Below are 144,179 nucleotides of genomic sequence, written 5' to 3'. Positions count from 1 at the left end.
TAAACTAAAACAAATACAGCTTCCAGATAATAAGGGAAGTCGGAAGTCGTAGTTATTCAAAATGAAGACATTAAAAATCAAGAACCTATCCCAAATTTTCTGGTAACGCGGCAAATGGCCACAAAAATAGTCTTCGAGAATAGTAAGCGGACTAACGATACCAACATACAACTTTATTTACAGATATTTACTGCGATATTTTGATTTCCGATGGTGTCAACATCATAGACGTACCAGCTGCCGCATTGCAGCTGCCCCATATGCATGTGTCACTGCAAATGAACCCTGTAAACATGAACGTCGCTAGAACACGATTTTCACGAAACGTTGTTTCTATTGTGTGTCATTCCTACCATAGCACTTAATCGGTACACGGGCAGAAGCTGATAGCTCTTCCGTTATCGATGTTCACATATTGGAGATTTTAATGCGTGATAGAGAAGGTATCATCAGATTTATGAGAATGAAAGCGTCTACTTCGTTTTACCATTCTTACCGGCAATGTACATACATGATTTTTTTCTTTGTGCACATCTATGGCAAAATACCTTTCGAGTTACATAAGTTTCATTGGCCTCCTTGTATAATTACTCGTAATATTAAAAATCGGTACTTCAGTTTTCGTGTTAACGTAGCAATACAGTTTGTTTCAAAAAGGACTTAACAATTTAAAAATTCATATACATTTATTCAAAGAAGAGTCCGCCCCCAGTAGCTGAGTGGTCAGCGCGACAGACTGGCAATCCTAAGGGCCCAGGTTCAATTCCCAGCTGGATCGGAGATTTTCTCCTCTCAGAGACTGGGTGTTATGTTGTCCTAATCATCATTTCATCCCCATCGACCCGCAAGTCGCCTAAGTGGCGTCAAATCGAAAGACTTGCACCTGGCGAACGGTCTACCCGACGGGAGGCCCTAGTCACACGACATTACACTTCATTGAAAGAAGATATAGAGCTGGGTTTAGTGTTATTTTGTAGGGAAACACATCAGGTTTTGTTACCTTAAACTAAAGATGTTGTATGTGGCCTCCGTTCGTTATCCTGCACACATCCCATCGGAAGTCAGTTTCTTTCCAAACTCACTGTACCACTGCAGGTGTAACTTGCTCAGTGGCGGCGTTAATTCTTGCTCTAAGTTCAGGTAGAGAAGCCGGCACAGGAGGTGCACACACGATATCCTTGATGAATCCCCATTGAAAAAAATCGAGCGGTGTCAGGTCTGCAGAACGCGAGGGGTCGTGCAACTGGCGCATAATGGTCAATCCATTGACCTGGAAAGTGGTCACTGAGAAAATCCCAGACGTCAGCCAGGTAGTGGGGTGGTGTACCATCTTACATAAGTAAACATTTCGTTCTTGGTCTTCCTCATCGATCTGTAGTATCAAAAATTGTTGTAACATATCCAGATACACTATCAAATGGTTCAAATGGCTCTGAGCACTATGGGACTTAACTGCTGTGGTCATCAGTCCCCTAGAACTTATAACTACTTAAACCTAACTAACCTAAGGACATCACACACATCCATGCCCGAGGCAGGATTCGAACCTGCGACCGTAGCGGTCACGCGGTTCCAGACTGTAGCGCCTATAACCGCACGGCCACTCCGGCCGGCGATACACTATCCCGTTGATGCTTCTCTAGCCGAAAAAAGGGGCTGTACACTTTGTTCTTGCTCAATGCACAAAAAACGTTCAATTTAGGGCTATCATGAACATGTTGCGATGTTGGATGTGGATTTTCACTTCCCCAGATCGTAAAGTTATGTGTGTAAACCTTGCCACTTAAATGAAAAGTCGACTCGTCATAAAAGGCGTTCTGTCCAAGAAATGTTCATTCTCATTACGCACAGAATTTCTTGCGAGAAATTTTATCAGTGTCTTTTATTGCTTGTACGATGGTTAATCTGTACGGTTTCAAATACAAAAGGTTTGTCAACACACACCAGACAGTCATATGTGGCATTTGCAGTCCGCGAGATGCACGCCGAGTCGACTTTATAGTGCTGTTGACAAACTATTGTCTCACTCGCTCAACGACGTTGTCAGATGTGCTTCGACGAGCTGATGATTTCCCATGTCTTACTGAGCACCCTGCTTCTACAAAGAATTTGTGCCACTCATAAATTGTAGGCCTACTAGGAGTATCTTTAGCATACTTGGTACGGAAATTAAGCTGAACTGTTGTCGCCGACTTAGATTCTTCAAACCAAAACACACATCTAGCACGCTCAGGTCCAGTGAAGGCAGCCATCTTTAACGCAACTGCCGCTAGCGCTCCTTACGGTACGATTGGGCACTAGCGAACTACGGGAGACAGAACTTGATGTATTTACCTACAGATTGGCACTACAATCCCCTCTCTAGGTAGTATTAATTAATTGATAAGAATTTTCAAAACTGTAAAGTCCTTTTTGGAACACCCTCTATTGTGATGTCTCAGTGGGCCATTGCAGTGAATGAAACCGTTAATGAGGACCCTGATTTTATTCGTGGTATTTCAGTAGGTGTTCAGATATTGGTTGCCCTTCTGTCCTTCTTATATGGGTGAGCTGGGACTGGACAAAAGCCATTTTCTTTGAGCGTGGCAGAAAGACGTGAGGTTTGGCCCGGCCGCCTTTTCTGGGAATATAGGGGGAGCGGACAATAGCGTGTGTTGGCTCCTCAGGGTGGCCAGCCTGCTACGGCTCTTGACCACTGTGTAAGACATAAAACGACGGCGAGCGTGACCTGCTGGAGCCAGCGTTGTTTTTTTTTTTTTATTTTATTTTTGCCGTCTGGGCTTCGCTTGGCCGACGCCAGGTGTTTAGTATTGTTTTCAGTGATTCTCGGAATCTGAGGTCTGTGAAGCCACGGGGCGCCTGACACAACGGCGCCTAGCGTCCAAGCGATATTTTGTTCGTTTCCATGGCTACTTTCTAGCATCCCGCGAAATGCAGGTAGCTGACCGGGCAACTCGAGAAGCAAATTCGCAGCAATGACCAAAATTGGAACAAAAGTTTCGCTATCGAGCTTGTCGGGATTTTACGGAGTGCGCTGAACACAGACGATCGGTGCATTTTCCCGCGGCCTCCGGAAAGTGGAAACTTTCAAGAGTAGTGTGGCCGCAAAGCATTAGTTTTCGGTGTCGGTGCGTTGTGCAAGAGAGGCGTGGAGTCTCCTCTGGGCCCCTAGGGACAATGTAGTCTCTTCCTGGACACACTCTTGCGCAAACTTAGGAGCAAGACTGTCTCGCTGAATCAGACAGAGGTTTAGATGCTCTTCGAAATTTATCTCGTCGGATTTTATCCGCAGTCATCGATAATTAGAGAGCCCAGCAGTGCAGAGGTCAGCGGCTGCACCATCCGACTGTTGTTCGCTGACTACAGACAGCCTGAGATCTCGGTGCTAAAGTATCTGGAACACCGGCTTAATAGGAAGTTGTAATTCTTCCCTGACGCCTTCAGCAGCGTATGCTCTCGTCTTGGTGCTACAGTACCCGCTATGTCCGCCGCCGGTAGCTGAGTGGTCAACGTGACAGACTGTCAATCCAAAGGGCCCGGGTTCGATTCGCGGCTGGGTCGGAGGTTTTCTCCGCTCAGGGACTGGGTGTTGTGTTGTCCTAATCATCATCATTTCATCCCCATCGGCGCGCAACTCGCCGAAGAGGCGTCAAATCGAAAGACTTACACCCGGCGAACGGTCTACCCGCCGCAAGGCCCTAGTCACACGACATTTATAGTACCCGCTATTTTGCATGTCGATTTTTCACAGAGTTTCCACTTCCGAGCGTCATTCTGTCACACAGTCGCGGTTGAACATTATCTCTGTTCATTGACCCACTCATAACACATTACCGTATTCAGTATTGCAAAGTTGGTGCCTCCTTAAAGAACCTACCAACTACTTATTCTCAATACCATTAAAATATATCTCTTTGTGACCTTCATTTGTTTATTATTTAGTAGTCAGATGGTAAATTACATTTTCTGCCCATTTTTTATAAATACAGAGCATAGAGACTGATCAGTAGCTGTATTAAATAATACCTTATGTGCAGCCCTTTTTACTGCTCACCTGCAGGGTCACGATTATTAATTCTCTTAGTCTATATTTCTCCATTGCACATAACTTAAGGCGGTAGTTAAATGGGGCTGGATTGAGTGTATGAGCAGTTCTCATGCAAATTCAGTTGAATCCGTGTGTTAGACACACTCCTCAACTCCAGCATCTCGCAACTGTACTGCAATTCCACATATCTTAAGGTCATGAGGTGATGTATGTATCTAATAGTCTTAGGCAGATCCGTGTTGAAGAAATTACTTCCAGGATCCTGCAGCAGATGGAAGAAATAGAGAGGTTGGGCAAAAATACGAAAAAAAAACTGTGAGACATACGTGCTTGAACATAAAATGCAGATTCTAGCCAAGCACTGTTGTATTTGACCGTGAACGGAATCTGTGTAACGTCCTCACTACAGTGCATGTGTTGGTCATGGTGAGAAAAGTGTTTTGTGTAGTTGTGTGGACAATTTATCTGGGTTAAGGCAATTCGAACATGGGAAAATTGTTGGTTCTCGTACGTTGGGTACTTCTGTGACCAAGGTACCCGAAGTATTTTGATGTTTCAAGAGGCGCCATGTCGAAGATTTATACTGTGTAATGGAAAATTAAAAAACAAGATCTTCCAATTGACAACAAAGGTGAAAGTGTGTGTTGAGGGATAGTGGCGGACGTTCACTGACGACGAGTGTGACGAAAAATAAGAGGACAGAAGCTGCAAAGTCAGTGCAGGAATGAATGTCGCGCTCACGAACACTGTCAGCACCAAAACAGCACGAAGGGAGATACATAGAGAGAGAATCACAGTGCGACCACGTATTGCAAAACCATCTGTCTCAGCCAGTGGTACTGACGCCGTAAAAGCTGCACTATGGAGAGATGGAAGAATGTTCGATGTATCATTCAGAATAGAGTAGGGATGGGTGACAGCAGCACAAGATCCGTCTCTGGAGCGAAGTAACTTTTTTCGACGCTTTGGAGTAATGAATGACACAGGGCGACAGTTATTGAACTATTTGAATTTAAGTCGTCATAATTTCTGAACGGTTTGCTTTAGGACGTTCAAACCGCACGGTTGGTCGCGGGGTATGATGTGAATTAGTATGCGCATGCAGCGGAGCCCACTTTCATTTGGATGGGTTCGTCAATAAACAAAGTTGGCGCATTTGGGGACTGAGAATCCGCATTTCGCGATCGAGAAGTCCTTTCACCCTGACCGGGTGACTGTGTGGTGTTCAGTGTCCCGTCTAGGCGCCTCAGTCCGGAACCACGCGGATGCTACGGTCGCAGATTCGAATCCTGCCTCGGGCATGGATGTGTGTGATGTCTTTAGGTTAGTTAGGTTTACGTAGTTCTAGGTCTAGGAGACTGATGACCTCAGATGTTAAGTCCCATAGTGCTTAGAGCCATTTGAACCATTTTTCAATGTCCAGTCACAGAATAATCGGTGCGATATACCTTGATGGCGCAGTGACTACCAAATGGTACGTGAAGGTTTTGGAAGACATTTCATCCCCTGTTACCCAAAGTGACCCTCATTTCGACAGGATTTGGTTCATGCAAGACGGATCTCGACCCCATAGGAGCGAAGAGTGTTTGATGTCCTGGAGGAGCGCTTTGGGGACCGTATTCTGGCTCTGGGGTACCTAGAGGCCACTGGCATGTGCCTCGATTGGCCACTATATTCTCTGGAACTGAACACATGCGACACCTTTTTGTGAGGCTGTGTTAAAGAGAAGGTGTACAGCATTAATCCCAAAACCATTGATGAGTTGAAAACAGTCTTTCAGGATGTCATCGACAGCATCGATATTCCGACACTTCAGCGGGCCATGCAGAATTTCGCTACTCGTCTGTGCCACATCATCGCCAATGATGACACGCATATCGAACATGTAGTAACCTAAATAGGAATATCTGTAGTGACGTTAACATGTCGAAAAAAGTGTGTGCGCGCCGCAGTTTGTAACTCATTTACATCTGTTTCATGTAGTTCAATAATTGTCAGCGTGTATGTTTAATCAGCGAGGGAACGCCGAGCTAACATCTCTGTCGGAGACTAGTGACACTGGTTGCATGCAGTGCGCTACCCCTGTGGCGTTGGATGGCTGTCATACTTGTTTAAGTATGGTGTAGACACTGGAAAAAGTGTACCACGATGATGGAATGTTAATAACGTCACATTTCTGGAATGTCTCCAATGACTAAGTGACAGGTTATACCTACACTACTGGCCATTAAAATTGGTACGCCAAGAAAAAATGCAGATGATAAACGGGTATTCATTAGACAAATATATTATACTAGAACTGACAAGTGATTACATTTTCACGCAATTTGGGTGCATAGATCCGGAGAAATCAGTACCCAGAACAACCACCTCTGGCCGTAATAACGGCCTTGGTACACCTGGGCATTGAGTCAAACAGAGCTTGGATGGCGTGCACAGGTACAGCTGCCCATGCAGTTTCAACACGATACCACAGTTCATCAAGAGCAGTGACTGGCATATTGTGACGAGTCAGTTGCTGGGCCACCATTGACCAAACGTTTTCAATTGGTGAGAGATCTGAAGAATGTGCTGGCCAGGGCAGCAGTCGAACATTTTCTGTATCCAGAAAGGCCTGTACAGGACCTGAAACATGTGGTCGTGCATTATCCTGCTGAAATGTAGGGTTTCGCAGGGATCGAATGAAGGGTAGAGCAACGGCTCGTAACATCTGAAATGTAACGTCCACCGTTCAAAGTGCCGTCAATGCGAACAAGAGGTGACCGAGACCTGTAACCAATGACATCCCATACCATCACTCCGGGTGATGTGCCAGTATGGCGATGACAAATAACCGCTTTCAATGTGCGTTCACCGCGATGTCGCCAAACACGGATGCGACCATCATGATGCTGTAAACAGAACCTGGATTCATCCGAAAAAATGACGTTTTGACATTCGTGCACCCAGGTTCGTCGTGTTGAGTACACCATCACAGGCGCTCCTGTCTGTGATGCAGCGTCAAGGGTAGCCGCAGCCACGGTCTCCGAGCTGATAGCCCATGCTGCTGCAAACGTTGTCCAACTGTTCGTGCAGATGGTTGTTGTCTTGCAAACGTCACCATCTGTTGACTCAGGGATCGAGACCTGGCTGCACGATCCGTTACAGCCATGCGCATAAGATGCCTATCATCTCGACTGCTAGTGATACGAGGCCGTTGGAATCCAGCACGGCGTTCCGTATTCCCCTCCTGAACCCACCGATTCCATATTCTGCTAACAGTCATTGGATCTCGACCAACGCAAGCAGTAATGTCGCGATACGATAAACCGCAATCGCGATAGGCTACAATCCGACCGTTATCAAAGTCGGAAACGTGATGGTACGCATCGCGTCTGTGGCACGTCATCTTCGTGGTGTAGCAATTTTTATGGCCAGTAGTGTATGTGATCGTGCGCACTTTGAATATATAGCAGGAGAGCCCATGCCGAATTTTTTTGTTTGTTTTAAATAAAGAAGTAAATGTTGTCCGCCTTCTTTCCTTCCTATTACCATGCAGGTGCAGTTTGTTAGAAATATTGAACCAGTGTAATTTAAATTGCCGTATGTGTTACTGGTGTGTGTATGTATGTGCCTACTAGAATTTTCCGTCATTATTTCACATTTGCAAAGTAATCTCATAGCATCAGATCCCTAATTGGCTATGTTATAGTGACTTAAGGTTCTAATAACAGTGCAGGGATAAATTCCTTTCAGTGAAAAAATGTAGCACGAGTGTACCTGTTGCACTGTGCTGACTCTTAAAGATTAACCTTTTCGGGTAACAGTATAATTTGTTTAAATATTGCATTATGGTGGTGTATGTCAAACAATTAGAGTCTCGTGTTTACCTGTGTCTCCTTAACAAGTGGAAGAAAATCGGTAAAACTGCAACAAATAGCACCAAAGCTCGAAATGGCGTCGTAGGCTGGTGTGGTTGCAGGTTTTACATGTAGTTATAGTAGTTAAACAGTCCCAATTTATCTGTGTCTTCTTGAAATCTGAGCCCGCATCTCGTGGTCGTGCGGTAGCGTTCTCGCTTCCCACGCCCAGGTTCCCGGGTTCGATTCCCGGCGGGGTCAGGGATTTTCTCTGCCTCGTGATGGCTGGGTGTTGTGTGCTGTCCTTAGGTTAGTTAGGTTTAAGTAGTTCTAAGTTCTAGGGGACTGATGACCATAGATGTTAAGTCCCATAGTGCTCAGAGCCATTTGACCCATTTGAAATCTGAGACAAAATCGGCGAGACAGCAACGAATTAGATTTTTGGACAACATGGTTGTGGAGATGAAGCAGCGATTAGTATGATTAAACAATTATTCAAAAACAGTCTTAATCGCATTTATTATTATTATTATACCGCCAACCGGTTTCAACCCGGCGTAGGGGTCATCTTCTGGCCGTTTACACTGTGGAATTGTAGATATCCGTCAGAAAGACTCCATTATATAACAGCTAAAATTACGTAATTTTAAAATATGTTATCCATTGGTCGACTGCTGGTGGTGTCACCCCTGTCTACATAACGGCAGGAAACTATGCGAGACTAACCCTTCGTATGGGCTTCAATAGCATGCTGTGATCACGTGAATAGACGGCAACACCCCCAGCGGCGATCAACGGCATTTAATACAGTTTATTATATGTAATTACTAGTCACCTTGGTTTCACACAAATTTAAGTGACAGTAGTCTCGCATAGCTTCCTGCCGTTATGTAGACAGGAGTGACACCACCAGCAGTCGACCAATGTGTAACATATTTTAAAATTACGTAATTTTAGCTGTTATATAATGGAGTCTTTCTGACGGATATCTACAATTTCACAGTGTAAACGCCCAGAAGATGTCCCCTACGTCGGGTTGAAACCGGTTGGCGGTATAATAATAATAATAAATGCGATTGCACAGATTGGCAGAGAAAAGAAATACAGGAAGACGGTTGGGCTATACCCAGCACACAAATTGACCAACAAAAATGGCATGCGACTAATCCAACTTTGTCAACAATTCAACATGAAAATCAGCTCAACGTCGTTCAATAAGAAACCAAGAAAACAGAAGACCTGGAGATCCCCTATAAGCCAATTGGGAGAATTTCAAATTGACCATGTGGCCATCTCATATAACTTCCAAAAAGAGATCAGAGATATCCAGGTTAGGAGAGGTGCAAATATTGACTCAGATCATTATCTCACAAGAGTTCGGGTCCAATTCACCCCAAGAAGGAAAACACCAAGAATTCCACCAGCAATCCCAAAATTTGACCTACAAAAACTAACAGAATCAGAAACAATTAAAAAATGGGAAAATTCTCCCGCAAACAACTGGGAAACATTCAAGGAAAAAATCACAAAAATAGCGAAGGAGCAAATACCACTGAAGAAGAAGCACAAACATCCATGGTGGAATATGGAATGCGAAAAGGCAATTCAAGTTCGTACAGAAGCCTTTGCGAAGTACAGTTCAAATAAAAATGAGAAAACTCTTCAAAACTTTTTAGAAACACGGAAACTTTCAAATAAACTTATTAGACAAGAGAAGAGAAAGTATGTAACTCAGCAACTGGAATCAATAGAAGCAGATTTTAAAAATTATAATACGCATGGATTCTACAAAACTTTTGCAAACCAAATTAAAGGGTATATCCCTCAAAATGTCTGTTTTTCGGAAATCAGATGGGAATCTGGCACTAAGCGACGAAGAAAACTGTGAAGAATTAGCCAAATATTTTGAAACGCTACTAAACTGTCCAGAACCAACAGAAGCTCTTCCAATATCCAGCACTAAAGCCCCGCAACAGCAAGACTCTGTACCGCCAACTGAAGAAAATTATCAAACACATAAATAAACTCAAAAATAACAAAGCATCAGGAGAAGATGGAATTGTAGCCGAATTTCTCAAAAGTCTAGGGTCTAACTCAAGAAATGAGCTAGTTAAAATTATTCAAAACATATGGGTTACTGAAGAAATACCAGAAGATTGGAAATGTGCCCTAATACATACGTTACATAAAAAAGGGGATAAATCGGATGTGAACAACTATAGAGGAATCTCCTTACTTGCCGTCACATACAAGATATTATCAGCTTGTCTTCTTGAAAGAACACAAAAACTGCTAGAACCCAAAATCTCAGATTTCCAAGCTGGTTTCAGACCAAACAGATCATGTCCAGAACAAATTTTAAACTTGAAATTGATTACAAGGATGAGACAAATGCGAAGGAAGCCTACAGTATATGTCTTTGTCGACTTTAAAAAGGCATATGATTCAATTCACAGACCCACACTATTTAAAATTCTTGAAGAACAAGGACTGGATAAGAAGACACGGAACATCATAGAGCAGACATTAACAAATACAAAATGCAAAGTGAAATTCATGGGAAAGCTTTCAAAATCATTTGAGATAAAAACTGGGGTTAGACAAGGTGATGGATTATCACCTCTGTTATTTAACTTAGTTCTGGATAGAGTCATGGCAGAATGGGAAAAAGAACTCAAAAAAGAAAAGTACTGGAAACCAATATCACTGGGAACCAAAAAAGATGACCTACAAATCCCCTACTTAGCCTACGCAGACGATCTTGCAATAATGGCAGATTCTAGTGAAATGGCAGTCAAACAGATAGAAACCTTAAAAGAGTGTGCAGGAAAAGTTGGCCTACAAATATCTTTTGAGAAAACGGTGTTTACAACAACAAATCTAGAAATTTCTAAGTTACAAACCAAATATGGAGAAATTAAGAGAGTACCATACTTTAAATATTTAGGAGAGATAATTTATGAAAAGTACTCACAGCAAGAAAGAATATTAAAAGCTCGTAGGGGTCTAGGGCTGGTCCAAAACATTTACAATAAAAAATGTCTATCTATAAATACAAAAATTAAACATTATAAGTCGGTAATTAAACCAATAATGCTATATGCCAGCGAAACCTTGACGCTTAAAAGGAAAACAGATATGGAAAACCTGAAGAAAGAGGAAAGGAAAATCATTAGGAAAATTCTGGGACCAAGATGGACCAAAGAGGGGTATAGATTACAGAAAAATTCTAAAATTGAAGAATATTCTAACATAGAGATAGACATGAGGAAGAGGCGTCTAAAATTCTATGGCCACATAATGAGACTTCCCGATCACAGACTTACAAAAAAAATAGTAAGATACGTAGCATCCCTTGTTAATGGAGGAGAATGGATCAAAAATGTAAAGAAAGATCTGGAATTAGCCAACATTACTACTGAAGACATGAACAAAAGAAACAATTTCAAACTTAAAGTTGACAAATGGGAGGTCAAACCAGAGACAGAAGCGCCGAGAACTGGAACAAAATGGAGCGAAGAAAGAAAAGCTGAATTCTCGCAAAGAATGAAGACCTGGTGGGCAAACAAGAAGAATAAGAAGCCCCAGAAGTGAACCATCTTTACTTAGCGTCTTCCATGTTGGGAGCTTTACGACTAATAATAATAATAATAAATGCGATTGAGACTGTTTTTGAATAATTGAGCAACGAATTAGCCCAAAACAGTAAATAGTATCATACATTGTCGTGTTTGCCTGGCATTCAAAGTGATGGATGTCATACGTCGCAAAAAATGTCATTGGGCGCGATACTCTGCTCGAAATCGAAAAAAAAAGCAAACGAAATTGCGAATATCACTGATATTTGCTGGTGCTTCTGGTGCTGCTGTTGACAGGCCGATGTACAGAGTACAAATCCTGGCTCATGATGCTGCGTACCTGAAGAGTCGAGATGTCAGTGTGTGTGTGTGTGTGTGTGTGTGTGTGTGTGTGTGTGTGTGTGTGTATGTGTGCATGGAAAGGGGGAGAAGCGGATCAATAGGAATGCACCACAAAGTGGATGAGGGCAGGTGCCATTTCTGGGTCACAAACTGTGGTCATTAAAACTAGGCTAAAAACAATCAGACAACTTGGCGATCAACTTGGATCATAAGTTACAGTAATTAATATTACAGTTATCGGCTATTAACTAAATCATAAATAAGCAGGACTCAGAGCGCAAGTGAGCAGTTGGTTTGCATAAGGGTTATTCAGTTACGCTCAGACAAGTGGCTGAATTGTTTATGCACGAGAACAATGCCACCCATTACGGTAGTATGTCCTCTGTGTCACAACTGTTAAACATCATCTCAGGGTAGTCCGAAACTAATGATTTATTTTCTTTTTTGCCTGTTTACAAGTTAGAGGAAGGGTTAGTGAATACTTGATGGAAGCTTATGTGGAAGGAGCTCGACGATGACGCCATCCTTGCTGCTTCTGCTACCAAGTATTTTCTCTCGTGATGAATAGCAAGTCTGCAATCACTTTTAAAAAATAATTTAGAAGAGAGTTTGGAATGAACGAGAGAATTTATATACATGAATGTATTGAGCTTCCGTGATGACCAAGACGATCGTTTTATGCTATTTACAGTCACATGGTCAGATAAAAAATCAAAAATAAAGTCTAAGATCTATAAAATGAAATGTGTGGGGTAAAATACAAACACATTTTACTAATTGTAAACACGGATTTTAAATACATTTAAAAACTGTAAGGCAACTACACATATTTTCTGAGTATTTCGGTGGAAGGTATCCATACTCACCCACGGCCAGTTACAGAGTCATTCGGACACCATGCGTCTTTGTATCCACTGTAGCCGGCCGGGGTGGCCGAGTGGTTCTAGGCGCTACAGTCTGGAACCGCGCGACCGCTACGGTCCCAGGTTCGAATCCTGTCTCGGGCATGGATGTGTGTGATGTCCTTCGGTTAGCTAGGTTTAAGTAATTCTAAGTTCTAGGGGACTAATGACCTTAGAAGTTAAGTCCCATAGTGCTCAGAGCCATTTGAACCATTTATCCACTGTATATTACACTGAAAATACCTACACGACAGTGCGAATCTGGATGGTATGGCTACGTGTCTTGCCCAAAATCAAATTTGTCCATTCACTCACGGTACTTATTGTTGACAACATTAATGCCTGCTTTACTCTCCGCCATCATGTTTGCATTCACTAATTCTCGATTCCGCCTCGAATTTGTTTTCTGAGTACTGTCAGTTGAACGTTAGCACTGATGGCGAAGTATTACTGTTTGTACAGGTTTCCTGATAAAGAAGTGGCCCATGTTCACCTTATGTATGAGTTCACTGAATGCAGTGAAAGAGACACAACGGCGCTACTCCGAGTCTTTCCCACAATAACAGCAACCACATCACGAAGTTTTGCATTTGCGGATTGTTGCATTACTCTAAATGGCTCTGAGCACTATGGGACTTAACTTCTGAGGTCATCCGTCTCCTAGAACTTAAAACAACTTAAACCTATCTAACTTAAGGACATCACACACATCCATGTCCGAGGCAGGATTCGAACCTGCGACCTTAGCGGTCGCGCGGTTCCAGACTGTAGCGCCGGATGCATTACTCTATGTTTTGTTTTGTACATTTTGGTGACTGCATATTGTAGGCATTGTCACTGATGTGACGGTACTTTCGCAAGAACGAAGATTATTGCTGTAACAAATCTAATAATTATTACGTTATCAATCTACAATGAGCCCACCAGGAACACCAGCCTCTTACACGACATCGCAGCGCGACCTGGAATTATAAAACCGCCCAGTAAAATGTGGTGCTGAAGCCATAAAACATGCACTTTGGAGAGATGGAAGAATGTCCCAGGTATCATTCACGAATGGAGCATTCATTTACACCAAATTACTCAGAAAACATCCTGAACGATCTGCTAAATTATGTGGCTAGACCTCGACTTCACCCTGCGCATGGCTGATACGGTGGTACCTGCAAGAAAGAAGAGTTTTGGTAGAAGCGTCCTACATACAGCGCGTGAGCTTTGAGTTTCCAGAAGTCGCCGCTAGGAGTCTCCCACTGTAGTTGCGTGTCACTGTTACCGTGTTGGTGTTGTTAGGGGCCTGTTATCACCTTCGTCTGTCGCGAACAGTTTCACACGTGGGCAGTTATGTCAGCGCCTAAGTATCTAGGAATGAACTGCGCGTGTCGCACCGTTATCGCTGTTAGGTAATCAGTCAGTTCTTCTAATGTGCAACATGGCTCACGGTGAAGATACCTTATCGCTTTATTTTGTATATACGCCATCTTCTCGTGCTGAAAGTCCAACAACATAAATAGAACATTGTCTACGGTTGCGCCACGTTGCGCCATGAAACGTTAACGTCGTGTTCCTTGGCCTTAGTAAATTTGGGAGTACAAAATAAAAAAGTCCTCAACGTAAGTGAGAAACTAAAAACCAGTTGCCTATGTACTTAATTTACCTGTTGCAACCGAATTAGGAGTCTGCCTTCCATCGTCAAAGACGTATTTTTAGTGAAACGCTTTTGAGGAAGTTTAGACAATCAGCACTTGGGACGAAGTGCAGAATGATTCTCCTGCATCCTTTGTTCATTTCTGGTAGAGACGGTAAGGGCTAAAAAAGGGAGATTACGGTTCGTAAACAGGAACATAAGCAACATTTTTCCCGCCCTGGAACTAAAATAATGAAACTAAATAGAGGATGACAAGCTGTGGTGCATGATGTCCTCTGCCATGCACTGGGCAATCGCCGTCTTAGCACGTACTCGTACGCGTATGTGGATACGAGGGTTGGAACTCTTAACAGCCGGCCGGGGTGGCCGAGCGGTTCTAGGCGCTAGAATCTGAAACCGCTCGACCGCTACGGTCGCAGGTTCGAATCCTGCCTCGGGCATGGATGTGTGTGATGTCCTTAGGTTAGTTAGGTTTAAGTAGTTCTAAGTTATAGGGGACTGATGACCTCAGAAGTTAAGTCCCATAGTGCTCAGAGCCATTTGAACCATTTTTTTGGAACTCTAACAGTAACAGCCATTTATTTACAACTTATGCAAAGTAGATCCACATTTTGAAGTTTCGCTGTCCTTAAAAGTAGTGACCAGCATTGTGTAAAATCCGTTGCTGTCGAAATGGATGCCAGAAAATACTCTTTTCAGCGCCAGTCATGTTATTAGTTCGACTGGAGCAGTCTATTGACCAACAAACCTCTCTAACATTTCAGAAGCGTATACCATGAAGAGCTTATATCAATTTAGGAATCACGCTGAAGTCACAGGAACTTAAGTCTGAGGGGTGTGGTGGGTCGTACAGAACTTTTCAGCTGTATTGATCAAACAAATCAGTCACAACTTGCGGCAGACACACCCGCGCATTGTCCTCCAAAATGACGGATGGGTCCTGCATAAAGTGTTGCCGCTGCTTTCTTTAAGGTTGCCTCAGGTTGTGTTCCAAAAACGAACAGCTTAGAGGAAGAAGCGGCGACACTTTCTGCAGGACCTGCTCATCATTTTACAGGTGCATATGGCGCAAATTATGACTGATTTGTTCTGTCATAGTGCTGAGAAGTGCTATACCATAAACCAAAGTTCCCCGACTTAAGCCCTTGTGGCATCAAAATGGTTCAAATGGCTCTGAGCACTATGGGACTTAACTGCTGAGGTCATCAGTCCCCTAGAACTTAGAACTACTTAAACCTAACTAACCTAAGAACAGCACACACATCCATGCCCGAGGCAGGATTCGAACCTGCGACCGTAGCGGTCGCGCGGTTCCTGACTGCAGCGCCTACAACCGCTCGGCCACTCCGGCCGGCTTGTGGCGTCAACTTGATTCCTAAATTGATGTAGGCACTTCATGAACTTCACTACAGAACAGTTACAGAGATTCGTGGGGCAATAAACAACTCCCTCGAACTTCGAACTTAAGTGGCACTGCAAAGGGTATCCACGAGTTCCACATTGCTGGTAACAGGTTAAGCACAATGCTGGTGATTACTTCGAAGGACAGTATAACTTCGAAACATATATGTATCTTGTATAAGTTGTACGTTAATAGTTTGCTACTATTAAAGTGCAAACCCTCATAAAATGCTTTTAACCACCTATTCAGGTGTAAGGGTAAAGCAAAGCAAACCGTCTGCTTACATGGCCCAAATACTACGTGGCAGCTTTTCAGCCAACTATCCCTCAACCAAATACTCTGTTTTAAAATACAACTGCTTAGCAGACACACCTCTTGTAATGTCACAGCACTCTGCTTCCGCACTTGAGTCATCTGTATGTACAGGGTAAATCACCTAAAACTTGCACTGCAAATATTGTGGAAATTGAGAAGGCTAGCGATGTGCGGTTTTCACAAAATAGATTCGTATCAGGGTCCCATACTGTTAGCCAATCAACAGATGTAAGTAGTAGGATAAGGGGGCTAAGGGCACAAAATTTGTTTGTGCAGGTTTGCACACACTCAGGAGCAAAAATACATTCAGGAGCAAACCTATTGTTATGCTAATTGATTTCTGACACCCTGGGGTTTGGTTTATGACCCCACAGGGATAATCTATCTTCTGAGACACCCCACAACACCTTCCCATCCTTCTGGGAAATCCCCAACTCACCCCCTCCCCCTTGCTGATACAAGTGTACTTTTGGTATCACACTAATTAATTAAATTGATCAATAAGTTACCTCCTTCCTCTCTTGGAAAATGCCCCAGACCTCCCCTCCCCCACTTCCGCCCTCCCCACCCAGAAAAAAATTGGCGTGGAAATCACTCAGTCTGTGCAGAGCTGTTGGTGTGGAAGGTTCAAGTATTACCATGTCCAGCAACTACATGTACCAATTACGTAATCACACTGCTGCAGATTGGAGGTGTTGTCTTGTTGGAAAATTTTCACATGCATGCTCACCTTGACATGCAAGCGTCGACTGAACTAGTGCACAATATCCCCACCAGAGGACACTACTCGCCGCCCATCCCTCACCCCCTCATTCCTCAACCCATCCCAGAATAAATGGGGAGGGGGGGAGGGGTGGAAGTCGCTGTGCTGGTGGGCTGAAGGGATCCCATGACAGGAAATTGAACTACATTGCAGAGGGTATTATGATATATTGTTTACTTATAAAATTCAATTTGCAGGGGGTGGATTTCTTTATTTGGCAGGAAAAACTCATCATACGCTGCTGTTTAGATAATTTTGGAAGATGCAGGTTTTGTAAAGTGCATCAAAAATAAGTTATAAAATATTTAAATAGATTTTTCCCATCACACAAGGAATACCATCACGAAACCAACGTCAACTATGCTCACCACGTATAATTACACTGCTGAAAAAATCCCAATTGTGTCTTCATACCTGCCACAGGGAGACTTGCTGGGGCTGCTCCGGCCAGGACATTGCATCTTAGTGTGCCCACGTGCCGATCGCTTCACTATGGCCACACCATAGGCCACTACTGCCAGCCAAGGCGGAATTGGAGGTCTACACATGTGTCAGCCCCTGTTGAATGAGGCATCAGGCGGCAGGAGCCCTCTGAGATTTGATACCTATGATACCATCACCATTCTCTCTCCAATGACTACTTTGTGTGTTTGAGTGAACCAAAGTGTGCAAACACACACAGGCGAAGATGTTCCCCCCTCCCCCTCTCCCTCGCCACACCTGTCATCCAGACCTCACGCTGTGCTGGTAGTTGGTATCCCAGTGTTCTCACGCTTCTGGCGCTGTAAAAACCTGTAGCAGATGGGACAAAGGTATTCCACAAGAAATAGATTGCGTCTGTCATGTGCCACCAGAGACCACACTCACCCCTACGTTGTCCTGCACAAAGTAGCGGATACCTGGGGAATCCCCAGCCCTTCTGAAAATGCTGGGATGTGGATGTCTTGAAAATTGGTCCCCCACTCTATCAGATTGATTGACTAATTAATTAACTTGATGTCCTCTTTGTGGGACAGTTTTTCTTTCCATCCTATTCGTGGATACTATGACTGGTATATGTGATGGGGAAAACTGGGATTTGATCCCACACCTGCCCAGTTTCCAAACCCTACTCTTCCCAATTCGAGATTTTTGCCTTATGTCCTGTCGGTGGATACTGGCACAAGTGGCTTGTCTGGCAGAAAGTCCATTGTGTTGGAGGTATCTGAGAATTTAAAATTTCAGTTCAGTTGCACTGTGTCCTTAAACGATTTGCAGGAGATGGTGCTGGGGTTTGACTGGAGTGTGCTTGCAGTACCATTACCAGAAACAATAAATTCATCAATCGGGAAATTGATGTTGCTGTTGGTTTTTAAATCACTATACAGGGTGGTTCATTGATCGTGACCGGGCCAAATATCTCACGAAATAAGCGTCAAACGAAAAAACTACAAAGAACGAAACTCGTCTAGCTTGAAGGGGGAAACCAGATGGCGCTATGGTTGGCCCGCTAGATGGCGCTGCTGTAGGTCAAACGAATATCGACTGCGTTTTTTTAAAATAGGAACCCCCATTTTTTATACATATTCGTGTAGTACGTAAAGAAATAGGAATGTTTTAGTTGGAACATACTGACAAGGTACTGGAAAGGGAGAAACAATCATAGAAAATAAACATACACTCTTAAGGCTACACGGTTCTGTGCTTAAGTATGCTAATATTAAAGAAGTGTGGTTCCCGAAATATTATTTGTGTTGATTCATGCTGTTAATGAAATATATTTCCAACAACTGACAGACATTCACCATGCAAGTTTTCTATCCCACTCACTATGACGAGAAACTTTAAGATAGTGAAATACGAGGTGCATTCAAGTTCTAAGGCCTCTGATTTTTTTTCTCTGGACTGGAAAGAGATAGAAACATGCGCATTGTTTCAAAATGAGGCCGCGTTCATTGTCAATACGTCCCAGAGATGGCAGCACTGTACAGCAGATGGAATTTTACCGCCAGCGGCGAGAATGAGAACTGTTTTAAAATGGCGACGTTTTCCTTACTTGAACAGCGTGCAATCATTCGTTTTCTGAATTTGCGTGGTGTGAAACCAATTGAAATTCATCGACAGTTGAAGGAGACATGTGGTGATGCAGTTATGGATTTGTCGAAAGTGCGTTCGTGGGTGCGACAGTTTAATGAAGGCAGAACATCGTGTGACAACAAACCGAAACAACCTCGGGCTCACACAAGCCGGTATGACGACATGATCGAGAAAGTGGAGAGAATTGTTTTGGGGGATCGCCGAATGACTGTTGAACAGATCGCCTCCAGAGTTGGCACATCTGTGGGTTCTGTGCACACAATCCTGCATGACGACCTGAAAATGCGAAAAGTGTCATCCGGGTGGGTGCCACGAATGCTGATGGACGACCACATGGCTGCATGTGTGGCATGTTCCCAAGCAATGTTGACACGCAACGACAGCATGAATGGGACTTTCTTTTCATCGGTTGTGACAATGGATGAGATGTGGATGCCATTTTTCAATCCAGAAACAAAGCGCCAGTCAGCTCAATGGAAGCACACAGATTCACCGCCACCAAAAAAATTTTGGGTAACCGCCAGTGCTGAAAAAATGATGGTGTCCATGTTCTGGGACAGCGAGGGCGTAATCCTTACCCATTGCCTTCCAAAGGGCACTACGGTAACAGGTGCATCCTACGAAAATGGTTTGAAGAACAAATTCCTTCCTGCACTGCAACAAAAGCGTCCGGGAAGGGCCGCGCGTGTGTTGTTTCACCAAGACAACGCAACCGCACATCGAGCTAACGTTACGCAACAGTTTCTTCGTGATAACAACTTTGAAGTGATTCCTCATGCTCCCTACTCACCAGCCGGCCGAAGTGGCCGTGCGGTTAAAGGCGCTGCAGTCTGGAACCGCAAGACCGCTACGGTCGCAGGTTCGAATCCTGCCTCGGGCATGGATGTTTGTGATGTCCTTAGGTTAGTTAGGTTTAACTAGTTCTAAGTTCTAGGGGACTAATGACCTCAGCAGTTGAGTCCCATAGTGCTCAGAGCCATTTGAACCATCCCTACTCACCTGACCTGGCTCCTAGTGAGTTTTGGCTTTTTCCAACAATGAAAGACACTCTCCGTGGCCGCAAATTCACCAGCCGTGCTGCTATTGCCTCAGCGATTTTCCAATGGTCAAAACAGACTCCTAAAGAAGCCTTCGCCGCTGCCGTGGAATTATGGTGTCAGCGTTGTGAAAAATGTGTACGTCTGCAGGGCGATTACGTAGAGAAGTAACGCCAGTTTCATCGATTTCGGGTGAGTAGTTAATTAGAAAAAAAATCGGAGGCCTTAGAACTTGAATGCACCTCGTATATTTCCAATAACTGACACACATTCACCATGCAAGTTTTCTATCCCACTCACAAGAACAAGAAACTTTAAGATAATGAAATATATTTCCAACAACTGACACACATTCACCATGCAAGCCTTCTATCTCACTCACTATGACGAGAAACTTTAAGATAGTGAAATATATTTCCAACAACTGACACAGATTCACCATGCAAGTTTTCTACCCCACTCACTATGATGAGAAATTTTAAGATAATAAAACTACTAAGGTACAGATTCTTTGTGATCAGTGCGCTATATAGCTTTCAAAAGATATAGTACCCACTGTTCACATACGATTACGGTTCGGAAATTATGCATCAGTCCTATAAAACGATCATCAGCAATGAGAAATACATGAAACAACGACATCTTAAGAAGAAACAGACACCTTGCTGTCCTAACTCCATGAACAGAACACAGTCTCTTCCATGCACAACATCTGCCAAGAAAATGTGTACACAGGGATTGCAGTACCTCACAAATAGCTGTCACTGGCATAGAATCATCGCAGCTATGAAACTGAAGACTCTATACATGCCCAAAATGCGGCATGAGAATGTAGTACTTCGCATTACATCTTCATTTGTCTTGAGGAGAGTGCCGAAATTTGTTTTTCATCGGTTTGGTGGACATGACTGATCATACATTCGTTGGAAGTGCTCTGCTGACTGCGGTATGGAGTGGTTTGTTGTTAACGATTCCGGCTAGATAGTGCTCTATGTCACTCACTGAACACGCAGTTGTATCTGAATAGAACGCAGGTTACACCATACAAATGATACACCCAGAGATAACAAAGGTAAAAATTGGTAAGTGTGTGATAAATGACCAGCCGCAACATCTCCCTTTCTGTAGAATGCATCATAAGTCTATCATTAAATCATACTTTGATACAACACCCCTCAACCGATTACTCCAACTACTGTCTATTATCCTTTAACGCAAATCCATGTCATTTTAGAGGCAGATGGCTCGCTTTTTCAGGAAAGCATCAAAGACATCAGTCAACTTGTATGTATCCCTATTACTTCAATAAACATATACCAGAATGTAGTTAAAAACCATACAGCAACTGTTGCATAAGGCATTCGTTAGCTGACATCGCATAGTTGTGATTGGCAAAGAGTACAGAGAAGCACATTGTAAATATTGTTTGTTAGATAACACAGAGTCAAACACACGATCCATTCTGTAGTTGTATATTTCAGTTCCCAAGCTAGCAGTACAATGCTCTTTAGCTAAGGACACATTGTAAAAATCTGTAAGGTGGTTGCCGATAACTTTGGTGTCATGCCTGAGCTTGTGATCTGACATTTACAAATTTATTAATTTATATATGTAGGTCATTCATATCAAACAGCCTATTCCAGCCATCTTATCGTTGTTCATGATCACATTATGGTTCCAATGGGTCCAAGTGCTTTTATTTCTATTTTTTCTTGTATTCCTCTTGTTGTCATATACTCATTCCATATACAAGAATTTTCCTGCACCAAGCAGACGTGTTAGTACTTCCTCATTCTCCCTCAATTTCCCCGCATTTTGTGTATTGTTCCTCAATTTATGCATATTTTCGGTCTATTTCCGTAATTTTACTGTTTTTATGTCACTACTGCTCACGTGATCAAGCCATCACTTCTCGCCGCGTATATTAAATTTGCTTGTAACACATATCACAACTGTGTTATTTTTCTTTATGAATGTGTGCCCATATCAGTTAGTCCTATGACTAAATATATCAGGAATCACACTGCTTTAACATTATAATATGCTTAAGTGCAGAACCGTGTAGCCTTAGGAGTGTGTGTTTATATTCTGTGATCATTTCTCTCTTCCCAGTACCTTCATAGTATGGAATCCAAACACGACAACGATACAACAGAATCAGTAGCACAAGTGATTTACGTAAAATGTTTCAAGCTCCTTCCACCTGGAGCTCCACTATGCATTAATCATACGTTTCTTTCCTTTAAAAACCAACAGCAACAACAAATTCCCGATTGATTAATTTATTGTTTCCAATAGTGGTACTACGAGCACACTCCAATCAAACCTCAGCCCCCTTCTCCTGCAAATCGTTTAAGGACATAGTGCAACTGGGTTGAAATTTTAAATTCTCGAGTACCTCCAATATAATAGACTTCCTGCCAAACGACCCACCTGTACCACTATCCACCAATAGGGTGCAAGGAAAAAACCTGGAATAGCGAAGCGTCGGATTTGGAAATCCCAGAATTCCTCACAACATATACGAGTCCTAGTATCCACCAACAGGATGAAAGGAAAAACTGTCCCGCACAAACGGTATCAAGTTAATTAGTTAGTCAATCAATCTGATAGACTGGGGGACCTATTTCCAAGACTTCCACAGCCCAGCGTTTTCAGAAGGTCTGGGCGTTTCCGTTACTTTGTTCAGGACAAAGGGGAAGGTTCGTGTGGTTTCTCGTGGCACATGACAGACTCGACGTAGTTCTTTTGGAATGTCTTTGTTCCGTGAGCTACAGATTTCCGTAGTACCAACTATCAGCGAGAGGTCTGCATGGGGATGGGGAGGGTAGGGGAACATCTTGGTCTGTGTGTGTTAGTACATACTGATTCACTCACAAACAGAAAGTAGCCACCTGAGAAATAGTGGTGGTGGTTACATAGGTATAAAATATCAAGGGGTTGCCACCACCTAATCCATTGTTCGACAGGAAGTAGCCACTTGAGAGGTGTTGATGCACATGCGGGCCTCCAGTCCTGCACCAGATGGCGGCAGAGACGTGTGGTGTAATCATGATGAAGTGGCAAGTGCATAGGCACGCTAAGACACAATGACGTGGGCGCTGGGGCCTCAGGCAGCTCTGCTCTGTGGTCGATGTGAGGACATGATTGGAAGGTTTTTAACAGTGTAATTACGTGTGGTGAGTTATGTTGACGTTGATTTCATGACAGTATTCCTTGCACAATAAAAAAACCATATATTTACCTACTTAATTACTTCTTTCCAATGCATTTTACAAGACCTGCATCTATCAAAATTAAATAAACAGCAGAAAATGATGTGCATTTCTCACCAATTGAATATATATATATATATATATATATATATATATATATATATATATATATATATATATATATATATATATATATATATATATATATATATATATATATACAACTAGCTAACCCGATAGACGTTGTCCTGCTCCTGCATGATATTTCAAGCGATTAGGATATTAAACAAAGTATGAAACGAAAGATAAATAATATAATAATTTCATTATTCTTTATTTTGAAATAACAACAAATTTTCTAAAAGCAATTAGTCATAATAATGTTTGTTTAATTTTATCTTAATGCGAGTTGATGAACAGTATTATTAGTCAGTTCCTGAGGAGTATAAATGAATAAACTTGACGCTTTTTCAACGCGAGAACACGCCACTTATAATTGGCCATGTGAAGAGGGTGGATTTTCTAGATCCAACCAACAAATTGACTTTGTTTGACCTTGTTGCTGGATTTCTTTATTTAATTTTTAAATGATATCCATCTTCTCCTTCCCAAAATATCAATGGATATTGCAAAGCGTTGTAAGAGCTATGACTGTCTTCAATCGTATGCACTGTGTTATTTCTGCGTTGGATTCGTATATTTCGACGTTCAAATGCGTCGCCAACCATAACAACTGCAACTTCATTAATGGTCGGTGCATTATATCGACCCCGTTCTGCCCAGATGGTACTTTGTCTGCATTGATGACGATGGTATAGTTGTCGTTTTGCAGTCTGTTGGAAACGGTATTGAACAACTGGACCAACTGGTTGTGATTCTGTGAAAACGGTTCTAAAATACCCACAATTTCTCGCTCCTCCATTTGCTCGATATTGTTGTACTGGCAGCGCGCGTTTATTTGCTGCTCCTCATCACCCATGAAGTAGATTTGCAGAAATGTTGAATCGGTACTAGACATCGGCATTAAAGGACCAATTTGATGATACACTTGGCCCTGAATCTTAAACGCTGATTGAAAATTGCGACCATCCTCATTCTGAACGATCTTCGTTGCTCCAAATGATGTCATTTGAAAGCACGAATTGAATTTGCGAATTTTACGCAAAAACGATTTAGATTGATATTTAGCTCCAGCCAATAGTGTTTTCAATGGTTCTGGCGGCGAATTCCATGGTGGCAATACAACTTTTCCAGACGCGCTGTAGAAACTGGCCAATTCACCTTTGTATTTTAGTGCATGACAGTGTTGGCATTGCTTGTTGATAGCACCGATTACAATTTGTGAATGTGACGAATAGTCGATGTCGACTCATATTCAAACGCAAGGCGAAGAAGTGACACACGTGTCAATGCACGATACACTTGGAAACGCTGTTGTTCACGTGTAATGAATGTGTCGGTGACTCGTTGACGGGCCAGTCTCTGACTCAATGCATTAGCTCGAAGGCGTTCGTCGCATTGCTCTTGACTTTCATTAGCACGTCTGATTGCAGCCTGGTTTCTTAAATTTTCACTATCCGTCAATTGACCTTCTGCCGATATATTTAACGACGGTTCTGGACTAATTGTGAATTCCGAGTCCGTCGACCAACATTTCCTCCTCGTCCTCGAAGATGTGTCATTGTTTTATCTACATATCTTATGTGTGAATATAATATACTTAATATTCACTAAAATGCGACACCTGAAATATCAAAAGACACTGTACAAAAAAAATAAAATATCAAAATAAGGAAACACACATAATATAATACACTCAAATAAAAATGTCGAAAAATAAACGAAATCCTATGGATGTAACTTAAATCAGGATATAATACCCTCAATATTGCACACAAAAATGCAACGCCAGATACCGTGCTGATTTAAGAATTTAAATTTTCCAGGCCCCCACTGAATGCATACACAAAAATTCATTCAAGTCGATCCAGCCATTTAGTTGCAGCATAGATAAATAACATACCAACTGCAGCGCCATCTGCTGGGCTGATTTGTGAATCTAAACCATCCAGGGCCCCAACCAAACACATACAAAAACATTCATTCAAATCGGAACAGTTGTTTAGGAGGAGTTCAGTGACATACACATGTACAGTAGAATTATATATATAAAGATATGCAATATATATATATATATATATATATATATATATATATATATATATATATATATATATATTGTTGCACCTTCAGCAATGTAGTTGAATTCTCGGAGGGGTGGTGAAGCAGGGAACGAGGGGTGGCATTGTGCACTAGCTCGATTGATCCCTGCATGTCAAGGTGAGCACATATTAGAAAATTTTCCAGCAAGACAACACCTTCAACCTGCAGAAGTGGAATTACATAATTAGGACATGTATTTGCTGGACAGGGTAATACTTGCACCTTCCACACCAACAGCTCTGCACAGACTGAGCGATTTTCCCATAAATTTTTTATAGGGAGGGGGAAGTGAAGGAGGGGAGGGGATGGCAGGAGGATTTCCCAGGAGGGGAATGGGTTAGTTAAATGAATAATTTAATTAATTAGTCAATTAATTTGGTATAAACAGTGTGCTTATGTCAGTGAGGGGAAGGGTGGAGAGTTGGGGTTTTCCAAGAGGGGAGGGAGAAGGAGGGGCAGGGGGAGGGTTCCCCAGAAGGATGGATTATCTCCAGAGATCATTATTCACCCCCAGGAGGTTATAAATCAATTAGCATAACAATATGTTTGCTCCTGCATATTTGTTTGTCCCTAAATGTATGCAACCCACATGAAAAAATGTGTTTGTACCCTCCTTACATTACTACTGATGTAATAATACGTACAAAACGTGTTTTTTGTGCCAACATATACTTTTTATATGGAACAATGACTACTGACATTAATACACGAGAAGTAGGATAAAATAGAATTTCAGAGCCGTTTGTTGCAGGTTTCTACTGTGAGTCGTTTACGAGGTGTTGTATTTTGAAAAGTTGCCACACCAACACTTTTACAATACCTATGGCAGCATACACACCCAAGTGCATACATTAGTTATGTGAATTCGGACCAGTTACGAGACAATTGACCACCACAGGTTGTGTTAAAAATGACCACCATCAGCGGCAATACACACTTCCAGTCAGATAATAGAACTACTGCTGCACAGGTTCTAGCATTTCAGCGGAGATTTCCGAGCAGCCTGCAGCAATACGTCGTTGTATATCGTCGGGTGTAGTTATTATGTCGTTGTAGACAGCGAGTTTCAGATTTCCCCACAGAAAAGGTCTACAGGCTTCAAATCCAGGTAACAGGCAGGCCAAGATGCATGTAGTCTGCATTCTTGCAAACAATTCTTGAAGGCAGTATCCATGCCTAACCAACGCTTTTAGGCATACAAATGCAGTCCTCGTTGTACCTTTCGCTTTGATAGTTTGATATGTGAGCCACTGATGCCTTCATAGAATCCGATCGAGAAAAGTGACTACACTACACATCAGGAAAGGTTGCCAAGATGGTTTTGGCAGCTTCGGGAACACTTTGACCGTCCTTGAACTCCAGTCACATGTGCTCATTGTCTAAAAAAGGCTAGAGCAATGATATCACAATCCGAAATTGGTTGATGTCACTGTGATGAGACATTCAAAGCCATATACGATAACATAAATTGTTACCATCTACAAAAGTAACCAAACGATATGAATTTTATGTCAGTTGGTGTCATGTTCAATAGTATTTGATTATTTACCAAAAATACGCGAAGAAATTGATAATATGGGTGTAACTTAAGCAGTAGTGATCTAACTCATGGGTTAAGCAGCATTTCACAACAAGCATAGTTCAGTCGCTGTACCAACAACAGTTGCTGTAAGGCACAATGCAGCCCCAAATCAAACGTTTTCACATTCAAGTTGTCTGCACTATTTATCAAAAATACATCAGCACGTACACCATCATACACCCATGTCAAAAATATATAATGATGTTAACAATAGCGGAGTACCTTAAAGTATTTCCACATTTAAAATATCTGTGAGAAAGAAATATGCTCACACACATACACCCTCAAACACACACACACACACACACACACACACACACACACACACACACAATGTTTGTATCAAGTGTTGTAATATTATTTGGACATCTTAAATGTCTGCAGACATATGTACAAGGTGTAACTTACAGGATATTCATGTCTAATATGGAGGTGTTTTTTATCAAATAATTATGTAGATAAAAAACTTATTTTAATGTAACACGTTTTCAAAACGTACAGAAAAGTATAAAATAGTTTCTCCTTGTCCCAAACAAATTTTAACCACATACAGATGACACTCAATATGTGTGCTTATAAATTTTTAGCAGCTACGAGTTGTAAAATTGAAAGCATAAAACGTGAGTGCATGCAGTAGATAATTGCTCCATGGATAATTCACATAAATCAGAAGCAATTTTCACGGCTGTGATATGAACTGTCGTGCCATTTTTCTTAATAACAGGTACTGACTGCACTGCTTACAACTGCTTCATATGGTGACAGGAGAAATTATTATACACATTTAGTCCATTTTAAATACTTGATATATTATGAAGTTTTTTATTTAAAGAATTATCTCCTGTTTTGTGATCTTGTGTGTGTCTGAAATTCTTCAATCGATTTAAAAGATTCTGATGTGATTACAGGAGAGACATGAGGGAAATTCCAGGTTTTACTACAGCTTCTCATTAATCTGAGTCAACCAATATATTGCTTTCTACTATGTATATTGGCGAAAAGACTGTGAAACCAAAAGTTAGAGAGAATCATGCTCACATAGAACCTTACCAGCACTTATTCTTACCATGAAACATTTCCAACTGGAACAGGAAAAGAGCAGTAATAAACAAAGTACACTTCGTCACACACCAGACAAGAAGGCGAGTTAGTACTGTATTTTCACAATTTTCTGAGGTATACTGAAAGTTTCAAATCTCTGGCTCCTTGGGAAACTAGCTTAAAATCATTTGCAAAATTTGTACTGAACAGAGAGAGAGACAGAAAAGCAAGGACATTATCCCACAAACCACAGTATTGAACTGACATATATTTGCGTCAGGTATCTCACTAATCAGAAAGCTAGTTTGAAATCAACTGCAAAACTTGTACCTAACAGTTAGGTAGGAGGAAAAAGAAAGTACGATCCACAACACACCAGGTGCGAAAGCTAGCTAATTTCTTACTCTCATCCAATTCTGAGCTATGATGAAACATTCTACTCTCTAGTAATGGGGTAGTTAGTTTCAAATCAATAGAAAATTTGTACCTAATGGTCAAGTAAAAACTTATGAAAAACAAGTCAAAATACATTAGCTTCATCAACAACACAACCTTTATATCAAGAGTCAGTATGTTCTTTTCATATCCAAAATTTCTTTCAAAACATGTAAAACTTGAAACTTACAGTGTTTCAACATCTAAAATGTATGTCAAGATTACATGAAAGGTGTAACTTGGAGTATTTACACATCTAACACACATCTATCAAATACTTGTTAGCTAAATTAACGTAGAAACTCCTGGAAGAATAAAATTTTTCGGTATCTTACATATGACTCCTAAAATATGAATGTCAACTCTCAAATTAAGTGCCCCAGCACTATTTCCACATCTAAAATGTCCTGCAAAACTATGCAAAACAAAAGGACATGTTCAGCTAAAATAACATTATCTAGTAATAGTTGATACATTATCTTATGTCTAAGGGTGGGTATGTTACTGGTAGTACAAAAATTAACTGACCAAGTGATAATGTATCAACAAAAATATAATTAACGTTATTGACTGTCTAATATATTATTTTTATTGACTTTTATCTTCAATGTATCTGTGACAGCATTTTTACTCACTGACATCACATTTTCTCACGCATTACCAAAACAAACCATACAAAAAATGATCTATTCTGACGAGATCTTTAATTTGTGTTATCACTTAAAATACGTACTTCAGTGATACACAAGTATAACTTCCTAATGTACCAAATGAAACATAAACAAAGCATTGTCAAGGGCAAGGAGTGTAAGCCACACAAAGAGGGAAGTTCCAAGCCTCAAAACTATGTTCTTTGAACCAAGATACAATTGTTTATCAAAATACATAAAGATTTCAAGTACACAACACATTTGGCACTACTGTCCATAACTTAATTGTCGTATAACAATATAAAAATATGCATGGCTCACATATTAGTACTACTGATGTAACTTGCAGGTTAAGCTGCACTTGGTAGTGAGCATAGTTCGATTATTGTACCAAACTTTAAAGAAACCATAAACGCTCTGCGTTTTTTAAGAAAATATGTAAATATTTCTTCTGTGACATTTGAAAAATATGCATGGCACTACTGATTGCCTAATCTAAAGTGAATTTGTCAAGATTGGCTTATGCTGTCATGCAGTGAAGACTACATGACTCTTTGATGAAACAGCATACTGAACAGTAATTATATGCATCCACATAGATAAGAAATTACTACTTCTCATAGTCATCCAAATATTACAGCAACGCCATGCTAGGATATTAATTTTTATTGAGATACAAATATTTGTTAACTTCTGCTGATAATTCTAGCTTATGGCACCACACACTGAAGACTACACAACAGTTCTCCCTCCATACGTCTTCATTTTACAAAAAAATGGTAACTCATCATTTTCAGCAAAATTGTTGCATATTGCCCAATACACTGTCTTGTTCCAACAAATTTCTCAATACACGTCACATTTACAGCAAAATAGTAACACATTGCCCAAAACTTCACTTTATTACAGCTAAATTGTAACAAATTAACCCATAAATTACCATTATTAGAAGAAATTATAACAAATTGCCCCACTTGTCACCATTTCACATTATTTGGTAACAAACTGTCTCATACATCACAATGTCACAGATCAGCATCATAAGAAATTGCAACAGATTGTACAATACCGTAAAAGCATGGTTATAGTGTATGTGCCATAACTGATTTGGTTGTGAAAGCATAACAGACAGTGTTATAACATTAATATGGGTTAATTATTGTATAAATAACTGGCTGTTGAATTACACTATATGCCACTTTTAGGAACTGAATGATATGCTGTATGCACTACATTCCCTTTCTTTTTGGCAGAACCTTAGCTTAGGAATGGCGTCACACACCCTACACTATGCCTCTAGTAGTAACTTAGTCTCAAGTGGAGTCATAGAGCTACAACTGCTTCGCAAAATGATAAACACTATAAGCTACATTTTGCTATGAGGCTCCATCTGATACAAATAAAGTCACCGAAAATTATTTTTTATCAATGAAACAAATTTCATGTCTTTATTTTTTATATTGTAGAAGGTGTAAAATATTGAGTGAGGTATTACAGTTCTTGTGATTTTAAGGAAAATGATGCAATGTTCCTTCAGACATGCATGTATGTCCAAAGGAACAGGCACTGCTGCGACTACACCCATTATGAAATACAGGAAATGTATTGACAGCTGTGAATGCCAACAACCATCATCTGTGTAAGTGAATAACGACAACAACAATTTGTCGAGTGCCGGTCCATTACAAATCTTCGCTGTCATCGTTCCCTTATTCAGCTGGTGATTGCATGTAGTCCCAACTGTGAATATATTTTATGTATATAATAATGAGTTCTGTAGCACTCGAATTTCATTTGAAATGGTTCAGTTTTTACACAAAAACGATTTATATAATATTGTCAAAAAATCACAATAATTACACCTTGTACTTTTAAATAATTACCAAAAATTAACTGAAAACTTATGAAAGAGCAAGACTATGGCCCAAAAGGATTACATAACAGTTTTTAAGTGCAAACCTCCAGCTGCATTTTATGATGGAATCAAATACCAATAAACCATAGTCGTTAAAACTGTTAGAATAACCAAATGATCTGCAGTTATCTGGATTCCATTAACATCTTACCTGTTAAAAATGTTAGAGGAAACATACTATAATGGTCTTTCAAGAAACTACGTGCAGGACACTTATCAGACAAATAGGTACTGGATATCATATGACCAGTCAGTTTATAACATTTATCGCATGAAGCTAAATAATGAAAGGAGCGAAAAGATTGATATTCACATTTTATTGGCATGAAAAGAAGTGATCCCACACTTAGCAAAACTACCAACATTTACTTTCAAAGCAAATTTCGTATATCCATATAAGAGCACACTGATCGTGAAAGACAACTCATACACAGACAACTAACAGCAGAAAGTACCAATGCCGAATATGATAAAGAAACGATTGTTTTGAATTCTACATCAACACTATATACAATAGGAGGCTTGCCTACATGTTTTCCAAAATTATTGATAGTAAAAGAGAAACTGGTGTATTGGCACATCAGCTCCACAAACTTTCAGTCAAAACAACGACGTACACGTGTTGACAGCAACCAACCCACAGGATATAGAGTAGTATAAGTGAAATCACAAACTAGAACACTTGTACTGTACAAGATACACAGTGTATGAGAATGACATGGGCGCAGAGAAAGCTGTGAAACTACGAATAATTGATATAGCTTATAAAACTAAGAATTTGGTTCAGCGGCATACATCAAAATTCAGGCATTAATTACCTACCAAGCATGCTATCCTCATGGTAAGACAAGCAAAGAACCGTTAACATAATATTGCAACACCTTGATTAGACATCCACTGAGGTGGGTAATAGTGAAGGATGGATCGAACTCAGGAGGCTGAAGTATTCCCAGCCTGTGGAGACAGTGTGTGATGATGTGAGTGAATGGCTGTTAGATGCCAGCTGAGATGTTCGTGAAATAAAGGATGTCCCACATAAAATCTGTATATGTCACATACCAGTTAATCATCTCTAGTTGAACTGCTTGTGAAGTGGCAATATTGTCTCAAAAGCGGACTACACGGTATTTTATCGGAAAATCTAGTGCACCTGTGTGTGTGTGCGTCAGCTGTTGTGAGAAGCATGTATTGTTGAGTTGTTACAGAAAGAGGGTAGTTTGGGCTACAACAGTGAATTGATACTGTGGAATGTTACATAAAGACAGGCTCCATTAAAGAATGCAAAGAAATGTCTCAAAGCAAGTTATCTTAGTAGGAAACTCCCAACGACCAATACTACTCAAGATCTATACAGGAAATTCAGAATGTGCAAAGGAACAGGCGACTGACAGTGGGGAGCCCTGAAACTATATACAGAATATGTATGGATATTACGAGGAGTCCCAGCAAGTCGGTAGGGAGGTTATTTTCTATCTGTGCACAATATGGAAGAAATTTGCGTGGAAATGGTTCAACTGCTGAGGAAGAACATGCGTTATTTTAGAAAGTGAGTATTACAACACATTAACTGATTTAAAGAATATAACATGAAATATGGAACGATAATTACACTTTGAAAAGGCATTTACTCTTTGTCTTTCGGACTTCATCAAATTTGTTAAATTATTTTTATTGTTTGATTTGTTCTACATGATACGATTGAACACAATAAATACAATCATCTACATGCTTGATCCATACTTCCATACTAATATTGGACACAAACCCGTCACATTTTAGCCACTGAGCATCATGCGTCTCTTATAAATTCCTTGTTGTGTTCAGATTTGCATAAACAGCTCATGGTCATGCAGTTAGCATTGCTGTTTCACATTCATGGGTGCCTAGGTCCAATTCCCAGCCGCGTCGTATTTTTCTGCTTGCAACTGGATGTGTCTGTTCTTTTCATCATGATTTTATCATGACGCCGAAGTGGCGTCAAATAAAGACTTGCACCAAGCCCCCAAAAATCTCCACCGGGTTCTCCTGGCCAATAAAGATATAGGCACATTTAATTTAATTTAATCGCAGTCAGAAGTAACAGCTATAATACAATGTTTATACAGTCCTGAACGTGCTTAATCCATACCAATCCTCACTTCCATATTGTTATTATAAATGGGGAAGAAATCGTGTGTCTTACGTTTTTGCGACTACATCACTGAACCAATGTTCATGAAATTGGTATGAGGCAGCTTGAACCCTGAGGAAGAAGATACGCTGCTTTACGGTGTTTTTGGTACACGATATTGTCCGCCCCTCGTGGTCTCGCGGTAGCGTTCTCGCTTCCCGAGCACGGGGTCACGGGTTCGATTCCCAGCGGGATCAGGAATTTTTCCTCCCTCGAGATGACTGGGTGTTATTGTGTCGTCTTCATCATCATCATTCATTCATTCCCATTATGGTCGGAGGAAGGCAATGGCAAACCACCTCCACTAGGACCTTGCCTAGTAAGGCGGCGCGGTTCTCCCGCGTCGCTCCCCTACGCTCTGTAAAGAAGTATGGGACTCATCATCATCATCATTTATTGATTTGTAGAATGTCGCATGAATTATGGAAAATATTTACTCTCTGGAAAGGCTATTACTCTTTCACTTCTGAACTTTATCGTTTTCGTGAAAATGTTTTTATTGGTTGATATGTTTTACATAATATGATTGAAAGTAATCAATACAACGCTGATTCAATTCTCAACCCGTTTAATCCATACTTCCATACTAATAACAATATTATTAAACGTGAAAGTGATTCTAATTGTTTCGTTTACATGACTCTACCGGTGAAGCGATTCTGATAAAATCTGATATGGAGTTAGCTTGATCCCTGAGGAAGAACAGAGACTACTGTAAAAAGTTGTATTTTGTTTCAGTATTATTAACATTTTCCGATATGATATACGCGAGCAGGATGCAGACAACAATAGTGGGGTGGTCAGCAACACTTAGTATTAATCTTTATAGATTATAACGTGACAGTGGAAATCCAATGTTACTATATGTGCGATTTATGATATTGAGTTGCTACACCACCTGGCATAGCTGGAAAGATTTTGTGGAGTTACAGCAACAAGACTTGATGTTAAGCCCGATAAACATATTTAAAACTATTGTAATGAGCCTTGCAAACATGTCTGATTTAGCGCATTGTTCTAAGAGAGCTTGATCTGCAAAAGTTACTGATATCCAGCAAACTTCGGGGCACTCTCATGTCCAACGGAACTTGGATGTAGAAGAATGGAAGACAGCCTTAAGAGTTACAGAGACATTACAACAATCACAAGCCCATCGCATTTTACATGCTGAGCTTCAAGTGTCTCTTACAGCTTCTGAGGTGCTTGAAAACTCACAATGACAGCATCATTTGAAGCATGTGCGACAAAGAGAGAGACATCGTACCTTTACATGTGGAACATGGGAGGCTTTTGGAGAGGCTGCATTTCATTATGGTATATTTATTAACTGATTATTTTAATCATAAATTTGTTATTTTAGGGGGATAGATGAAAAATCTAGGCACTGCAGTGCATTGATATGGAAGGAAGAAACGGATGTTATGTGTTTATCTATGGCAAAATCTGACATCCAGCACCAGTTGAGCGAGAGGAAGCCCTAAGAACTCTACTTTTTCACGAATTTAATGTATTGAGTAATTATTAAATATAATTCGAAATACAATACATGCTTTCAGATTGGACATACAGTAAAATAATTCAAACACATTCATTTGGTAACTTCATACTGACTCTGCATAGAAATTTTATACATATGTCTCTACAGCACCACATACACAGACGTTTATAAGTTACTAGCTTACTTACTCACCATCACTGATCGTAACAAAACTATTGGTAAGCAAGTGCAGCTACGGGTAAAGCCAGCACACTTACGTTTTCATCTGTCATGTTTAACTTTCCAACCAAAGATCATGCCTACTTCCTGCAGTACTAATGCAATGCTTGTCAGGTCTCAACAGGAAATGAAATCGACTTTTTCAGCTTCCCATTTTGTAACACATACTAATTGTTTACAAATGAAAGTTATAAAATTGAAATTAGGTTCACTGTTGTTCAGCAAAACTGTACGTTATAAAAATAAATATACTATATTTTGTACGCACACATGAAATATAGAAAATTCAGTTTTTAATTTCGAAGGCAATGTCTCAGTATACATGCGACCACCTGTAACTAAATGTGCCCCTCATATGTGGGCACGTACAGCTAACACGCATGAACAAAAACAATGATAAATGCCAAGACACATCATCTTGTGTGTACAGTGCCATAACACATTGTTTTTGATGTAGCCAAAGGAAGACAGTTATGAATGTTGCTTCAGTCCTTTAATGCTAATGAAAAGTCGTTCATCATTGAGTCTTGTGTTTTTTTGTCTTAAATATGTGTGACATTAGATAGCTCGCCGGTGAGTGTAACATAACAGCAGCAATTGTTGTGATAGCCAGCAGGAAGGCAGTGACATCTAGCAGCAGAAACTGGTACCAAGTGAGATCCATGGCAGCGCTTCGCAGATGTCGAGCTCCATGGTGCCGCAGTACGTATTCTATCCACCAGATGGCTTGTGGTAGCGACTGTGCCTGGTGATCACGGTATATTGCTGACAACCTCTTCATGTTTTCATGGTAACTGTTGACATCGTATCATGCCATTAGCACATCTTGAGCGTAAATGGACACAATGCAGTTCTTTCAAAGTACAAAGACAACGAATAGGTTATTATTATATGTAGGTATTTCATGTTATTTGTAAGCAAAATCGAGAGATTTTCAAAATATTTCGCAGGGGATCCATGACACCTCAGTAAAATACAAGGCACAATTGAATTTGGGGGCATACTGACATACCTTTAATTTATATCCATCTCAATTTATGAAAGCTTGCTCCAAATGGCGCTGAGAACTTTACTGACTCCACTACCTGTTTTGGCTTTTATGTCAGGCCATTTTAAGTGTTTCTGGAAATTGCTATAAATATAAAATAAATCGTTGCATATAATAGAAGTTTAAAAAAACAAGCCTTACATATGTACAATTTAAGTATAGACAGATTGCCAAACTTACATTATGCCATGGAGAAGCAATGTCAAAATGATAAAAGTGCAAGCTAATGGCCTCTTTAGTTTGCCACAGTACAATTTTTCCACACTAGATGAGTAATTGTAGATTTGAATTGATGCTCCATCCACTGCAACTATTTCTAAGATTTTATTAAATCTAAAAAACTATTTGTAGCCTTTTACTTGTAAAACACAGAATTGGGAATTTTGGACTCTGTCAAAACATAAATCCCCTTAAAAGAATAATTATAATGTGATGAATTATACAGTATAATGTTTGTGATCTTGACACGTAACTTGGCACATATCACTTTAGATCCACCACGTTTGTCAATTAGGTACTGCTTTTCCGTGGCACAACACAAGTTTCATAATCCATTTGTACTTCAACTATACATATGTAAGCCTTGTTTCTCCATCTTCTATTACATGCAATGTTTATATATCTGTCTATATATCGGGCGTTTCAGAAACAAGTGCAGAATTTTTGTGATGTTTGATATAGGCAATCAATTTAAGTATATGAACGTGGGGTCTCTGACTCATAATTATTGCGTTAGACAACGCTAAAACGCGTTCGTTTTGCCTGGAAGAAACATCACTGTACATTGTGGTTACTCCAGTAAATACTCGAAGTGTGCATCATTGACTTGATGGCATAATTTAAGTCGTCGAACCACGGAACGGTACACATTGGGTAACGTTTCATTGGTTTTATCTCGGACGTCTCCTGCAGCAACAGCAATTCGTTCATAGGAGTTTGATAAACACGAGCCTCCACGTGGCTCCAAAGATGAAAATAAAGTGTTGTGAGATATGGTGATCTTGCAGGCCAGTGAACACGTCCATTACATCCAGTCCAGCGTCCAGGGTATTGTCTATCCTCTCACTCGATTTGTGAAATGGGGAAGTGTCCCACCATGCTGGAAGAACATGCGTCTTCTGGGAAGCGGCACGTATGTTCAAGAAACACGACGTAAACACGAGCAGTTAGACGGTGTGGAAGAATGTAAGGCCCTACTGCTTGGCTGTGGATAATTCCAGCCCAAACATTAACTGAAAATCGTTCTTGAAAACAGTGGGCAGCCATATTTCGAGGATTTTCGCGAAATGACACCTGTGAGTTAGGACTTTTGAACATTCCTTCGGGGGTGAAAGTCGATTCATCAGTCCACAGAACCATGTTTGCGATGTCGCGAGTTAGCATTCTCTGCTGCAAAAACCGTACTGCAAAGTCGTTCCGAATTGGAAAATCACTGGGTAGAAGTCCTGTACCTTACACACCTTGTATGGATGACGGAGATCATCACTTAGAGTTCTCTGCTAGAATTAGCATTTAAAACATGAGCACGGAGAATACGCTATCCAAAGTATTGCTGTCTAACATTTGTAGTACTCGTTCCTCGAAACCAGTATTGCGTACACCCCATGATCAATCCTGAGCATGGAAATCTCCTTCTAATGTGCCCTTTTCACGGACACGACGGTTCACAGCAGCAAATGTTCTGTGATTTGGTATCCGTCTGTTTGGACAACGTTCCGCGCGCAAACTTCGTGCTCTTGCCATAGTTCCTGCAGCACCAATGGCCAAGTGAATGTCTGCAGGTTCATTCCACGTGAAAAGTTCCATTTCTACGCATAAAACGGTGTAAACAATCTTTCTGCTTTTTCAAGTGCATACAATTGTTCCATGACACGTTAAGCCCCCGGCCTCCAGTTAGGAGCTGTACTACAGTTATGTACTGTTATTTAGTATGTTCCTTTACCACTCATAATGCGCCCTTAACGCTTTTCATTCAACTTTTTCGTAATGGTTTTCTCTTTTGCATGTAAGTCACTAATTCAAATTGTGAACGGCCGGGCTAGTTGGTCCCGCAATGTTCTTCCCGTCAACGGATGGCAGTACTTTAGCCAATCTGGTGGTGGTGGTGGTGAGTGTTTAACGTCCCATCGACAACGAGGTCATTAGAGACGGAGCGCAAGCTCGGGTTAGGGAAGGATTGGGAAGGAAATCGGCCGTGCCCTTTCAAAGGAACCATCCCGGCATTTGCCTGAAACGATTTAGGGAAATCACGGAAAACCTAAATCAGGATGGCCGGAGACGGGATTGAACCGTCGTCCTCCCGAATGCGAGTCAGGTGTGCTAACCACTGCGCCACCTCGCTCGGTTAGCCAATCTGGTTCACCAGTTTGCTTCCTTCTCCGCGTACGCTACTCCGTGCTCTGCGCTCGCTGGAGGTAACAATGCGTCATACACTGCTGGACATTAACATTGCTACACCACGAATATGACGTGCTACAGACGCGAAATTTAACCGACAGGAAGAAGATGCTGTGATATGCAAATAATCAGCTTCTCAGAGCATTCACACAAGGTTGGCGCCGGTGGCGACACCTACAACGTGCTGATATGAGGAAAGTTTCCAAAGATTTCTCATACACAAACAGCAGTTGATCGGCGTTGCCTGGTGAAACGTTGTTGTGATGCGTCGTGTAAGGAGGAGAAATGCGTACCATCACGTTTTCCGACTTTGATAAAGGTCGGATTGTAGCCTATCGCGATTGCGATTCATCGAATCGCGACATTGCTGCACGCGCAGGTCGAGATCCAATGACCGTTAGCAGAATATGGAATCGGTGGGTTCAGGAGTGTAATACGGAACGCCGTACTGGATCCCAACGGCCTCGTATCACCAGCAGTCGAGATGACAGGCATCTTATCCCCATGGCAGTAACGCATCGTGCAGCTACGTCTCGATCCCTGAGTCAACAGATGGGGACGTTTGCAAGACAACAACCATCTGCACGAACAGTTCGACGACGTTTGCAGCAGCATGGACTATCAGCGGTTACCTTGACGCTGCATCACAGACAAGAGCGCCTACGATGGTGTACTCAACGACGAACCTGGGTGCACGAATGGCAAAACGTCATTTTTTTCGGATGAATCCAGGTTCTGTTTACAGTGTCATGATGGTCGCATCCGTGTTTGGCGTCATCGCGGTGAACCCAAATTGGAAGCGTATCACCCGGCGTGATGGTATGGGGTTCCATTGGTTACACGTCTCGGTCACCTCTTGTTTGCATTGACGGCACTTTGAACAGTGGACGTTACATTTCAGATGTGTTACGACCCGTGGCTCTACCCTTCATTCGATTCCTGCGAAACCCTACATTTCAGCAGGATAATGCACGACCGCATGTTGCAGGTCCTGTACGGGCCTTTCTGGATACGGAAAATGTTCGACTGCTGCCCTGGCCAGCACATTCTCCAGGTCTGCCACCAATTGAAAACGTCTGGTCAATGGTGGCCGAGCAACTGGCTCGTCACAATACGCCAGTCACTACTCTTGATGAACTGTGGTATCGTGTTGAAGCTGCATGGGCAGCTGTACCTGTAAACGCCATCCAAGCTCTGTTCGACTCAATGCCCAGGCGTATCAAGGCCGTTATTACTGGCAGAGGTGGTTGTTCTGGGTACTGATTTCTCAGGATCTATGCACCCAAATTGCGTGAAAATGTAGTCACATGTCAGTTCTAGTATAATATATTTGTCCAATGAATACCCGTTTATCATCTGCATTTCTTCTTGGTGTAGCAATTTTAATGGCCAGTAGTGTATTATACTGTCCATCGCAGCGCTCGACGCAGCAGCACAAAATGTGTGTCCTGGTGTTCATTCCATACTTCTTTATCTTTGTAGTCGTTCCTTGTATTTCCTGGTGTTGTCTTGGCATTGACTTTTTTTTATCGCACCGAGCCTGAACCGCTGTTTTATAAAAACGTCACGTGGTACTTGGTTTTTGTTTTCTCGTGGTTAACTCTATTCTCTTGTTTATTTTCAGTCTCACACCACGTTATGGGCATGTAATAATCCGAAAGCGGTCCTGGCTTAAGCACTGAGAAATAGGAATACCTTACAACTGAAGCGGTATTTTCAACTTCTGCTATAACGCTCAGTTGCTGATGTCCCCCCAGCAGGACTGTTTGCCATGTAATGCACTTTGTTACGGCATAAACCATTGTGTGTTGCTGTTCTTTGCTTTAGCTAGATCAGGGATGTCCAACACGTGGTTCTAGGCGCTTCAGTCCGGAACCACGCTGCTGCTACGGTCGCAGGTTGGAATCCAGCCTCGGGCATGGATGTGTGTGATGTACTTAGGTTAGTTAGGTTTAAGTAGTTCTAAGTTCTAGGGGACTGATGACCTCAGAAGTTAAGTACCATAGTGCTCAGAGCCATTTGAATCATCCAACACGCGGCCTGTGGGCTGCATGCGGCGCAAAGCAAATATCAGTGGGGCCCAAGAAGTGAGCATCTATCACATGATTGGAAAAAAATAAATTCCATAAATCTCTGTTTATGTAAAGTTACGATAAACTGAACATTTCATTTTCAATGTGAAACTTCTTCTACACGATACTATTCTCTCGTTGGTCCGTCCCGTTCTTTCCCTATTTTTTTTTTCTCGGCAGTTATGTTAGTAGTTTTAAGTATACTCGTCTTCTTCCACCGTGGCCCTGGTAGCTAAAAGGTTGAGAACCCTTGATCTAGAAACTTCAGACAAGAGACTACTCAAAGGTATACGTCGAAGCTCTATGTTCACTTATACAGGACTATTCATTAGAGTTCAAGGAATCTTCTGCCTGGCGCATTCCTTGGAGCTGCGGTTGGTCGCGGTTTACGAGTCACCAAGTAAAATTTCAAATTTCGTGAGTAAAAATGTGTCTGATGGTTTGTTTCTATGTACAGACTACTCCTGTAGGAATTTTTTCTATCTAGCAAACAAACAATAATCACACAGAATGAGATTTTCACTCTGCAGCGGAGTGTGCGCTGATATGAAACTTCCTGGCAGATTAAAACTGTGTGCCCGACCGAGACTCGAACTCGGAACCTTTGCCTTTCGCGGGCAAGTGCTCTACCAACTGAGCTACCGAAGCACGACTCACGCCCGGTACTCACAGCCATGTCTCCGCAATATCCTTTCTTTCAGGAGTGCTAGTTCTGCTAGGTTCGCAGGAGAGCTTCTGTAAAGTTTGGAAGGTAGGAGACGAGGTACTGGCAGAAGTAAAGCTGTGAGTACGGGGCGTGAGTCGTGCTTCGGTAGCTCAGTTGGTAGAGCACTTGCCCGCGAAAGGCAAAGGTCCCGAGTTCGAGTCTCGGTTGGGCACACAGTTTTAATCTGCCAGGAAGTTTCATATCAGCGCACACTCCGCTGCAGAGTGAAAATCTCATTCTGGAAACATCCCCCAGGCTGTGGCTAAGCCATGTCTCCGCAATATCCTTTCTTTCAGGAGTGCTAGTTCTGCTAGGTTCGCAGGAGAGCTTCTGTAAAGTTTGGAAGATAGGAGACGAGGTACTGGCAGAAGTAAAGCTGTGAGTACCGGGCGTGAGTCGTGCTTCGGTAGCTCAGTTGGTAGAGCACTTGCCCGCGGAAGGCAAAGGTCCCGAGTTCGAGTCTCGGTCGGGCACACAGTTTTAATCTGCCAGGAAGTTTAATAATCACACAATTCCACAATCTCCGTTTGTGTTCTCGGCTGTAGCGTGCTCTTTTAGTCAGTTGTTTGACGTTTGATAGTACAGTTACAAAAGCCTCAGAACTTAGTAACAGTTTTTAAAAACGCAGACAGCCGACCACGGCAGTCTAACGTAGTGTGGGAACTTGGACAAGGCTGTGCACGGCTTAGACGACCGACAGTCAGTTGCTATTGAATGTTGACCATTTCTCTTCATCGTGGTTGATTGGCCCAAAGCTTCTCCTTTTTTCCAGAACGTAAATACTTGTACAATAAAACGTCTTCTTACTGCGAGATGTGTGATCTGCTCAGAAAACATTTCCTGTATCGTCTGACGATAGGGACACTGATCCGTTCAAGAAAAGAGATGGGAGTCTTCGTTCGGTAAGGAGAAAGAGTAAATAATAAGAAGTGAAAGCTCATTTAGAAAGCAGGACGTGCACGCTACAGAAACTGTCACACGCTCTATCAACAGCTAATAAATTACTTCAAGCCCTTTCTCAGACGTGAGAAAGCCGCAACAAACTCTGCAGTGTATTTTAAAGCTCAGTCATTTAGAAATAGTTAGATTGGACCCAACGTGGGTAATACATTTTCTGTGAAAGGGCAGCTCATTTTTTTATCTACTTATGTTCAAATGTTCAAATGTGTGTGAATTTCTAAGGGACCAAACTGTTGAGGTCATCGGTCCCTAGACTTAAACACTATTTAAACTAACTTATGCTAAGAACAAGACACACACCTTTGCCCGAGGGAGGACTCGAACCTCCAACGGGAGGGACCCGGCAGTCCGTTACATGGCGCCTCTAACCGCGCGGCCATTCCGCGCGGCTATCTACTTACTCTGCTACATCTCCAATACGTCTATTCTTATCCTAATACGCAGCGAGTAACATTTCCGGCGAACAATGCCACAGAATGCTCAAAGTCAAATCTATTCAGCTGGGTACAATTATTTTCGGACTTTTTCCTATCCGCTGTCACACACACCGCAGGCTTTCTTCTCAGCTGTCTGCTCTCTCTCTCTCTCCCTCTCCCCCCCCCCCCTCTCTCTCTCTCTCTCTCTCTCACACTCTCTCTCTCTCTCTCACACACACTCTCTCTCTCTCTCTCTCTCTGTCTTCCTCTTTTTGAATTAAATATAACACGGCTCGTACAACGTGCAGTAGCCGCATACTGCCTGCAGTAAAAGAAGCCCTCCACAGAAATGGCAGAACGATAGCTTAATCAAGGGGTAGTGATCGCTCAGACAAATTTAGTTCCGACAACAATAGTAACATTGCACATTGTCCAAAAATAAAGCTTTTTGAAACTACAAATAACTATAAAGTCACACAATCCGTGAAAGCAATGAATACGTTTCTTTTAAGACGAAATTCAACATTTGTTTTATGAAGTTAATGCTTTTAGATAACGACTAGCTGAAGAAGGAAACAAGCAACGCACTGAAACAGTAACTTGTTAGAAACAAATTTAGAAAATGAAAGTAACCCGTAGTAGAAAGAAAATACATTACTACAGGATTACATAAAATTTGCTGATATAATTGAAGACTGTGCAAAAGAGGGCTGAGAAGAAATACTTAAAGAACAGAAATAAAGCAGGTTTCATTAAATCAAATAGTATATAAGCCAGTAAATGGGACCTAGGAACACGCGTGCAAACTAATTGCTGATACAATGTAAAATAGACAAACATAAAAAATTTTTAATTTGGAAAGAAGCACACTTACAAGCACGGAGGAAGCTACTGTCAATGCTGAAAGTAGAGAGAATGACCTAATCTTGCGTTCAGAATGAGATTTTCACTCTGCAACCGAGTGTGTGCTGACAGATTAAAACTGTGTGCCGGACCGAGACTCGAACTCGGGAAGGCAAAGGTCCCGAGTTCGAGTCTCGGTCCGGCACACAGTTTTAATCTGTCAGGAAGTTTTAAACTTGCGTTGCTGATGTAACATGTAATAAACGACTTGTTGGAAAGCTAGTAACAATAGGATAAGTAACGACATCAAACGGTTTTGTTTTTAACCAAAAACCGCGTAAAAGTGTAAGACTAACTGAACCACTTACTTTCTACGTCGTGGTGACTTATTTCAGTGTGTGATGAGAAGACAAAACCATATCACAGCAGGGAGTGCAGCACTTTAAACTTGTTTAGTGCATCATTATATCTGTGCTGTGTGTCTTAGCAAGACTATACTTTTTTGGAAATAAATCAACTAGATTCTAATTTCAAGAAGGACAGTAATTAAATCACTCATATCATTAATTGCGTTATTTGCAGCATTTGTATTATTTCATATACTACACATCACTACTATAATAATGGATAATCCGAAGCCGGCCGATGTGGCCGAGCGGTTCTAGGCGCTCTAGTTTGGAACCGCGCGACCGCTACGGTCGCAGGTTCGAATCCTGCCTCGGGCATGGATGTGTGTGATATCCTTAGGTTAGTTAGGTTTAAGTAGTTCTAAGTTCTAGGAGACTGATGACCTCAGATGTTAAGCCCGATAGTGCTCAGAGCCATTTGAACCATTTGATAATCCGAAAGAAAAATTCCTTACCTGGGATTCTCAAGAACCGTTCGTATAGCCTCTAAAACAGTATCCTTCGTGACATGCCGGAACTGCAGTCTGTAGCCAATTTCGGCAGTTACCATTTTTTCAACGTTGTAGTGCTGGTCACCCATGAATGGAATCCCAATTAAAGGGACACCATAGTAAGTGGCTTCATTAAAACTCTGCAGGCCGCCTTGGGTGATGAAGACCTTCACGTTAGGATGTGCTGTGGATATCATTCAAATACATTATTAACAACAAGAAATCGCTGCAATCATCAAACTATGAAGAGAAAAAAATCTATCGAATTGTCCTAGTCACTGATCAAGTGATACACAAATGACGCCCAGAAAAATACGTTAGAGATTTTAGAACAAATTTTCACAGAAGAATAAATTAGTTACCAAAAATTGCACTTGTATAATGGAGTACTGAATGTTGCAGAACAATGTGCGGGGTGTTTTTTTCCTTAATGGTTCAAATTTTCAGAAATGGAACAGAAGGAGAAAAATTAAAGATCAGCTAAATAATCTAAGCCCCACTGTCGTTGTTTGGGTTTTAGGGCACGTCAGAAACCGTAAAAGTTCTTCGCGATGAGAAATTGTGGAAACAGATGAAATATTTTCTTTGAATATGTTAAAAAACAGTTACAGTAATTACACAAAATAAATCTATCTACACTCTTGCTCATAAATTAAGGATAATGCTGATACATGGTGAAACAACGCTCTGGTGGGTGGTTTGCGGGTTTAAATTACCTCGGAGTATGACCATGCGGTGCATTTGACCTGTGGTCATCGCACGGTGGTGCTGGCAGCTGTCCACATACGCAGAGGTGTGTTGGTGCATGTCAGAGTACGGTGCAGCGAGTAAGTGTGCAGACGTTTTCAGTCGTGCTAATGATGACTGTGTGTTGAAAATGGCTCAAAGAGCACATATTGATGACGTTATGAGGGGTAGAATACTAAGGCGACTGGAGGCTGGTCAAACACAGCAGGTCGTAGCACGGGCCGTCCGTGTGCCACAAAGTGTGATCTCAAGATTATGGAAACGATTCCAGCAGACAGGAAACGTGTCTAGGCGCTACAGTACGGGCCGTCCACAATGTGCAACACCACAAGAAGACCGATATCTCACCATCAGTGCCCGCAGACGGCCACGGAGTACTGCAGGTAGCCTTGCGCGGGACCTTACCGCAGCCACTGGAACAGTTGTCTCCAGACACACAATCTACAGACGACTGAACAGACATGATTTATTCACCCAGAGACCTGCAAGGTACATTCCACTGACCCCTGGTCTACATCTACATACATACTCCGCAATCCACCATACGGTGCGTGGCGGAGGGTACCTCGTACCACAACTAGCATCTTCTCTCCCTGTTCCACTCCCAAACAGAACGAGGGAAAAATGACTGCCTATATGCCTCTGTACGAGGCCTAATCTCTCTTATGTTATCTTTGTGGTCTTTCCGCGAAATGTAAGTTGGCGGCAGTAAAATTGTACTGCAGTCAGCCTCAAATGCTGGTTCTCTAAATTTCCTCAGTAGCGATTCACGAAAAGAACGCCTCCTTTCCTCTAGAGACTCCCACCCGAGTTCCTGAAGCATTTCCGTAACACTCGCATGATGATCAAACCTACCAGTAACAAAACTAGCAGCCCGCCTCTGAATTGTTTCTATGCCCTCCCTCAATCTGACCTGATAGGGATCCCAAACGCTCGAGCAGTACTCAAGAATATGGCGTATTAGTGTTTTATAAGCGGTCTCCTTTACAGATGAACCACATCTTCCCAAAATTCTACCAATGAACCTTCCCCACAACTGTTATTACATGCTTGTTCCACTTCATATCGTTCTCCAATGTTATGCCCAAATATTTAATCGACGTGACTGTGTCAAGCGCTACACTATTAATGGAGTATTCAAACATTACGGGATTCTTTTTCCTATTCATCTGCATTAATTTACATTTATCTATATTTAGAGTTAGTTATCTATATTTAGAGGAGAGCCTGTAAAGCCTGGTGTCAAGAACACAGTACATGGTCATTGGAACAGTGGTCCGAGGTTATGTTCACTGACGAGTCCAGGTATAGTCTGAACAGTGATTTTCGCCGGGTTTTCATCTGGCTTGAACCAAGAACCAGATACTAACCCCTCAATGTCCTTGAAAGGGACCTGTATGGAGGTCGTGGTTTGATGGGGCACTTACACCCCTGCGTGTATTTGACAGAGAGACTGTAACAGGTCAGGTGTATCGGGACGTCATTTAGCACCAGTATGTCCTCCTTTTCAGAGGTGCAGTGGGTCCCACCTTCCTCCTGATGGATGATAACGTACGGCCTCACTCAGCTGCCATCGTGGAGGTGTACCTTGATACCAGGCAAATGGAGTGGTGTGCCTGTTCTCCAGACCTAAACCCCATCGAGCACGTCTGGGATGCTCTCGGTCGACGCATCGCTGCAAGTCTTCAAACCCCTAGGACACTTCAGGAGCTCCGCCAGGCGCTGGTGCAAGAATGGGAGGCTATACCCAGCAGCTGCTCGACCACCTGATCCAGAGTATGCCAACCCGTTGTGCGGCCTGTGTACGTGTGCATGGTGATCGTATCCCATATCGATGTCGGGGTACATGCGCAGGAAACAGTGGCGTTTTGTAGCAGATGTGTTTCGGGACGTGTTTCTCAACTTATCACCAATACCGTGAACTTACAGATCTGTGTCGTGTGTGATGCCTATGCTATTAGTGCCAGTTTTGTGTAGTGCCACGTTGTGTGACACCGCATTCTGCAATTATCCTTAATTTATGAGCATGAGTGTTCCTTTAATAATACGATGAAAAGAATTTGAAGTTGTGCATGGCTTGCTGCTGCTATAAAGATGGTGAAGAGCCACCCAATCTTCGTCCTTCTTAGGGTAACTCCTATTAATTATTAGTTATTACCAATTCTTATGATAAGAACTACGCTCATCTGAAACCTTCTCGTATGTTACTGTTAATAATTAGTACATCTATTTAAACAGACAGGAGGAATAAGCCCAACAACCCACATGAACATGTGTTAGAACGAACTGTCTGCAACTCTTTTCAGAGGAATAACAGGGATGTGTGATGGAGTGATAACTGAAACCTTTTCTTTTGGTTGTGTGTTCGCGCCCTTCACCTGTTAAAACCTACTTTGCCTTGCCTGGTCTGCATTCGTTCTTCTGCTGCACTCCAACTGGTGTGACGTAATTACTCTTAGCATGAACAGAACACAATTCAGGAAGACGTTCATAGATCATCAAATAAATCTACTCTAGTAAAAACGCATTATTTTCTTGAGACCCATGTCCTGCGATTAGTGTGGTGCACTTTAATAACAAAGAAAACCGTGCACCAGCATTCCAGGACCTTACACGTAGACGCTAATTCTGATTGTCCGGCAACACTCCCAAATATACGAGTAAATCTGCGATTCCTGCCTTTTGAATATATTGTCAACTAGTCAGTTACTTTATAATTTTCGAAAAAAATATTTATTATTTTTAATGAATTTCTCTACCCGATTCCATAGATGTTTCAAATTTTTCCCTTAAACTTACCCCAAAAATTTATGTCTTTTTTCATGGCGATGATAAACTCGGTAGTACACGTGCGCTGATGTTGCTAAGAGTGTACTACACGATATTTTCAGGTTCTAGAACCTACAAGCAAATCAGTCCCTCTTTAAGAAGTATGTTGATAAAATTCAACAACAATTAACGATTATTGTTTCTCTGGCAATTTTTTTTAGGGTTAAAGGCACTGCCAATGCGACTGTTCATAGTTTCAATTTGTCAACATAAGCGTTCTGCCTTAAACAATGGTCTGTCGCCCCATTTGTAACTCTCCTGCCAATTGTGACGTCAGGAGCATTTGCTTTCCTATTATTCACACTTTTGATGTTGTTATGTGTTACACTGATTCCTCTAACGTCAACTTTCTAGCAACACTGCTGGAAATAACTTTGAGACCATGATACGTCTCAGAAATGTATTTTGCTGGATGGACTGGTTTTTTTTCCACCCATCAGGACGTGAGATGAGTTCAACTCGTTGGTAAGAGGTGTCTGACCTCACAGACTGCGTCTGTAGAAACCTCGCATTAGTACTCCAGAACCCTCCCTATGCTTTGTTCTGCCTTTGCCATGGGTGATTGGTATTTTACTCTCAGCGGCCCTCAGCGCTACTGGGATGGGACGTGGCTGTCGTTCACTCCAGGGAATTAAAATTGAGGTATCTACGAATCCAGAAGTCGGATTACTATCTGGATTGCAATCAGTATCAAGTTTGACAGAGCTCACGTTAAAGATATTCAACTACCATTTCTTCTTTTAATCTACTGACTTTATTACGTTACTTACGTAGCAAGACATGAGCGTGCTCAGTGTGATCTCATTGCGCTACCACATCACAAATTGTATAAACGATAAACGTATTAACGATAGATATATACGAAGGGGTGCTGAAAAATAATGCCTCGGAGCTTTTTACGTGAAAACTCTTAAAGCTTTTTAAATAAAACAAGAGTTATTGATATTCTACATCTTTATTCTTCTAATGTACATATTTGGAACCCTCTACAGCTAGAGACCTCCGAATTGTAGCATCTAACATGGCGGGGTAAAAATAGAAATGAGCGTATGGCCGCCAAGTGCAAGTCTTATTTCAGTCGACGCCACATTGGACGACTTGAGCGCCGGTGATGAGGGTGAAATGATGATGAGGACAACACAGCACCCAGTCCACGAGCGGAGAAAATTCCCAACTCGGCCGGAAATCGAACCCAGGCCCGCTTGCATGGGAGACGAGCACGTTACCACCCAGCTAAGCAGGCGGACATGGCGGGGTGTAATGTAACTTGTCGGTGCGTGCGAAACATTCTACTGTAATCGAGTGTCGAATTCGAAGAGTTCGTGCACACATCGAACACTCTCTCCTGCAGCATGACAATGGCGTAATAAACACGATGGCTGCTACATCTGTAACAAATTCGTCGCTTTGCGTTTACTGCCATTGATCATCGACCATGAGTCCCGACTTGGCCCATCCGATTTTCATCTGTTTCCGTAACTTGAAGAACACCTTCGAGAACTTTACTTTGATAGTGACGAAACGGTGCAAGCAGAGGTGAGGTTGTGTTCCGCCAACACTGTCAAATATTCTACAGTGACGGTATCAACAAACTGGTCTCTCGTTGGGAGAAATGTGTTCACCGCCAGGGCGACTATAATGAGAAACAAATATGTGTAGACATGAAGAATTAAGATGTAGAATGTTAACAAACTTTGTTTCATTTAAAAAGCCTTCAGAGTTTTCACAAAATAAAATTCGGAGGCATTAGTTTACAGCACGCCCTCGTGTTAAGATATTATGAAATAACTTCCTTGGAACATTGTGTAGCTGTAGAGAGTGAAAACTGTCGAAGGAGACGGAGATTGGAATGTATGTAACTGAGGGTGTATGTAACTGAGGATGTTGTGTGCATGTGCTGCTCTGAGATAAACAGGTTAGCACAGGAGAGGAAGACATGAAGGGTCGCATCAAAGTAGTCTGATGACTGATGTTAAACAATCATAAATTTCTTGTAGCACCAATAAATTTTTTATGCTTTTCTGACAGTTCCTTCGAAGCGTTGCACTTTGTTACCATAATTGCAAATCATAAAACTTTTCTTTTGAGGTAGAAAGTATGATGTGGTATGAAAGTCTGAAATGAAAATACAAACGCTAATCCTTTCGCCTCGCAGAATCATTGATTATACTCTACCAGCACTTACCGCAGGCGAAAAGTATTCTTACTAGATAATTATACTCGGTAATTGCATAAGGGAACACTACATTAAATCTTTTTCTTAATTTCTCTTATTCAGAGAGTGTGTACGATCTGAACGTAAAATACGAATCATGCTGTGTGAGGACAAGAAAACTATAAGAACGAGATAGATTTAGTCCATTAGTCAAAAATTAATTAATAATTTAGCTCCCCATGTTCCGCATTAAGCGTTGCTTGCCATCGTCACCACAGGGGAATGCACCTAATGTACAAAGTTAGTGTTACTGGTAATGTAAAATAAATCTTACTCCTGTGACTATTGTGCGTAAATACAAATTTTTGTACATAAATTTCTGGTACTGGTACCCCGGTGAAAACCGGAATCGATGCAGTTTCGAAGGTTTGCGTGTCATTGTGCTAATTTTTATATTGATAGAGCTCTTCATATGACGTCACAATACCCAGCAGACCACATTGCAGACCATTTCACTTCACAAAAATACCTAATGGTCAAAAGGAGTTGAAACCAGGACCTCAGAGAAGCCACTAACCTCATCCACTAATATTGTGATGATGATGAGGTCCCATACTCCGAGGAGCATAGGGAACGATGCGGGAGACCCGCATCGCCGACTAGGCAAGGTCCTCCGACCGTAATGGGGATGAATGATGATGATGAAGACGACACAACAACCCCCAGTCATCTCGAGGCAGGGAAAATCCCTTACCCCGCCGGGAATCGAACCCGGGACCTCGTGCGCGGGAAGCGGGAACGCTACCGCAAGACTACGAGCTGCGAACTAATATAGTGATCTACAAAGTCCTAATTCCATGACAGTGCAACGCAGTTACCATGTACACATTTATAATTAACAGTTGTTAATCTTAGCATAAGTGTTAACGATGTAGAACTTCGCTGATAAACACTGGACTTCTTTGCGTACTTCTGTTGCAGTACTCGAACTTTGGAATGATGAGTTTCAAACCCCTATTCGGCTATCGAGGTTCGCATTTCAGGTGGTTGTTCTAAAATGAGCAAGGTGAAAACTCCTGGACGGTTCTTTCGAAGCGGAAACGGCATATTGTGTTCCTCAATATTGTTCTTAAAGCGATTAGCAACGATGGAGCGCTACACATCAATCTTCCTTCTACATTATTACACGTATGGTGGAATTATTACAACTTTCAAAATGTTTCCCATTTCCTCTTACAGCACAGCCGTCATCCCACCGTCCTACAACGACAACCTTTCTTTGACAGAATGTCTGTGCTGTAGTGAATGGTAAGCCTTTGGAGACAGATGGTGGTACTGACACGAGTGTCTTTTGGGATAAAGTATCTTCCCTCAAATTCCTAAAGCCTTCACAATCTGTTCATCCAGTAATACACTCCTGGAAATTGAAATAAGAACACCGTGAATTCATTGTCCCAGGAAGGTGAAACTTTATTGACACATTCCTGGGGTCAGATACATCACATGATCACACTGACGGAACCACAGGCACATAGACACAGGCAACAGAGCATGCACAATGTCGGCACTATTACAGTGTATATCCACCTTTCGCAGCAATGCAGGCTGCTATTCTCCCATGGAGACGATCGTAGAGATGCTGGATGTAGTCCTGTGAAACGGCTTGCCATGCCATTTCCACCTGGCGCCTCAGTTGGACCAGCGTTCGTGCTGGACGTGCAGACCGCGTGAGACGACGCTTCATCCAGTCCCAAACATGCTCAATGGGGGACAGATCCGGAGAGCTTGCTGGCCAGGGTAGTTGACTTACACCTTCTAGAGCACGTTGGGTGGCACGGGATACATGCGGACGTGCATTGTCCTGTTGGAACAGCAAGTTCCCTTGCCGGTCTAGGAATGGTAGAACGATGGGTTCGATGACGGTTTGGATGTACCGTGCACTATTCAGTGTCCCCTCGACGATCACCAGTGGTGTACGGCCAGTGTAGGAGATCGCTCCCCACACCATGATGCCGGGTGTTGGCCCTGTGTGCCTCGGTCGTATGCAGCCCTGATTGTGGCGCTCACCTGCACGGCGCCAAACACGCATACGACCATCATTGGCACCAAGGCAGAAGCGACTGTCATCGCTGAAGACGACACGTCTCCATTCGTCCCTCCATTCACGCCTGTCGCGACACCACTGGAGGCGGGCTGCACGATGTTGGGGCGTGAGCGGAAGACGGCCTAACGGTGTGCGGGACCGTAGCCCAGCTTCATGGAGACGGTTGCGAATGGTCCTCGCCGATACCCCAGGAGCAACAGTGTCCCTAATTTGCTGGGAAGTGGCGGTGCGGTCCCCTACGGCACTGCGTAGGATCCTACGGTCTTGGCGTGCATCCGTGCGTCGCTGCGGTCCGGTCCCAGGTCGACGGGCACGTGCACCTTCCGCCGACCACTGGCGACAACATCGATGTACTGTGGAGACCTCACGCCCCACGTGTTGAGCAATTCGGCGGTACGTCCACCCGGCCTCCCGCATGCCCACTATACGCCCTCGCTCAAAGTCCGTCAACTGCACATACGGTTCACGTCCACGCTGTCGCGGCATGCTACCAGTGTTAAAGACTGCGATGGAGCTCCGTATGCCACGGCAAACTGGCTGACACTGACGGCGGCGGTGCACAAATGCTGCGCAGCTAGCGCCATTCGACGGCCAACACCGCGGTTCCTGGTGTGTCCGCTGTGCCGTGCGTGTGATCATTGCTTGTACAGCCCTCTCGCAGTGTCCGGAGCAAGTATGGTGGGTCTGACACACCGGTGTCAATGTGTTCTTTTTTCCATTTCCAGGAGTGTATAATTTTCACTCATCAAGAGAATAGTAACAACCCGAAAGGCATACAAAGCTGTAGCGGAAAGTTACCCATTATTCGACATTTAGCTGGAACCACACAGCGGGAATTTCCCAGTTCAGAATACACGACCACAGGTTACACTGCAAGCCAGTATCTGCTATCAGCACAAGCGACCAACTAAACTACCACCCATTCTGACTGACGTCCATTTTCTGAGCTCAAACACAATGAGGTAACTCTAACAGAATGACCTCCTCCACGCCAATCAACATGGATTCCTAAAACATCAATAGTGCGAAACCCAACTTGCGCTTTTCTCAGGTGACATCCTGAAGACCATGGATGAAGCCAGTCAGGTGGACGCAGGATTTCCTGTCTTCCGAAAAGCATTTAACTCGATACTGCACCAACGTTTTCTTAAAAAAAGGTATAATTATATGGAATATCGAACAAAATTGGTGCCTGCATTGAGATTTATTGGTAGGGACGACGAGATAGTATCTTCGGTACAGAGACATCAACGGAAATAAAAATAACTTGAGATATATCCCATGGAAATATGTTCGGACCCTTGTTGTTTACGTTTGCATTTATGACGTGGCAGACAATACTGATAGGTACTTGAAAAATGTCGTGTTACCATCATGAGCTGCTAGTAAAATACTTTACTTATACAACTATTTTCAGTCGTCTGACCATCATCAGGTTCATAAAAGTATTCACAGCATCGTATTAGCTGACGTATTAGATCGTGATCGTCAGGTGATTAAACCACGAATAATACACCTGTTGTCAAATCGTAACATGAATTACGTAGCCGGTCTATAGAAACTGTGCTAGGGAGTGCACATGTTGATGTTAAAACTGAAACCGGCGTTAGCACGATGAACAAAATGGTTCAAATGGCTCTGAGCACTATGGGACTTAACATCTGAGATCATCAGTCTCCTAGACTTAGAACTACTTAAGCCTAACTAACCTAAGAACATCACACACATCCATGCCCGAGGCTGGATTCGAACCTGCGACCGTAGCGGCAGCGCGGTTCCGGACTGAAGCGCCTAGAACCGCTCGGCCGCAACGACCGGCGCCCACGAAAAGTTGCACTGACGTGCTATGACCCGATCTGTAGAAAATGGGATAGTGGCCCATCCTGCATATACCATAGTAGTTTAGTAGATAGAAGAAACTTCAGGCTTGGAGCTGGCCAGTCATCGTAAACTACACTCCACGGTATTTCAATTGGGACCTCCCAGTCATCCTCGTGCGAGCCATCGAAAAGTGATGATGACGTTCTCCGTTCTACGATAGACACAGCGATTCACCTAGAACTTGCGCCGTAAATATTGCGGAAATAGAAAGTGCACACGATGAACATATTCAAATCACACAGAGGCGTCAGGTTGTATAAATACAGTATTTTAGCAGCAGCTCAAGTCGGTAACGCGACGTTTTTCAAATATATAAGAGCTATGGGAAACCACATCCTAAAATATGTTGATTGTTACATGGGCTGTTTGGAGATCATGTAGTTAACTACAATGAAAATATCTTAAAAAGGCTGCACAAATATCCAGTAAAGACCTGCTACGATTTCAGAGTGGTTCAGTTATTGGCTACTTGTCTTCAATGTCCAGAAATTTAAAATATGGCCCTCATATGAACAAGAAAATAGTACCTCATGACTACAATGTCAGTGGGTCTAAGTTGGGATCAGTAAACTCATACGAATACCTCGGTGTAACAATTTGTAGGAATATAAAATGCCGGCCGGAGTGGCCGAGCGGTTCTAGGCGCTACAGTCTGGAACCGCGCGACCGCTACGGTCGAAGGTTCGAATCCTGCCTCGGGCATGGATGTGTGTGATGTCCTTAGGTTAGTTAGGTTTAAGTAGTTCTACGTTCTAGGGGACTGATGACCTCAGAAGTTAAGTCCCATGGTGCTCAGAGCCATTTGAACAATTTTTGAATATGAAATGGAACGATCTCATATCCTCAGTCTTAACTAAATTAGGCGGCAGACTTCGTCTCATTGGCAGGGTATTTGGGAAATGACAACAGTCTAAAAGGGAGACTGCTTACAAAACAATCGTGGAACCCATCCTACAAGGTCACATACAAAGAAGGACGGCGTGAAGAGCCACAGGTTAGTTTGAGCGTCACGGAAACGTGGGAAACATAGCCACCAGTTATTCCAGCGAATAATCTAGAGCCGGCCGCTGTGGCCGAGCTTTTCTAGACGCTTCTGTCTGGAACTGCGTGACCGATACGGTCGCAGGTTCGAATTCTGCCTTGGGCATGGATGTGTGTGATGTCCTTAGGTTAGTTAGGTTTAAATAGTTCTAAGTTCTAGGGGACTGATGACCTCAGATGTTAAGTCCCATAGTGCTCAGAGCCATTTTAACCATTTTTGAATAATCTAGAGATATTCTTCAGCCTCCTAGGGAGGGCTTCCATGGGGATTCTGAAAATTAGACTAATTAAATAAAACAAAGATGAATTCAGGCAACCGTAGTTCACGCGATCCACACGCCAAAGTAATGGCAAAATTCATAATATGACGAACCATGCAAAGTGCTCTCTACCATGCACATCATAGTTGTTTACAGAGTATGTATTTGAATGCAGATGTTGGGTTGGGTTGGGTTGTTTTGGGAAAGAGACCAAACAGCGAGGTCATCGGCCTCATCGGATTGGGGAAGGACAGGGAAGGAAGTCGGCCGTGCCCTTTCAAAGGAACCATCCCGGCATTCGCATGGATCGATTTAGGGAAATCTCTGAAATCCTAAATCAGGTTGGCCGGACGCGGAAGAATGTAGATGTAGAACTGTGTCATGGTGCACAACAAAAACATCTTTTCAGACCGCAATATGTTTACTGTTAACAAAACAGTTTACAAATTATTTAACATCAAATAACATTCTGGACGAGCACCAGTCTGGTTTCCGGAAAAAAACAGCACCACCACTATCGTTCTTCTAAAAGTGACTGACGAACTGAAACGAGCTATCGCCAAACAACAGGCGGCTATTGTGTCCATTTTGAATTTCAGCAAAGCTTTCGACACTTTCCTTTTTGGGATCGTATTGGCAAAATTATTAAGTAAAAATTTTCTTCAACTGCAGTACAATGGTTCGACACATACCTACATTCCACCAACAGAGTTAATGATCGGAACAGAGTAGTTACGATCGAGGAATGTAGTAGAGTGGTCCCAAAAGGATCCGTATCGGGCCCATTACTTTTCCCATTATGTGTTACACACGTGTCGCCTATTATCTCCCACTGGATATACCGTTTATATGCTGACGGCCTTCAGTTACATCTAGGTGTAAGCCCAACAAACCTGTGCACAGCCATCGAGCACATAAATGCTGACTTGCTTTCTTTACCAGGGTGGACGCAGAACATACTTTGAAACGTAGCCCATCTAAACTGCAGGCAGTCTTAGTTGTTGAAAAAACACAGTACCTCTTTCAGTCTTAATCCTAAACAGCACAGAAATAACCTTTTCTATTTCTAATGAAGATACTGACCGTCATTTAGACTTGACTGAACAGACAATTGCATTCTGTAAGAAGGTATCATCTTCACTTCATTCGCTACAGAAATATAAAAAAAGCATTTCCTATCGAGATTAAAAAGCAACTCGCAGAGTCACTAATACTCTCCATTTTTGATTTTGGTGATAGGACTCTCCAAGGACTTTCGTATGAGAGTTCACGCCGGTTGGATGAATGCTTGTATGCAAAACATTTGTGACGTAAGCTATTTCGATCCTATCACTCTTGCCTACGAACAATTATCGTGGCTACGTGGCGATAAGCTACAGATTATCATACCATGTGTTTGCTCTATCGCTTCTCAATCACTGTACACTTTCTTATTTAGCTTCAACCCTTACACTAGTATCTGAACAATATAGTAGAAACACTCGTTCTAGCAAAGTAAAACTGTCTCTGTACAATCACATAACACTACCATGTTTTCTGAATCATTGTCTGTATCAGGATCCTACTCTGAAACAATCCTCTTCGAAATATTAGTCAAATTAAAATGCTTTCAAACTTGATGAGATAACTAGTGGCCCACCTTATAATGCAGTAGCAACCTCTTCCACATTCTGTTCAAATGGCTCTGAGCACTATGGGACTTAAACATCTGAGGTCATCAGTCCCCTAGAACCTAGCACTACTTAAACCTAACTAACCTAAGGACATCACACACATCCATGCCCAAGGCACGACTCGAACCTGCGGCCGTAGCGGTCGCGTGGTTCCAGACTGAAGCGCCTAGAACCGCTCGGCCACCATGGGCCAGCCTTCCACATACTGTCTGTAGCTCACTTTCGTCAGCTCTCCCTACCCCCACCACTTTTCCCTTCCCTCGTCTATAGAGTTCTCTACTGAAATGCTCCCTTTCCTAACACCCATTGTCACTTTCACTTCGATCTTTTCCTCTTTCATTATTCCCTCCACTTCTCTAATTCCGAACAAGGCTTCGACACTGCTACATTATTCAACATTATTTTTGACTCCATTATTTTGTTATTGTAATTACTGTTACTATTATTATTGCCAATTTTTACTTTTATTAATAATTGCCAATATTATTATTATTGGATTTATTATATAATAATAATGAATATCATTCTTAATACCACCATTATTTTATCATTACTGGTGTTATTATTATTATTATTATTATTCATCACCATGTCCGCAGCTCGTGGTCTTGCGTTTTCGCTTCCCACGCACGGGGTCATGGGTTCGATTCCCGACAGGATTTTCTCTGCCCCGAAATGACTGGGTGTTGTGTGTCATTTATCATCATTGACTCGCAGGTCGCCGAAGTGACGTCAACTAAAATGAACTTTAATACGGCGGCCGCACTGCCTAACATGGGGCCTCCTGGCCAACAATGTCATATGATCATTTCATTATTTATTATTATTGCCTATTATTATTTTCTATTAATAGTGAAATTTATTATTATTGTGATTGTTATGCAATATTTTTTGTGTGCGTTGTGCCTTGCCAGATGTAAGAGAGGGCCTAAAGGCCCTAATATAGTCAGGTTAAATACGCAGTAAATAAATAAATAAATAAATAAAATAAATAATGTATAATGATGCATTTCGCGGAGATTAACGTCACTGCACAGTGTTACTGCTACCAGACTCTCTACCGACCATGCACTTAAAGATCATCAGCTGTAAGTACTTAGATACCAAATTCCATTAAAAACACTAATTCACAGGGGTTCTTCATGAACATGACAACAACAATAATAATAAAAATAAAAGCGGTAATAAAATACTATGATATAAAAATACGACATACCAAGTACAGACTGTTGTGGCAACCACTTGGACAGTTTGACGTTAGGTGGCAGGTCTGTCGTGTCGTCCTCCTCCCATTTCCAGAGCACTCTCTGCGGCAGTTGGGAGAAGGCGTCGAGGAAAGCCCGTCGCTTTTCTGGTGGCATTGTGCTACTCAGTACATTGGTACCTAGGCTGAAGTAGATAACACCTTCAGTTGCTTCATCCAGCCAGTACTGAATATCCTGTAGGCGAAACACAGTGCATACTCTGAGGTGAAAAGAAAGTTATACAACGACCAAGAAGATCAATTAGTCGTATAGACTGCCTTTGTGACTGCCCATTCAAAAAAGTAGACAGTAGTGGTAAGCTCTCATGTTGGAGATGTCCCTCCTGTTGCCATGGGTAGAGCAATACGTAAACATGTCACAGGATCAAAATGTGTTCACTCTATTATGGAGGATATGGGCTGGTCATGTGGCTCGGGGAAAAGATGTCATGTGGTCAAAATAAGTGGCAGATTGGAGCCAAATTTATCAAAATAGACCAAGGGGAAGACAACTGGGCAGATGGGCAGAGACTTAAAAAAGACAGCTGGAGTGAACTGGCAGCGGTAAGCTCAATGTCAGGAGAAATGGAACAGCCTGCAGGGATCCTGTATAGCAGACCGATTCGAAAGGGCCACATAACCATGTCACTGAACTGACGGACGTTGATGATGATTATGAGGTGGGGGTATTGAGACATGGCATAACGATGTGCATCCCAAACTGTTTGCTGTCGAAAACTGAGCCTAATGGCTGCCTGCACCTGGGGGCTGCCAGACTGCCACAATTTCAATATCACAATAGTATAAAGTCGCCATGCCAACGGCCTTGCCGCAGTGGTAACACCGGTTTCCGTCAGATCAGCGAAGTTAAGCGCTGTCGGGCTTGGCTAGCACTTGGATGGGTCACCGTCCGGGTCTGCCGAATGTTATTGGCAAGGGGGGGGGGGGGGAGAGGGGGGGCACCCAGCCCTTGTGAGGCCAGTTGAGGAGCTACTTGAATGAGAAGTAGCGGCACCGGTCACGAAAACTGAACTGACAGCGGACGGTAGAGCGGTATTCTGACCACATGCCCATCCGTATCTGTATCCAGTGACGACTAAGGGCTGAGGATGACACGGCGGCCGGTCGGAACCGGTGTGACTTCTGTTCAGACGGTGTTTGTTTGTTGTTATAATGTCGCCATACCGTCACTACTATAAAGGAAATTTAAAAGGCGAAAACACCGTTCGACAATGATAAAAAAAATACAAATTGTTAAAAGCAGGAGCGCCTTTCTTTCTGCACGTCGTCGCTAGAAGTACGGGATTTGGAGGTAGAGTGGGGACACGGGTATACAGGGACTGACGGCCAGAGTGAGATAGTCGCGACAAACACAAACAGGACATTTGAACATTTAGTTTATAACTAATAACACTCGTTGAAAAATTATCACAGCTTTAACCAAGACGTAATTCAATGATGTGCTTCATGTACCACTAAATTATATATGAAAAATCTGATAATATTCCAAATTCAAGCGTTTATTTGATATACACTCCTGGAAATTGAAATAAGAACACCGTGAATTCATTGTCCCAGGAAGGGGAAACTTTATTGACACATTCCTGGGGTCAGATACATCACATGATCACACTGACAGAACCACAGGCACATAGACACAGGCAACAGAGCATGCACAATGTCGGCACTAGTACAGTGTATATCCACCTTTCGCAGCAATGCAGGCTGCTATTCTCCCATGGAGACGATCGTAGAGATGCTGGATGTAGTCCTGTGGAACGGCTTGCCATGCCATTGCCACCTGGCGCCTCAGTTGGACCAGCGTTCGTGCTGGACGTGCAGACCGCGTGAGACGACGCTTCATCCAGTCCCAAACATGCTCAATGGGGGACAGATCCGATCTTGCTGGCCAGGGTAGTTGACTTACACCTTCTAGAGCACGTTGGGTGGCACGGGATACATGCGGACGTGCATTGTCCTGTTGGAACAGCAAGTTCCCTTGCCGGTCTAGGAATGGTAGAACGATGGGTTCGATGACGGTTTGGATGTACCGTGCACTATTCAGTGTCCCCTCGACGATCACCAGTGGTGTAAGGCCAGTGTAGGAGATCGCTCCCCACACCATGATGCCGGGTGTTGGCCCTGTGTGCCTCGGTCGTATGCAGCCCTGATTGTGGCGCTCACCTGCACGGCGCCAAACACGCATACGACCATCATTGGCACCAAGGCAGAAGCGACTCTCATCGCTGAAGACGACACGTCTCCATTCGTCCCTCCATTCACGCCTGTCGCGACACCACTGGAGCCGGCCGCGGTGGTCTAGCGGTTCTGGCGCTGCAGTCCGGAACCGCGGGACTGCTACGGTCGCAGGTTCGAATCCTGCCTCGGGCATGGGTGTGTGTGATGTCCTTAGGTTAGTTAGGTTTAAGTAGTTCTAAGTTCTAGGGGACTTATGACCTAAGATGTTGAGTCCCATAGTGCTCAGAGCCATTTGACACCACTGGAGGCGGGCTGCACGATGTTGGGGCGTGAGCGGAAGACGGCCTAACGGTGTGCGGGACCGTAGCCCAGCTTCATGGAGACGGTTGCGAATGGTCCTCGCCGATACCCCAGGAGCAACAGTGTCCCTAATTTGCTGGGAAGTGGCGGTGCGGTCCCCTACGGCACTGCGTAGGGTCCTACGGTCTTGGCGTGCATCCGTGCGTCGCTGCGGTCCGGTCCCAGGTCGACGGGCACGTGCACCTTCCGCCGACCACTGGCGACAACATCGATGTACTGTGGAGACCTCACGCCCCACGTGTTGAGCAATTCGGCGGTACGTCCACCCGGCCTCCCGCATGCCCACTATACGCCCTCGCTCAAAGTCCGTCAACTGCACATACGGTTCACGTCCACGCTGTCGCGGCATGCTACCAGTGTTAAAGACTGCGATGGAGCTCCGTATGCCACGGCAAACTGGCTGACACTGACGGCGGCGGTGCACAAATGCTGCGCAGCTAGCGCCATTCGACGGCCAACACCGCGGTTCCTGGTGTGTCCGCTGTGCCGTGCGTGTGATCATTGCTTGTACAGCCCTCTCGCAGTGTCCGGAGCAAGTATGGTGGGTCTGACACACCGGTGTCAATGTGTTCTTTTTTCCATTTCCAGGAGTGTAGTTTTAATTATAGTCGAGCAATTGATTTTAGGATAACAACAAATCACTACAGTAAACTATACAGCATCCTAGAACATGATCTTAAACAATTTGTACCAATCAATGAACTGGGCAATGCCTATTTTGCAGAATTAATAGGATTTTAAGTCTTGGATATTATTAATTCTGAGATTCCGTAATAACTAGTGAAGTTTGGCCATAACCAGGGGAGTGGTCAGGAAAAATCTATTGGAAATGAATAAGCTCATGGATAGTTTTAATTATTTCCTTTAAATTAATGTTAGTATAGTAACCTATGATAAGAGAAATTTGACAAAAAATCGCTTTGGCCAAAGAGTAAAGAGAAACACCGGTGTGTGCGTTTTTGAAAGCGGCACAGTGTGATGCAAGCAGTTTTAATTAGGTTATAAGAAGTAGTTCTTATCATTATTTTTCTGTACTTGGACGACAGACACTGGGATTTGGAGGCAGAATGGTGATGTGGGTGTATAGGTATTGGGTGCGCGAAGAAGGACAGAGTATGTCAACCATGGACTACCTGAATAGGTTTGGCGCTTAGTTGGTGCGAGAAGTTTAGTGAAAGTAACGTAATCATACTACTGGCGGCTGCAGTGCCGCAGTGTTGTATTTTGTACCATTCGGCGCGGATGTGCAAGCTTCAGAGTTAGATAAATCAGCGTGCAGTGGTACGAAACTCTACATTACTCATGTGGCATACCGCGTTGAACATAGCAGAATTTTTGTGTAGTGGCGCCGAACTTCAGCGGCTAAGAATGAACAGTCGGAACTCCGATCTTTACTAGTTAGTTGATGATAGTCTTCAGAGGTATAGTTTTCTTTGTATGTATTGTATATGTGTTTATTTTGGTGTACATCTGACACAAATAAAGAAAAGAAGTCTTCTGTTTAGTTTATAGTGTTGAAATCTGAGCATTTCTTTGGCAAAAGACAACAGCCTGAATCTGAAAGGCGACGACCCTCTCTGAAGATTATGTTACCCTAGATACACATCTACACTCTCTCAGAAATAGACTGCCAATATTTATTGCCGAGTTCGGTTGATTAAACGGAACATCAAGTAAATTCTTGAATGTAGCATCGGGATACTGAGTCCCTACTTCATATATGTTAATAATCACAGATGTTAGAAAACTTGTACTTTGGTGTGACAGAGTGCGGTTGCGTGTGGTGGCTCCCATAGACAACCAAGAGCCAAATAACTTAGCGGCCACACGCCATTACCGCTGGCTTGGTGTTGAAAGTAATCTTTATTATCGTTAGGCTGCAACTTGACACTAATATCGAGTATCACATACTCTAGTCTTGATAATGACCCCATTTCGATGTGCAAGAGACTACACACGTTTAATCAGGTTTGTCACATGCAGCTGAAGCTACTCCTTGGTGATTATTAGATCCTGTAGAACTAGCGTACTGCAGGGGTACGGACTGCTGCGTTTCAAATGCTGTTTCCAGAGTCCCAGACATTTTCTGTCGGATTAAGCTCGAGTGATTTAGCTGGTAGTCGATTTGCAATGGGGTACCTCAGTGTTCGTCACACCAGGAACAACACTGAAGAGCGAAAGAAACTGGTACACTGTCTATTATCGTATACGGCCTTTGCGAGTGCACAGAAGAGCCGCAACACGACGTGGAATGGCCTCGACTAATGTCTGAAACAGTGCTGGAGGCAATTGTCACCATGAATCCTGCAGGATTGTCCATAAATCCGTAAGAGTAAGAGGGAGTGGAGATCTCTTCTGAACAGCGCGTTACAAGGAATCCAAGATATGCTCAATAATGTTCATGTCTGGGGAGTTTGGTGGCCAGCAGAAGTGTTTAACCTCAGAAGAGTGTTCCTGAAGCCACTCTGTAGCAATTCTGGACGTGTGGGGTGTCGCATTGTCCTGCTGGAATTGTCCAAGTCCACCGGAATGCACAATGGATATGAATGGATCAGGTGATCAGACAGGATTTGGATTCATGAGGTTGTTTCCTCACACGTACACGTCCATCCGCTCGATACAATTTGAAACGAGACTCGTCCAATCAGACAACATGTTTCCAGTCATCAACTGTCCAATGTCAGTGTTGACTGGCCCAGGAGAGGCGTAAAGCTTTGTGTAGTGCAGCCATCAGGGGTATACGATTGGATCTTCGGCTCCTAAAGCCCATAGAGATGATTTTTCGTTGAATGGTTCGCAGGGTGACATTTGTTGATAGCCCAGCCCTGAAATCTGCAGCAATTTGCGGAAGGGTTGCACTTTTGTCACGTTGAACGATTCTCTTCAGTCGTCGTTGGTCCCGTTCTTGCAGGATCTTTTTCCGGCCGCAACGATGTCGGAGATTTGATGCTTTTCCCGATTCCTGATATTCACAGTACACTCGTGAAATGGTCGTATGGAAAAATCCTCACTCCATCGTTACCTCGGAGATGCTGCGTCCCATCGCTCGTGCGCCAACTATAACACCACGTTCAAACTCAATTAAATCTTGATAACCCGCCTGATTACAGTTTCATGTTTATCCTTTCTTGGTAAATGTCTAAGTTTAGTGCTTTTGTTATAGCCAGAGCCGTTTGTGCAGCAGTTGTGGAGATTTGTTATGTACATAAATGGTTGGTAAATGTGCTCAGCGTTGTACTTAAATGCCCCACTCTTTTCAACAGATCTTTACAATAAATCCAATCAATAGTTTTGATTCTTATTCTAATGGGCCTTTTTCGTTGTCCGAAAACTGTGTTTATGTTTTGAGCATTTGTTCTCCAGAAAAGAATCCTATAGCTAAGAGTTAATTGGATATATGAATACTATGTAACTAAAAGGCAGTGGCTGTTACACTCTTACGGCATGGTTCTGAGGGCAAAACATGCTGTTGGCAAATTGTTAGAAGTATCTTTGTGATTTCTCACTACTTCAAAGGACATGTTGTATTTATTCCTAGAATTTTTTTGTTTATTACGAAATCTATAGCGGTACCACCATTTTGTTATTTGACAGTGTCATTTTCGCTCTTCAAACTGAAATTTAGAGTATTTCTTTTCTTTAGGTTCCACGTAAGTTTTTTGGATGTTGACCAAATGTACAGTTCCTTAAGGGTTTCATTTGCCTCTCTGTCAGAAATACTCTTGTCGTGTTCAGCTAATATAATTTTACTGTCATTAGCAAAGGAATTATTTGCCTCAGGACACTGAAGTATAAGAGGAACATATGAGGAACAGTACTGGCATCTAAACGTATTACATAGTAAAGGATTGAGAACGCATATATGTGTGATTAACAATACCACAATGTCACAGTAGGTTGCTTCATCGTCACGTGTTGACAAATAGGACCGCCTGAGTGAGTGTTTGATGTATTTATCACATTTTTCTTCGGACGTATATAGCTAATTTTAGCGAACTCCGAATTGTTGTCAGTCATTCAGACATGAAGGAAAGTTCATTTACTGTTGAGAACTGTAGTTGTTTGCACAAATCTCAAAACTACAGTCTTATTCCAGCAATTCAGCAGCAGCGCTATACGTATTACAGATAATGGTATATCACTGACGACCCTGCTTTCGGAGCTGGACCTGAGTGTGGTTACGACGTCACAATACACGCAGCCTGGCGCTGTAAGCAATTGAAATTTGCGAGGTAACCGATTCACATTGTAGACTGCATGCGTTTTTCGTCGCAACATTCGCTCTGTAACACACAACACAGAAACGAAAGCATGTTTTTTACGAACGCTAACGTACAGCCGGACTAGAACCAAACTCCTGAGTGGGGAGTGCTGCTATTTACACAAACATCGAATATTTCAAATTATAACAACGTTATAAACATAAGGTGTTTCGAAGATCTTCCAGAAAAGTTTGAGATGGGCTTGCATTAATTAACAGCAGCAAACCTATTGTCACTGAAAAAATGGTGAATAATAAAAAAATTGCTTGTGGTGAAGTTTGAACTGGCGACCCTCAGCATGCTATTGTGGAACTTTAACCATTATACGAAACTGCATGCAACACAGCTCTACCCCTCTGGACTGTAGTAGGCTTCATACTGGGGATTGGGACAGCGTTTCTGCACTTTTATCTTCTTGAGGAAGGGTTACAATCCTCGACTTCACATCTGACGCCCGGCTAACGACGCAACACTGCTCATAGCAGCTTCTCCTGGAAATACAGCGACTGGCGGTAACACTTTTTTCTTGTCATGGTGTTTGCGACTATGGGAGGTTCAAGAAAACTGAAAACCAACTTCGAAGGGACAGGCTACATTGGACACTCGTAGTGAAGAGGATGTAGGAACACGAGTATCTGCCGGCACTGTCGTACAGAGGACCTTCGACAACATCTAGAACCAGGGTGTTGAGGTCAGCGGCAGTGAATACTTCTCAAACAGCGAAACGTGACTGTCCCCTCCTATCTCTAGGGTTAGTATCTTCTGTTCTTACGGCGTGCCGGCCGGTGTGGCCGTGCGGTCTAGGCGCTTCAGTCTGGAACCGCGTGACCGCTCCGGTCGCAGGTTCGAATCCTGCCTCGAGCATGGATGTGTGTGATGTCCTTAGGTTAGTTAGGTTTAAGTAGTTCTAAGTTCTAGGGGACTGATGACCACAGATGTTAAGTCCCATAGTGCTCAGAGCCATTTTCTTACGGCGTGTCACATGGCTGCTATTGGTACACCGTTCCTTGCAGTTATGCTGGACAGCCCTCGTTGATATACAAACAAATCTGGCAACTTCGCTCATGATGTGATCATGGGCAGGTCCAAGTGCGGTAGCTCCTTTCCGCCATTGTGTTACGTTTCCATGTCAGCCAACTTGCTGGGCTGATTGTATACAGCCGACTGGCACAGACATACCTCTTCACTGCTATGACTTGCGTTAGGAGGGTCGTATGACCACATGCTACCAGTTCTACAGAGATTCACAGCGATCCCTATGTTCTTTGAAGGGGGTGAGTAATATTTCATCCGCTGAAATTACCATTTCCTCTAAAATGAAGAAAACCTGATAACATGCTGATTTGTTTTGTTGTCAAAACTTTGTTTCCTTATCATTTCTGGATAGTATTTCCTCTTATACAATGCTCTGTTTATTAATTGGTTTTTCTCCTTCTCCAAAGCTTCTTTGGTTTTTATCAGTGCTGGATCAGCCCTCTGTTCAGCAACAATATCATTTTATGTAACGATGACTGAGATTTTATTCACACTGCAGTGTTTCACCAAAACGATTCCTTGAAAGACAGTGGACCTCTTTGTGTTTGCATCAGACGTTGCATACCACTGTGATGTCCTCCTATTCCTGAAGCCTCAGCGCCCCAATCGCCAGTCGACCAGACAGGTCCTTCAGGCTAGTCACTCAGTACAGAGAATGTTGGCCCATTACAACAGTGAATGGTTTGCGAAATTCATCTGGAGGGTGGAACCTGTTGATGATCCCAACAACTGCAAAGTGCTCTTCTCGGTTGTAAACTAGCTCATCCCAGAGTTTGAGATACTCTTGATGCATAAGCTATCACGGTTTCTAGCACCTTCTTGAAGAACTGCACTTATCCCATAACAACTAGCATCGGTGTTAAGTTCTGTCCCAGCAATGTTAGGACTGCACAAAATTTTAGCGCTTCCTTAAGGACAAGGAAGATATTTCTTGTACATATTTCGTTCCAGGAGAATTTGGCTTCTCCCTGTGGTACTTCTTGCAAGGGGAGTGCCTCGATTATAAAAGTTGGTTATGAATCTCTGTAGTATGAGCCCATTCCAAGAAAACTTCTCACATCACGAATGTGTTGAGGAACCAGAAAAGGTGAGACTACTTTTATTTTTTTTCTGGAGTCGGTTAGACTCCACTGCCAGTCACTAGATGCTCTAAGATTTTTATCTCTTGCACGACGAAGAGGCAATTTTTCACAGATTTAGGCGTCGGCATAAAGTTAAAATGTATAAAACAAGATTGTCGGTCAGCTTAGATGTTCTTCAAATGACTTTGAAAACATAACAATCTCATCCAGACAGCACAGACACGTCGTCCATGTCCCGAAACATGTTGTTCATCACATGTTCGAAGGTGGCTGGAGCGTTACACAGTCCAAACGACAAAACTTTAAACACATAAACGCCGTCAGCAGTTATGAACGCAGTCTGTTCACAATCAGACTTGTCAGCCTCGATTTATCGGTACCCTGTCTGGACGTCCATAGTTGACTAATACTTCACTACTTTCAAGCAGTGTAGGGTGTCGCCAGTGTGCCACAATAGACGGATATCTTTCTTCATGATTATGTTCAGTCGTCGGTTGCCGACATGGAAACGTCACGTCAACCTTCTTCTTTACAAGAACCACAGGATAGAGTCAACAACTCCCTGAGTGTTCAATGATATATTGCAGCATCTTCTCCACTTTGTCCCGGACTATCCCTCGTTCAGATGGCGACACTTCATGTGAGTGGTGGCTAATTGATGGATGATCCGCAATGCTGATACGACGTTTTACCATGGGTCGCCTAGTCTTTTCTCTACTCCAGATTTGAAAGAATCCGAAAAATATCGCAGAACTGCTTTAATCGCCAACTTTATTCCTCAGATAGTCCATATCCTATGGGCGTTTCTATAGTGTCTCCTCCTCTGCGCCGGCCGCAGTGGTCTCGCGGTTCTAGGCGCGCAGTCCGGAACCGTGCGACTGCTACGGTCGCAGGTTCGAATCCTGCCTCGGGCATGGATGTGTGTGATGTCCTTAGGTTAGTTAGGTTTAGGTAGTTCTAAGCTCTAGGGGACTGATGACCACAGCAGTTGAGTCCCATAGTGCTCAGAGCCATTTGAACCATTTGAATTCCTCCTCTGCGTTGTCTTTATCTCTAGCGCAGCACGATTCTTCGTAGATGATATTAGAGTGACCTTTCTGGACTGTTTTGGCTGTCCCTCTGCACATACCTATAGGGATGAGTTATTACAGTTATTGCTCCTCGAGACTGTCAGTGATCCAAAATTTTTCATGACTACTTACGATGTTTACGATCTTCGCTGGCATGTAAATTTCTTTTTGTGAGACAGAGTATCTTTTAACACTCGACAAAAGTTTCATAGTTTAACTGAGCATTTCGATTGACGGCAGGAGCTCGTCTCGTTGATGACAGTGGGGTAACAACGTCTCCATTGGCAAACAACACCCTTGTGCAGTCTCTGTTGTGTGTGCTTGTTGGAATGGCTCGTCATTCTGGAGATCTGATCGTCCACAATAGTAGTAGGGCGAAGCCAAAGTTGCGCCAGCCTGAATTGACAATTTTCTTCATGATATTGTCTCTCCTCTCACCCTGGAGCGTAGATGGGGAAATGTCGCACTGTCGATGACACCCCCCTCCTCCCCCTCCCCCTCCCCCGCTTCCTCTACCCTCCCCCACTTTCCACCAACCCTCACCAATTCCGTGCCCCTTCCTCATTTTTGAACTGGCAGGAAAAAGTCTCAGTCTGTGCTGAACTGCTGTAGAAAAGGATGTAAGATGGTGTCTTTATTTACTTTACTTATTTTTGGGGGTATTATCCTGCTGAAAAATTTTTCTAAATTTTGGGCAGCGAAACCGAACTGACAATTATCCCACAGCCTTGGTGCTTGAAATTTGCGTTATGATAAAAAACACCCACCATTTCAGAAAAAACAATACCTCTGGAAAATGTTCTATAAATAATAACTCAAACAAAACCATCCGCTGGCTTACATATCGAAAAACTTCGAAGAAAAATGATATGTAAATTGTCTGATCATGGAAATGGATATGCTGTGTGGCTAGGGCGACCTGTCGGGTAGACCATTCGCCTGGTGCAAGTCTTTCGAGTTGATACCACTTCGGCGACTTGCGTGTCGATGGGGATTAAATGATAATCATAAGGACAACACAACACCCAGTCCCTGAGCGGAGAAAATCTCCGACACAGCCGGGATTCGAGCCGGGCCATTAGGTATGACATTCCGTCGCGCTGACCACTCTGCTACCAGATGCGGACTGTCTGATCATACCACACAACAAAACCATGTATCATAAAAATCATCAATGAAAAATGCTGTGAAGTTGTTCTAAAAACGATAACTGAAACAAAAACATGACCTGGCCTACACACCGAGACACTTCGAAGAAAAACGATTTGTAAACTGTCTGATGATAGCACAAGACAAAACCAAATATCACAAACGAAACATCAATGAAAGACGCTCAGGAAGTTGTTCTAAAAATGATAATTGAAGCAAATCCGTAAACTGACCCACACATCGAAAAACATCGAAGAAAAAAGTTTGCTATGGATGTTACCAGATATAAAAATGCCACGAAATTGCCGAGAGCTATCTCGCTGAAGGTTAAAACTGCTACTAATGCAATACGCAAAACAGTAAAGACACCCACCGCCTGTAAATACACTACTGGCCATTAAAATTGCTACACCAATAAGAAATGCAGATGATAAACGGGTATTCATTGGACAAATATATTATACTAGAACTGACATGTGATTACATTTTCACGCAATTTGGGTGCATAGATCCTGAGAAATAGGTACCCAGAACAACCACCTCTGGCCGTAATAACGGCCCTGATACGCCTGGGCATTGAGTCAAACAGGGCTTGGATGGCGTGTACAGGCACAGCTGCCCATGCAGCTTCAACACGATACCACATTTCATCAAGAGCCGTGACTGCCGTATTGTGACGAGCCAGTTGCTCGGCCACCATTGACCAGACGTTTTCAGTTTGTGAGAGATCTGGAAAATGTGCTGGCCACGGCAGAAGTCGAACATTTTCTGTATCCAGAAAGGTCCGTACAGGACCTGCAACATGCGGTCGTGCATTATCCTGCTGAAATGTAGGATTTCGCAGGGACCGAATGAAGGGTAGAACCACGGGTCGTAACACATCTGAAATGTAACGTCCTCTGTTCAAAGTGCCGTCAATGCGAACAAGAGGTGACCGCGAGACGTGGCACCCCATACCATCATGCCGAGTGATACGCCAGCATGGCGATGACGAGTACACGCTTCCAGTGTCCATTCACCGCGATGTCGCCGACCACAGATGCGACCATCATGATGCTGTAAACTGAACCTGGATTCATCCGAAAAAATGACGTTTTGTCATTCGTGCACCCAGGTTCGTCGTTGAGTACACCATCGCAGGCGCTCCTGTCTGTGATGCAGCGTCAAGGGTAACCGCAGCCGTGCTGCTGCAAACGTCGTCGAACTGTTCGTGCAGACGGTTGTTGTCTTGCAAACGTCCCCATCTGTTCACTCAGGGATCGAGACGTCGTTGCACGATCCGTTACAGCCATGCGGATAAGATGACTGTCATCTCGACTGCTAGTGATACGAGGCCATTGGTATCCAGCACGGCGTTTCGTATTACCCTCCTGAACTAACCGACTCAATATTCTGCTAACAGTCATTGGCTCTCGACCAACACGAGCAGCAGTGTCGCAATACGATAAACCGCAATCGCGATAGGCTGCAATCCGACCTTTATCAAAGTCGGAAACGTGATGGTACGCATTTCTCCTCCTTACACGACGCATCACAACAACGATTCACCAGGCAATGCTGGTCAACTGCTGTTTGTGTATGAGAAATCGGTTGAAAACTTTCCTCATGTCAGCACGTTGTAGGTGTCGCCACCGGCGCCAACCTTGTGTGAATGCTCTGAAAAGCTAATGATTTGCATATCACAGCATTGCATATCACAGCATCTTCTTCCTGTCAGTTAAATTTCGCGTCTGTATCACGTCATCTTCGTTGTGTAGCAATTTTAATGGCCAGTCGTGCACAATCACATATTTAAACGAAAATCATGTGAGGAATAGCTCTTTCCGGGTGCTCGCTTTCTAGCTGGCTTCATGGCTCACTGCTGTCTCACACCCAGGGTGAGGCAGCTGGTATAGCACCGCCCTGTGGCAGGACGTGGTGGCTTCTATCTGAACTAGCGAGTGGCTGGACATGGCTACTTTATCGGTCTGCTGCGGTCATTACAGCGGTACCCACCTGAGCCTTTTGTCTCACTAACTGCTCACGACTATATGGTGCATCCCTCACTGCATGCTTCCCTCCCCCCTGCTCATGAATGTAAGCTTACATATACCACACTGGGAGGCCCTTCACATCCTTCATTGCTGCTGCCCCACACAACCACCATTCCCTCCTGCGTTTTCCAGATGTGTTTCAAATATCACTATTAAAGGTGATACCGATCTAATGGCGCCTTCCAGGAAGGGCTGTACTGTTGCCCCCATTACACAGGAACCAGAGTCGCCCTAGGGAAGTATGCAGTTGCTTCCTCTGCGTCTGAGAACCCACAGTTTTGTCTGCAGCACGACAATTTATCTCTTCACCTATCTACCTCAAAGGTTTACAGACGACCCAGTAGAAGATGGCAGCTCTCTGCTCGTCAAAGATGGTGGTAACACATGCATGTCCAGTAATCATCTGCAGACATGTCCTAACTTGTTTCTCACTGTTCCTACAACACTACTGGCTGTCGCAGAAATACTGGGGTGATCAGATGTTATATAAACCCTCATCCCGACACAGCCACTCATTCTTCCTCTGTCTACAGCTTATTTCCAATTCTCGCCAGCAAGATGAAATGCTCATATCAACATCTTCAACCTTTGGCAGTGCCACTGGCAAACGCCCAAGAACAGATGAAGACGTATTCCTGCGTAAGTACATACATTCGTCTTCAGTGCATGTCTGTGTTCGGATTTAGAAACTAACTTTCATTAAAAAAAAGACTGTTATTTGGTTGGACATAGAATAACACATTAAACGTATGTTATTTGGTGTTAAGGTTTTGCAGAAGAATTTCTCTGCATGCCTTCACCCAATGTTTTAGCCTGGCCCAAGCTACTCTTTGGTGCTTCTCACTGCTGATACCTCTTCCTGTAACAACTGGAAGCTTTTACGGTGTCTCGTTCTCCTGATTCAGTACCAAGTTGCATTCTAGTGGCTCTGTGTGTGCCTGTGTTAAAATGCTTTAGGAGCAAGCAGCTCTCGTTAAAAACAACTAAGCTATTTTCCACCATGCAGCTGCATGTTTTTCTACTAGTATTTCTATATTCTCGTTTGGATTTAGTATTTCTGTGTCCTCCAAGTCTATTTTTTTTTCTTTTGGTTGCACTGTACATCCATGAAGTGTAGGAGCAACTAATTCGTCAGCTGGAAGCTGAAACAGAAGTGATGGTTACACAACCTCAGAAACAGCCTCTTCCAGGGGTCCTTCTACTGGCACATAAACCCTGTAAATACATAATTATATTGCCTTCAAATCTCGTAGTACATTTACGTTAGAAAAAGAATGAGTTTACATTTCTTTATCCTTGTTACAGTGCACGATCACGGCCAAATACCTGTGCTTGTTGAGAGATATCACAATGGGGAGTCTCCATCGAAATCATCATGTAAGCAGTGGCTGATACATATGAGGGGCGCCCCCTCCCCCCCCCCCCCCCCTTTCAGGGCCGACACCATTCCGCCAGTCACCTCGCACGCTATTCGTTCGTTTCTTTCGTCAGTCGACTCGACTGAATCGAGTTATCGAGCAGTTGAACTTTCTTATGCAGCACGCGTGTTCGCGTCATCGCATTTTATACGTTTCTGTCTGGCACATACATAGCTAACACATACCTATGAGAAAAGTCGCGGCCATTCTAGTCATCTCGATACGTGATTCTGTCTGGCATTTGTTCGAGAAAAGTCGCGAATATTCTACTGTTTTCTTGTACAGAAGACCTTCGATACCTAGCGTTATACGAGGGTTGACTGAAAAGTAATACATCCACCTTCGTAACTCTTCAACAGTTGGCAGCATTGGTATGCGACACCTACTGGCTTGTTTCGTAGCCTCTTCTCTACAGCTCCAGTTGGCGGCACGTCTTACCATTGAACAGTTGTGTTGTTACAGTGTAAAGCATGAAACGCTGCAGAGACGGTCGGTCAATGCGATTTAAGCGACGTGCAGTCACTGAATTCTTGACAGCAGAAGGTGTCATCCTAAAGCAGATTCGTCAGAGAATGAAAGCAGATTATGGTGATTGTGTTGATATGAGTACTGTGCGTCGTTGGGCGAGCAAGTTGAAAAATGTTGAGATGGGAACATCTGACCTGCGTGACAAACAAAGAGTTAAACGTCCTGTGACAGTAGCCACCGAGTTTCACAAGAAAAATGTTAAGAGATTGATTCAGGCCGATCGTCGTATCACACAGAGAGAAATTGCAAGCACAATCGACATTTCACAAGACCGAGTGGGTCACGCTAAGGCTTTTCTTGGCTATTGGAAGATCTGTGCACGATGGGTACCCCAGATGCGGACTCCTGAAGTGAAAACGCACAGGAATTCCTCTCGCGTTACGAGAATGAAGGTGACGCCTTTCTCTATTCAGTTGCGATAGGAGACGAAACGTGGTTCCACCATTACGACCCACAGACGAAACGTCAGTCTATGGAATATCACCATAAAGACGCGCTCCAGGAAAAGAAATTCAAGACGCAGCCCTCAGCTGGAAAAATCATGGCCACAGTGTTCTGGGACGCAGATGGTGTTATCGATGTTGATTTCCTTGATCGTGGAACAACAATAAATTCAGAGCGTTACATCACAACGCTGCGAACTCTGAAACGACGGCTAACAAGGTTCCGAAAGGAAAATGGAAATGTTTTCCTGCAGCATGACAATGCCAAACCGCACACTTCACGTGCCACCACAGCAGAACTTCAGAGACCGAATCTCACCACCATACGGCATCTTCCATACAGTCCAGATTTAGCACCATAGGACTTCCATCTGTTCCAGATAATGAAAGACGATCTGCAGCGACGTCGTTATACTTCTGATGAAGACGATGAGAGAACTGTGAAACTGTGGTTGTGGAAACAGTGTAAAAAATGGTTCAAATGGCTCTGAGCACTGTGGGACTTAACATCTGATGTCATCAGTCCCCTAGAACTTAGAACTACTTAAACCTAACTTAAACCTAACTAACCTAAGAACATCACACACATCCATGCCTGAGGCAGGGAACTACTAAAACCTAACTAACCTAAGAACATCACACACATCCGTGCCCGAGGCAGGATTAGAACCTGCAACCGTAGCGGTCGCGCGGTTCCAGACTGTAGCACCCAGAACCGCTCGACCACACCGGCCGGCGAAATAGTGTCGACTCCTTCCGTGACGACTTCAGAAAACTTGTTCATCGTTGGCAGAAATGTACCCAATTGGCTGGTGGTTATGTGGAAAAGTGAATATTGGTAATTAAAGATCATACTCTAAGAATTATTTCTGCATTTGATTTATTACAATATTACCATCAAAACCCAATTAACGAATGTGGAGGTGCTATTTTCCATTCAACCCTCGTAAATACGGACTATTCGCCGAATAGGAAGCTGGTTTACATTCAGAAGTAGAAATATAAAGACTGAAGCATGAATAAGTTAAAAGTCCTAGTTGTAGCAAGTGCAAGTGTAATGATTATTCAACAGTGAGAGTGCTCAGTTGATTGTGAAGTATTAATAATAGAAATTCATTGTAATTTCTCAGTAAAAATATTATTACGAGACTCGTAACAATTTTTTACTATTAACATAATAGAAGTTAGATGTGGGAAACTATTGATGCGTGTATCTCTGGTAATAGTTACTTTCGAGAACATTCCTAAAAACGCATAGTTACTATATAGGCCCTCTATCGAATGCATGTGACTTGGTTATTTTTTAGTACAGTAAAAGTAAAGGTAGCTCAAGATATCTTTAGCGCCCCCTCCTTGAGGTTTTTCTGTATCCACCACTGGATGCAAATATATAGAGATCAGGTTTTGTAGTAGTAGTAATAGTAGTAATAGTAGTAGTATATTTTAGAAATGGTAGTTTCCAATTCCATTTGTTTTGTTGTAGTGGGCACAGATCAGTGGCCCCTGAGAGTGGTGAGATGCTGGAGCAGTTAGTGGAGGAGCAACAACTCCCAGAATCCCACTCGCTCATGCCAGATTGGGTGGTGGAAATGGTGTATGAGCCCAACTGGGCTATGCATGTCCCAGATTATGCAGACATCTAGGTAATTATTATATTTAATAGATGTTCTTTCTTTAGTTTCAGTAGTAGTGGTAGCATGCTGCTAGAGCTGTTCTCTCTCTCTCCACCTATGCACCACCACAGAGCACTGTGGCTTGGGTTCAAAGACAGATGGTAATGTCCTGTCAGGCAAGCCTCGCCCTGCACAATGAGGCTTTCAGCCACATGGGATGCTGTCTCTGCCACTGCCATCTCCACCGCCGCCATTATACCGTCCCACTCTGGCATTCATAGCGATGCTAACTCCTCTAGCTGCCAAAATAGTACCGCGAGCATCTAGAGTTGGGATAGCTGTACCATCCAGCAGACCCACATTGCCCCAGCCTGTGTGGTCCCACTGGCCTTATGCAGGTCGTTATGCATCGCCACCATCATAAAAACCTGCATCAGTCAGTCCTGCTGTTCCAGCTAGAATGATGAAGACTGCCAACAGCAACCCACCACTAGATATAGTGTTTCAATGGTAGGAAGCCAAAGTATGTTATGGTTGCGGTTGCTGTTGACGAGCGTATCTCATTCTCCAGGGCTGTGGACACTGTAGGATAAATAAAGACCCAATAGGGATTCTAAACCCTTACTTCCCCCTGCTGAAGAGAGAAATCCCTCAGCTTGTCAATCATCCAGATTACCCCTCCATTAAGTGTAGTGCAGCGCTGTGTTGGAAGCTCACGTATCCCTCAAACAACAGCGGTGTTACAGAGGAGAGCAACATCACCTACATTTGGGGGAGAACTAATGGAGCAGCTCAATCACTATGTGGCTTAAAGATTTCACAGTGTGTGCAACAAGGGACAAGTTTTTCAAGGTGCAACATGAGGCTCTGATAAAGCACACAGTCGAGTAATACACCTCAACATCCATATGTATGTCCATCGTCCAGTCAATGGTGGTATAAAGGCACATTTGCATGCCGAGCGTGAGTTTCCGCGGAAACGCGAAATATTAATTAAATAAATAATCAGTGACAAATAAATAAAGCCTATGGCACACAACTGCAGCGCTGTGTCGCTGATAAAACAAAAGCATAATTACGTTACTCTTATGTTTGATTAAGAAGTGAGAGCTCTGGTAGAAGTGGTGCGAGAAGCACGTATTTTATTTTATTGTCTGGCACACCGCCATATTTTCATGTTATAGAAGAATACTGCGAGTTGCAACCACACTAGGCACTCGATTCTGAAAAGAATTTGTATTTGTAAAAGTAAGTAGGATTATGAACTGTAGGCAATTTCATTGAATATATCTGATTTAACTAACTATGTAACTTTTTTATGTTCAGTAGACAATCACCTCTGTACGACGTATTGGCATGGCTGGCAAATCATTGTAATATTGAGATTAGATTATGAGTCCGTACCTACCGCAGCAGTCTTTGGAAACGATTTAATTACGAAGTCCGATTATTTCAGTTTTATTTCACGGTCAACTACGAGTAACATTGCCTTTACCAAATAGCCATTGTCAAGCGTCTGATTCCGAATAATTAAACGTCCACGTTCCAGATAAGCAAACATTTATAACAACCAATCACAATCATATACATCACAAATAGTGAATAATTGAAATAATTTTATTTATTTTATTTTATTTTATTTATTTTATATTGGCGACTGCGTGTCGGACTTGTTATTTTGTCATTTGTTACATTGTTCTTTTTGTTTCATGTCAAAAATCAACTTTCTGGACCTGGACGTGAATGTATGAGAGATAACAAAAATCTGAAGATATTTTCCAATTCTAAAGTTTTGCCGGAAGACGCAATGAAACTTCCAGCAAAATAAGGTAAGACGCAGCATCTTTGCATTAGCAGGCTTGACCAGACATATAAATTCAGTGTATTAGCTTTTCAGTAAATTCTGTAGTGTTTCTTTCGCGCATAACAGTTTTCAGTAATTGGCGACTGCGTGTCGGACTTGTTATTTTGTCATTTGTTACATTGTTCTTTTTGTTTCATGTCAAAAATCAACTTTCTGGACCTGGACGTGAATGTATGAGAGATAACAAAAATCTGAAGATATTTTCCAATTCTAAAGTTTTGCCGGAAGACGCAATGAAACTTCCAGCAAAATAAGGTAAGACGCAGCATCTTTGCATTAGCAGGCTTGACCAGACATATAAATTCAGTGTATTAGCTTTTCAGTAAATTCTGTAGTGTTTCTTTCGCGCATAACAGTTTTCAGTAATTGGCGACTGCGTGTCGGACTTGTTATTTTGTCATTTGTTACATTGTTCTTTTTGTTTCATGTCAAAAATCAACTTTCTGGACCTGGACGTGAATGTATGAGAGATAACAAAAATCTGAAGATATTTTCCAATTCTAAAGTTTTGCCGGAAGACGCAATGAAACTTCCAGCAAAATAAGGTAAGACGCAGCATCTTTGCATTAGCAGGCTTGACCAGACATATAAATTCAGTGTATTAGCTTTTCAGTAAATTCTGTAGTGTTTCTTTCGCGCATAACAGTTTTCAGTAATAAATTCCATTCTCAGTACTTTTCCCTAAACAATAACGTATGCAACAATACCAATACACGAGTGTACAATATGGCCGACTTCTGTACGATATGATGTAACATGGCCAGCAGCCATTACCAATAATCTCAAATTCAGTTTATATTTTTAAATTAACGGACAGCCATTGTTGCTACGAGCGATTCATGCTCAACTGCATCTTATTTTAAAATCAGTGTCAAATATTTTCTTGAAACATATATCACGTGTGGCATGGTAATAACTAGAAATCAATACGCAAAAATGGAACAGCAAAGACGTACTATTCAGACACAATCCGACTCGGACGAGAGACAAATGTTAGAAAATGACTTTACGACAGCAACCGGTAGTGACGATTTATCAAACATTGACGCAAGTGTTGACGGAAATTTTGACAATAGCCCGTCCACCACAAAAATTTCAAAGTCTCAGTCAGAGCCCATGTTAATGCATGACATCACGTCTAATGACGCGGCGGGGGCACAGACCTTGCAAACGGTAAACATTGCCGACATGTTACAAATGTTAATGAAACAAAACGCGGAGAACATGGCAACCTTAAAGACACAAAATGACGAAATTAAATCTGACCTCATAGCACTCAAGACAGGTAATGACACTTTATGTAAACGTGTGGAACTTATAGACGCCACACTGACCAAACAGATGAATGAACTCAGTACTAAATTTTCCCAGCTTAATACGAGACAAGAAAAGACTACAACTGACGTAGCACTTTTACAGACACAAGTAAAAAACCTTAATGTCACGTGTGAAGTTCTTACTGTACAAATTCAAACATATCCTTTAATGCACGACAACCTTGAAAGACGAATTACTGACGTGCAGAATAAATTTGACAATGTTGAACAACACCTGACTGACATCTTACAATCTGATGCCACAGCTCATTTTCAAAACGTTAATAAAGAATTTCATGATTGGGTAGTGAACAAAGACAAACATTTTGATAGATGCTTACGTGAAAATTTACCAACAATTGTGCACGACTCCGTAGCGGAATACATGACTAATAACAAACAGCTGATCAGTGATGCAGTACAATCCGTCACTGCACCCATGAGAGAATTCACCGATCGACCACAGACTGAATGTAACGAAAATATCAGTCAAAATGCACAGTTCAGGAACCAATATTCATTCGAGTATGACACACACATACCGCACACGACAAACACACAAGAACAAAACACACCACGACTACAATACATACCACGATGTGCAAACACAAACACAAGCTATTATCATGGTAAACCACAGCAACATTATCGTAATTACTCGCCAGCTGAACATAGCAGTAATTACAGTGGAATAAATCCATATCACAATGCGAAGGAAGAAGAAAGCTTAATGAAACACAGGCAATTTCAGATTTTTATCCCAGAAAAACGAACCATTCATCCGGTGATTTTTCTTAAATCTTTTAGTAACGCATTTCCACGCACTTGGAGTGACCGGAAAAAGATTTCATACATTGTCGGTTACATCCAAGGCGATGCAGCTGTCTGGGCATACAGTCAAGCTGACGTATGTACCACGTACAGTGAGTTTGAGCGTGCTTTTCTGAACAAATTTTGGTCGCAATCCGTCCAGGAGCGACTCAGAAGACAAATTCTAGAACCTGAAATTTTTAACAGTAAAAATGGCAACTTACGCAGATATTTTGAAAAATACTTGAACATGGGACACTTTTTAGACGAACCAGTCGCAACACGCGATATACTCCGTGCGTTGAAGGCCAAATTGCCTTTCTACATTAAAGAAAAACTCCTACATATCCCGGATGACGATTCAGATTATTTCTTAACAGCTTTAGATTCGGTTGACATGTTACTTGAAGATCAGCGCTTCGCGCGGCAAAACAGCAGCCACAATGTTTACACTAGTGGAATGCAAAACATGCAGGCTTGCCAACTCAATTCTGGCGCGCCCACAGTTGGATACGCGGTACAGCAAAAACAGCAAACTCACATGCCGTCTCAATACGGAAATCAAAATCAACACGCGTATTCCAATACAAACAATAGTTACAACAGTAATAACACTTCATGCGGCAATCCATACAAAAGGCACCGCGGTAATGACTACAACGGTAACAACGGATACAAAGGGAACGACAAAAGCACAAACAGAAATAGAAATAATAATAACTAGGAGCCAAGACAGCGTCAAGGCTGGACTCGTAACGATCAGTACTTTCATTCAAACACTGCTTTACCACAGCAGCCACCAGGACAAAATTGGAGCATACCTTACGACCGACAGGTAAGTTATAATGCGCAACAGCAACAACAACCGCAAAAGTTTGGAGATCACAATAGGCAATATCCGAATGTGAATATAATAGAAATGACACCTGATACACAACCTCAATCTGTGTCCGTACCTAGTACAAATGCTAATCCGACAAACTAGAAACAGTCACTTCTATGCCCCAGGTCGTGGCTGAAGAATTCTTGGGGGGCGACTTCAATGTTAATCAGTTATTTGACACCACACTTGAACAACAGAATAATGATATGCCGAATAACTCTAAACAAAAATTACCTGTTTTATTTATAAGATACAACCACAATAACAATATATCAGATGAACTTTTACAAGACAGTACACAATGTCGTTCAAACACAAATGAAATTGTTTTAGCATCTACCACTGGTGTAGTAGGTGGGATTCCAACTACTATTATTCTAGATACAGGTGCAGCTGTGAGCGTTTTGTCTTTTAATTTCTATAAAAAGATGTGTGAATTGGAACCTGTGCCTGAGTTTCCTGCCCAAAACTGTAAAATAACTACTGCACTAGGTAATAAGTCATGTAGGGTTACGAAGCAAGTTTTTGTAAACATTAAAATAGGTAATGGAACCGTACAATGGCCATTCCTGGTTGTACAAAACCTTGTGACAAATTGCATATTAGGAATAGATATTATGAGCGAGAAGGACTGCATTATAGACTTCTCCGAAGGTAAATGTATTTTAAAGGATAAAGGCAGTGTAATTATTATTGATTTGGACAGGAAAACTCTAAAGCATGACAAACACTGTACAGGGTACAAGGTTCAGTTAGTACTTGACAATGACATTCAAGACACGCACACACACTCATCTGACACAGAGCTAATGGACTTGAAAACATTGCTTGATCATAAGATAAATGAAGCTACAGCTCTCAGTGCACATGAACGTATAAAACTACAGGAAGTGTTATCCAAATATTTACAAGTTTTTACCAAACGAATAGGTGTTATCAACACGTATGTGTACAAGATTGAAGTTAAGCCTCACAAGATCTTCTACCACAAGACATATAACGTACCGTTATCTCAACGACCTGCTGTGTGGCAAGAATTAAAACAAATGTTAGACTGGAAGGTCATTGAACCATCCACCTCACCTTACTGTAGTCCTCTACTTGTTGTCAAAAAATCAAATGGAAGCATTAGATTAGTGTTAGACGCACGAGCAATTAATGAAATAATTTTACCAGTTCACACAAAACCCGAAAATTTAGAAGAGCAATTACAGAAATTTCTAGATGCAAAATATTTTTCCACAATAGATCTCGCTAATTCATTTTGGCAGGTGGGTATCACTCCTGATTCTCGGAAATATACTGCATTTATGTTCGGGGGGCGAACCTATCAGTTTTGTGTTCTACCTTTCGGAATGAATGTCAGTTCTGGGGTATTCATTACAGCCCTGGATACCGTGCTTGGCGACGATTTAGTTGAGACAGTCACACACTATGTAGATGATATACTGATAGCTACACAGTCTTGGAATGAACACGTTGACACACTTCAAAGAATTTTAGAAAAATTTGCACAAGCTGGAGTCACAGCCAATCTTAGAAAATCAAAGTTTGGTTGCAGTGAGATAAAATATTTAGGACATATCATTAATTCACAGGGCATACGTCCTGATCCCAGTAAATTAGATGCTATCAGAAACTTTCCTAGCCCTCGAACTAAAAAGCAGTTAAAATCATTCCTTGGGCTATGTTCATTTTTCAGACGTTTTTTGCCACAACCACTTTTGAACAGTAAACATCTGCTAAATCTACTCAGAAAGAATCAAGTTTGGATCTGGTCAGAACAGTGCCAGAATGACTTTAATACAATTAAACATGCCTTAGTGAATGCAAACTTATTGAGCCATCCAGATTTCAATTTAGATTTTTGTATGACTTGTGACGCTTCACGTACTGGCTTGGGATGTTGCTTATTTCAAGTTGTAAAGAATAAAGAAAAGGAACAGATAAGAATTATTGGGTTTGCGAGTCGTACTTTATCTGAATGTGAGCGTACATACTCCACTACTGAGTTAGAAACACTTTCCATAGTATGGGCATTCAAGAAATTCAATTATTATTTATTTGGAAAACATACAGTAATTTACACTGACCACCAGGCCCTGACATTTTTGTTAACTTGTAAACTTGTACATCCTAGACTATCACGATGGGCAGTTACACTTCAGAATTACTCTTTTGAAATTAAATACATAAGAGGTAAGGACAACACCATTGCAGACGCTTTGTCTAGACTTCCACAAGGTATGAATGATACCAACAGTGACTTGGAAAATGTAAATGACTACAGGATTCTCTTAATGCAAGATAAGCAGTATCACCAATATTATATTGATATGTGCAGAAACATGGCTGAATTACAAAAATCTGATCCTCACTGGTATAAGATAATAACATTACTGGTAGAAAAACACAATCATCCTTTGACTAAGTATTACAAGTTACACAATGATGTGTTATTTTATCGCCGACATCCGAATGCTACTAACTGGTGTGTATGCATTCCCAAAGAGTCTGAACGTAATCTGATTTGGCACACACACTTAGTTTGGGGTCATTATGGGACGAAAAGGTGTTTAGCAAAGATCAGCACATACTGTTATTTTAGCAATATGAGAAGAAAAATTTACAGGGAACTGAAAACATGTGTCATATGTCAAAAATCAAAACCTCAGAATTTATCCACAAAAACAGATTTACATTCTATTTTACCCAGTAAACCCCTGGAAATTCTGTGTACTGACATCAGTGGACCGCATCCAGCAAGCTCTGGAGGCGTCAAATATATCTTAGCTTTTTACGATATATTTTCTAAACATGTAAAACTTTATGCTTTAAAATCCGCCACTGCAAGTGCTATAATACGAAGATTCTCAAGTGATTACCTGACGCACATGGGAAAACCTAAAGCAATTCTGTCAGATAATGCAGCATACTACTCTGGGTACAAATGGAGAAATTTCTTGAAGGACAATAACATTAAAAGTATATTTATTTCGAGGTTTAGTCCACAATGTAACGCGACTGAGAGACTTTTCCGAGAATTAAACCGATTCATGAGGACCTATATTTCATCAAAACATACTAATTGGGTGTCCTACCTAAGTCTTTTCGAAGACGTACACAATAACTTAAATATTTACGATACAAATTACACACCTAACGAGATCATGTTCAATTGCAAACAGAACGATCAGTGGATAGAACCATTACCTAAGTTGTCAGACAAGGAAATCACACCAGAACAGAAAATAAAACAAATTTTGACTACGCTGACACATCACGCACAGATACGAAACAAACATCACAGAAACACAATAAAAAGAAAACAAAAATTCGAGGTAGGAATGCTTGTACTACTTCGTACTCATCATAAATCTGTAGCACTAAAACGACGCAACGCTAAGTGGCGTCTGCTATATGAAGGACCTTATATAATTATTAACATACCGCATCCTGGTGCGTATCTGTTACAACATCGTAGAACTAACAAAATTATTGGGCTATACACACACCGAGATCTTAGAGCATTTCATGCGGAATAATGTCAAAGTCATACCCATCAAAACATTGCTAAGCAACTCGAAGAACTCTGTTGCTACAACACAGATAATAAGTAGTATAGAAATTTTCATTTCAGCGGTTCCAGTGACGCAGTTGAAGGCAGAAGAACTCTTCTTTCAGCGCGCGCCACCACCTGGAAGACGGAATATTAAAATAAAATTTATGTTTACGTAGCAGTGAATGATATATTAATTTTTCACGAAACATTTGTTACTGTAGGTACCACTGACTTGGTATGACACCTGACGAACCGACAGACGTCATCTGTGAAGCGATCTTTTACTTCGAAAAATAGATTAGACGCACATCTCTCAACACGAAAAACATCTATCAGTAGTCAAGGCCACACAGACACTATACACACACGCACAAAACGCGAGGAATCGAACAGTTTTCCGTCTCTTATTATTTTGAATATTTGTTGAGTAGTGAAAATGCCTGGTCTTGCCTACTGATGTAATGAATGTTGTGTCTAACCTATCTTAATTTCAGATGACATCACAAAAAACATCGATAAAATCCCAGCAAAACCGTTAAAGAGGACGTAATTATCTGCAATTCATGTAATCAAATGTGACACAATGTAATAACCCATAGCTATGTAATGATGATGTAAACATGTTTATGTGCAACTGAATTATGTTTATGCTAAGAAAATATGTGACGTGTATATGTACGAAAATGGCTCTGAGCACTATGGGACTCAACTGCTGAGGTCATTAGTCCCCTAGAACTTAGAACTAGTTAAACATAACTAACCTAAGGACATCACAAACATCCATGCCCGAGGCAGGATTCGAACCTGCGACCGTAGCGGTCTTGCGGTTCCAGACTGCAGCGCCTTTAACCGCGCGGCCACTTCGGCCGGCTATATGTACGATTACTCATGTTTATTTTTCTTTCAATGATGTATAATGTAACTGTTACTATGTAAAAAAAATTGGAACAAAACGAGTGCCAAAAAGACATTGCATAGTGAACCACTGTTCACGGACATTAACGAACATTACTAACTCTGCAACCACGCAGAAACCTATGTGAAAGAAACGGTTAATGCCATTCATTATGCATCGTACCTATGTAAACGCGATGAACCATTTCTTTGATTAATAACTACGAACATTTAGGTGAGCTATATTCAGCAAAAAAAAAAAAAAACTGAAAATGTGAAGTGCATAATTCGTGCATCGTCTAGTGACATTACTACAGTACCTAACTTCAAGATGTTAACTGGATTAAATGGACACAAAGTGCCTGTCCAGAAAACAACACGACGGGTGGAAGAATTTTGGTTGGAACTTCAGGGAATGAAATGTTCTCGAAATGTGACGGACACTCTTACCTGGACTGTCCAAGGATCGACGCCAGCTATGTGCCGTCCGAGGTTCTGCAACCAAGCTTCCACGGAATGTAAAAAACGAACTGCACGTGGACCAATTACTCGACGGGTCACGTCAGATCTGTAATAAACAATGCTTTTTGTCACAACGAACTGTAGCACAACGACTATAATGGAAATGGGAAATGGACACGCTTATGTATTAATCACGTTGTTATACAACGATGTTACTGTGATCAAAAAACTTTACCACGACGACACTAACCTGTAAAAAATTATTGTGCAGGAGGTGAATATGAACTGAAATAACGTCACGATGTGTATAGGTCAACGCACCTGAAACATACGGACATTTTTCTTTGAAGTATTTCAAAACAATACTATGTAACTAAGAAACATTCAACAATCTAAGTTGTATTGTGTTATAACAAATATTGTAAATTTAAAACTAAGTTACCTGTCATAGAATGTAGTCTTCATATGAAATCTTGCTTGAATATTTTCTTTGTGCAACGATTTCGAAACGCGCGCACACGAACAATATGAACTGCAATACTGTGCCGCGTGATCTAACTGTACAATATAACGGCAGTGCCGGAGTCACACAGACGCTTCTGCGCATGCGCGCACTCTATCTGCCAACATAAGAACTTTTACGGCGCACCCGCGTCATTCAAATTTTGTACATAATGTGTATAATGTGTGTAATGTAAGTCATGTAAATAGTTGTAGATAACTTAGATTTTCTTGTGCCTTTAGGTGAATTGCTCGCCTACAGGTGTGTCCTTTCGCCTCGCAATTCAGGGGGCAATATAAAGGCACATTTGCATGCCGAGCGTGAGTTTCCGCGGAAACGCGAAATATTAATTAAATAAATAATCAGTGACAAATAAATAAAGCCTATGGCACACAACTGCAGCGCTGTGTCGCTGATAAAACAAAAGCATAATTACGTTACTCTTATGTTTGATTAAGAAGTGAGAGCTCTGGTAGAAGTGGTGCGAGAAGCACGTATTTTATTTTATTGTCTGGCACACCGCCATATTTTCATGTTATAGAAGAATACTGCGAGTTGCAACCACACTAGGCACTCGATTCTGAAAAGAATTTGTATTTGTAAAAGTAAGTAGGATTATGAACTGTAGGCAATTTCATTGAATATATCTGATTTAACTAACTATGTAACTTTTTTATGTTCAGTAGACAATCACCTCTGTACGACGTATTGGCATGGCTGGCAAATCATTGTAATATTGAGATTAGATTATGAGTCCGTACCTACCGCAGCAGTCTTTGGAAACGATTTAATTACGAAGTCCGATTATTTCAGTTTTATTTCACGGTCAACTACGAGTAACATTGCCTTTACCAAATAGCCATTGTCAAGCGTCTGATTCCGAATAATTAAACGTCCACGTTCCAGATAAGCAAACATTTATTACAACCAATCACAATCATATACATCACAAATAGTGAATAATTGAAATATTTTATTTATTATATTTTATTTTATTTATTTTATAGTGGGTCCAGCAATATCAAGCTTCCTGACGATACAGCTAACGAGAAGACATCTATTAATGTCAAAAATGACGATGAATATTGCTTCGCGTGGTCTCTCCTGGCTTGTAAGAGAAATTATAAGGCGCATCCAGAGTGCTTAACTCGATACAGTCATAATAGTGATGTCTGTGGTTTTTATAACTGTAACGGTATTGAATTCCCTGTAAAATCCCAGGACGTTCTAAAAATTGAGGCACAGAATCATGACATAATGGTTCACATTTATACCCTGGGCAAGTGCAGTTCAAATGACTGTATATTTTCGAACCATACTTTCATTCCCATCAATTTTTTAAAAATTTGTATGTCAGGGTAAAATACATGTGAACATGCTTTTATTCTCATATGAGAAAAGTAAGGAGAAAAGTAATTATCATTATCGCTGTATTAGGGACATTTCCCACCTTTCCGCCCAATTGCGTAAACATGGCCACAGACGGTACTTTTGCTTAAGATGTCTAATGCTTTTTCCTCGAACGAGTCCTTGACAAATCACCACGTTAATTGTCTTGGGATGTCATGCGCAAGAAAACGATGGTTAGCATCGAACTATTGACTGATTCTCGTGCTGTGTAATAAAATGCAGGGTTAAGAGCGTAAGGTGGTCATGCATACACTCCAGAAATTCTCTAAAACATCGGAAAGCAAGTGCACGTCCATGTCCATGTAAAGTTTTGCATACTCTCCCAAATTTGGGATGTAAAACTTCTGCTAAACATGCACAGCATGCACGTATTGTGCATCCGATATGATATCGCCTATAAGATTACTGGTGAATGCAGTTGTGTTGAGTAGACTGGTGTCTTTGAGTTTTCCCATACAATCCAGATACTTATATGGGTAAACCTTCTTCCTTGTCACAAGATGAAACACTATGTCATTGGAGTAAGCAGCTCGAGTAATGTGCATATTCTGCGGAGGAAGAATTTGAACAAGTTTCTGGAGTGGTGCCTGCATAAAACGTAGCGGAGAGCAATTCTTGGCATCATTCGTCTGGAGAATGAAATGTATTTCTTAACGCTCTCAGGCGGGACACTGACCTGATCTTTCTCCATACAGAAATCGTCCAAGTACTCAACAAGAAAGTGTGAATCATAACCACGCAAACTGTGGAAAGAGACAGGTATGCATGGTGGTAATTCACACTTCCAGTTGCGTGTGTTATGAGTGGCTTTCTGGAACTTCTCCGTTAGATGAAAATTGTCCTATGAGGAGTTTCCGCTTTCCAATCTAATGGCTGCTTCTAGATATGACAGTCAACTGTCTTCTTTTACAAATCATCCTTCTCCTTTGACTCGGACATGGAAATTTCGGTGCTGCATAGTTTATCAATCTCTCGTGAAAGATTTTCCAACTCTGTGAGCACCTAAATCGCAAGATTATTCCCAACATATAGCTGCTACGACTTGACTCATATGAACATACATCCTGGTACACTACTGCATACGATATGTGTTTCTCGGTGAAGGTGGTATTCGAGGCTGTAAGGCCGCATTCACATTGTGTCACAGGAGCGAGGAGGCACTCAGACTCAGCGTACACTACAAAAGGGCAACGCTCCTGATGGTAGGAATTCTTAAACTTCAAGATTTTGTATTCTTCAGTGGGCATGACAGCATGTACTGGTTTCCTGGCTGAGCTGTTAATTTGATGATTTACTAAGAGCTCGTCTGAGGAAAAAGCACTGACACATCTTAGGCAAAACTAAGTAATCCTGATGCCAGGATTACTTAGTTGGGTGGAAAGAAGGTGGGAAATGTCCTTAATCCAGCAGTAATGATAATTATTTTTCTCTTTATTTTAATCATCTGACAATAGAAGCATATACACATGTATTTTACGCCGACACGCAAATTAAAAAAAAATGGACAGGTCTGAGAGTATGGTTCGATAATATACAATCATTTGAACTGCACTTGCCCAGGGTATAACTATGAACCAATGTGTCACGATTCTGTGCCCCAAATTTAGGAACGTCCTGCGATTTTACAGAAAATTCTATACCGTTAAAGTTATAAAAACCACAAACGTCAATATTATGACTGTATCGAGTTAAGCACTTTGGGTGCGCTTTATAATTTCTCTTACAAGCCAGGAGAGACCACACGAAGCGATATTCATCGTAATTTTTCACATTAATAGATGTCTTCTCGTTAGCTATATCGTCAGGAAGCTTGATATTGCTGTACTTGCCATTGACTGGATCATGGACATACATATTGATGTCGAGGTGTATTACTCAGCTGAGTGCTTTACCAGACCCTCCATGTTCCACCTCGGAAAAATTGCACCTTGTTGCACTCAAGGTGAAATCTTTAATCCACGTAACGAATGAGGTCGTTAGCGTTACCACTCCATCGGTTCTCCCCCAAATGTAGACGATGCTGCTCTCCTCTACAGCACCACTGTGTTTTGAGGGATGTGTGAGCTTGCAGCACAGCACTGCACTGCACGTAATGGAGGGGTAGTGTGGATGACTGACGAGCTGAGTAATCTCTCTCTCCAGCAGGGGGAAGCAAGCGTTCAGAAACCCTGTTGGGTCTTTATAATCCCTTGATCGGTTCTCAGTCCTGGAGAATGAGATACGCTCGTCAAAAGCATCTGCAGTCACCAGGTAGCTTAGCTCTGGCATGATGTTACTGACCTGATGCCCATCACTATTAGGACAGGGGAAGGAGCTGCTGCCTACCGTTGAAACACTATTAGTGGTAGGCTACTGTTGGCGGCCTTCGTTACCCCAGCGAGAACAGCTGGTATGGTGCAATGCAGGACTGCGAGATGGAGGCGGTGAGATTTAACCTGCATCAGCCAGTGGGAGCGGCCTAGCTGGGGCAATGCAGATCAGCTAGATGATGCAGCTACTCCAGCTGGTGGCAGTGTTCTGCCAGCCAGAGCAGTTAGAGTCGAAATGGATGCCACAGCAGGACGGGAGAATGTGGTTAGTGGAGGTGGCTGCATCCCATGCTGCTGCAAGTCTCGTTCTGCTGGACGAGGCATGCGTAATGGGGCAGCGTTTTGTTGTTGGCATTACCATCTGCCTTTGCACCCATGCCACAGTGTACTGTAATGGTATAGCCCGTGAAGAGAGAGAGAATAAGTATACCTGCATGCTACTACTACACTGCAAGGAAAGAAAGAACACTGATTATATACAATAATTACCTAGTTGGCAATCTGCCCAAGATGATATCTGGTCCCAGATGTCTGCATCTGTGACATCCATAGACCAGTTGGGCATTGGCAGGGTTGGGGTTTACAGTAACCCTGCTCTCCCACCACTTTCCCCACTCAGTCTGGCATTGTCGAGTTTGGTTCTGGGAGTTATTGCTGCTCCATTAACTTCTCCAACATCTCGCCACTCTCATGGAGCCATTGGTCTATGTCCACTGTAACAAGAACAACTGGAACTGCAAACATTCTTTTCTGGAACATATACTGCTCCTACGAAACATGATGTCTGGGTCTTGACGTGATGGTTGTGAAAGTGACTCTCCATTGTGATGTCTCTGAAGAACCGCATGTAATTGGTCCAGATCGTGTACTTAACAAGAAAACAAACAGAAATGCAAACTCATTCTTCTTCTAATGTAAATGTACTACAAGATTCGCAGATGAAATAATTATGTACTTCCAAGACTGCTGTACCGGTGGAAGCATGGCTGGAGGAAGCTATTTCTGGGGTTGTGTAACCACCACATCTCTTTCAGGTTCCAGCTGACGAATTAACTGCTCCTGCACTTCATGGATGTAGGCTGCAATGAATAGAAAAAAAAGACTTGTACAACACAGAACTACTAAATTCACCAAAAATATAGAGATACTAAATACAAAAACATGAAAGGCATGGTGCAAAATAACGTATTTGTTTTTAACGAGAGCTTCTTGTTCCTAAGTAATTTTAAATCGATTTAACACACACACACACACACACACACACACACACACACACACACACACAAAGAGAGAGAGAGGGTGGGAGGGGGAGAGAGAACTACTATAATTCAACTTGGCACTAATTCAGACAAACGACCATAAAAGTTTCACGCAGATATAGGAAGAGGCATCAGCAGTGGGAAGCACTGAAAAGTATCTTTGGCATGGGTAATACACAAGCTGAAGATGTGCAGAGAAATTCTTCTGGGATGTCTTAACACGAAATAACACTCGTTTAATGCATGATACTGAATCTGATGAGATAACAGTCGTTTCATTAAAGAATGTCACTTGTTCCTAACTCTGACCACAACCACACATTGAAGGTGGAAAAATGTACTTACACAGTAATTCACCTCCATCCAGCCTAAGGCGTCTGCAGCTGGGATTGCCGCAGGTTGAAGATGTTCATGAAGAGCGTTTCATCCTAGTGGCGAGACAGAGTAGCTGTAGACAGAGGTTGAATGAGGGTGACTGCAACAGGACAAGGGTATATTTGAAATCTGATCACCAACCTATTTCCCCAACACCCAATAGGATTGCAGGAACAGTGACCAACAAATTAGAACAAGTCTGCAGATAAATGCTGGACATGCATGTATTTGCATCATCTTTGACAAGCACAGAGCCACCGACTTCTACTGAGTGGTCTTCAAACCTTTGAGGTAGACCGCTAGCGAGATAAATTGTCGTTTTTCAGACAAAACTGCGTGTTCTCACACACCAAGGAAGTAGCTGCATACTTTTCTGGGGTGCCTCTGGTTCCTGTGTGAGGTGGGCAATAGCATAATCCTTCCTAGAAGTTGCTGGTAGATCGGTATCGCCCTTGATAGTGAAATAGTTTGATCTGTTCCAGACAAAGGTATAGGTCCCAGTTCCCTGGTATAATTGATATAGATCTGGGAAACACAGATCGGAACAGCAGTCATCTGTGGCAGCAGAAAAGGGGGACATGGAGGCCTCACAGCAAGGGGTCCCAAACACACGACCGAGCAGTGACACTGCAGCCATTAGCAGGTAGTGGAGGACTGCATGGTGAGGGACTCCCCTATCTGGTTGCGAGCACATAATGAGACAAAAGACGGAGCAGGTAGCACATTACAGACCACAGCAGACTGATACGATAGCTGTCCCTGACAATGCACTAGTTCAGGTAGCGCTTGCCTGACCCCATCACAAGGTGGTGGTATATCAGCCTCCTTGCCCTGGGCATCAGACAGTAGTGAGCCATGAAGTCAGCTGGACATGTGCAGGCAGCTGGAATATGCTACTCCATGCGTGATTTTTTTAAATATGCGATCATATTTCAGAGTGGTGGGTGTCATGGTTGTGTGCATTGCGTTATTAGCATTTATAACCTCTGATGTGGTAGCACTCAGTAATTTTCGGGGCTTTTTTTTATCTGTTAACCTCTGTAGCAAGCGTTTTTGCTTCAAAGTTTTTCGATGTGTGTTCCAGTTTATGGTTTTGTTTCACTCATCGTTTTTAGAGCAATTTTCAGAGCGTTTTTCTATAGGGCACTGTTGTTTCACGATTAGTGGGTGTTTTTCTATCGTATCGCCAATTTCAAGCACACATGCTGTAGGGTAATTCTCAGTTCGGTTTCCCCACCTAAAATTTAGGAAATTCTTTAGGAGGATAACACCCTCAAAAATAAATAAAGAAAATAAATGAAAACGTTGCCTTACATCCTTTTTCTCCAGCAGCTTAGCAAGACTGAGGCTTTTTTCTCACCAATTCACAAGTGGGTGTGGAGAGAGTAGAAGTGCGGGAGAGGAAGGTTTGTGGGGGAGGGGAGGGGAGAAGTCTAGGAGGAGAGGGTAAGTGCGCAGTGGGAGGAGTAGAGCTGGTGACATGAAAATGTGACATTGCCACATCTACCACCAGGGTGTGAGGGGGATGTGGGGGAGCCACCACCTTGAATAAATTTGGCAACAATGCAGGCTGTCCTAGCTTCGGCTCTGCCTCACTACTTACAGTCTGTGAGTGCTTGTTATGACTGCAAGAAGTCTCATATGAGAATAACTTTATGTCTACAGTCTGTTAAAATGAGAAATTTCAAGGGCTGTGTTCTGTCATTGACAGTTATTCTCACCTTGCACTGTCCTGTTGGGTGGACATATTTCTCAGTTACGACTTTCAGCACAATCGCTTTTGTGTCATGGAACATAGTCTTCTATAGCTGATGACAATAAGCACCTGACATGAAGCCCATGAGTCAACTGGCCTGCAGACAGGTTGGCCATGAATGGTGATGTCGATGAGATCCTTTGTGACTGGCATCCATTTCCGAAGATGGTCGCCTCATTTATCTGACCTCAATTCAGAGGCTATATGAGTGGCTATTATCTACATATGGTCGCCTCACTTAATTTAACTGAATCAAGCGGCTGTGTAACTTACAAACGTGTCCTGGGTGTCAATAGTGGAAACACACAGGCTTGTTCTCCTCTCTCCTCCAAATGTCCGTTCTTCTGTGGGGCGTAATATATGGTGGAGGAGCTGGTCATACTTGTGGTAGTCGGGTGCTGGGTCGTCGTTTGATAGCTGTGGCGTAAGTCCAGGTTGGCCGAATTTCCTTGCACATTTGGCTGGTGGCGAGGATTTGTGCTAACGATCGACACATCTCTTTTACAACAATCTCTAAAACCTCCTGATGTACTGGGTCGACATTCTTGACTGCTATTTCTTGCTTAGTTTATCCGACAGTTCTTGTTGCTATAAAATGCAGTATTTCATCTCTCATTACGTGGCATATGAAAGAGACGAGGTAGCGGTGCACTTCCTCAACTGCCAAAGGGCCACATTAGGGAGTCGCTCATACTTGTTCCGTCCGACTCTTTTTCTCTTGCAAGCTCCCGATGTGCTGGCACCACTTGTTGAATAACTCGGTTGTTGTGACAACTGGGTACACGTCTTATGCGACTCCCTTCATCAAGTGTGTTACTTTTGTCAGGTTCTGTCATATTTTGATGCGGAACCTGGCATATGGCCAAAGTACTCTGCATTTACGAGGGTGGTTTGAAAAGTTCTCAGAATAAAATAGAAAAAAAGTACTTACATCACTGACACTTTTTTTAATTTTTCAATGTAGTCTCCTTGTAGATTAATGCACTTGGTTCAACTATGTTCCAGTGCCTTGATCCCATCTCGAAAATGAGTTTCCTAGAGGCCTGCAAAATAGTTGTCAACTCTTTGTTTGAAGTGAATCTTCGTCCACCAAGAAAAATTTTTAGTTTTGGGAAGAAATGGAAGTCTGATAGAGCCATATCAGATGAATAAGGCGGGTGTGGCAACAATCCGTACCTTAGTTCGTCTAATTTTGCCATGGAAACGCCACATGTGTGAGGGTGCGCATTGTCCTGATGGAAGATGACTTTCTTCCTTGTTAAACCTGGCCTTTTCTCGCGTATCTTTTGTTGCAGTTGGTCCAGGAGGCTGGCATAATATTCTTCAGGAATTGTTTGCCCAGCAGCGAGATAATCTACAAACAGGATCCCCTTTGCATTCCAGAACACTGATGCCATAACATTTCCCACCGAAGGAACTATCTTTGCTTTCTTTGGTGGTGGAAAATCAGCATGTTTCCACTGCTTTGACTGTTGTTTTGTCTCTAGAGTATAGTAGTGGACCCAAGTTTCATGTGTGGTCACAAACCGGCGCAAAAAATCTTGTTCATCTCTTCTAAAACAGGCCAAACATTGTTCCAATATGGCCATTTTCATGCGTTTTTGATCCAGCGTCAAGAGTCGTGGCACATCTTGCAGATAATTTTTTTCATTTCTAATTCTTCAGTTAAAATACCCTTTCAGATGACGTCTGGTAAGCACGAGCAATTTCACACCCTTTCAATTGGCGATCCTCCATGACTATATTGTGCACTTTTGCAATGATTTCTGGAGTTGTGACATATCTTGGCCGACCACTGTGTGGATCATCATCTAAGCTCCCCGACGAAATTTAAATACATTTGTTCATTTGGCGACAGTTGTATATGAAGGAGCAGAGTCTCCCAGTGTATTTGGAAAGCGGCATGAATGTCCCTTGCTTTCATACCTTTCTTTAGAAAGTACTTAATCACTGCTTGAATCTCAATTTATTCCATCTTCGCAAATCACTACGCAGAAACAACAACAGAGACACGTCACTACCACAGCTCTCTACCATGAGCACTGACGTGGCACGTGTTTAGAGGCAACAGTGCAATGAACGTCACTTGAAGAACTCATTGCGCTGGCGCTGACCTCTGGTGGTGATTCCGAAAACTTTTCAAACCACTCTGGTATGACTGTGTCGTTTTCCCTGACGATGGGCGCTGGACTTTAATTGTTGACTTGCTGCTGATCGTCGCTAAGCGTTCTCTTCAGTACGACCTGGAATTTATCCCAGCTACTGAGCTTCTCTTCGTTGTTCTCGAACCACTGCTGGGCTCCGCCTGCCAATAAATACACACATCTGCGAAACACGTCACGTCATCCCAACGGTTGTGTCTGGCGACTCGGTCAGATCATTTCACAAATATCGTCGCGTACTGATCAGAATCTACGGAAAACACTGATGATGTGGCTGACTCGCTGCTCGTTTGGAATTCGTTGTTCTTCTGAAAATATAGACCGTGATATCGATGGACTGTTGGTATTCCAATTACTGTCCGTGTAGGCGGCAGCATTTACGTTGCCTAATTGGAATGTCATATGTTAGAACATCTAGAAAATCTGAAAGGAGAAATGGTAAGGCTCAATGGGGTCACTGTGTAACACAAGAACTCTGTGGGTTACTAATTTTTTCGCTGCGATTTTGATGTTCCGATGTGTTTATTGTGTGAAGCAAATGTTGTGCAGTTGAAATAATATTTTCTCGTTATGAAATGTTGAAATGTTATACGCTTTTATATTGTAAATTTGAGAGAATATTAAATGAAAGCTGGCTGTATGTACACACGCTGGGTTATTCAGGATTATAAGTTATTGTCAAAGAGCCTAGTGAAGTGTCGCTGATCGCGCGGGCGCTCCGTCAAATCAGTGTAGAACGCTATAGTTATCTGTATGCAATGTAAACGATCATTGCACATTTTCGACATATTCGGAAATGCCGCCGGCCGTTGTGGTCGAGCGGTTCTAGGCGCTTCAGTCCGGAACCGCGCTGCTGCTGCGGTCGCAGGTTCGAATCCTGCCACGGGCATGGATGTGTGTGCTGTCCTTAGGTTAGTTGAGTTTAAGTAGTTCTAAGCCTAGGCAACTGATGACCTCATATGTTAAGTCCCATAGTGCTTAGAGCCATTTTTTTTTCGGAAATGCCATTTTCGACTATGTTATGATGAAGTGAAAATGGGTCTCGGCCCAAAACTAGTCATCGAATGAATAAAAAGTAAAAATTTGCTACTTGGACTGGCTTTTCATTCTAGTGTAGAGCGGTGTTGAGATGTGAAACAGTGGAGTCGCGTACAAAGAACAGTGGAGACAGTAGTGAGGCGGCGCGTGTGTTGAGACATGGTCGTAAGGCAGCGGGACTAAAAGATGTAAAAGCTCGGTGTGGCCAGGCACAATATAAGATACAGTACAGTACATGAGGTACAGTACAACCACTTCTAGAGAAACCAGTCAACGTGAATTGTGCTGTGGGTCCAGTTTTATTTATTGTGTAGTTGTAAGAAGAGCCTATACCACACAATGTCAACGAACAATGCCTTACATGAACCGACGACGACTAAACATTAAGTAAGATCTGACTAATTATTTGATTAGACTTGCATACGGCTAGCTAGCGTCGCACTTAATTTACTGACTAAATAATAGCAAAATATTTCGAAGCGTTGCTTATCAGTTCTACCTGAGACAATTTATCAAAGTAGCTTCCATCTTATCCATTATTACTAACCTGAGGAAACCGTAATGAATGATAAGCAACTGCAATGTTTTCCTATAAAAGAAATGAGTCGATTAAAATAACTAAGCAGCGAGCAACTTTTTGCTACGTTGAAAGAAGTAACGGTGATTAAAGTTTCAATTGTATGCAAGAGAGTAATTAACCAAAAAGTTTAGTAATTTGAACAGTAATTTGGGTATTTTTTAATGGTAAATAAGTTTTCATTTTACGCAACTACGATCAGTCAGTGATGTTCGTTAAGTCTTGAAAAAACAATGGTAGTAATATAAGAAGTGATTTTCAGTAACTGTTAGTGAATAACAGAGATCAACAAATCAGTAAAATGATTTATTGAAATTTGACATCGTTTTGCAATTAAAACTTAGCTTTGTAGATTACGTTACTGTGAATTACATGAAAGTGATTATTGAACATGGCTCTGATCATTATGATAACTCCCAATTTAAGTGACGCAAAACGAAAGACGGTAAGTAAGACATGGAGCGACGTCATGATTTTGCATTTTACGTAACAATTCACAGCTAATGAAATTTTGTTGTTTAAAAGTATTTTACCACTGTGACACATCCATTTGAAGTCGTGATAACGTAATATTTAACAATTTCGAGCTATTTTCACCTGCTAACGAACCAAGTATTTTTATATAAATTTACGAGTAAGAAAACTCAGTAGAAGTCTTTCCCGCCCAACTTCAGATACACGGTTGATTTAAGTTCTCGCCAACCAGAAGTGTAAAGTATAGAAAAATAACCACCATAGCCTTATCACCAAATAAATCGACCTGCAGCACACCAGACAACCACTACGTCACACTGCAGGCATTACAGCTCGCCGCTGCGTGCAAAAGGCCAAGCAACATAGAAACTGGGCAACAGCTAACAAGAAGAATGTAGTGTGGTACAGTGACGATTTTAATATTCGCATTATACTACGTTCCGCGTGCATCAAAAGTCGAATGAGGCGTTTAATAAGCTGTTTGTGGAGATGAAAGATCAAATCACAGATGGTTCTGTGATATCCTGGGGCAGAGCGTTCATTGAACCACCTCAAGCTGTCTCGCTACCGTTCCACTCTAGAACGACACGCGGGAAAAACGAGCACTTAATTTTTTCTGTGTGAGCCCTGATTTCTCTTATTTTATCGTGATGATCATTTCTCCCTATGTAGGTGGGTACTAACAGAATGTTTTCGTAGTCGGAGGAGAAAATTGGTGATTGAAATTTCATGAGAAGATCCCGTCGCAACGAAAAACGCCTTTGTTTTAATAATTGCCACTCCAATTCACGTTTCTTGTCTGTGGCAATATCTCCCATATTTCGTGATAACACAAAACGAGCTGCCCTTCTCTGTACTTCTTCGATGACATCCGTCACCTGATGCGGATCCCACACCGCACAGCAATCAGTACTCCAGCATAGGGCGGACAAGCGTGGTGTAAGCAGTTTCTTTTGTAGATGTGTTGCACCTTCTAAATGTTCTGCCAATGAATCGCAGTCTTTGGTTTGCTCTACCCACAACATTATCTATGTGATCGTTCCAATATAGGTTATTTGAAATTGTAATCCCTAAGTATTTAGTCCTCCCCCCATGAACCATGGACCTTGCCGTTGGTGGGGAGGCTTGCGTGCCTCAGCGATACAGATAGCCGTACCGTAGGTGCAACCACAACGGAGGGGTATCTGTTGAGAGGCCAGACAAACGTGTGGTTCCTGAAGAGGGGCAGCAGCCTTTTCAGTAGTTGCAGGAGCAACAGTCTGAATGATTGACTGATCTGGCCTTGTAACATTAACCAAAACGGCCTTGCTGTGCTAGTACTGCGAACGGCTGAAAGCAAGGGGAAACTACAGCAGTAATTTTTCCCGAGAGCATGCAGCTTTACTGTATCGTTAAATGATGATGGCGTCCTCTTGGGTAAAATATTCCGGAGGTAAAATAGTCCCCCATTCGGATCTCCGGACGGGGACTACTCAAGAGGATGTCGTTATCAGGAGAAAGAAAACTGGCGTTCTACGGATCGGAGCGTGGAATGTCAGATCCCTTAATCGGGCAGGTAGGTTAGAAAATTTAAAAAGGGAAATGGATAGGTTAAAGTTAGATATAGTGGGAATTAGTGATGTTCGGTGGCAGGAGGAACAAGACTTCTGGTCAGGTGAATACAGGGTTATAAATATAAAATCAAATAGGGGTAAGGCAGGAGTAGGTTTAATAATGAATAAAAAAATAGGACTGCGGGTAAGCTACTACAAACAGCATAGTGAACGTATTATAGTGGCCAAGATAGACACGAAGCCCATGCCTACTACAGTAGTACAAGTTTATATGCCAACTAGCTCTGCAGATGACGAAGAAATTGAAAAAATGTATGATAAAATAAAAGAAATTATTCAGATAGTGAAGGGAGACGAAAATTTAATAGTCATGGGTGACTGGAATTCGTCAGTAGGAAAAGGGAGAGAAGGAAACATAGTAGGTGAATATGGATTGGGGCTAAGAAATGAAAGAGGAAGCCGTCTGTTAGAATTTTGCACAGATCATAACTTAATCATACCTAAACTTGGTTCAAGACTCATAAAAGAAGGTTGTATACATGGAAGAATCCTGGAGATACTAAAAGGTATCAGATAGATTATATAATGGTAAGACAGAGATTTAGGAACCATGTATTAAATTGTAGGACATTTCCAGGGGCAGATGTGGACTCCGACCACAATCTATTGGTTATGAACTGTAGACTAAAACTGAAAAAATTGCGAAAAGGTGGGAATTTAAGGAGATGGGAACTGAATAAACTGACTAAACCAGAGGTTGCACAGAGTTTCAGGGAGAGCATAAGGGAACAATTGACAGGAATGGGGGAGAGAAATACAGTAGAAGACGAATGGGTAGCTCTGAGGAATGAAGTAGTAAAGGCAGCAGAGGATCAAGTATGTAAAAAGACGAGGGCTAGTACAAATCCTTGGGTAACAGAAGAAATATTGAATTTAATTGATGAAAGGAGAAAATATAAAAATGCAGTAAATGAAGCAGGCAAAAAGGAATACAAACGTCTCAAAAATGAGATCGACAGGAAGTGCAAAATGGCTAAGCAGGCAAGACTAGAGGACAAATGTAAGGATGTGGAGGCTTATCTCACTAGGGGTAAGATAGATACAGCCTACAGGAAAATTAAAGAGACCTTTGGAGATAAGAGAACCACTTGTATGAATATCAAGAGCTCAGATGGAAACCCAGTTCTAAGCAAAGAGGGGAAAGCAGAAAGGTGGAAGGAGTATATAGAGGATCTATACAAGGGCGATGTACTTGAGGACAATATTATGGAAATGGAAGAGGATGTAGATGAAGATGAAATGGGAGATACGATACTGCGTGAAGAGTTTGACAGTGCTCTGAAAGACCTGAGTCGAAACAAGGCCCCCAGAGTAGACAACATTCCATTAGAACTACTGACAGCCTTGGGAGAGCCAATCCTGACAATCCCAAAGTCAATCCTGACAAAACTGGTGAGCAGGTGCTGACAGATGTGAAAATTACCGAACAATCAGTTTAATAAGTCACAGCTGCAAAATAATAACACGAATTATTTACAGACGAATGGAAAAACTGGTAGAAGCCGACCTCGGGGAAGATCAGTTTGGATTCCGTAGAAACACTGGAACACGTGAGGCAATACTGACCTTACGACTTATCTTAGAAGAAAGATTAAGGAAAGGCAAACCTACGTTTCTAGCATTTGTAGACTTAGAGAAAGCTTTTGACAATGTTGACTGGAATACTCTCTTTCAAATTCTAACGGTGGAAGGGGTAAAATACAGGGAGCGAAAGGCTATTTACAATTTGTACAGAAACCAAATGGCAGTTGTAAGAGTCGAGGGGCATGAAAGGGAAGCAGTGGTTGGGAAGGGAGTGTGACTGGATTGTAGCCTGTCCCCGATGTTATTCAATCTGTATATTGAGCAAGCAGTAAAGGAAACAAAAGAAAAATTTGGAGTAGGTATTAAAATCCAGGGAGAACAAATAAAAACTTTGAGGTTCGCCGATGACATTGTAATTCTGTCAGAGACAGCAAAGGACTTGGAAGAGCAATTGAATGGAATAGACAGTGTCTTGAAAGGAGGATATAAGATGAACATCAACAGACGCAAAACAAGGATAATGAAATGTAGTCGAATTAAGTCGGGTGATGCTGAGGGAATTAGGTTAGGAAATGAGACACCTAAAGTAGTAAAGGAGTTTTGCTATTTGGGGAGCAAAATAACTGATGATGGTCGAAGTAGAGAGGATATAAAATGTAGACTGGCAATGGCAAGGAAAGCGTTTCTGAAGAAGAGAAGTTAACATCGAGTATAGATTTAAGTGTCAGGAAGTCATTTCTGAAAGTATTTGTATGGAGTGTAGCCATGTATGGAAGTGAAACATGGACGATAAATAGTTTGAACAAGAAGAGAATAGAAGCTTTCGAAATGTGGTGCTACAGAAGAATGCTGAAGATTAGATGGGTAGATCACATGACTAATGATGAAGTATTGAATAGGACTGGGGAGAAGAGAAGTTTGTGGCACAACTTGGCTAGAAGAAGGGATCGGTTGGTAGGACATGTCCTGAGGCATCAATGGATCACCAATTTAGTATTGGAGGGCAGCGTGGAGGGTAAAAATCGTAGAGGGAGACCAAGAGATGAATACACTAAGCAGATTCAGAAGGATGTAGGTTGCAATAGGTCCTGGTAGATGAAGAAGCTTGCACAGGATAGATTAGCATGGAGAGCTGCATCAAACCAGTCTCTGTACTGAAGACCACAACAACAACAATAAGTATTTAGTTGAATTTACAGCCTTAAGATTTATGTCACTTATCGGTAATCGAAATTTATCGGATTTCTTTTAGTACTCATGTGAATAACTTCACACTTTCCTTTATTCAGGGTCAATTGCCACTTTTCGCGCCATACAGATATCTTATCTAAATCATTTCGCAATTCGTTTTGGTCATCTGATGACTGTACAAGACGGTAAATGACGGCATCATCTGCAAACAATCTAATAGTGCTACTCAGATTGTCTCCTTTGTCGTTATTACAGATCAGGGACAATAGAGGGCCTATAACTCTTCCTGGGCGAACACCGGATGTTACATCTGTTTTACTCAATGACTTTCCGTCTATTACTACGAACTGTGATCTTTCTGACAGACAATCACGAATCCAGTTGCACAACTGAGGCGATATTCCATAGGCACGCAGTTTGGTTAGAAGACGCTTGTGAGGAACGGTGTCGAAAGCCTTCTGGAAATCTAAAAATATGGGATCAATTTGTCATCCCCTGTAGATAGCACTCGTTACTTCATGAGTATAAAGAACTAGTTGTGCTTCACAAGAGCGGTGTTTTCTAAATCCGTGCTGACTATATGTCAATAAATCGTTTTCTTAGATGTAATTCATAATGTTGGAACACAGTATATGTTCCAAAACCCTACTGCAAATCGACGTCAGTGATATGGGCCTGTAATTCAGCGGATTACTCCTATTTCCCTTTTTGGGTATTGGTGTGACTTGAGCAATTTTCCAGTCTTAGGTACGGAACTTTCTGTGGGCGAGGGGTTGTATATAATTGCTCAAAATAGAGCTATTGCATCAGCATACTCTGAAAGAAACCTAACTGGTATACAATCTGGATCGGAGACCTTGCCTTTGTTAAGTGATTTAAGCTGCTTTACTACACTGAGGATATCTACTTCTATGTTTCTCATCTTGGCAGTTGTTCTTGATTGGAATTCAGGAATATTTACTTCGTCTTCTTCGGTGAAGGAGTTTCGGAAAACCGTGTCTAATAACTGTGCTTTAGTGGCGCTGTCATCAGTGACTTCACCATTGTTATCGCGCAGTGGAAGTATTGATTGTTCTTCTGTAGTAGAGGGTTACATGCATACATTTCTGAATGGTGACGACGCAGGCCCTCATCGCATCTCGACTGTCCCCATAAATAATCCGATCTTAATGCCACAGAAAATATGTTGGACTATTTGACATGGCGGATGAAACGTAGCAAACATCCCCACATTACGGTAGCTCTGCGGAATCTAATCATCATTGTCTGTCTTGACCTGGATATGGCAGACCTGAAAAAGATTTAGGAGTAGGGACATTAACAGGGCTACAGGCCTCCTTGGGGTGACTGTTTCTTGTATGGTTCGCTTACAACATTGTGAAACACCAATTACCGATTCAATATCTACAAGTGTTCGACTCACTCTGAAACCTTGATAGTTCTCATGGTGGAATACAGGCCTATGGAATCCATTGTGTGAGTTGAAGCCATGACTAGGTTACTGACTACTAAAATTTTCACACTATACATAGTAATATAAATGCTGTACCTGGGGAAGAGGTTTAACATCTGGCTGGATGTGTAGCCCAGTGACTTCCACGAAATTCGGAAGGTTCGGTCTGGGGTAGCTCTGGGTGAAGTGGTTAGTGATGAGCATCAGACTGAAATTTCTCTCCAGTTCGAATATCGACGGCACTTCAGGACCAAAATTATTCTTCAATATAGCGTCGTGTTTCGGCAACACAACATTGAACCACAGATAATTGAAGTAGAACCATACGCAAGAGCTGTAGAGCCTCTGCCAAAATGACAAATGGTCGGAATAAGGATGGGCCCACCAGGGTGAATAGGCTGGGTTGTCCGGGTTACCGTGCGTCCAGTGGGTGTAAGGATAGGCTCCGAGGGTCACGAGCCCCACCATGGGTGGCGAACCCACTGCGTGAGCCACGCCGTAGAAGCACGGCAACAACGACCTCTCCATGATGTACAGGTCGAACTTCTGCGCCGACCTGTAACAGCAGTTTATGAGTAGGTACTTACGTGTCTTCTGTCCTGAAACAATTGAGTATTGGCAGTAAGTAATTTGCAGTGGTGCACGTACTTCAAGAAGCTGATCATCTCTGGACTATTAAGCCCATCTTCGCAGAGAGGACCTGAGGGGCCTGGTATGCCTGACGCAAACTCCATAGGGCTCCAGTCACGCATGGCGAGGTCCATCCATCTGACAGACATCCTAAGGTGTTTATACGTCGGCGATATGTCGATCTCCGTCAAATTTTTTATAGGCTTCTGTAAACGAAAAAGTTAAATGGAATAATAACAGGCATCCATTCAATACTTAGCAGTCAGTTGATTAGAACACTTAAAATCGTAAATAAAGTTTGGCGGACTCAGCACACCATAGTTACCCAGTGGTGGGCCGGCAACCTGGGTGCAGGTATTTACCAAGCACTACGGGAGACTATGCGCAGTGAGAACGCTGTTTCTACCCAGCATACTGTCTGACAGTATTTGTAAGCGATAGCCAGTGTACTATTGCACAAACGAAACTGCGTGATACCGTATACAAAGGGAATGTAGGACGTTGCTGAGGGATATTTTTTTAGTATTTTGGCATCACCAACCCATAGTCATCATTTGTTATCTCAAGTACCTTTGTTTAGGGTAAAACACAACGGCGAAGCAGCCTGTGAGATGAAAAAATCACTGTAACACGGCAGGTTCAAATGTCCAAATGTGCGGTTCTAGGCGCTAGAGTCTGAAGCCGAGCGACCGCTACGGTCCCAGGTTCGAATCCTGCCTCGGGCATGGATGTGTGTGATGTCGTTAGGTTAGTTAGGTTTAATTAGTTCAAAGTTCTAGGCGACTGATGACCTCAGAAGTTAAGTGGCATAGTGCTCAGAGCCATTTGAACCATTTGTTCAAATGTGCGTGAATTCGTAAGGGACCAAACTGCTGAGGTCATCGGTCCCACGACTTAACACACTACTTAAACACGATAAACGATGACAGCCATAAACAGTTGCAGGATAAAAATTTATTAAAATTTCTTGACCAAGGTTTCGGTGCATATAAATATACCTTCATCAGAAGTAAAAAATCTGAAATTACATCATGTAATGGAGATTAATAAAACAATTGTGCCACAGGCGGAGTAATGGTGCTAAACTGTTCGCTTTGACCCTGTGCCCATAGTCATGTTGTACTAATGGAGAAGATGTCTCAATTATTGACGATGCCTTTGGCACAATTGTTTTATTAATCTCCATTACATGATGTAATTTCGATTTTTTACTTCTGATGAAGGTATAGTTATATGTACCGAAACCTTGGTCAAGAAATTTTAATAAATTTTTATCCTGCAACTATTTATGGCTGTCATCCTTTATCGTGAAGAATTTCAACAGTTGCTGCTGCAGCCATGTTTAAAATCTTGAGACACTACTTAAACTAACTTATGCTGAGAACAATACACCCACCCATGCCCGAGGGAGGACTCGAACCTCCGGCGGGATGGGCCTCGCAATCCGTGACATGGCGCCCAAGACCGCACGGCCACTCCGAGCGGCAACACGAAAGGGTCAGGTTACTTGTGGAAGACTAAGTACAGATGCAAACATAATGCGACGTGGGTACCACCGCTAACGGAAATGTTCAGCGTAGCATCGTCGTGCCGCTTTTCCATTGTATTGGGTGAAACAGTACACGAGGCGCATCTCTGCCAACTCCTCATTAGTAACCATACCCGTACTGCTTGGTCACGTACGACTAATACTGCAGGAATAGCAAAACCTGAGAGAGAACCGAGGACTAGTGAAAGCAAGGTTCAAAGCGAAGAGTAAACTAGGCATTACTGTTGTCAACAGCGAGGACCGTGAGTGAATGGAACAAGTTTGTTTCCAGATGAGATACACACTACATAACGCCGACATTAGTATTCTTATACATATATTTTCCGTGCAAAACAGGGACAAAGATAAAGGCAGTTAAACGACAGAGCAGAACCAATTATTCTGTAACGAGCCGCCGTATAACATGGATCTCTTGGACCAAAATACTCACAAATTATTCCTATATCCCAGAATAAGTGTCAAAATTTTGTCGGTGGCGTTGAGGGTGGCCCTGTACAATGTAAGTGTCTTTTATTACACCAATGGTAAGCCCGACGCTAGACTGGAAACTTAGTGAAAGCACTACACGAGTACCGTACTCACAGATTTTTCTCAACTGGAAAAATATCTGGCTAAGAAATAAAAATTAAGGTCATGACTACCATATTACATCAATTACAGGTAGAACCCGATATACGCGGATTCATTACTCGCCGATTATTCGTTATCCGCGTTTTCGCAAATATGCGATTTCAGTTTCAAGTCCAGCGTTGCCTTCTGTTAACGGTACGTGGAAGCAGTAATGCGTTGCTGCATCTTCTGTCGTGTTTTTCGAGACGTGAATCATCATTTCAGATCGGTAGAACTGTGAAGTTGCACGTGACAGCATATGTATTTAAAATGTTAGGTGAGCCGTGGTAAAAATTGCTGTTTTGTAAGAGCGTAGTGTGAAGCAGTCTCCCTCCGTTTCAGGCGGTGGCGCCGCTACGGCAGTCCCAGCTTTGGTGTCTCCCTCTGGTGGGAAAGGGGAAAGGTTGCCTGTTCACGTGCATTTAAGGGGCGCTATGAGCTCGCCAGCGTGCGGTCTGGGTCAATCTCTCGTCCCCAGCTTGCTGCTCTGTCTCTCGTCCGAATTTGTGGCGCAGTGAGAGAACTCAACGAGTGGTCGCCCGGTTGGGGGTTTAGTTCCTGCATCCGAGTCTGCGCGTTAGGCCGCCAGTCTGCTCGAGTCGCTCAGGCAACGGTCATTGGCGGTTGGATCGATCGATCGGTTGGTCGGTCGCGCACTGAGACACCAGACGACTTGTCCGCGTTGAGCGTCGGAGCATTTGAGGTCGCCACGTGAGTCCAGTGGGCCGCGCTGTATAGCGAGGGATAGTGGCTTCGCGGCCGACACGAGAGCAACAGGAGTCAACCAACGACATCGGTTGCGACGCCTTCCTTCGTCCGTTGAAGCTGCTGGCAGCGGACAGTTCAGGAGAGCGTTTTGGGGGTGCTGCGCCAGGTCTTCGCTAGAAATCGCAGTTTATTAGGAGTTACGTGATTGGTGATATGTTGTTTCATTTTCTTGTTAAATTCTACTTGTTTTCTTGGTGAGGTCACCAGCCGCTTTGTTTTGGGCTCATCCCACCATTCTTCTCCGTTTGCCCACCCGCGGGAAGGTGGTTATTTATAAATTGGGTTGTCCGTTTATCCCTTGTGGAGTAGGGGCGGGTTAGAAAAACCTGCGGTTCGGGTTGTTCAGTAATATCCCTGTCACTGTCCCATACGTTAATGCTGCATCTGTCATGTTTGTCGGATTCGGTGTGTTAACGAATTTATTGCTTGAAGTGTAACGGCCTAATTCCTGAAAAATGTTTTTATCTTGTCTATCATCTTGAGAGGCGGTATATGTGTACTGTAGAGCATGTTTGGCCAACCTTGTATAATTTTATGTAAGATTGCATTTCATGGGCTTTTATTTAAATGTTCATTTTAGCATACAAAGTTGCCACCCTTCCACCGTAAGACTTTTCTTAGAAGTTAAAATCAAGTTGCACCTTCGGTGGCAAGTTGATCTTTTAGTTTTAGTGTTTTGTATCAGTTCCATCCCTCCTACGGGGTGCATAGTTTATATGCTTGTGTGAATTGTTAAAACTTTTGCTTTAAGGTAATCTGATGTGTTGCAGATTTGCACCTGTGTAGTCTTTCAGAGGTTGTTGTGGGCGGTCGTGACTACGGCCGTGTCAAAAGGGAGCGGCAAGGATCTCAGCCCGAAAGCTCATACACTCAAAAATTTGTTTCTTTCTGCCTCTGAATAAATTGTAACTTGATATTTAGAGGGAGCTTCGTGCTCATTATTTTAAATCTGTTTCTTAAAAAAACAAAGCTTTTAGGAATAAAATTCCCATTTTTTAAAAGCGATTTCATTTTGATTTCATCAGTTACTCCCTGGCAACTACTTCCACGCTCACATAGTGTGATTAAATGTGTTAATGTTCTTAATGAATCGCTAGTAAATAAAGTAAATTTTTAAGAATATTCTTTGAAATTAAATTCACGGTTCATTAGGTAAAAGCATAAGGTGTTCCTGTCGAGGGAGGAAGAGTGTACAAAGGCCGTATTCATTAGAAACAAAGTTGAAAGTTTTGGATGGCTGTGAGAAATGTGAAGGTATTGTTGACATTCAGCGTGCTTTGTGACGTAGTGACCGCACTGCGAGAACTATTCGTGACAATGCGGAATCAATTCGAAAAAGTGCTCAATGTGCAATTAACTTAAGTGTGACTAGAGTGATGAAATCTCGCTCGGAGGCGATGGAAAGAATGGAATAAATGCTAAGTCACTGGACTGAGCACCACAGCCAACAGCAAGTGCCTCTCTCGACTCTGGAACTGCTATTCTAGCTAAAGCCAAGAGCTTATTCGGAGATTTAACGAAAGAAGAGAACTACCCATCACTCTTTTCGGCAGACTCAGCTTGGTTTGGTCATCTTTAGCATCATTTTAGCTTTCACAATCTTAAATCACAGGAGAGACGGTGAAACGTCCCCTTTGAACAATAATACAGGACTGTGCTTAAACTGACGCACAATATTTTTAGCGCAACGCAATCTGACTTTCAATAATCTCTACAAGAGAATGGCCCTGACTAACATTAACCTGTACTTTTCACAAATCACTTACCTCACAAAAATCTTGGTTACTCCCACTACTGCAATACAGCAAGCGCCACTAATGCCAGCAAAATAAAAGATTCAAACTATGGAAGGCACTAACTACTGATAGGGATAGTTAGCAAATGAAAGATATTAATAGAGAACAAACAATGTATTTACCTTGATATCATCACATATATACACTCCTGGAAATTGAAATAAGAACACCGTGAATTCATTGTCCCAGGAAGGGGAAACTTTATTGACACATTCCTGAGGTCAGATACATCACATGATCACACTGACAGAACCACAGGCACATAGACACAGGCAACAGAGCATGCACAATGTCGGCACTAGTACAGTGTATATCCACCTTTCGCAGCAATGCAGGCTGCTATTCTCCCATGGAGACGATCGTAGAGATGCTGGATGTAGTCCTGTGGAACGGCTTGCCATGCCATTTCCACCTGGCGCCTCAGTTGGACCAGCGTTCGTGCTGGACGTGCAGACCGCGTGAGACGACGCTTCATCCAGTCCCAAACATGCTCAATGGGGGACAGATCCGGAGATCTTGCTGGCCAGGGTAGTTGACTTACACCTTCTAGAGCACGTTGGGCGGCACGGGATACATGCGGACGTGCATTGTCCTGTTGGAACAGCAAGTTCCCTTGCCGGTCTAGGAATGGTAGAACGATGGGTTCGATGACGGTTTGGATGTACCGTGCACTATTCAGTGTCCCCTCGACGATCACCAGTGGTGTACGGCCAGTGTAGGAGATCGCTCCCCACACCATGATGCCGGGTGTTGGCCCTGTGTGCCTCGGTCGTATGCAGTCCTGATTGTGGCGCTCACCTGCACGGCGCCAAACACGCATACGACCATCATTGGCACCAAGGCAGAAGCGACTCTCATCACTGAAGACGACACGTCTCCATTCGTCCCTCCATTCACGCCTGTCGCGACACCACTGGAGGCGGGCTGCACGATGTTGGGGCGTGAGCGGAAGACGGCCTAACGGTGTGCGGGACCATAGCCCAGCTTCATGGAGACGGTTGCAAATGGTCCTCGCCGATAGCCCAGGAGCAACAGTGTCCCTAATTTGCTGGGAAGTGGCGGTGCGGTCCCCTACGGCACTGCGTAGGATCCTACGGTCTTGGCGTGCATCCGTGCGTCGCTGCGGTCCGGTCCCAGGTCGACGGGCACGTGCACCTTCCGCCGACCACTGGCGACAACATCGATGTACTGTGGAGACCTCACGCCCCACGTGTTGATCAATTCGGCGGTACGTCCACCCGGCCTCCCGCATGCCCTCTATACACCCTCGCTCAAAGTCCGTCAACTGCACATACGGTTCACGTCCACGCTGTCGCGGCATGCTACCAGTGTTAAAGACTGCGATGGAGCTCCGTATGCCACGGCAAACTGGCTGACACTGACGGCGGCGGTGCACAAATGCTGCGCAGCTAGCGCCATTCGACGGCCAACACCGCGGGTCCTGGTGTGTCCGCTGTGCCGTGCGTGTGATCATTGCTTGTACAGCCCTCTCGCAGTGTCCGGAGCAAGTATGGTGGGTCTGACACACCGGTGTCAATGTGTTCTTTTTTCCATTTCCAGGAGTGTATATATATATATATATATATATATATATATATATATATATATAGAGAGAGAGAGAGAGAGAGAGAGAGAGAGCAGTTCATGACAAATTTCAAAACTCCGCCATCTCTCTCCCCACATCCACCACTGCTGGCGGCTCACCTCCAACTGCGCAACGCTACGCGCTGTTCACAGCCAGCTGCCTAACACTACAATGGCGAGTATTACAACAATGCAAAGCAGCCACAGACTGCACACAGCACAGCCAGTGATTTTCATACAGAGGTGGCGTTACCAATAAAAAAACCGAAACAGCCTACTTACATAGCCCCCATGCTCCCCACAAAAAATTTTACAAATTGGTTTGGGCAGTGGCCAATACAGATTTGAAAAAAAAATTTTGTAATTACAATAACAAAGAAATCAAATGCACGCACTTATTGATACAATGTTGGTCAAAAGCTAAAATTTTCTCACAGTCCATAAAGACAGTCCTGATCATTCATCACATTGCAGTGTTTTTCTCAAAGTCTGAGCAGGAAAAGAAAATGCACATGGAAGTAGTGGATTTCCATGCAATCTTGAAGAAGTAGCGTTGTCCTTACAAACGGAAAGACAGTGCTGACTCTCGACATGCAGACAGGTCATGGGCCACAACAGAGCAAACCCACAGCGGAGTCAGTCGACGTTTTGAAGAGTATTGGTGGGTAGGTCATCACAGAGCAGACTCACTGTAGTCCTGGTAGAGATTACGGTATTGGTGGGCCACCAGAGGTGCATACTCAATGCAGTCCTTGTAGAGATAATGGGACTGATGGATCATCAGAGACGTAGACCCACTGTAGTCCTTGTAGAGATAATGGTACTGGTGGGTCATCAAAGATGCAGACCCACTGTAGTCCTTGTAGAGATGGCCAGCAGCCATCTGTTGTGACTATGCAGGTGCACAATCACCATTGAACAGTCTTGCGGATAATAGAGCAAGTCCATAACCACCACTTGTGCACTCACAAAGTTTTTGAATTGTCCTGATAACCAGCAATGCTGTTAACCAGTTCCTTGCCGAATTATTAACACACGTGCAAACACTAACAGTCCCTACTTCTCACATATTGTCCATATACTATGACCAATAGAAACGTGTGCAGTGAAATGTAACTTACAAGTTACTTAATTTGATGAACTGCTGTCAATTACAATTTCATAACATGAGAATACAATTACAAAGGTACAAAATACATCATTAAAGAACATAACAATACAGATAACATTTGTAGTAATATGGGCTTTACAAAAGAATAGAAATAACATATAAATCAGTGTCACAGGAATTATGACATAAGTACATACATAAAAGATCAGAATAATTATTGAAACATCGACTTCACACATGAGCATTAAAACAAAACAGAATAAATAATGTCTAAGCATCTTTACAAAGTAAATAACATATTAGCAATGCAAATTATATTTGAGGAGAACAGTATTCCTCATCATAGTTCATGTAGCTGAGTATCAGAAGAGAAAAAAGTTCTATGAAACAGTACACAGAGACAGGAAGAAAACAAATACACAAGGGTGCACAAACACATAGGGGGATAACACAATGGAAAGGACAGGGTTTCTTTTACTGCAGTATTTTGCAAACAAAACTTTCTTTACTTCTCAGAGATCTCCCATCATTCATCATTATTCCCAAAAAGTCTTATCAATACCTCTTTTCTGTATTCTAACCATATTTCTTTCAAAATAATCATGGCTCATTGTACAATACTCATGTTGGCCCAAAACGTTTTCATATACCTTGTCAATGCATTGCTTCCAATTCATCATAGTTAGTTTCTTATATAGTCTACCCCCTCTTAAGCTAACTTAAATCTACTGAGCTCAGATGCTAAACTAAGGGACGAGGCAATGCAGCAGCACAAAACAATTAACACAAACAGCAATGATCAAAAATACAAATGGCGAATCAAGCAGCATAAATTACAACTAATATAAGGCAATGAGCAGCAAACAAGAAAAATAAATCAGTAGTAAAACTGGCTTAGAAGAGTAACACAAATTAAAATTCAGTAGCACTATTCCTGGCAAACAGCATAACTTATACCTAAACATGACAAAGTTCAAGCAGAAAAAGTATTACACTAAAAATGGCCATGTCTAATACCCATGTCACATCTTAACACTAGAGTGATGCATCACAATTTATTCTACAAAAGAAATTACCAAGTACTTGAAAAGAAAACAATGATTGCAGTTCCTGTGAAGGTAAATGTCTTTTTGTGCTCCCTCATTTTTTTTTTTAAATAATTATTAGTTACTCGATCTGTAGACAGAAAATATTTATATTAGTACATCTATAAAATTTTATTTTAACCAATGCTGCAGTGCAGCTAGAAACTAGATATCAAATGAAATAAGCATTTATGCAAACCAAAGCATAAAAATATCATTCAATAGTCATGTGACGTTTCATAAGTTAGTAGACATTCTCTCAACTCTCGTAGAAAGACGCTTGTCATAATCAGGTGTGCAGATGTAAAAATATTTCTCGTCATTTCATTAGGCATTTCTGTAAATATCATAAATTAAGAGATCCACAGTGTCAACATATGTTTTCAAGTTCGACCGTGTCGTTTTTGCGATGCTCTCTACAAAGGAACGTCAATAGCGAGGATAATGGCCTCCCTTTTTTTTTCTACCTGTGCTGCTGAAAAGGGCTCGCAATAATGGCTTTTTCTCCAGGCGTCTGACACACCTGGCCGCTCACAACGAATTACTTCATGGTCACTTACCTTTCTTAACGAAATATTTACGACAGCAGTTTTCGCTACAGCGACAGTCTCATATAAAAATTTCATAGGTCAAGAATTTGCGTTACAAATCTGTAGAAACGAAATCGTATGAATATAACAGCGTCCAAAAAATTTTCGCCAGCATTGTGATACATTCACGCATATACACACATTTCATAACTCTTAAAGTACGATTCTTGGTTTCCAACATCCTTTTCCACAAATCAGAGTCCCTAAACACTACTCATTATTCCTTACCTTATTACACATATACATATTCGTCGACACTTCTTCAATATATAGCATCAGCTTATTGATCATAAACATACTGCAACAGCATAATACACATAGTCATCGTAATAATAACATCATAACACCTCAGTCAACTCTCAAAATCGTCGTAGCTTCCTCCAATAATTTCAAAACCTAAAAAAATTCTCTGCTCATTTCAATAGTGTCATCTACCTGAAACGTACTTTAAAATCATGATCCCATACCAAATACATCATTCATAGCTCTCATAGTATCACAATCGTTCCGAAAAATATGAACAGTTCACAAAGTATAGACAAAATACAATTTCGTAAGTGTGAAGTTACCCAGCTGTGTAATTGCGTAAACATGTGTCACTGATGTAGTAAAAAAAATGTTTATCTTTCAGTTAAATGCTCTGATAGCTGTGTAATTATGTGTTAGAGAAATATGGTACCGATGTGTAAAGTTGTATAAGCAAATACCATATTAGCTAGGGCTTCTTGTGCTTGCCAAACACATGGTACACAAAGTAGGCGTGTACCCCCCTGAGGATTAATGTAATTATACCCTCAGGTGTTACAGATTACAGCAATGGAATGAAATGTATCACGGAAAACCCTTGTATCATTGCACTTCAAATATATTAAAAAAAATGTTTTTAAGTGCGAAATTAATCACTCAAATACGTGTACTGTAGCGCTAAACTGTGCGTCATGTTGTAAGATAATCTCTGTGGAAGTCTCGTATTTATCGTCCTCCGAAAGCTAAGTTCTGCAGAAGTCAATGTACTTACCTCACGATAAACAAAAGTGAAATGCTTTGTGTATAGATATCGTAGTTATTACGCTTATTGCCGTGATGAGGAAAGTACTGTGCTGTAACGTATTGTTGTACCACGAAAAAGGCTGTCTCATTGTTGCTATACCACAAGAGTTACTACTAAAACATGTTTTTCTTTCCAGAAGAATTCAGAAAGCTGTGCAGATATAAAACAGATACACTGCAAAAGCAACATTGTAAATTGTCACTCATTAGTAGCGTCGTGATAAAACCGTGTAGTTGTCACATAAACTAACCACTGTGTCGTCTGGTATCTCACAGAAAGTACTTTAAATCCAGAATATTTTCAAGTAAACCAAAATGTTGCATGAAAATCTCATTAGCGTTGCCGGTATATGTTCTAAGTATGTGATCCTTATAGTCGTTCCGTGATAGTGGAACTAACAAGCAAGAATGTACACACACAATAACACTGTGACGTCTGTTCACTATAACAATGCAATCGTAATTTCTGTTTAAAAATGTTCCCTAGGTTCTAGACTGGATATTTAACTTCAAACATTGTTGCATGGTAACAGTTTCTAAGTCTGACAATGCATACTAGTAATGTACAGTGAAAAATTTTATGGCGAAGACTAAGTTAAAAAGCAGATTATCTTTCAATAAAAGGTTTTACATGTGAAGTGTGGTGCAATCCTTTACTCTTCATAGTACTCAGAGTTTGAACTTGAATGCAATTATCATGTGGTATACGTCGGCAAAGAATAGTGGAATTTTTCTCAAGGTTAGCGTCTATGTTATTTTTCTCTGGGCCAGCCGGCGCAAGCGGCTGCCTGTGGTGCGAGTCATTGTCTGTCTCTTTGTTGGCGTGCGTCGTTATTGGGATTAGGAGACCTAACTTCTACAAATTCGCCTTGCCGAGAGGGCCCAGCTCTGTTAGAATCCCGCCAGTTCTGATGAAATTCACGTCTGTCGTTATGATTATCTCTTCTGTCGTCATGTCGGTAAATTTCATAACTTCTTTCTTGTCGGTCATGTGGTGGAGAATTTCTTCCTGAATCGTACCTGCGCGCTGGACCGTTGCGTCTGAAATTATTCTGTCTCCCTTGATAATAATAGTTCTGGTTACCATATTGTCTGTTTCTGTGGTTGTCTCTGTCACATTCATTACTACGAAAATGCGATCTTTCTCTGTAACTATTACTCTGCCAGTGGTTGTCATATGGGTGGTGTCTGTTTTGGTCACGATTTACGTTGTAAGAATAGCCTTGTCGTGTCCAGTTATTATTTCTTTCATCGCGGAATTGCGACGGATGTGATCTGTAATTGTTGTGCTCGTGCGTTCCGCGATTGTCAGTGTCAATTTCCAGTTCTTGTAAGAGTCCTTGAAAAGCTTCAATGTCGTCTTTGCAACGTCCTGCCAAAATAATATGTCGTAAATGTTCAGGCAGTTTGATTAAGCAAATGCGGATGAGTTCTGAGGGGCTGTATGGGTTTGAAAGATACTGATTCTTGTGTAACATGTCTTCAAAATATTTCACAAGACTGGAAAATTCAGATTGTTCGAAACGTTTCATCATTATGATGCTATGTTTTACTCGGTCTTGTGTGGCTTGAGACCAATATGCTGAGAGGAAGGCATGGTAAAATTCTCCTTCACTGTGACAATCGTGAATGACAGCTGGTTCATTCTCTAAATAGCCACACATAAATTCTAATCTGTGCTCTAATGACCAGTTGGGAGGAAAACAATGAGAGAACTGATGAAGCCACGCTTGTGGATGAATGTCGTTGGCAGAATTCTTAAATGTTTTGAATTTACGTGTAGTAATGAACAGCTTATAGTCAAAATCATCGTGTCGGCGAGTCGCAAATCGGTCATTGTTACGTCGTGTTGGCGGTTCCATCTCAAAATCCAATGCGCCTTGCCAATTCCCTTCATAATTTCCGAAGTGTCCTGTGTTATTATTTTGTGGTTGTTCCGTATTTCTATGTCCCTCTTCCCGTGTTGGAGTGCGAGTGTCCTCTGAAATACGTAATTCTTGTATTACCTGTGTCAGCTGATCTTGTACTTCCCGGATTTCTACTTGGTGTTGCGTATTAATTTGATTCAGATTATGTTTCAGTTTCCTAATTTGTTCGCTCTCTTCTGTGTCATTAAAGACTACCGGTTTTGTGTCATTCAGATTATCATCTACCTTCGTAGATAAATTATTTAGCTGATCCGAAAGTTCAACTACTTTCTCTGATAATGTACTAATTTCCTCCATGTGTCTTTCTACTGTGTCCTTTAAGTTTTCGTGGGTTTTTGCAAGTTGCGTAACCGAATCGGTAGATGCAACTGAGTCAATTTTAGCTTGCAAGGTCTCATGATTTTCATGAACAATAATTTGCAGTTCTTTTATGGCTGCTTCGTGATTCTGTAATGCATTTTCATGCCGCGAAAAAATAGGTTGAAAATGCTCACAAATTTGTGTTTTTACATCATTACAGACTTTTTGACATTTCGATTCAATGTTATGTAACTCGGTAGTTAAATCTTCACGTGTTTGTTCAAGCTTATTTTCCACTGAGTCTAACTTTTGAAGCTTTTGTTCCAATGTGTCTAATTTTTGAAGCTTTTGCTGTGTTTGTCTCTGATTTTGTTCCATTGTGTCTAACTTTTTAAGATTTTGTTCCACTGTGTCTAACTTTCGAAGATTTTGTTCCATTGTGTCTAACTTTTGAAGCTTTTGTTGTGTTTGTCCCATTTGTTGTATTAATTGTAATAACAATGCACTGGTGTCTGGAACATGTTCCTCAGTGCTTTTCGGCAGCGAATTTGCACTGGAAACATTCACATTTTGACAAGCAGAAAATGTGTCTTGACTTATTTGAGAAAACGGTGAGGATCCAAAACCTGAATCTACAGTATTTGCGAGATCGTGTCGTGTCATTTCGGATTCCTGAGCCGAGCTATTGCCGACCGATCGATCGATAATGCTTCCCTGCTCACTAATTGTTTCACTGCCTACGCCATTGTTTGCCGCCCGCTCCATTTCCCTATGCACAATTACCAAATTACTACTTTGAACATCAGTTAATTCATTACTCGGTGGCGCTAACACACTGCTTTCGTTTTCACTGTCATTTCTCAGTTTACTTTGGAGCCTAGTATTACGTTTTTCTCACACGCCATTATTGTCACAGTATTTCACACGACAACACAGAAAAACACAATTTTAAGAGCAAAAATAGGGGAACACATTAACATAGCACTGAAAATAATATCTAGTTAATTGCAGCTGCGAAATACTTGGTGCAAATCTACATGCATGCCACACCTGTTTTACTGTACAACAATGAAAGACTGCAACTACAAAGGAGATTCTCTCTACAATTACGCGCTAGCAATAAACAAAATCTACACTAATTACACAAACTACAAGAAAAAATCAGAAGATTCCAGTGAGGTATCCTCGGCTAAGGGTCGACATATGAAACGTCCCCTTTGAACAATAATACAGGACTGTGCTTAAACTGACGCACAATATTTTTAGCGCAACGCAATCTGACTTTCAATAATTTCTACAAGAGAATGGCCCTGACTAACATTAACCTGTACTTTTCACAAATCACTTACCTCACAAAAATCTTGGTTACTCCCACTACTGCAATACAGCGAGCGCCACTACTGCCAGCTAAATAAAAGATTCAAACTATGGAAGGCACTAACTACTGATAGGGATAGTTAGCAAATGAAAGATATTAATAGAGAACAAACAATGTATTTACCTTGATATCATCATATATATATATATATATATATATATATATATATATATATATATATATAGAGAGAGAGAGAGAGAGAGAGAGAGAGAGAGAGAGAGAGAGAGAGCAGTTCACGACAAATTTCAAAACTCCGCCATCTCTCTCCCCACATCCACCACTGCTGGCGGCTCACCTCCAACTGCGCAACACTACGCGCTGTTCACAGCCAGCTGCCTAACACTACAATGGCGAGTATTACAACAATGCAAAGCAGCCACAGACTGCACACAGCACAGCCAGTGATTTTCATACAGAGGTGGCGTTACCAATAAAAAAACCTAAACAGCCTACTTACAACGGTTGAGGTAGATGAAGTTGGAGATGAGGAATTTAAGAAGAGTTTAAAGAATTTGTGGCAGAAGAAGACTATACGGCGAAGCAGGTCTTCAGTCTTGATGAAACGGGGTTGTTATGGAAACGAATGTGTAGCTGTACGTCCATTTCCATTGAAGGAAAAATTTTACCGGGATTTAAGGCTGCCAAGGATAGATGCAGCCTTCATTTGGGAAGAAATGTTACAGGGGATTACAAATTAAAACCCTCTTACGATGTATCACTCTCAAAATCTTAGGGAACTAAAGGGTTGCGAAAGAGTATATTATTGTGTGCTTAAGTGCTATATTTATAAGTGTATAAATTTTGCATTAAAATCCGTTTCAAAAAGATGTATTATTGTTGGTAAAAACACTAAGAAACTCTATTTTAAACTGAATACGTTAATAAATGAGAACATGGCCCCATATTTTAATTACAAAATGAGTCTCGATTTTCGCGAATGCGTCAAGCGCGGCGATTTCGCGGAATGTAAATTCCGCGTATAATGAGATTTTCCTGAGCTTCAAAAAATGGCTCTGAGCACTATGGGACTCAACTGCTGTGGTCATTAGTCCCCTAGAACTTAGAACTACTTAAACCTAACTAACCTAAGGACATCACACACATCCATGCCCGAGGCAGGATTCGAACCTGCGACCGTAGCAGTCGCACGGTTCCGAACTGCGCGCCTAGAACCGCGAGACCACCGCGGCCGGCTTACCTGAGCTTGTTTATATATATTTATTTCATTGAGCCACATTTACTGCACCATATTTGCATGAGAGGAAATTTACTATCGAAATTTGCCTACAGTAATCAGATGACCTATTTGTTTAGCTATGTTTGCAACGCTTTTCTACAAAATTTCACTTTTAATAAACCGATGACAGCATTTCGTGTACTTTTGATACTTTTTATCACTGCTTGAAGGAGTAAATTTCATATGAGGTCCTGACATACGAGTACACATTGTACGAAATAGTAACACATCAGTAACCGAAAGGAACTGGAAAGTTTTTCGACTAAACTCACAGCAAGGATAATCAGCCCTTCCTGACAGGTATCCACACAGTGAGAAATTCATTTGTACTAACACTGCATTCGGTAATGAGAATAATTGACACATATTAACTAATCACCAGAAACAACATACAAATGATAGGTTTGTCGCTGCTAATTCCCTAGCAAAATAGCCATGTGGTGCATCTCTACTAACATTCGACACCCCATGCTGCCAGAAGCAAAATACGTAATACTGAAGTGTCGAGGAAACCTATTTGAAAAACATCAAACATCCCACGTAGAAACTAGGAATAGACAGGAAATTTTAAAATAAAGTATGACATGAGGTAAATTGGCCAAAACTAGAAGAAAATTTGGTATAGCTACATGTCCCAAAAGCAATATCTCTTGCAATATGGGCCGTTTTAGTTATGAGGAGTAATGTGTCATATTCAGTGATGTAGGTCGTCACAAGAGCATAGTAAATTATAGCATTACTTGCTTGAGGGTAGATGTAAATCCTCGAGCAATCATGGCGGCATCAGGATCCATTCGTTATCAAGGTGGGAACTTTTCTTCTAGTTTTCACCACACTGCCCCCTGTACCAATATGTGATACACCCTGTACAATGGTCATCCACATTTAAAAAATAAAGATGCTGAGAGTTTAGATATGAATGTTCCAGTATTGGTACCAAGGCTTCCGAAATATCACACCCACGATGATAATGGCAATGAACGGAACCTCTATGTCCGAGAACCTCCTATTACTTGTTAAAGTTGGCGACAACCATTTTCTGTCATTTAACCAAATGTTTTCTTTGTAATAAAACAAGTAGATTTTATGTTGAATATAAATATATCCCTAACAAAAGCAAACGGATAATTGTGCGAAGTCTGAAGAGTAGTGTCTAAGTAGAAATTGAAAATCAAATGCTACCAACTGAAGACGTTGACATTTTCAAGGCTCCACGATGCATCGCTGGAAATCCTCAGCAGCAGTATCTCTCACCGTCTGTCGTTCTCTTCGAACCTTCCATGCCTATGTACCAAGCGAATTATGAAGCAATTTCAACAATTACTTGAAATGCCAGATAGAAATTTACGCTATGAGAAACGAACTGCAATACTAAGCAGCGGTTGTAGTTATCATTTTTTTTTCCAAACGCTCTTTTTGGGATCTGTAGGATAGCCACGAAGGAAGTGTTAAACACCTAAAGCCCTAAAGTTGCTGTATTTAGCAGCAAAAAAGTATGAAAAGACCTTAAATGTTAGGACTTATTTACCTTTTGGCACATTATTTATCGTTATAGAAATGTCCTCATTATCTTGATTCTGTTTTCCATTCTATTTCCTACGTTCTACACATTTTCTACCTTGCTGCTGTAAGAACTTATTTTTCCTTGAAACGCTATGGATTTTGACACTGGTGAGTTTCATCTGAATGTTACAATACGTAATACGAATGTGATTTAACACTGTCGTTGCCAGTGTACCTTATTGCTAAGTAAAGTGTTATCTTAGTTGGTACAACTGATTTTGTGATTCTACTTGCCACTTGCTTTGAAGAACATTTAACCTCTCAGAAAGGTTATTTTTGAGCATTTACAGCGCTACAAATGAAATTAAAGTAAACGTAAGTTCAGTATGTCGGTACTCAAGAAACATTATTGACAATTCCAATATGTTTCAGGATACTGCCCGGCATTTCTCTAGTGCAGATCCGGTCAGCTTTAATGAATTCGGAAGGAAATAGATGTGTAACATATTAGGTAAAGTAATTCGTAGAAAAGGTAGGCGTTTTTGTGATGTATTGACAAGAATGAAAGTACATACTTTGATTGGATCTGGTGTGATGAACGTCACGTCGTGTCCCCTCCTAGCGAGTTCCAAGACTATGTGCCTCATAGGCAACACATGGCTGATGGCGGGAAAGGGCGAAGCGGCCAAGATCTTGGCACACTCCGAACCTCCCACGGCGAGCAATAAGATCACCAACGGGGCTCCATTCATAGTGCACTCCCTGCGAAGAATAAACAACAAACGCGTTAGACATTCTTCCTCTAGCAGCTTTTGCGGAAACGCAACAGATCGCGTTTCTTTTTCGTACATTTGGTCTCACTTTTTTATATGGTAGGTATCAGAAAACTGCCGCTAAATACGAAACGAAATTGCTTCTCACTGTGCACTGTAAATTGTGCCGTTTCTTGCGGTTCCATTTTGGTGAAATTTCAAAAAAAAAAAAGAAAAAAATGGTTCAAGTGGCTCTAAGCACTATGGGATTTAACATCTGAGGTCATCAGTCCCCTGGATTTAGAATTACTTAAACCTAACTAACCTAAGGACATCACCCACGTCCATGCCCGAGGCAGGATTCGAACCTGCGACCGTAGCAGCAGTGCGGTTCCGGACTGAAGCGCCTAGAACCACTCAGCCACAGCGGCCGGCTTGGTGCAATTTCCTTTTTCATATACTGGTACATTAATGTCTTATGACTGAATGCACACTCTAAGAAAAAAAAAAGTACCCACCATGAAGGAGTTACGCAAATCGGCCTCAAACTGATATTCATACGGGTACTGAAAATGTGAAATGTGTGAAATCTTATGGGACTTAACTGCTAAGGTCATTAGTCCCTAAGCTTACACACTACTTAACTTAAATTATCCTAAAGACAAACACACACACACCCATGCCCGAGGGAGGACTCGAACCTCTGCCGGGAGCAGCCGCACAGTCCATGACTGCAGCGCCTTAGAGCATATACGGGTACTGACAGAAAAATTATACATTTTGGTAAATAGAGGACACATCGGTACCAGGGTATAAATTTTTTGCGAATTTAATTCCGTGTACTCATTTGGACATTAACTATGCCTCGCAGACAGGCACTTGAACAATAAACGCAGTTGTCAGCATCCGAGAGAGGACGTGTAGTTGAGCCCGATATCTGAATAGGAGCTATGCCTCTGGTCGACGATGTTGGCAGGAATGGGTGAACCACACCGAACACAGCGTCAAGAAGGAAGCGTCCACCTAGAGAGACGACACAACGTGTGTGTGTGTGTGTGTGTGTGTGTGTGTGTGTGTGTGTGTGTCTTTGGAGATTAGTGTGTGTGTGTATCTTTGGAGATTACGGGCGCTCAAAAGCAAGGTTATCAGCGTCCTTACGCATACTAAAAGAAATGAATGTGGAGAAAGTTATGAAAACTGTTATCATACAGTGACGAAGAAACCTATAAAACGACACTCAAGCCGTCACTACTACGTCACTAAGACAACCACTCTACCTCATACGCCTTGAAACAACGCAGAAAGGATGAAAAGTACTACACCTGTGATTACAAGGGAGGTAAAACCACAGAAGAGCTAAAAGAGAGGCACAGGGAAATGTGACTGGCTGATCACTTACAAAATAATGAGTGAGCCAGTCACCTTGTTAACACGTTAAGAACATCTCCCTAAATTATTCAGAAACAACTTGGACAGATCACAAAATCTTAAAACTCTGACCAGATTCGTCTGAACGTTACTTAAAATAGAGGGCAGATCTGTCGTCAAATCTGCCGCTGCCCGCTAGTCGGAAAATAAAACACAGTCTAATAAAATGTGGCGCAGAGTGGTCTGTACGCCGGAGCAAGAAACTAGGCATCATAGGGCTGTGGCCTGTCCGAAGACGAGTAAGGAGGACCTCGCCCCGTCGACGTGGCTGGAGGGAGGTACGCGACGCCGGCGTTGTGGGCTTTACTAGACGGAGATTACTGTCTGTCACTTCCAGCCACTCATCCTTTCATCGACGCAAGACTGTATGTCAACGGCGAGGCGAGAGCACGCAGGGAGATGGTACACTGAACTTGTAACGGAACACGTCCTTGGCTGCTACATCTGCCCTTCTGCTCACCGCAATACCCATGTGCCCTAATCATCTTGTGGTGCAGTTCTTGTGTGCCCTGTTACCCAGCAGAAAGACATCTCCTCATCTTCTTCCCTAACAGCAGAGTAAAGTGCACTCGGAGAACCGGGACAGAAAAGGAATTTAGCACTCAAGAATGTCTCGTCTGCTCCAGTGCCCCCGCAACATGGCATGCAGTTCAGCGTCGAATACAGTAAAGTCTCGAGGCAATTGGCTCTTGAGGACTCTTTCAAGGAAAACAACATAGCAACCAACTATACGGTTGACACGCTCACTCAAAATGGCAGAAAATAAAGTATTAAAGACATCTGCAGGAGTGGAATCTCTCCTGTACTGCAATAAATCTGAAATTACTCAGGGCCAACCGCGAGGGGCACCCGCACAGTCTCAGGCACCTTGCCACAGTTCGCGCGGCTCCCCCCTTCTGGTGAGCAAGATGTATGAAAAAGGCGAAATACCCTCAGACTTCAAGAAGAATATAATAATTCCAATCCCAAAGAAAGCAGGTGTTGACAGATGTGAGAATTACCGAACAATCAGTTTAATAAGCCACAGCTGCAAAATACTAACACGAATTCTTTACAGACGAATGGAAAAACTAGTAGAAGCCGACCTCGGGGAAGATCAGTATGGATTCCGTAGAAATACTGGAACACGTGAGGCAATACTGACCTTACGACTTATCTTAGAAGAAAGATTAAGGAAAGGCAAACCTACCTTTCTAGCATTTGTAGACTTAGAGAAAGCTTTTGACAATGTTGACTGGAATACTCTCTTTCAAATTCTAAAGGTGGCAGGGGTAAAATACAGGGAGCGAAAGGCTATTTACAATTTGTACAGAAACCAGATGGCAGTTATAAGAGTCGAGGGACATGAAAGGGAAGCAGTGGTTGGGAAAGGAGTGAGACAGGGTTGTAGCCTCTCCCCGATGTTATTCAATCTGTATATTGAGCAAGCAGTAAAGGAAACAAAAGAAAAATTCGGAGTAGGTATTAAAATCCATGGAGAAGAAATAAAAACTTTGAGGTTCGCCGATGACATTGTAATTCTGTCAGAGACAGCAAAGGACTTGGAAGAGCAGTTGAACGGAATGGATGGTGTCTTGAAGGGAGGATATAAGATGAACATCAACAAAAGCAAAACGAGGATAATGGAATGTAGTCGAATTAAGTCGGGTGATGTTGAGGGTATTAGATTAGGAAATGACACTTAAAGTAGTAAAGGAGTTTTGCTATTTGGGGAGCAAAATAACTGATGATGGTCGAAGTAGAGAGGATATAAAATGTAGACTGGCAATGGCAAGGAAAGCGTTTCTGAAGAAGAGAAATTTGTTAACATCGAGTATAGATTTAAGTGTGAGGAAGTCGTTTCTGAAAGTATTTGTATGGAGTGTAGCCATGTATGGAAGTGAAACATGGACGGTAAATAGTTTGGACAAGAAGAGAATAGAAGCTTTCGAAGTGTGGTGCTACAGAAGAATGCTGAAGATTAGATGGGTAGATCACATAACTAATGAGGAGGTACTGAATAGGATTGGGGAGAAGAGGAGTTTGTGGCACAACTTGACCAGAAGAAGGGATCGGTTGGTAGGACATGTTCTGAGGCATCAAGGGATCACCAATTTAGTATTGGAGGGCAGCGTGGAGGGTAAAAATCGTAGGGGGAGACCAAGAGATGCTTACACTAAGCAGATTCAGAAGGATGTAGGTTGCAGTAGGTACTGGGAGATGAAGAAGCTTGCACAGGATAGAGTAGCATGGAGAGCTGCATCAAACCAGTCTCAGGACTGAAGACCACAACAACAACAACAACCCCCTTCGGAGGTTCCCGTTCTCCCTCGGGCATAGGTGTTTGTGTTGCCATTAGCGTAAGTTAGTTTGAGTTAGATAAAGTAGTGTGTAAGCCTAGGGACCGATGACCTCAGCAGTTTGGTCCCATGGGAACTTACTACAAATTTCCAAATTTTCCCACGTCCTCAGCAGTATGAATGGTGGCAGGCGGTTAAAGCCCTGGATTTGGGGCTGTACGTGCTCCACGCCAAGTGACTCTGCTCGCAGATACCAAACAGCATTCTTGCTCGCGGGCGATGGAGAAAAGGTGTTCCAAATGTGGACGAGAAGCAGTGCGACATGTAGGTGAAGTCGCAGCTGTGAGGAACTTCCATGCCTGATGCACCATGAGTAGCCCATGCCTGATGCACCATGAGTAGCTGCCGCCGGACAGTGGGTGCCTGTTCCCCAGCCTCAGCACAGAGATTGGGCATAGGGCTGGTCCTGAAAGCAGCTATGGCTAGCTTAATCCCCTAATGGTGGACAGTGTCCTTCATCTTCAGGTAAGATGGCCTCACTCACCCATACACTATTCTGCCATAGTGTAGCCGTGAACGTATAAAATCCCTATAAAGCTGGAGCAGACGCGTCCTGCCAGCTCCCTAAGACCTGTGGCTAAGGCAGTTTATATACAGCATTTAGTGCCTTCCGGGTTCTGGCTTTTTGGTCTCTCAGGTCTGCTAACCACGACAGTTTGGAGTCAAAAACGAGTCCCAGAAACCTCACTGAGTCTTTAAACTGTAGAATGGTGTCCCCCATACAGAAGTCAGATAAATTGAAAATACGACGAGAATGATTAATAGGAATACACATACACATCTCTGCGAAGTCAGAATCCATGTTTCAAGCCCACTGCCGGCCGGGGTGGCCGAGCGGTTCTAGCCGCTACAGTCTGGAACCACGCCACCGCTACGGTCGCAGGTTCGAGTCCTGCCTAGGGCATGGATGTGTGTGATGCCCTTAGGTTAGTTAGGTTTAAGTAGTTCTAAGTTCTAGGGGACTGATGACCTCAGAAGTTAAGTCCCATAGTGCTGAGAGCCATTTGAACCATTTCAAGCCCACTGCTCTAGGCTCTGCACTGGAAGTTGCAATTGATAGGTCGCTGTTGCGACACTGGAGGAGAAACAGAAAATAGCAAAATCGTCCACAAACAAGGAGCACCGTACAGGACTCCATACTGAACTGAAGATGTGATGCTTTTGGTGGATATGGAAAGAGGGTAACACTTAAAACACTGCCCCGAGGGGCATCATTCTCCTGCTCAAAACGATCTGACAGTGTGTAACCCACTCAGGTCCTAAAAAACACCGTATTAAGATGGGGAGGTGCCACAAAAGCCCCACTGATGTAGTGGCTCGAGAATACTGTTTTTACAAGTAGAGTCGTACACGTTACTGATATCAGAGAATATGACGAGTAAGTGATGTTTACATACAAAAGCCTGCTGAAGAGCAGCCTCTTGAAGGGTCAGGTTGTCGACAGTGGACCAAAATTTCAGGAATCCACATTGAGAGTGGATAAGGAGTAGAACAGATGACACTCTAGTATCTTCCCTATACTGCTCATTAAGGTGACGCTACAGCGACTTCTGGTACTTGTGTGGTCCTTTCCTGGTTTGAGGAGAGGTATCAGAATTGCCTCGCTCCACAAGTTGGGAAAGTTACCTGTCTACCATATAAGATTAAAAGATTCGAGGAGGATTTCCTTTGACGACGTTTGCAACTGTCAAAGCATGCAGTACCGGATTTTATCGTGACTGTCTGCAGTATCATGAGTCTCATACAGTGCCGATTCCAGCTCCCACCTGGAGAAAGGGCAGTTGTAAGACTCAGAATTCTGGGCTCTGAGGTCAAACTTGACGCTCTCCGCAGTAGGATGGTAGCGGCGGAACGTTGGATCCAGCCTGGCATCGGCAGTAGCCATTGCAAAATGCTGTGTCACAGCCTGAGCAATGTCTCTGGGCATTGTCTGGAGACGCCACTGTTTCAGCACTGGTGCTATTAGTAAACGATTGTGTTTGCTGAAAATCCTCTGGATGGCTTCCCATATTTTTGTACAACAAGTAGAACGTTTGATGGAGTCCGGCAACGTTTGCCATGATCTTTTCCTGCACTCCTGCCTCGAGCCTCAGCACAGAAGACAATTCTGCTCCAGTCAATAAGATTCCAAACCTAGCGGGATTGTCGGTGTACAGAGGTAAATGGTAGTCGGCGCAAGGTGCGCTATGAGCTCAGTCCCCTTTCTGTGAGCCCCTATTAATGGTATTTGTGGTCACTGAAGCATCAGTTGCACGTCGAATTGTTAATAATGATGATCCGGGGCCATTAGTACCTCTCTGACGATCGCTCGATTTTCATGTTCTGTCGTGTTCTCAGAGGCTCGGCATTCGTTTGCTAGGTGTGGGCCTGGCGATCCCCAGGTTCCTGAGCTGAGGACTGGTAAGGGCCGCCTGTCCTCTGTCACCATAAGCTTTGGTCATTCTTCAGCGACCACCATGTGGCACAGCTGTGGAGTGTTGTACGTCACAGTGAATGGGGGTCTCAGTTTGATTGCTGGGATCGCAAGGATGGTAAAATCTCCATAAGAACACCTCAATCTGAATATCTACTGTGCGCTGAAAAGATGCATGGCTGTTGAGATTGAACAGTAGGACACTTCTGTTGAACTTGCCGCACCTCAGTTGAATAAGGCCTACCTACACACACGGAGCTTTGTCTAGGTGTACTTTTATTTACGTAGCTGCTCACGGGACTGGGATACATCCTTTGAAATTTTCTCTTCCTCCTCCCAGTGGAGAGAGTGGGCCAGTGGTAGACACCAACACCCAGTCAAACAAGAAGGCTTGTGTAGCCAGTCCTCCTGATTCTGGACATATTCAGAGTTGTGGTTCTTACAATAACAGAATATTTGCTGCTGATCATAATGTGTTTTTACTAGTCAAGTGGAAAGAGGGTAGTTTTGAGAAGATTTCGTCATTCTATATCCAAAAGGGTTTAGAGGGAACCTGTGGCTCTTTAAAGTGAGTTAAGCACTTGTGCAATGAGAACCTGTTGATGGAAACTTGTAATTCCCAACAAGCAGCTAACCTCCAAAAAGCTGGATTCGTTGGAGAGTATGCCTTAGAGACAGAATTGCACAACACCTTGACCTACACAAAGGCGTTGTGACTTGCAGGTATCTCATTGACATTCCTAGAAATGAACCGAAGAATGGGAGGACCCAAGATGGTATTGTTGACTTGCAAAACACAGTGAAAACGCTGGATGGCGATCTAGTGAAATCGGACTCCTTTATGCTTACTTTCAACAGCACAAAATTTCCCAAGCATATCAAGCTATGTTTCCTTCGCCTTTGAGAATGGCCTTATTTCCCCAAATCAGTGTGCTGTTTAAAATGCCAGTGCTTTGGGTATACCCCTGCAAGATGTAAAAGAGAAACCACTTGTGGCAAAAGTTATAGGGCCGCCCGTGAGGCACTTGGTTGCTTATCTCCTGCGAAGTGTGTAAACTGCTCTTGGGGTCACCCTGTCTTGAGTAGAGACTGAAGAAAGAAAAGTACAAAAGACCACGACCGCTAAGCGTTTCTCGTATGATGAGGCCAAGATCTATAAGGCCAAGCGGCCCTTGTTTGACCGTTCTTCTGTCTTCTCGTTCTCTTGTCTCTTTAGGTCGACTGCATTCTTCTTGACGCTATGTTCGGCCATGGTTCACCCATTCCTGCGAACATCGACTTATAGTGGCATCGCTCCTATTCAAATGTTGATCGATTCGCCGATCACTCCAACTGCCTTCTTTGAGACCAAATATACATCTCCTCTCAAATGCTGACACCTATGTATGTTGTTCACGACCCTGTGTGCGTGGCGTAATTACTGTCCAAATGAGTACACGGAATGAAATTCTCAAAGACTTTATGCCCTGGTGTCGACATGTCCTTGCCAGCTGAGCGGCGAAACTGGTTTGCAGCGTCACACAGTCATCCATCGGCAGCCATTGTTTGCAATTTTGCATTTTCCGTCCATACCTGTATGAATATAAATTTGCAATCAGTTTGCGTAACTCTTTCGCGGTGTGTCTTTCTTAGAGTGTATTTAGGTGACGTTTGAGTAGTATTATTTGCTATTTATAGCCCACAGACTTCTGTAATCGTTAGGTCAAGAAGGAGGTTAAGCTCCGTAATCATAGCTGGACGTTTCCTTGCATTTATGTAGATGTTGCTGATGTTGACTTGTTTGGCATGCCGCAATAGATTTTTCAGAAACCCTTTACTTCTACAGATAGATTGTATTTCATAAAGTGTCTAGCACCCTTCATATTTCGTCCTTACATCTTGTACATCTACTTTACGTTGATTAGTTTGATAGTGAATAAAATGCTACCATCTCTAGCGTAAGACGAATGAAGACAGGGCCGCAGATTTAGCTAAACGATGTAGGTTGTATTCCGATTATGTCTACACACAACTGCTTTTTTCTTCTCATTGATGTTAGATTCGAAAATTCTGGGTCTGACATTGCCCATGGACACAACCATATCCGTCACTTTACGGTGTGCTGTCTTACAAACTAAAGACGCAACATCTATCCTGCGCTCATACAATTAATCTGATTCGGACAGCTTTTCGGCTATTGTATGAAAGGTATTTGTCCCTCCTCTTCACACTAGAGAAAGAATTTCTTACGGTTTTTCAAGAAATGAAATAACTGTTTTGAAAATTGCTACTCCGAGAACGATATACTTGACTGAAATGAATTTTGCAATTGAAGCTAATTAACTGAGAGTACTGAAATGATTACTATTACACAACGGTTCCTCATTTTATTTCGAGAACTCAAAATAATGTGGAGAAGTTAGATACTGAAAAGCAAGCCGCTACACACCGGGGCATGAATCATAGAGGCCTTGAAAATGCTTCAATGGCACTGAGCGCTATGGGACTTAACATCTGAGGTCATTAGTCCCCTAGAACTTAAACTACTTAAACCTACTTAACCTAAGGACATCACACATATCCATGCCCGAGGCAGGATTCGAACCTGCGACTGTAGCGGTCGCGCGGCTCCAGGCTGAAGCGCCTAGAACCGCTCGGCCACATCGGCCGGCCATAGAGGTCTTAGATACCTCCCTAGAGGAATAGTTCCTTCAGGAGCTTCTGTGCAACTGCACGTAGAATCAGTTTCCAGAACGAAAAGTTTATTTGTTACCCTAAAACTATGGCATAAAATTTGTTTTTTACGACAGGCTAGTTAGGGAAAGCTTTGCTTCAGAATGTTGGATGTACGATGGGCGTTCGGTAAGTAATGTAGGACCTTTTTTCTCTCGGCCAGTTTCAGTTGAAGAAATGCGGAATTTGTTGTGGGGCATCGTGGAGTAGTCCCGCTTCAGCCCCTATAATTTCATGAAGTTCCGATAGATGGAAGCATTATACGTAGCCTTCAAAATGGCGTCTGTAACGGAGGTGCGTTCCAAGCAGAGAGCTGTCACTGAGTTTCTTTTGGCGAAAGACCAGAGCATCTCAGATATTCAAGGGCGCATGCAGAATGTCTACGGAGACCTGGCACTTAACAAAAGCACGGTGAATCGTTGGGCGAGACGTCTGTCGTCATCGCAATATGGTCGCGCAAACCTGTTCGACTTCCCGCGTACGGCTGTGAGTCCTGCGGTGCTGGAACGTTCGGACACTCTCATTCCATGTGAGAGACGAATCACAATTGAACACCCTGCTGCACAACTGGACGTCTCTGTCGACAGTGCTGACACACTCGTCCACCAGTTGGGGTACTGACAGGTGTGTGCCCGCTGGCTTGCTCGCCGCTTAACAGAAGTCCATAAAAAGCAACTAAGGACCATGTGACCGCAGTTTCTTGCCCGTTAAGAGGCTCATCGTGACAATTTTTTGTCTGACATCATCACAAGCTATGAGACATGGCTCCATCACTTTGAACCGGAAGCAAAACGGCAATCCATGGAGTGGTGCCACACCAATTCTCGTTCGAAGAACAAGTTCAAAGGCATACCTTCGGCGGGTAAAGTCACGGCGACATGCTTCTGGGAATATGAAGTGGTTGTTACGTTTGATGTCCTCCATCATGGCGCAACGATCAACTCAGAAGTATATTGGACTACCCTCAGAAAATGGAAGAAACGCCTTCAACGTGTTCGTCGCCACAAAACTGCAAACGACTCCTCCTTCTCCATGACAACACAAGGCCTCGCAGAGGTCTGCGGACCCGAGACGAGCTCACAAAAGTTCAATGCACCGTTCTTCCTCATCCACCCTGCAATTCGGATCTCGCACCTTCCGACTTCCACCTGTTTGGCCCAATGAAGGAAGCACTCCACTGATATCAATATTGGATGGAGAGGTTATTGCTCCACCAGTAAGGTGGCTCCGATGTTAACCGGTACAGTGGTACCATTGGGGCATTCAGGCCCTCTCATTAATGTGGCGTAAGGCCGTTGTATCGAACCGAGATTACGTTGAAAAGTAGAGTTTTGTAGCCAAAAGTGGGGTATAATATGTTGTATTGGAATCCCGAATCAAACCAACATGCTTTCAGAAAAAAGAGCTGCATTACTTCCTGAACCCCCCTCGTACAAGTACACTACTGGCCATTAAAATTGCTACACCACGAAGATGACGTGCTACAGACGCGAAATTTAACCGTCACGAAGAAGATGCTGTAATATGCAAATGATTAGCTTTTCAGAGCATTCACACAAGGCTGGCGCCGGTGGCGACACCTACAACATGTTGACATGAGGAAAGTTTCCAACCGATTTCTCGTACACAAACAGCAGTTGACCGGCGTTGCCTGGTGAAACGTTGTTGTGATGCCTCGTGTAAAGAGAAGAAATGCGTACCATCACGTTTCCGACACTGATAAAGGTCGGATTGTAGCCTATCGCGATTGAGGTTTATCGTATCGCGACATTGCTGCTCGCGTTGGTCGAGATCCAATGACTGTTAGCAGAATATGGAATCGGTGGCTTCAGACGGGTAATACGGAACGCCGTGCTGGATCCCAACGGCCTCGTATCACTAGCAGTCGAGATGACAGGCATCTTATCCGCATGGCTGTAGCGGATCGTGCAGCCACGTCTCGATACCTGAGTCAACAGATGGTGACGTTTGCAAGACAACAACCATCTGCACGAACAGTTCGACGACGTTTGCAGCAGCATGGACTATCACCTTGGAGACCATGGCTACGGTTACCCTTGACGCTGCATCACAGACGGGAGCGCCTGCGATGGTGTACTCAACGACGAACCTGGGTGCACGAATGGCAAAATCGTCATTTTTTTTCGGGTGAATCCAGGTTCAGTTTACAGCATCGTGATGGTCGCATCCGTGCTTGGCGACATCGCGGTGAACGCACATTGGAAGCGTGTATTCGTCATCGCCATACTGGATTATCATCCGACGTGATGGTATGGGGTGCCATTGGTTACACGTCTGGGTCGCCTCTTGTTCGCATTGACGGCACTTTGAACAGTGGACGTTACATTTCAGATGTGTTACGACCCGTGGCGCTACCCTTCATTCGATCCCTGGGTAACCGTATATTTCAGCAGGGTAATGCACGACCGCATGTTACATGTCCTGTACGGGCCTTCCTGGATACAGAAAATGTTCGACTGCTGTCCTGGCCAGCACATTCTCCAGATCTCTCACCAATTGAAAACGTCTGGTCAATGGTGGCCGAGCAATCGGGTCGTCACAATACGCCAGTCACTACTCTTGATGAACTGTGGTATCGTGTTGAAGCTGCATGGGCAGCTGTACCTGTACACGCCATCGAAGCTATGTTTGACTCACTGCCCAGGCGTATCAAGGCCGTTATTACGGCCAGAGGTGGTTGTTCTGGGTACTGATTTGTCAGGATCTGTGCACTCAAATTGCGTGAAAATGTAATCACATGTCAGTTCTAGTATAATATATTTGCCCAATGAATACCCGTTTATCATTCGCATTTCTTCTTGGTGTAGCAATTTTAATGACCAGTAGTGTACATTCGGAAGCGGAAAAAAATGGTGGAGTTATAGTATAGAACGGATACTAATGAAGAGATACTGAATTCATTTGGAGAGAAGATTGTACTACAATATGAATAAGAGAGGGGATAGATAGATAGGACACAGCATGAGAAATCGAAACACAGGTAATAAAGCAATTTTGGGCAGCGTACGGATAAAAATTGTAGACGCTTGGTTTCAGTAAACAGGTTCAAGTGAATGTGGGTTGTAGGAACTTTGCGGAGATGAGGAGAGCTAGTGCTTATAGGCTGGCCTGGAGAGCTGCATCGAACGAGTCCCAGAGGACGCAACAACGACGGGAAGCCACTGAAGTATCTACACAAAGTACGCACGTGTGTGGCGCTGTTGCTGGTACTGCTGATGCTGCCGCCCAACTCTCGAGCAGTGTCTGCTTCGCGTTTCGGAGCGGCACTGACCGATCTTTATCACTGCGCGCTGAAACCACTCTCAGAGGTGCAGCGGCCTTGGCGGGTGCCGCATTACGCAAGTGTACGATACCGCTCTTCCCAGCAATATCTGCCTTGACGTGGTTGACTTAATACGCTATATTTGACCCACCTGCCCGTGTTGAAGCGATTAGGACTGCAACTATAACGGAGATACATGAGGTCGAGAGCTGGTTCGCAAAAGTGGATCTCGCGCTTTCGACGCCTGAATTGAGAAATAGTACGCAAGAGGGGCGTCACTGCTTCTGGCCAAATTCCTAACCTGTACTAAGCAAATGGTGGATGAAGCAATGAGCGAAAACACAAAGAGCAAGAGGGTATAGCACAACGCATATCTGAGCAGTAAATCAAATTTTTTGAAGCACATCCACAACTCTTGTTGCTGTGTTAACTCTCATCCGCAGACAATGTGTGAAATGGTCCGAAACCTGGTGGTGGAAAAAAATTTCCATCGCTTGATTTTTGCCTGGCAAGACAAGCAGAGCTGGTGGCGTTGTGAAGTTCCCGTACACTAGTCTTTACATCATTTCTCTGATTAAAGTCTTGATCATCAGACTTTACAGTACATCCCCATTTAAATTCCACAACTTTCCTCAGCGTCTAATGGAATGTGAGACTCATTTATCTACACATTTATCAATAACTTGCTGTCGAATCTGACACTGTCCGGGTATTTATTTTGTCGATTTTCTACTAAAAACAAAACCTTGTATGTACTTCTGCAGTAGACTCGGTGTGAGATGATCGTGGACAGCTACTGTAGGCTGGGTCAGCTACTTCGCGTGCCTACAACGCGATTTTGCAAATGTTTCTGTGGCAATGCCTCTTCATAGACGGCTATTGTTTTCGCATACATCCATTTAGCTTCGCAGTTGAAAGCTGTCAAAAGCTCTACCAGCTGTCAGGGATTTCCTTAAGTTGAGCTGACTGTGGGAGTGTCTTACAATAGAAGGATGCAGGACGGCTCTCACCGATTTTGGTCAAATTATGTGAGTAGAAATAGGTGTATGACCCTTTGAGGTACCTAAAGTATTTCGCCTGAGTGGACCGTAGGAGTAGAGCAAACGCTCTCAAACATTATTTGTTAAACAGAAATTGTTTTTAAGTAATTCATTTCGACGGTTTGTGATTTCAACAGTTTACCGAGTTACTGTAATTGTCTCTACAGTTGTGAGCAGTATTTCACTAAGTGTCTGCGTGATTTTTCATAAAAACTTATTTTATATCGAAGTCAAACCGAGCAAGAATTTTGTATCTGAGAACTGACTGGTGAATACATCGTAATGGAAACTTTTAGTGAAGACTTTAAAAAAAATATCATTGATTTTCGTTACGATTATTGAATTTATAAAGAAAAAGGCGTGATAACCGACGAATCTTCCGCGTCTGTCGGTCCTGCAGCAATAGATGAAGCAATTGCAAAGCAGGTTATTGAAATCATAACTAATAATTTAATAGAAAATGATGAAGATTTGATATTATATACCGAATCTGATAACGAAATCCTTATGAAGAGGTGTGTGTATTTTCCCATTCTCTGTTTCTGTCCGTGGCAATATCCACTTTTGCTGTGTGCAGTCCCATTTTATTTGTTCAAAAATGGTTCAAACGGCTCTAAGCACTATGGGACTTAACATCTGAGGTCATCAGTCCCCTAGACTTAGAACTACTTAAACCTAACTGACCTAAGGACATCACACACATCCATGCCCCAGGCAAGATTCGAACTGGCGAGCGTAGCAGCAGCGCGGTTCCGGACGGAAGTGCCTACAACCGGTCGGCCACAGCGGCCGCCTTTTTATTTGTAATAGGTTCCTTTTTCAAGTACAGACGCGAACCTTGATGATTACGATCGCGTCGAATATTCTTCTCCTGTTGTGGTGCGCTGGGTGATGAGAAGAAAGTGATCGATTTGGCTGATGCTCATCCAGAGTGGAAGTTCCCTTCATTTAAATCACGATTCCCAATACTAAAGAAAAGGTATCTTCAGATTTGGAGGGAAGAAACAGAACAAAATGACATTATAAATGACAAAAATCATTCATCTACTCCGAAACATGGGAAAGATTTCAGGATGCATGAGGCTATTATGAACAAGTGATGACGCGAATATTACAACAATGGCAATGGCAGTCGCATTCCCACATTTATCTGAAAATTTTCGGTTTATTGCTGGTGATACCTGGGTAAAAACCTTCAAACACAAACTTTCAATAAGACAGTGAAAAACCACCAAATTCGTCAGCAAAAATAATCTTGCAAGTTTGGAAGAAACGATGGAAGCAGCAGAGAAGTTTTGTGTAGAAACAAGACATACAGTTCCAAACTTCAGCTCTGATTATTGTAATTAACACTGACCCAACTGGATGCCAGTATGAATCAACGTACAACAGGATACTCAGTTACAAAGGTGACAAGACCGTTTCGGTAAAAAACCCACACAGTCTTACGCAGCACGATACGGTTTGACCGCTTCAGGGAAGCTCATATCCCTTGGATTTTTATGTATGCAAAAGTCTGAAAGCAAATTTTGTCCTCGAGTTGCTGGTATTGTGCAAAAATTAGAAGAAGAATGAAATAATGTCGTCGTTACTTGCTGCAAGTGAGGAAAAGTAACAAAAGAGCTTTGTGCAAAATATTTGGAAACAACATTAAAACCATACGTTGCTAACAATAAATTTCTTCCGTTGGTGGGTTCGTAGGACAGTCAAGCAGATTTGACTGTGTATGATGAGACATTCAGGAATGGGGAAGGCGAAGTAACGTGCACGGTGAAGGTCATTCCACCCAAATGTGGTCACGTCAAAAATCTAATTAAAAGATTACAAACTGCCCCCTGATTTGCTACAACGACAGCGAGAATTACCGTATGGGAAGAATGCAATTAAAATACAGTACAGCGCAACGTCAACTGAGTGTTCCTGTTTTCACCCCAATGATTCGGTATGCTTGGTATGCATCGAAACTGACTGAGGAAAGAGCCTCATTTAAAAACGTGAATGAAGTATGCTTTCCACTGCACCATATTTCGGGAAAATGTTCTCGTTCAAAAAATGCTTCCATAAAATGTGCATGATGTGAACAATATTTAAGTTCTAAATGTTTGTTTGACGATTATCATCTAAGAGAATGTAATGTAATTGCCTGTAATAAGGTAAGAGCAAATAATTCCTTGTTAGAATTTTCGAGAATATTGGTTTCATTCAAAACTTCAACCAATTATGAAAATTAACTATTTAACTATATTCACTATTCAGATTAAAGTAGTCGTAACTAATTGTGTGCTGTATATATTAATTTTATCTATACAAATTGAACTGTTAAACAGTATTTAAGTTTTATAGTTGATAGTTTATCATTGCGAGGAATAAAATACAATGAATAAAAAAAGAAAGGGTAGCAGCAGGAATCGAATTCGAGCCTCTAAATTGGCACTCAGTAAGCTTGCCGACTGCTCCAAGCCAGTAACTGCGCAGTTATTCAAACATCGATCATAACGTAAATAATCAAAATAACTTTCGAGAGGGTTTCCTCTATTCCTGCGGCCCACTCAGACGAAATATTTTAGAAACTTCAAAAAAAAAAAAAAAATTGTTCAAATGGCTCTGAGCACTATGGGACTTAACAGCTGTGGTCATCAGTCCCCTAGAACTTAGAACTACTTAAACCTAACTAACCTAATGACATCACACACATCCATGCCCGAGGCAGGATTCGAACCTGCGACCGTAGCAGCCGCGCGGCTCCGGACTGAGCGCCTAGAACCGCTAGACCACCGCGGCCGGCAGAAACTTCAAAAAGTCATAAACCTTATTCTGCTTACTCAGATTGCCAAACCGCTCAGACGCGTCTCACGACCTCCCCTTGTTAGTAGAAAAGAATAAATGTATTTAAATTTCATGCATAATTTTGTATAGGTACATTCAGCGGCATGTGTGGATACCGTCTGCGAAATACATAGCGAGTAGAGTTAGTCGCGAAGCAGTAATATATGCAAACGTCAAACAGGATGCGGGAGTTTTTCATGAATCCCATTGTTTATGTCTTCATATGTCCTGAACTATAATAGGTAGGTGGTTCATACCCCAAGAGTATTGTTGTCTGACAGTAAGGAATATGTGTACCAAGTTTCGTTGAAATCGGTCTAGTATCTTGGAGGAAACGTAGAAAGCACACACACACACACACACACACACACACACACACACACACACACACACACACATACCCCCATTTTTATGATATGTATCGGTTACTATGATTGCCACTGGAGTCAGACTTGAGACCAGCAAGTGAGCGCAGGATTAGCACGATGGACCCACATTCTAGAGGACTACTGTTCAAATCTCTGGCGGCCACCCACATTCAGGCTTCCCGGTATTTCCCTAAACGACAGACAAATGATGGGATGGTTCTTTTAAAAGGGCCCGGGTGATTTCCCTCCCCACCCTTCCATCATCCGAGCTTGTGCTCTGTCTCTATGTGATCTCTTTGTCGACGGGACGTAAAAATCCTATCTTCCTGCCTTCATTTTTACACACTACACGGACTTCATGAAGCTGATGTCTAAATGAAGATAAAACTGTCGAGAGTATTGGTAAATAGCAGAGAGGCCAATGAAACTAGTGATCAAAAATTTCGTAGTACCTACACAATTATGTGCGTATTTATGACGAAATTTCTTTCCAACAAAGCGTAAAATCGCCGTTACCGGAAAGCTGTTCCCCAGAAATATTCTACGCAGTTTATATACGATTAATCATCAGTATCAGGGTCTTAGAGTAAAATAACGAAATATTGAGCATACAATTTGAACCCAGGGTCTAAAAGGTAATCTGGATTTTTTCCCCTTTTTAAAGGAACTGGATTTCCTGACAGCACAATTTAGTTCCATTACACGGAAAATACGTCTGAAATCTTAAAGACAAGTAGCACAAATTGATTATTCAAGATCTGGGAAATATTCTGCATCATAAACGCTATCTGAGAAACAAGAGTAGTGTGGATCTCACGGGAGTCACTTGGGACTCATTGGCAGTTTCACGGACTATATACAGGCAGGAGATAGGCTCCCATGATTTCACACCCAACTTCTACCACTATGAAAGATTTGTCGTCATCACTTAAGTAGCAGCAAACGTAGTTCATTTCATAGCAATAAAAAAAAACTTTTCTTTCAATTGTACCACTGCATCTGATGAAGATACGTCCACAGTATTATGCTTCCCTCACATCGTGGCTGTTATCTTGAATAATCAATTTGTGCTACTTGTCTAAGATTTCAGACGTCTTTTCCGTGTAATGGAACTAAATTGTGCGGTCACAGTCACAACATCGTCACTAGACTCCTGCCGTAGGAAACAACACGCCCGGCACACGTGGCAAAGGTACGAACAGACTCTTCAGATGTTCACCCGCTGCCTTTATTTGTATAATTTATATACTCAACGGATCAAAGTCCCAATTCATGTGTTTATCACAGTAAAGTTAAAAACAAGGCCATTTATCCCAACGTTTTCAGGAATTTACATTTGTGTCAGACAAAGATTCTGTTTTGCATACAACAGTATTATTTACACTTAAAGCATGGAGAGGAAAGGTAATTCTGAAATATTGCTACTAGATTCCACAGAAATAGAGAATGGGTGCTGGGGAGGGGGGAGTGGGCAAAAGGATGGCCGAGGCTTAACTATATAAAAAATTAAATGAAATATGTATGGTGTAGATGATGATTATATTTTGCTTTCCACAGATTTTGAATATCGAAACACTTCAGAGTAAACTTAACACTGGAATGTTTCCTGGCAACATTCTTATCAGTGGATCTAATGCTACCCGATTACTGCAGTGCATCAACAACTTTGTAAATCTTTTTATTGTCCTCTGCACAATCATTTGTATGTGTCAAACGTCTGGTGGCTAAGACAGAAAATTATGCAAGACAGAGAAAACTTGAGTGATATGATGTGCACATTTGATGTTATTTCATGCGCTCCCCATTGAGCTGCTTGACTCCTATTGCTTTGTGTTAGAGACAAGTAGTTTCCAGAACTAATTTCAGTCAAAAATGCTGATTATGTGTCAATAGCCAAGCAGTTGTGTCAGAATTTTGACTAAAAAGATATGGCATATTATCAGTGGGGCGATTTTCTTTCGAAATAGGTCAGATACAGTCAGGACGTTCCAAAATTTTTGTTATACATTTACAGGTTATGCAGACAAAGTTTAACACTGAAGCACATATTCCGAAACAATACGATTCCATATTACCAGAAAAACAACATCGACTCAAACTTTTCGCTCTCGGATTATTTCATAGATAGTTTTCCTATATGATAGAGTCCCACTTTAAGGACTCACATATGACCACAGAGCACTAGCATGTAATTAGTTTAGTATGAGTGTAGAGTATCTTTCAGACAAAGAACAGAAAGATTATGGTTAACGTCACGTCAACGACATAATTATCAGAGACGGAATCGGGTATATCATTCGTGTTTCCCAAATCGCGTTACATCACCTCATCCGCGTTCTGTCGGAGTGCAAGATGGCAGTCAAATTGAGCAGGTTTTGCTTTCCGTGCAAGATAAAAATGGATCCATATTTCTGTGAAAAACCTTAACTACTAGTCCCTACTACAGGCTCGAAAAGTGCGTAACAAGGGTTGTGATAAATCCTATGTACGACTTGTGCCAAATCTTTTGTTTCTGAATTATATATATGGTAGAGGATCTAAAACTGAGGAATCTGAGACGTGGAACTAATAGTCAGAAACGAATATTTTGTTCTTCATGACGTGAAGATTTTAACAACTTGAGCTCACAGGCAGCGTCCAAGCTGATGATCTGCAGTCTGTGTTTATTCATTACAGTTCACACCATTGTCATAACTCTTGGTTTAAAAACATTCGGCCTCAGTGCTTGGTACACGGACCTCCCACACATACCTTCCATACTGTGTTCCTCTAAGGATGCATTTCACTGGCGAGTCGACGTGTGTGCTCATTCAAGAAGCTTGCCCTAAGCGATTGAACACATTTTTAAAATTCTACTATGCGAATAGTTCGTTGTCCAGTGCCTTGGTCAGCCATCTGAAGTGCGTTAGCTATTAGCGAGTCAACGGATTTCGTAACACCATACAGATAAGCTCCCACACGCAATAAAGACAGAAAAGATCGACATCATCGGAAAATAACTAGTTTTTTCTGGACTTGGAATGCATGTTTTCCCATTCTTTTTTTCCTTTCTCAACATAGTAATCGTAGTTGGGATCCCATCTGAGCTATCTTTAGTAGTTCCACCAATTGTTTCAAAGTGACTCGTGTGTGTGTGTTGTTCAGTGTTTTGCACACGTTGTCGCTGGGCACAGAAGTTATCAGGAAACATTCAGCCAAGGTTGGCAACAGCTGTAGCTCGGGAACCTCTCTGACCCATAACGGGAGAGCGATAGAGCGACCGCGAGCAGTCAAGGTGATCTATCGTTTACTGCAGACGATACCATGCAGTTAGAAGCTGGTGTATCTAATGCGAGTATCTCAGGGCACTGTCTAAATGCTTGAATGAGATTTTTGTTTCCTGTTTCGTACTAAGAAGACCATGTTTTATTTATTATTTTGATATAGACTGCTGGTTTAATTTTCCACTTTTGTGATATTTTCGTAAGTACGTTAGATGTACTATAGTTGGGTTGAGGACTTCCATAGTGTTTCACACTCCTTTTTAACTTGTGGCCGAATAGTTTGCCTGTCCCTTTTGTATGCAGACCGTTTAATTAATCTCTATTGATCCATTGTGGATACGGGACAGCGGCCGGTCAAATACTCCTATTTACTAAGGAAAATCACAACACATACGGCTACTTGGCGGTTTTCCTTGGTAAATGTTTAATTAATAGTTCCATTTTGGTATTTTGTGTTTGCGTGTGTGTGTGTGTGTGTGTGTGTGTGTTCTCCGATCAATTTCGCGTAGTTAAGGTCCGCCACAGACTGTTGTATCTCAACTATTCCTTGCACGTCTGGTGTATTGTGTGTTGTCCCAACTGCTCCAGTGATTAAAAATTGTAAGGTATGGTTTTTTAAGTTAGCGTCTTGCTATTTGGATTTACGTTCCTGGTTTCCTGTAGCCATTGAAGAGGTATGGACGCTCTATGATTTGTTGCATGACTTTTCCAGCGCTTTACTTAATACCCAGTTCTTACAGCACCATCCTGAAAATAACTACTGGTCGCTGTTTCTGCTATGCTCGTGTTCAAATGAATCACATTAACTAACCTATTTCGCCTGTTCTGCATATGAACAAGGTAGAATCAAAGTGCTAATAGGTATATATACGAAGTTAGCTCATATATCGTTGCTTTAAACCATCATTTGCATAATGATTCCTTTGTGGAGTTTTTGTTTAAATGAATTACTAAGTGTCTTGCGTATCATCTCTGCTTACCAAGATTTCCTTCTATTTTCTTCTTAATTTGTAAAATGACCAAGGTTACTAGCAACCATTATGACCAAAAATTATACATTTTGCTTTCAGCTTGAACGCTCATGTTCTGCACAAATTTATATCCGTGGCGATAAATTTCTTCCAACTAGAATGACACTTGTTGCGACATGCCCCTCTGTACATTTCTTCAGCTTAGCAGACATTATATCTTGGGTTAAAAAAAATGGCTCTGAGCACTATGGGACTTAACATCTTAGGTCATCAGTCCCGTAGAACTTAGAACTACTTACACCTAAATAACCTAAGGACATCACACACATCCATGCCCGAGGCAGGATTCGAACCTGCGACCGTAGCAGTCGCGCGGTTCCGGACTGAAGCGCCTAGAAGCGCTCGGCCACCGCAGCCGGCCATTGCATCTTCCATCACACTTTACAGGCATGTGTAGAGGTTCCTGTCACGAGTAATGCTCCTACTCCGACCATCAGTGGCAGTCATGAACTGCAAAAAATGTGTAAACCTGAGGTTTCTGCGCAACGTATCACCCACACATACACAGGCCTCAGCGGCTGTGTCAGCTAGCACTTAGAAAGAAACACGGTTAACTGTTCGATTAATAATATTTCCAATCGTGGATCCACACAGGAGGCAAAATTCCAACAGCAATAATGGGGCAGTTCGTCGATATTTGACAAGTCGGATAAACATATCCTTTTCTATACAAATGTCAATTTATATCTGTATTCTGGTCCCTTCGATATATCGCTTAGATACAAGACCATCGCATAGTGGGAGTCAAAGAAATTTTAATATCTGCTGAACACATCATTTAAGGAAGTCACAAGTTGTCGTGAATCGGTAAATAATGAAGCCATTGCGTTGAAATCGGAAGTACCGACACACTACCGTGGAAGAACGCTATCGAGTGGGGTAGAGCAGTGGCTAGCTCACTGGACTCGCAATCGGGAAGACGACGGTTCAAATCCGCGTCCAGCAATCCTGATTTAGTTTTTCCGTGATTTCCATAAATCTCTTAAGGCAAATGCCGGGATGGTTCCTTCGAAAAGGCACGGCTGATTTCCTTCTCCATGCTCCCCTAATCCGAGCTTGTGCTCCGTCTCTAATGACTTCGTTAAACACTAATATCCTCCTCGACTTCATGGAAGAAAAGTTTTTTTGCTGAGGGTTCCCATCTGAAATCATCGCAGAACTACCAACATAAGCTCTTGGAAGTCTCCCCCGACGCTCCAGATAAAAAATCAGCAGGAATGATCAGCGTTGCCCCTCCTGAAGCTGACCGGCCGGAGTGGCCAAGCGGTTCTAGGCGCTTCAGTCTGGAACCGTACGACCGCTACGGTCGCAGGTTCGAATCCTGCCTCGGGCATGGATGTGGGTTATGTCCTTAGGCTAGTTAGGTTTAAGTAGTTCTAAGTCCTAGGGGACTGATGACCTCAGATGTTAAGTCCCATAGCGCTCAGAGCCACTTGAACCATTTTTTCTCCTGAAGCTGGTTCTTTCCCGATTTGCCACTTCACTGTATCTCCTTCTTGTGGCTTCACAGCCCTGCGTGGCTCTTTGCCTCCTTAACAATTTTCTTAGATTCTGCCCTCTCGTTTTATCTCCTTCTCCATCCTCCGATTCCTAGGGCTCTGATGCTTTCTTTCATGTCGTCCAGTCATCTCTTAAGTGGTCATCCTTCCAATCTTCTTCCTGTCGGTTTCCACTGGAAGACCTTTGTGGTTCTTGCGTCGTCCATCCTCAGGACATGTCCCGGCCAGGCTGTTTATTTATTTTCAATTAGCCCTACAATAGCAGCTCCTTCTGTGAGACGATCCAACTCATAATTGGTCCTTGCTCGCCAGGTATCATCATTATTTCTGTTCTTTCCATAACTTTTCCGTAGTATTTGTCGTTCATACACTACTGGCCATTAAAATTGCTACACCACGAAGATGACGTGCTACAGACGCGAAATTTAACCGACAGGAAGAAGATGCCGTGATATGCAAATGATTAGCTTTCCAGAGCATTCACACAAGGTCGGTGCCGGTGGCGACACCTACAACGCGGTCACATGAGGAAAGTTTGCAACCGATTTCTCATACACAAACAGCAGTTGACCGGCGTTGCCTGGTGAAACGTTGTTGTGATGCCTCGTGTAAGGAGCAGAAATGCGTACCATCACGTTTCCGACTTTGATAAAGGTCGGATTGTAGCCTATCGCGATTGCGGTTTATCGTATCGCGACATTGCTGCTAGCGTTGGTCGAGATACAGTGACTGTTAGCAGGACATGGAATCGGTGGGTTCAGGAGGGTAAAAAGGAACGCGGTGCTGGATCCCAACGGCCTCGTATCACTAGCAATCGAGATGACAGTCATCTTATCCGCGTGGCTGTAACGGATCTTGCATCCACGTCTCGATCCCTGAGTCAACAGATGGGGACGTTTGCAAGACAACAACCATCTGCACGAACAGTTCGACGACTTTTGCAACAGCATGGACTATCAGCTCGGAGACCACGGCTGCGGTTAGCCTTGACGCTGCATCACAGACAGGAGCGCCTGCGATGGTGTACTCAACGACGAACCTAGGTGCACGAATGGCAAAACGTCATTTTTTGGGATGAATCCAGTTTCTGTTCACAGCATCATGATGGTCGCATCCGTGTTTGGCGACATCGCGGAGAACGCACATTCGAAGCGTGTATTCGTCATCGTCACACTGGCGTATGACCCGACGTGATGGTATGGGGTGCCATTGGTTACACGTCTCGGTCACCTCTTGTTCGCATTGACGGCTCTTTGAACAGTGGACGTTACGTTTCACATGTGTTACGACCCGTGTCTCTACTCTTCATTCGA

At 42.4% G+C, this 144,179-nt stretch overlaps 1 protein-coding gene and 1 non-coding gene across 2 annotated transcripts; one reads left to right on the top strand and one right to left on the bottom strand.

The window, feature by feature from the left end:
• Positions 1 to 35,412: 35,412 nt before the first annotated feature.
• LOC126252128 (UDP-glucosyltransferase 2-like) lies at positions 35,413 to 132,829 on the bottom strand. Its single transcript, XM_049952994.1, has 7 exons — positions 132,765 to 132,829; positions 120,488 to 120,674; positions 103,443 to 103,630; positions 102,891 to 103,350; positions 58,142 to 58,364; positions 44,200 to 44,419; positions 35,413 to 35,689 (listed from the first exon to the last, which is right to left on the bottom strand). The coding sequence occupies exons 2-7, from the start codon at positions 120,662 to 120,664 to the stop codon at positions 35,413 to 35,415; spliced, it is 1,545 nt and encodes a 514-aa protein (XP_049808951.1). The 5' UTR covers positions 120,665 to 120,674; positions 132,765 to 132,829.
• Trnap-cgg (transfer RNA proline (anticodon CGG)) lies at positions 41,518 to 41,592 on the top strand. The gene has a single exon. It is a non-coding gene; the product is annotated as a tRNA-Pro (tRNA).
• Positions 132,830 to 144,179: the final 11,350 nt, after the last annotated feature.

The sequence above is a fragment of the Schistocerca nitens genome, chromosome 4 (genome assembly GCF_023898315.1).
Source record: "Schistocerca nitens isolate TAMUIC-IGC-003100 chromosome 4, iqSchNite1.1, whole genome shotgun sequence".
NCBI lineage: Eukaryota > Metazoa > Arthropoda > Insecta > Orthoptera > Acrididae > Schistocerca > Schistocerca nitens.
The sequence above is the reverse complement of the archived record's forward strand: the minus strand, read 5'-3'. Positions and strand labels throughout refer to the sequence as shown.

Coding starts and splice junctions, on each gene's coding strand:
- LOC126252128 (XM_049952994.1), bottom strand. CDS start 120,664: ATGAATGGAGCCCCGTTGGTGATCTTATTGCTCGCCGTGGGAGGTTCG. Junction 103,631..120,487: donor TCACACCAGATCCAATCAAA/GTATGTACTTTC, acceptor TTTCGTTTACAG/AAGCCTATAAAAAATTTGAC. Junction 44,420..58,141: donor GCCACAACAGTCTGTACTTG/GTATGTCGTATT, acceptor TGATATCCACAG/CACATCCTAACGTGAAGGTC.